The sequence below is a fragment of the Anomaloglossus baeobatrachus genome, chromosome 4 (assembly GCF_048569485.1).
Source record: "Anomaloglossus baeobatrachus isolate aAnoBae1 chromosome 4, aAnoBae1.hap1, whole genome shotgun sequence".
Classification (NCBI taxonomy): Eukaryota; Metazoa; Chordata; class Amphibia; order Anura; family Aromobatidae; genus Anomaloglossus; species Anomaloglossus baeobatrachus.
In genome coordinates, this window is record NC_134356.1 from 438,054,586 (window position 1) to 438,198,764 (window position 144,179).

Here is a 144,179-nt window from a genome sequence, read left to right on the forward strand (position 1 = left end):
TGATTTGTGAGAGCGTCTCTTGTGTTGTATGGTTGGAATGAATGGGTTTTTGTGCCATAACAATGTAAAAAGAGCATGAAAGCCTTAGATAGTAGAGAGGAGAGAGGGACTTATATAGATGGAGTGCACAGAGTGTGTGAAGGGTCGGTAGATATGAGGGATTGAGACAGCTAGCACATAAATTATACAAATACATAGGGTGAAAACATTTTGCAGCACAACTGAACTTGGAGCAAGTTTGTTTGATTGTCTTGCATGATTTACTTGTCTCCTGCCTTGTCTAACTGCCATGTGTAACTGCAGGGCACTTATAAAAATCTGGCACTTGTAACTGCAGGGAACTTAGAAAATTCTGGCATTTCGATAAAATCTTCACAAGTGCCCTCCTGCACACGTGCCTTCCCCTTAGCTGTGTCTAACTACAATTGTGCTCAAAAGTTTACATACCCCAGCAGGTTTTCTGCTTTCTGCTTTCTTGGCCTTTTTGTCAGAGAATATAAATGATACCACAAATTTTTTTTTACACTCAAAGCTAGTTGTTAGGTGAAGCAATATATTGTCAAACTACTGTGTTTTCTCTTTTTAAATCATAATGACAACCAAAAACATCCAAATGACCCTGATCAAAAGATCACATATCCTGGTGATTGATTTTGGCTTGATAACTTGCACAGAAGTTGACACAAATGGGTTTGAATGGCTAATAAAGGTAACATCGTCACTTGTGACCTGTTTACTTATAATGTGTGTGTGTGTGTGTGTGTGTGTGTGTGTGTGTGTGTACAAAAGCTGAGTTCCTGGTTTCTGGGATTGAGATACACTTTTGCATCTTTCATCCAGCCACTGATGTTTCTGGATTGTGAGTCATGGAGAAAGCAAAAGAATTGTAAATGAATCTATGGGAAAAGATAGTTAAACTGTATAAAACAGGAAAGGGATACAAAAAGATATCCAAGGAACTGATAATGCCAAAGTAGTGTTCAAACGGTGATTAACAAATGGAAAATCAGGGGCTCTGTAAAAACCAAACCACGGTCAGATAGACCAACAAAAGGTTTAGCCACAAGTGCCAGGAAAATTGTTTGGAATGCAAAGAAAAACCCACAAATAACATCAGCTGGAATACAGGACTCACTGAAAACTAGCGGTGTGGCTGTTTCAAGATGCACAATAAGGAGGCACTTGAAGAAAAGTGATCTGCATAGTCGAGTCGCCAGAAAAAAGCCATTACTGCACAAATGGCAGAAAGTATCTCGCCTACAATACGCCAAACAGCACAGAGACAAGCCTCTAAACTTCTGGAACAAGGTAATTTGGAGTGATGAGACCAAAATGTAATTTTCTGGCCACAACCGTAAATGTTACATTTGGAGACGTGTCAACAAGGCATCTGATGAAAGGAACACCATTCCTACTGTAAAGCATGGAGGTGGATTGCTGATGATGTGGAGATGTGTGAGCTATAAAGGCACAGGAAACTTGGTTAAAGTTGAAGGGAAGATGAATGCAGCACTTTATCAGCAAGTATTGGAGGCATATTTGCACTCATCAGCCCAGAAGCTGCGCATGGGATGTACTTAGATGTTTCACCATGACGATAATCAAAAACACAAGACCAAGTCGGTCATTCATTCTGTCACTGGCTACAGCAGAACAAAGCGAAGGTTCTGGAGTGGCCATCTCAGTCTCCTGACCTCAATATCATTGAGCCACTCTGGGGAGAACTCAAGCGTGCAGTTCATGCAAGAAAGCCCAGGAATTTAGAGGAACTGGAAGCTTTTTGCCAAGAAAAATGTGCAGCTTTACCATCTGAGAAAATAAAGAGCCTCATCCATAACTACCACAAAAGACTTCAATCTGTCATTAATGTTAGAGGGGTCAATACACGGTATTAAGAACTGGGGTATGTGAACTTTTAATCAGGGTCATTTGAATGTTTTTGGTTGTCATTATGATTTAAAAAGAGAAATCATAGTAGTTTGACAATAAATGGCTTCACCCAATCACTAACCGTGAGTGAAAAAAAGATTTTGTGTTATAATTCATATTCTCTGAAAAAAGGCCAAGAAAGCAAAAAATCTGCCGGGGTATGTAAACAATTGAGCACAACTGTATATATGGAGGTTTGTGCTTAGATCCATGTCTAATTAAACCCGTTAACTCATCAATTTTTCCTTAAGATAGCAGAAGGCAATAAGATGGAAAGACAGGCAAGCAACATGTAAGCAAACATGGTTCATAAAATCCTTGAATTAGTGAGATGACCTTTGTACAAAAAGAAACAAGCACCCTAAGGCTATGTGCCCATGGGGGAAAGTGTCCTGCGGTTATGTCCGCAGGACATTCCGCAGGATCTCCCAGAAAACCGCAGCACAACTTTGTCTGTTTCCATGCTGCGGTTTATTTGCGGAATGTCCTGCGGATATGGTGCGGGCATTCTCCATTGAGGATACAGTACCATGGCTTCGGCACTGCATCCTCAATGCAGAACAAGTGCTGAGTGATCGAGGCGTTCATACCTCCATCACGCAGCACTTCTCAGTCTCCGGCCATGTTTACACTGTGAAGGAGAAGGTGGGCGGGCCTGAACTAGCTCTGGCTGTCACATGACCGGAGCTCGAGCAAGCCCCGCCCACCTCCTCCTTCCTGCTCCTGTGCACCGAGGGAAAATGACCGGGTGTCTGCTATCAAGGCAGGTAAGTATGGGACCAAGCAGGGGATTTCCGCAGGTAATGCCGCAGGAATAATTGACATGCAGTTATGTGCGGCTGCAGGATATCCATAGAATATTCCGCAACCGCACATTCCGCAACGTGGACACAGCACTCCCCATGTCCCATAGGATAACATGGGGAGTGTCTGTACATGCTGAAACCTGCGGATTTATCTGGAAAATCCAGATAAATCCGCAGGTTTTCTGCGGCAAAATCCGCAAAAGCAAGCTCCCGTGGGCACAGGGCCTAAGACGAATGATATGAATACGATTGAGACACACTGGAAAGACTGGTTGATTAAACACTGCGTATGCATGAGATTAATAGCATTGAGACACACTGGAAAGAAGGCATTGAGAAGGAGTTGTCCACTACTTTAAGAAGTATAGCATATTTATTTATATAATTCTAATTCTTTCGTAAAATTGATTGCTTTACATTCTAAATGGAAGTATATTTCCAGTGCTATATAATTTTATGGTGGTATGAAAAAAACTTGTGTTATGAGCCAAACAGGATAAAAAATACTCTTTAAAAGAAAATGTTTCCACAATTTTGGTCACCGATGTAGGAAATAAAGTTTCTTTAAGGTTCAATCACTTTAGTGATACCCCTCTTTGTTAATTGAGCAAGCAGTGCCCTCTTCGGTGACAAAAGTAGTCATCATCCTTTCGTGAGTGATCTAGTGAAGCTATGAGCCAAGCAAACTGAACCAAATATTTCTACAAGATGACTTGTTTTTGTTATGACAAATAGCATAGTACGCTTTTTTATTGAAATATCTTTAATAAATCACAAAGTAACAATAGATGACACATAATGGGACACTGATCAAAGGCACAGTACACAATACGAAAACATTGCAGAAGGTAAGGGCATTGAAGGAGTGATCGCCTTCAGTAGTAATGGATTAAATACAGACTGTGTCCTTATGAAATGCAGCCTAGGTTCACATGTGCAGACTATTTTAAACACTGTTTCTGAATAAGAGTCTCTTCTGTTTGTTATACTCAGCATGTAGACAATCCGCGAGAAACTACCTTAAAGAGGAACATTCACCAGTTTGAGCATGTTAAATTTTAAAATTGATAGGCTAGTGGCTGAGTAAAGTACAAAGGGCTTTACCAGAGATGAGATTTTTCATTTGCTGCATGTACTTCTTCCCCTGCATGATGTTCACCAATTAAAAGCAGGCAGCAATATACAGCAAAAAAAAAAAAAAAATAGAACATGCCACCAAAAAAAGTGTGAGACACGCAACATCAGTCTGTTTTCCTCACAGGTCTCACGGCAGAGTAACTACAAAATGCTGAGAGTAGAGCAGAGAATGTGAGCACCTTGCAGCTTTCATCTCAGTGTAGTCATCGTGGGGGCAAGGGGTAGAGCTGACAGCACAATGAGAGGAGAACTGCTACTGGAAAACTGTTTCTAGTGACACAAAGCCCAAAACTGATGTACTGCCCCTTCCCCTATATGAACTGCTGTGAGATAAAAGCTGAAAGGTATTAGTAATTTCTACTCCACTCCAGGTACCTGTAATTGCAAAGAATAGAACAGGGCTCTCTGTCATGACGTGTCACACAGGAGGAGTAAACCTGTTCTAAGCTATTGTGGGAGTGTTCTCTTTTTTCCCCTGTGTATTGCAGTTTGCTTATGATTGGTCAATGTCATACAAGGAAAGAAGTAAACGCCCACAGAAAAAATTGTATTCCAACACCCTCTAGAACTTAATATAAATTATAACCTAAATATTATGAGCTAATATCTTCACACTGGGGAGGAGAAATTAAAAAATAAAAACTACGGTTTGCTCATCTCTGCAGCCACTATTCAATGATGTGACCAGATTTTCATGCTCAAACTGGTGAAATGTCCTCTTTAATGTTTATTGTTAAGCAGACTATAATGTAATCTTTACAGAAAAGTAAATGCATCATTCCTTTTGATAACATCCAATGGCATCTTCCACAACAATTCAATACCTTTTCAAAATGTCAATATTTATTTCTATTTAGGGCAATGTGTTCAGTAAATTTATACCAAAATGTGATATTTTAGAAATTGCAACCTACAAATAAATTTACTTTAAACTTTCATGTAGCGAAAGGAGAAATTACTTTATTTAATAAAACAGATGAATACTAATGCTGTTATATGTACAATAAACATACCTGAGTGTTTGCCTCTTGAATTCTATATTTTATTTTACCAAAAGCATTATATAAATGCCCTTTAGTACACATGAAATTAAAAATATGTCCCTACAGAAGTTATTGATTGCAAAAAATAATCTGCAGGACTATTCTTGAAAAAAAAAAGAAAAGATGTTTGAGGACAACTTATAAGTCGATAGGATCTGTTTAGATTTACTGAGATCTGTTTTAAAACTGATTCATCGTGACTGTCATGGCTCTGCTAATACTTAAAAAACTGCATGAAGTTATAGGACTGACGACATCTACATAATCCATGCTCCTCTGTCTCAATGAAAGCACTCCATGTCTGATTTATGGTAAGTTCTATTTTCTCTTGCAGACATTGTTTGAAACCAAACTACCATATCCACAAATGTACAGTATTCACATAAAACTGGCCTATCCAAATGAGAGATGTGAATATTGTTATGGATGGTTAAGTGGATCATATCAGCGGGAGAAGGCAATGGTGTGACAAAGTGAGCTGCTTGACTCTGTCTAACCGATTAGACGCTGTGGATACTATTGACTACAGAATCTAAGGAGTTTAACAGCCAGGATTCGAGATATCTCTGTCTTTGGCTGTCACAGCAGTTTGACAACCAGTTGACAAAATGTGCCAGTGACAAGACTACTTGTTCTGGGCACAGAAGTGGAAAGGTTGTCATAGGAGCTTGATGATTACATACTTGGGGCCTGATACTTCAAGCTGTGTAGAAGCTACAAACAACTACATTTTTCATGTGACTTTTCTAAAACACTTTTGGTAGTTAGACACATCTATCTTAGGCTAGGTTTACACATGCATTTGGAGGAAACAGTGCAGCATATTTCAGTATTTTTTCTGTTATAATGACAGATGCCCTAACAGAAATTATAATGACCCCATTTTGTGTACATCTGGCACCATTTCTTTGTCATGCGATGGATTTGTTGACTTCATGAGTTTTTTTTTCTGTAAATTGAAAGGTGTTCTCCAAGAATGTAATAAAATGGCACTATCACATAAATACAACTATAGCTCGTCCAAGTCATGTGTTAGGATGGGCTGTAGTCTGAAGAATCACATCTTCTGAAATCTGTGTCCCAATGACAGGAACTATATTGTAAGCACACATTCTCAAGTTGCTATCGGAGAAATTTGTGACACTAGAAAAGATGGGTCTTTTCCTCATGGCTGAATGAGCACAAAGGATTTTTTTCTCCATCCTTCAATGTACTTTTTTTTTTTTTATTTTTACTGCCCCATTCTATGTTCTGTGGTGTATAAATATGTGACTCTTCAGATTTTGTGTTATACCATGCCTGATGAAGAGACCTGAGTAGTCTCTAAAGCTTGCAATTATTACCATCTTTTCAGTTAGCCATTAAAAGGTATCAACCACTGAGGACTTGAGTTCTTTTAAACAATTTTTTTTTTCAATGTACTTAGTCATCTGAGGATATGTCTTCTCCTATTACACACTTCTCTGGCAGCTCAATGGGTTGAAGAATTTAGAATACAGCTCTTGTCAGTTGAAACACAGGTCTCAGGCATTGTGTTTCATCAGACTGCAGCCCATAGGATGGGCTATGTGATAAGGGGCCACTTTACTACATTTTTTGAAAACTTCTTTGAGGGAACTCCAAATGCTGGTCAGAACTTAGCTTTACTTAAATGCTCTATAGACTATAATAAACATTTTTTTTCACGAGTGGAAACCTAGAACTGAGCATTTCAAGCTGAAACCAATCTTACATAGCTGGTCCTAAATGTAAAATAAGTAGTATATGTGATTCCTGTATATTCATTCTGCGGCCTACATTGTGGCTCAGAATTACTTCTTGTGAACAAAGGCAAGAATTTTACACAACAAAGACAACTTGCAAACACTGTATTATCAAAATTAACTAATCAATATAAAAAGAATCTAATCATATGAAAATATGTGTATCTAATAAAAATGGTCATCAAATCTATTCAAACACTGTGGATACAGGCACATAGACATTGTTAAAAAAACAAAAAAAAAAACAAAACAAAACATGCCAATAATGAATGAACTTCTAAGCCCACAGCTTCACCAGGTTAGAAGCAATGCTGTGGCTTCACATGGTGAATCCCTTGGTACATTTCCTGAATACTGTCTGACAACTTTAAGTTTGGTCACATAGACATACGTCATTAAGGCATTTTTCACCATTTTAAATGGCTATATTTTAAAACTGGTACTGTAGTTTTAATCCTTGTTCCATTTCTTCAAGGTGCTATATATTATGAAATGTATGCTTATTTTTTTTTACCTTGTGCATTAGTGATGTATGGTGTAGGTCAATTGTTTCTCTATAGATATTCAAGTGCCTAGTGAGTATAAAATAGCACATAAAAGTAAAATATATCAAACCATGGGGTTTTCTATAAGTGTCAGTTCTCTCTAAAGCTAATCTAGAATTGAGTAGAAGTGGAATCACTATTACGTCATGTTTCCTGGTAAAACATAGTAGTAAAGCAGAAGTGCTTGGCAGGATCTACAGAATAAGATAGCACCAGTCCAGAATGCTATGATCACCTTTACATCTTTGGAGATTCATACCATCTATTGATAACTGCATTTAGTAAGAACGCAATCTGATTTTACTAGTGGATGATAACACAATTGAAAACCTTAATATGTACAACGGGTTATGAGTGGTAAGAAAATGATCCTTTTGTTGCTGAAGGACACAGGAAGGTTTTGAGAGCCAAAATAAATTTGCGATTCAAGCTCTCACGTATATCCTTGTGCAAACTACATCATCAGCGCCAAAGACCTGTAAAAGGGAACAGTTCAGTTAGATTCATAATTGCCAAAGAGTCAATGTATAACATTAATAACAAACATAATTTTCTAAATGAAAAATAAATAAATATATACAGTGGGTAAAAAAAGTATTTAGTCAGTCACCAATTGTGCAAGTTCTCCCACTTAAAAAGATGAGAGGCGTGTAATTGACATCATAGGTAGACAACAACTATGAGGGACAAAATGAGAAAACAAATCCATAAAATCACCTTGTCTGATTTGGCAAGATATTTTTTGCAAATTATGGTGGAAAATAAGTATTTATTCATCTAAAAATTTGCAAGATTTCTGTCTCTCACAGACCTGTAATTTCTTCTTTAAGAGGCTCTTCTGTCCTCCACTCATTACCTGTAGTAATGGCACCTGTTTGAACTTATCAGTATAAAAGACACCTGTCCACAACCTCAAACAGTATCATTCCAAACTCCACTATGGTGAAGACCAAAGAGCTGTCAAATGACACCAGACACAAAATCATAGCCCTGCACCAAGCTGGGAAGACTGCATCTGCAATAAGCAAGCAGCTAGGTGTGATTAAATCAACTGTGGGAGCAATAATAAAAAAATGGAAGACATACAAGACCATGATAATCTCCCTTGATCTGAGGCTCCACACAAGGTCTTACCCTGTGGGGTCAAAATGATTACAAGAACGGTGAGCAAAAATACCAGAACCACACGGTGGGACCTAGTGAATGACCTGCATAGAGCTAGGACCACCATAACAAAATCTACCATCAGTAACACACTACGCCGCCAGGGACTCAGATCCTGCAGTGACATGTTCCACTGTTTAAGCCAGTACATGTCCGGGCCCGTCTGAAGTTTATTAGAGAGCATTTGTAATATCCAGAAGAGTATTGGGAGAATGTCATATGGTCTGATGAAACCAAAGTAGAACTGTTTAGTAGAAATACAACTCATCGTGTTTGGAGGAGACAGAATGCTGAGTTACATCCAAAGAACACCATACCTACTGTGAAGCATGGGGCTGGCAACATAATGCTTTGGCGCTGTTTCTCTGCAAAGGGACCAGGATGACTGATCCGTTTACATGAAAGAATGAATAGGGCCATGTATTGTGAGATTTTTTTTTAAAACATCTTTTTTATTCAAATTTTTAAACATAAAAAAAATTAAACAGTCGGTTTCATGGTCAGATAGTAAATATCAGCATACACGTGATTGATTTGTTCATCAATGCAACTGTAAACCTTGCAAAGGAAGAAAAAATAAAATGTAGTATCACAAACAAAGAATAAGAATGTGAGTGTGAACCCTTCCACAATATTGTTCTTGCTATGGTGTCGACTACCATCTCCATATGGTACATGCTAAGTGTCTATGATGGTCCCAAAACCCCCAACGACCCTCCCAGGTCTTCCAGACAATACCATTCTGTATAGCGGAAAGGGCTAATTATTTTCAGGATTTCCTGGGGACTATAATGAAAACCAATTCATATTTTATCCACAGTGGAAAAACTTTTCCTGCTGACTTTTCTTTACTCCTTTCTGCTTCTATCAGTTCCAGTCCCAATAGATGTTTCATTTGAGATATTATTGCTCCCATTGATGGAGTGTTTGGTTTAAGCCACTCACTAAACAAAGCCCGAAGAGCCACCACTGAAAATGTGTGGATGTTTCTAGGAATCTTTACTTTGTCTACCATACTCTGAGATTCAGATTCGGGGGGGCGTAATTGGTGGAAGAGCAGAGCCTGTGGTGTTTGTGGAAGTTTCGTTCCCCAACATGCTTGAATCTGGTCCCTTACTCGCTTCCAATATGTTGTTACTTCTGTGCACTCCCACACCCCATGCCACAGATTCTCAAAGGGCACCCCACACTCAGGACACGCTGTAATCTGGCCAGGGCAGCTATGGGAAGGCGGGATGTTAAAGCCATACAGCGCTGTGTGAATGAGCTTGAAATAAGTCTCCCTCTATCTCTCACACAAGATGGATTTTCTCACCCGTTCCCACCCTTGAAATATTGTCTTCGCTATCTCCTCATCTCCTGTCCACCTCTCCCATGTTCTGAACATTTTGCTCTGTTTTAATTTAACAAATTTGTGCCTCATGGATCTGTACAATGAGGTGATACTCGCCATTTGGGTGCGCGGGCCTATACTGTCATCTAAGGCAGAGGTTCCCAACTCCAGTCCTCAAGGCACACCAACAGTGCATGTTTTCAGGATTTTCTTAGTATTGCACAGGTGATAATTTAATCACCTGTAAAGGTGCTGAATCCAACACCCATGCAATGCTAAAGAAATCCTGAAAACATGCACTGTTGGTGTGCCTTGAGGTCTGGAGTTGGGAACCTCTGATCTAAGGCATGAGAGACAGATTCCCTCTCCAACTTTCTGAGTCTGGACTGACAAAAAGAATGAAGCTGCAGGACCTGCATGAAATGTTTCCCGTGTATCTTGAATTGGTCCATAATTTCTTGTGGAGATATCCACCGTTTTTAATCCCGGTACATAATGGACCCCGCTGTCTGCAACTGATCACAGCTCTGATCAATGACCCTCTTAAAGGGAACCTGTCACCTAGAATATGCGTTCTGACCTATCAGCAGACGCATGTGTGCCCTAATTACACCTACCTACAAATCCCTGTGTTGTAAAATTGTATAATATGAAAGTAATAAAAAACGTTTTATTACCTTCATATTTCGTATGTAAATAGCAGGGAATGTGATCACAAAGGCGGCGCCTTGCCCTATGGACGTCTGCATATTTCCGTGGTATCACGCCCCTGTGGGCGTGATACCATAAAGCGACATCCCCATCGCTCATTCTATCCTGTGTGCATTGCAGCAGGCTTCGTTTCCGGGTGTTCAATCGCCGGCTTCAGATGCGCACTGCGCATCGCGTCTGAAACTGACAAGGAGAACCCGGAAGAGAAGCCTGCTGCAATGCGCGCAGGATAGAATGAGCGATGGGTCTGTCGCTCCATGGTATCACACCTAGAGGGGCGTGATACCACGGAAATATGCAGACGTCCATAGGGCAAGGCGCCGCCCCTGTGACCACATTCCCTGCTATTTACATACGAAATATGAAGGTAATAAAACGTTTTTTATTACTTTCATATTATACAATTTTACAGCACAGGGATGGGTAGGGAGGTGTAATTAGGGCACATATGCGTCTGCTGATAGGTCAGAACGCATATTGTAGGTGACAGGTTCCCTTTAATTTCAGCTACCTGGGGGAACTCGGGGTGACCAAATATTGGCATATGTTTGGAAACCAGAAAGGGAAGCTGAAAGGCCTTCCTCACTACCTTCCAACATACTATGGTGTCCCTTAGTAAAAAGGAGGATCTCACTATCTGTGGCAGTTTAGCTTGTCTAGTGTGGATAAGAGCGGTCAGATCCCAAGGGGCGGCTAACTGTCGTTCTAGATGGGTGTTTGAGTAGCAACTAGTGTCGTGTATCCAGTCCACTACATGTCTAAATAAAGCGATATTATAAGCACGTATATTTGGAAAATTAGCTCCGCCTTCACTTCTCAGTAGCACCAGTTTTTCTAGTGCAATTCTGGGTCTTTTACCTGTCCAAATAAAATGTGTAAAGGCCTTCTTCAGTCTGTTTCTGTCTAAATGTTTTAATGTTTTAAAATCAAGGGCAGGGTTTGCAAGGGGTATAGGAACCTGGCAAAGCTAACCATTTTAACCAGGTGACATCTACCCAAAAGAGATATTGGTAAGTGATGCCACCGTTGTAGTTCCCCCAATATTTTACCTATAAGGGGGGTGTAGTTAAGTGAATAGAGTTGATCTGGTCTCCTCCCTATCTTTTTCCCCAAATACGTTATGTATGACTTTGAGACACGAAGGTCCAGACCTAGCTTGACCCATTGCTCCTAAGGTATTTTGTCTCCTAATTCTAGAAGTTCACTTTTGTTGATGTTAATCCTGTACCCCGAATACTCACTAAATTTCTGAATAAAGTCAAAGATCCTCCTCAGCTGCTCTAATGGTCTTGACAAAAAATGTATGACGTCATCTGCAAATAGAGTAATCTTAACTTTATCTTTGCCTACTCTGATTCCGTCAAATAGATCTGACTCCTCCATGAATCTAGCAAAGGGTTCCATGGCCAGGTTAAACAGCAATGGTGACATTGGACATCCTTGTCTGGTCCCCTTGTGCAAGTGAAAAGAATCAGAGAGGAATCCTGGTGTGTGTACTCTAGCTGTAGGACTATTGTAGACCCCATCCAAAAATGTTCTTAATTTGCCTTTTAAATTGAACGAGTCCAACGTCGCCCCCAGCCACTCCAAACTAACGTTATCAAATGCTTTCTCTGCATCAAGAGTTAAGGTGGTGTCACACACAGCGCCTGCGACAACGACGTTGCTGCTAAGTCACCATTTTCTGTGACATAGCAGCGACGTCCCGTCGCTGTCACTGTGTGTGAGATCCAGCAACGACCTGGCCCCTGCTGTGAGGTCGCCGCTCGTTGCTGAATGTCCTGCTTCATTTTTTGCTCGTCGCTCTCCCGCTGTGAAGCACACATCGCTGTGTGTGACAGCGAGAGAGCGATGAACTGAAGCGAGCAGGGAGACAGCTTCTGGCAGCCTGCGGTAAAAGCTGTAACCAAGGTAAATATCGGGCAACCAAGGGAAGCCCTTTCCTTTGTTACGCGATATTTACATATCTGTCTCCTAAATGCTGCTGTCATCCTACCTCGTCCAGCACAGTCAAGACTTTTCTTAGGTTTTTAACTGCAGCTCTTCCCTTAACAAATCCCACCTGAGCTGGCTTCATCAGTTGGGGAAGCACCATTGCTAAGCGGTCAGACATTATTTTGGATATAATCTTTTGGTCTAAGTCAATAAGTGAAATAGGTCTATAGGAACCAGCCTCCAAGGGGTCTTTGGAATTACTTTGATATACGTCTCCTTGGATCTACCTGGAATATCTCCTGTTGTCAAAATGTTGTTGTAGTAAGTAGTCAATACCAGTGAAACCTGTTCCTTGAGTAGTTTGTAAAATTCCCCACTATACCCATCACGACCAGGTGCCTTTCCATTTTGAAGATGACTTATAGTTTGCTTCACCTCTTCTTCAGTTATGTCTGCATTAATTACATCCTGTTGCTCTTGCGTGAGTTTAGGGAGAGATAAGTTTTGGAGCTTATCTCTCCCTAAACCTAAACTCAGCTCTACCCTTTGTCATATTTGTGTGTGAGAGTTTGTATAGATCTTTATAAAAGTTTTGTAGAGTGGAATTTATTTTTTTGGGATCAGAGGTTACCTTTCCTTGTCCATCTTTTATTCTGACTATGGGTGATACTTGTAAACGTCCCTTTGCCAATTTCGCCAGAAGCTTACCCGCTTTGTTGCCGTATCTAAGTAATTCGACCTCTTGCCTAGATCTATACACCTGTTCCCTCCTGTCTATCCACGTCTCAAACTTGTTTGCTCAGTTTCCAATGTTCTCTGCTTTGAGTTGAGGGGTTCTGCAGTAACTCTGTGTAAGCATGTCTGAGTTTTGCACTCGATTCAGAATACCCCTCCTTCACTATTTTCTTAAGGGAAGAGATGTACATTAAAATTCTGCCTCTCAGCACCATCTTTGCCGTGTTCCAAAACAGAGCAGTTTGATCTACCGTATATACTGGCGTATAAGACGACTTTTTACCCCCTTAAAATAATGGCTACAGTGGGGGGTCGTCTTATACGCCGGATATACGGGGGGGGGGGGGTGTGTATGTACACTGCAGCGTCCAGGGGAGGTGGTGGAAGCAGCTCTGGAGCACAGGGGAACGCTGCGGCCTGCATCCTTTGATCTCCTGCACCCGCTCATATAATATGCACAGCCGCTGTCCATCTCCAATGGTGCTGAAATCGCACGCAGTGAGGGGCTGGGGCAGCGGTGCATATTCTATGAGCCTGCGTCCCAGTGTGATCGCACATGTCCCCCATGTATTAGATTTGGCCCCCAGGCTGCTGCTCATTCTAAAATAAAAAAGCTTTACTTACCCCTGCAGCGTTTCTCCCCGTGTCCCTGCTTCCACTGTGATCAGGCAGGCAGAGATCTCAGGCTGCTGTGCCGATCACATGACCGCACTGACAACCAGGAAGTGGAAGAACAGAAGCACGGAGCAGACAGGAGATAAGGAAAGAGGGTTTTATTTTACTTTGGGCAGCAGCCTAGGGGCCATATCTGACACAGGGGGACTTGTGCGATCTATAGGGGCCATGGGCAGCACTATGGGGGAGATATCTAACACAGGGGGACTTGTGCCCATTATGGGCCCCAGTGAGCTGCTTCTAACCCCCCAGATGTATGCCCTGCCAATCCCCCCCCCCCCCGCCGATGCCGCGGGTGCTGTACCCGCCGAGCCGCGGGTGCAGGCCCCACAGAGCAGCAGAGTTGTGTGTATTTGTCTGTATGTAGCAGAGTTGTATGTGTTTGTCTGTATGTAGCAGAGTTGTACGTGTTTGTCTGTATGTAGCAGAGTTGTACGTGTTTGTCTGTATGTAGCAGAGTTGTATGTGTTTGTCTGTATGTAGCAGAGTTGTATGTGTTTGTCTGTATGTAGCAGAGTTGTATGTGTTTGTCTGTATGTAGCAGAGTTGTATGTGTTTGTCTGTATGTAGCAGAGTTGTGTGTATTTGTCTGTATGTAGCAGAGCTGTATGTGTTTGTCTGTATGTAGCAGAGTTGTATGTGTTTGTCTGTATGTAGCAGAGTTGTATGTGTTTGTCTGTATGTAGCAGAGTTGTATGTGTTTGTCTGTATGTAGCAGAGTTGTGTGTGTTTGTCTGCATGTAGCAGAGTTGTGTGTGTTTGTCTGTTTGTAGCAGAGTTGTGTGTGTTTGTCTGTTTGTAGCAGAGTTGTGTGTGTTTGTCTGTTTGTAGCAGAGTTGTGTGTGTCTGTTTGTAGCAGAGTGTAGTACCATTGTTTCAGTCCAGTTGTGGCTTTATACAGCAGGGAGGAGCATTCCTTGCTGTACTAAGTGAACATTGGAGCGATTGATCTGTCAATGGCCCTTTAAAAACATATTGTACGGCTCTCGCGGAATTAAAATTAACATGTTGCAATCAAAGCAGACTTTTTTTCATTTGGGAGCGGGGTAGTCTTATACAGTGAGTATATCCCAAATTCTATATTTTTAGGGCAGAAGTTGGGGGTCGTCTTATACGCCCAGTCGTCTTATACGCCGGCATATACGGTATGTGTTATCTGTTGTCAGATACAAACTCATCCCACCAGCAGCGCAATTTGTCATTGAATCCCTCGTCCTTTGTCAGGAAGGCTGGAAACCTCCATATAAAGTCTGTTCCCCTGACCACCCTGTCCGTCAGTTCCATACCCACTGGGGCATGATCTGATATAACCAAATCAAAAATTTCGACCGACTTCAACCTGTTTAACCCCTTCACCCCGGCCACTAAAACACCCTAATGACTAGAGATGAGCGAACCGGTCGCGGTTCGGCTCGAGGTTGGTTCGCCGAACGGACCTCCCGTTCGAGTTCGGTTCGTCGAACGTTCGACGAACCGAACTCGAACTGCATAGGAAACAATGGCAGGCAATCACAAACACAGAAAAACACCTAGAAAACACCCTCAAAGGTGTCCTAAAGGTGACAAACAACTCAAACACATTGGAAAGTGACAAGGACATATACTCATGCGAAAACAAAACAGCTGGACAAGGAAAAAGAGGAGGACACACAGATATAGGCATGGCACGCCCTTCTAAAATCATGTAAAACACCGCAAGGTGACTCCAAGCGGAGTCTCCATTTTTTCCAAAAATTGGGCCACACACACACCCACCCCTTCAGTGGCAGCAGTTGTGCCCCAGTTGTACACTTCACAGCTACATTTGCATCAAGCACATTCAAAAATACGCCATACTTAACCATCCCCAGGATGACACCGGGGTAGGTAGCAAAGTCTTTCCTGATCCCAGCTCTGTTCATCTTAGATCATTTTTAAAAACTGTGTAAGCAAGGGTTACTCCAAGCGGAGTCTCCCTTTTTTTCCAAAAATTGGGCCACACAGACACCCACCCCATCAGTGGCAGCACTTGGGCCCTAGTTGCAAACAGGATGTTTTGATTTGCATCAAGCACATTCAAAAATACGCCATTCTTATCCGTCCCCAGGATGACACCGGGGTAGGTAGCAAAGTCTTTGCTGATCCCAGCTCTGTTCATCTTGGCTTCTTTTAAAAACACATCAAGCAAGGGTTACTCCAAGCGGAGTCTCCCTTTTTTTCCAAAAATTGGGCCACACAGACACCCACCCCATCAGTGGCAGCACTTGGGCCCTAGTTGCAAACAGGATGTTTTGATTTGCATCAAGCACATTCAAAAATACGCCATTCTTATCCGTCCCCAGGATGACACCGGGGTAGGTAGCAAAGTATTTCCTGATCCCAGCTCTGTTCATCTTGGCTTCTTTTAAAAACACATCAAGCAAGGGTTACTCCAAGCGGAGTCTCCCTTTTTTCCAAAAATTGGGCCACACAGACACCCACCCCATCAGTGGCAGCACTTGGGCCCTAGTTGCAAACAGGATGTTTTGATTTGCATCAAGCACATTCAAAAATACGCCATTCTTATCCGTCCCCAGGATGACACCGGGGTAGGTAGCAAAGTCTTTGCTGATCCCAGCTCTGTTCATCTTGGCTTCTTTTAAAAACACATCAAGCAAGGGTTACTCCAAGCGGAGTCTCCCTTTTTTTCCAAAAATTGGGCCACACAGACACCCACCCCATCAGTGGCAGCACTTGGGCCCTAGTTGCAAACAGGATGTTTTGATTTGCATCAAGCACATTCAAAAATACGCCATTCTTATCCGTCCCCAGGATGACACCGGGGTAGGTAGCAAAGTCTTTGCTGATCCCAGCTCTGTTCATCTTGGCTTCTTTTAAAAACACATCAAGCAAGGGTTACTCCAAGCGGAGTCTCCCTTTTTTTCCAAAAATTGGGCCACACAGACACCCACCCCATCAGTGGCAGCACTTGGGCCCTAGTTGCAAACAGGATGTTTTGATTTGCATCAAGCACATTCAAAAATACGCCATTCTTATCCGTCCCCAGGATGACACCGGGGTAGGTAGCAAAGTATTTCCTGATCCCAGCTCTGTTCATCTTGGCTTCTTTTAAAAACACATCAAGCAAGGGTTACTCCAAGCGGAGTCTCCCTTTTTTCCAAAAATTGGGCCACACAGACACCCACCCCATCAGTGGCAGCACTTGGGCCCTAGTTGCAAACAGGATGTTTTGATTTGCATCAAGCACATTCAAAAATACGCCATTCTTATCCGTCCCCAGGATGACACCGGGGTAGGTAGCAAAGTCTTTGCTGATCCCAGCTCTGTTCATCTTGGCTTCTTTTAAAAACACATCAAGCAAGGGTTACTCCAAGCGGAGTCTCCCTTTTTTTCCAAAAATTGGGCCACACAGACACCCACCCCATCAGTGGCAGCACTTGGGCCCTAGTTGCAAACAGGATGTTTTGATTTGCATCAAGCACATTCAAAAATACGCCATTCTTATCCGTCCCCAGGATGACACCGGGGTAGGTAGCAAAGTCTTTGCTGATCCCAGCTCTGTTCATCTTGGCTTCTTTTAAAAACACATCAAGCAAGGGTTACTCCAAGCGGAGTCTCCCTTTTTTTCCAAAAATTGGGCCACACAGACACCCACCCCATCAGTGGCAGCACTTGGGCCCTAGTTGCAAACAGGATGTTTTGATTTGCATCAAGCACATTCAAAAATACGCCATTCTTATCCGTCCCCAGGATGACACCGGGGTAGGTAGCAAAGTCTTTCCTGATCCCAGCTCTGTTCATCTTGGCTTCTTTTAAAAACACATCAAGCAAGGGTTACTCCAAGCGGAGTCTCCCTTTTTTTCCAAAAATTGGGCCACACAGACACCCACCCCATCAGTGGCAGCACTTGGGCCCTAGTTGCAAACAGGATGTTTTGATTTGCATCAAGCACATTCAAAAATACGCCATTCTTATCCGTCCCCAGGATGACACCGGGGTAGGTAGCAAAGTCTTTCCTGATCCCAGCTCTGTTCATCTTGGCTTCTTTTAAAAACACATCAAGCAAGGGTTACTCCAAGCGGAGTCTCCCTTTTTTTCCAAAAATTGGGCCACACAGACACCCACCCCATCAGTGGCAGCACTTGGGCCCTAGTTGTACACTTCACAGCTACATTTGCATCAATCACATTCAAAAATACCCCATAATTAACCGTCCCCAGGATGACACCGGGGTAGGTAGCAAAGTCTTTGCTGACCCATGACTTGTTCATCTTGGCTTCTTTTAAAAACAATGTAAGCAAGGGTTACTCCAAGCGGAGTCTCCCTTTTTTCCAAAAATTGGGCCACACAGACACCCACCCCATCAGTGGCAGCACTTGGGCCCTAGTTGCAAACAGGATGTTTTGATTTGCATCAAGCACATTCCAAATCCACAAGCATTTACTCTCCCCAGGATGACACAGGGGTAGTAAATTCCTTCTGGATCCATGACTTGTTCATTTTGATGAACGTCAGTCTGTCCACATTGTCACTGGACAGACGCGTGCGCTTATCTGTCAGCACACACCCAGCAGCACTGAATACACGTTCAGAGACAACGCTGGCAGCTGGACACGACAAAATCTCCAAGGCGTAACTGGAGAGCTCTGGCCATTTTTCTATGTTTGAAGCCCAAAAGGAGCAAGGCTCCAGTTGCACAGTCATGGCATCGATGTTCATTTGGAGATACTCCTGTATCATCCTCTCCAGCCGTTGAGTATGTGTCAGACTTGTTGTCTCTGGTGGCCTTGCAAAAGAGGGTCTAAAAAAATTATGAAAAGATTCCATAAAATTGCTGTTACCGGCACCAGATACGGTCCTACTGGTACGGGTAGACTGGTGAAGATGACGAGACCGTCCCATGTTTGTCAAGTTACAACTGGGAGATTCCCTCCCTGCACCTGCACGGTTGTTTGGTGGAAAAGCCGAGCTAAGATTGAGTAACAGCTTCTGCTGATACTCCTGCATACGTGCGTCCCTTTCTATGGCTGGAATTATGTCACAAAATTTGGACTTGTACCGGGGATCTAATAGTGTGGCAATCCAGTAGTCATCATCACTTCTAATTTTGACAATACGACTGTCATGTTGGAGGTAGTGCAACAAAAAGGCACTCATGTGTCTTGCGCAGCCATGCGGACCAAGTCCACGCTGTGTTTGTGGCATAGAGGTGCTACCCGTTCTTTCTTCCTCTGACATCTCCCCCCAACCTCTTTCAACTGAAATTTGACCAAGGTCTCCCTCATCCGCTGAGTCTTCCATGTCCATGGACAGTTCGTCCTCCATTTCTTCATGTTCTCCTGCACCTTGCTCAACATTTCGCCTGCTACTATGCGCCCTTGTCGATCCCTGTTCCCCATGGTCCCATGCCTGCTGCGTTGGTGATGATGAACGTCTGGACCTTGGTGATGTTGTTGTCCCTTGCACATATGAATCCTCCTGTAGTTCCTCCCCTTCATGTTGTCCCACCCCCTGACTCCGAATAGTGTTTAGCGTGTGCTCCAGCATGTAAATGACTGGAATCGTCATGCTGATAATGGCATTGTCAGAGCTAAACATATTCGTCGCCATGTCGAAACTGTGCAGAAGGGTGCATAGGTCCTTGATCTGAGACCACTCCATCAGGGTGATCTGCCCCACCTCTGCATCTCGTTGGCCCAGGCTATACGTCATGACGTATTGCACCAGGGCTCTGCGGTGCTGCCACAGTCGCTGTAACATGTGGAGAGTTGAATTCCAGCGTGTCGCCACATCGCATTTCAGGCGATGAACCGGCAGGCCGAAAGACTTCTGTAGCGATGCAAGTCGCTCAGCTGCGGCGCTTGAACGCCGGAAGTGAGCAGACAGTTTTCGTGCCCTGTTCAGAAGGCCATCTAGGCCGGGATAGTGTGTTAAAAATTGCTGCACGACAAGGTTCAACACGTGAGCCATACAAGGTACGTGTGTCACCTTGCCCAGGCGAAGGGCCGCACCCAGGTTTGCAGCATTGTCGCACACGGCCTTACCAGGCTGCAGGTTGAGTGGAGACAACCATTTATTAAACTCGGACCGCAGAGCTGACCACAACTCCTCAGCTGTGTGACTCTTATTACCAAGACATGTCAAGCTAAAGACCGCCTGATGCCGTTGCGCTCGGCTGCCAGCATAGTAATGAGGCGTGCGTGATTCCTTCTGCGCAGTGAGAACGCTGGTGGCCTGACCAGGCAGGCTTGGGGCGGAGGTGGAGGACCCAGATGAGGTGGAGGATGCAGAAGCTGTGGCGGAACTTGGACAGACAGAGGATTGACACACAAGTCGTGGGGACGGCAAGACTTGTGCAGCAGACCCTTCACCATCTATCACCATAGTTACCCAGTGCCCAGTCAGCGACATGTAACGTCCCTGTCCATGCTTACTGGTCCAAGTATCGGTGGTGAAATGCACCCGTTCACACACAGAGTTTCTCAAGGAAGCGGTGATGTTGTGTGCGACATGCTGGTGTAGCGCGGGCACACCTTTCTTAGAGAAGTAGTGGCGACTAGGCATCTGGTACTGGGGCACAGCGACAGACATAAGGTCTCTAAAATCCTGTGTGTCCACTAGGCGGAAAGGCAGCATTTCGGTAGCCAACAGCTTACAGAGGGATAGAGTCAACCTCTTAGCTTTGTCATGGGTCGGAGGAAGTGGCCTTTTATTTGACCACATCTGAGGGACAGAGATCTGGCTGCTGTGTGTAGACGGTGTTGAGTAGGGTGTCCCTGGAAAAATGCAGGTTTGTGAGGAAAGTGCAGGCGGAGACATGATGTTGCCTTCATCCAACGTTGGTGCTATCGATGTCTGAGAGAGCTGTACACACTCACTTGTTTCCCCTTCCAAACCAACTGACGACCTTACAAGCAAACTGCCTGTTGCGGTTACAGTGGTGGAAGTTTTGCGTGGAAAAACAGGTGTGACAGCTGTCCCCACAGTCCTAGAAGATGAAGAGCGCGCGGATGCACTGGAAGGGGCGGGCGGTGGATGGTTCGCTCCGCTAGCCGGCATTGCAGCACGGTGAGCTTCCCACCGGGACTTATGATATTTATTCATGTGACGATTCATGGAAGAAGTTGTCAAACTGCTGAGGTTTTGACCTCTACTAACAGAATCATGACAAATGTTACATATCACATGAGTTGGGCAATCTTTTTCGATGTGAAAAAAGGCCCAGGCTAGGCAAGGCTTAGAGGCCATGCGACCTGTTGATCCACCCCGAATAATGCTCATAGGCAGAGTGGTGGCTGAGGATGCAGTTGTAGACGTGCTACCAGTGCTCCGACTCTGTCCAGGAAGGCGCAAGGTAACTTCGTCGTCGGTTGCATCCTCCTCCACCGCCTCTGTTGACCTCCTCGAGTGCCTGACTGGGGGTTGACAGTAGGTGGGATCTAGAACGTCATCATCAATTGTTGTGTTCGCACTCCCCTCCCCCTCAGACCGAGCCTCTTCTTGCCCTGACCGAATATTTAAGTTGTCATCCCAATCGGGTATCTGCGTCTCATCTTCATCAGTATGTTCCTCATTGTCTATAACCACAGGTGTTACAGTTTGTGACAAAGGGTCAACATTATGCTCAGAAACTTGGTCCTCACGGCCTGAATCTGAGTCACAAAGGTTCTGGGCATCACTGCAGACCATTTCCTGTTCTGTACTCACTGTAGCTTGGGAGCAGACCTCTGATTCCCAGGCTATAGTGTGACTGAACAGCTCTGCAGACTCAGCCATCTCAGTTCCACCATACTGTGCAGGGCTGATGGAGACTTCAGAGCTGGGAGAAATCAAGTGTGATTGGGATGACAACTCAGAGGAATGGTGTTTTTTGGATGCGGTACTTGAAGTGGCTGAGAGGGCACTTGTTGGACCACTTGAGATCCATTCAAGCATTTTCCTTTTTTGCCCATCATCTACCTTTGTTCCTCTTGTTCGTGTCCGTAAAAAAGGGAGCACATCGGATTGTCCACAATAAGTAGTAGACATCTTACTTTTGCTAGTAGATGGTCTATCTTCAGCAGATGATAATGGAGCTTTGGCACCTTCCCCACTGACAAAACCTTTTTTGCCTTTTCCACCACGCCTCTTCCCCTTTCCACCAGCATCTGTCATTTTGCCACTCATGTTGATTGCGACAAGATTGTGGACTGAAAATGTGGTAGTAAAAATTGAGAGGTGGTGAAGATTGCAGTGGTGGTCTAGCTTTATTAACAGCAGAATAATAAAGAATAAATATCCCTGACAATGTAACTTAGTTATAATTCGTTGGAGTGTGCAACGCAGGCAGACGTGCTGCAAATGTCTTGGCACTAGTGGGACTATAGCAAAGTCCAATAGCCACGTATAGGATGCCACTAGGTTCACTGAGTGTGTGCTAGTATAATGGCTTAGTTATAATTAGTTGGAGTGTGCAACGCAGGCAGATGCGCTCTGCAAATGTCTTGGCACTAGTAGGACTATAGCAAAGTCCAATAGCCACGTATAGGATGCCACTAGGTACACTGAGTGTGTGCTAGTATAATGGCTTAGTTATAATTAGTTGGAGTGTGCAACGCAGGCAGACGTGCTGCAAATGTCTTGGCACTAGTGGGACTATAGCAAAGTCCAATAGCCACGTATAGGATGCCACTAGGTACACTGAGTGTGTGCTAGTATAATGGCTTAGTTATAATTAGTTGGAGTGTGCAACGCAGGCAGACGTGCTGCAAATGTCTTGGCACTAGTGGGACTATAGCAAAGTCCAATAGCCACGTATAGGATGCCACTAGGTACACTGAGTGTGTGCTAGTATAATGGCTTAGTTATAATTAGTTGGAGTGTGCAACGCAGGCAGACGTGCTGCAAATGTCTTGGCACTAGTGGGACTATAGCAAAGTCCAATAGCCACGTATAGGATGCCACTAGGTACACTGAGTGTGTGCTAGTATAATGGCTTAGTTATAATTAGTTGGAGTGTGCAACGCAGGCAGACGTGCTGCAAATGTCTTGGCACTAGTGGGACTATAGCAAAGTCCAATAGCCACGTATAGGATGCCACTAGGTACACTGAGTGTGTGCTAGTATAATGGCTTAGTTATAATTAGTTGGAGTGTGCAACGCAGGCAGACGTGCTGCAAATGTCTTGGCACTAGTGGGACTATAGCAAAGTCCAATAGCCACGTATAGGATGCCACTAGGTACACTGAGTGTGTGCTAGTATAATGGCTTAGTTATAATTAGTTGGAGTGTGCAACGCAGGCAGACGTGCTGCAAATGTCTTGGCACTAGTGGGACTATAGCAAAGTCCAATAGCCACGTATAGGATGCCACTAGGTACACTGAGTGTGTGCTAGTATAATGGCTTAGTTATAATTAGTTGGAGTGTGCAACGCAGGCAGACGTGCTGCAAATGTCTTGGCACTAGTGGGACTATAGCAAAGTCCAATAGCCACGTATAGGATGCCACTAGGTACACTGAGTGTGTGCTAGTATAATGGCTTAGTTATAATTAGTTGGAGTGTGCAACGCAGGCAGACGTGCTGCAAATGTCTTGGCACTAGTGGGACTATAGCAAAGTCCAATAGCCACGTATAGGATGCCACTAGGTACACTGAGTGTGTGCTAGTATAATGGCTTAGTTATAATTAGTTGGAGTGTGCAACGCAGGCAGACGTGCTGCAAATGTCTTGGCACTAGTGGGACTATAGCAAAGTCCAATATCCACGTATAGGATGCCACTAGGTTCACTGAGTGTGTGCTAGTATAATGGCTTAGTTATAATTAGTTGGAGTGTGCAACGCAGGCAGATGCGCTCTGCAAATGTCTTGGCACTAGTAGGACTATAGCAAAGTCCAATAGCCACGTATAGGATGCCACTAAAAAACACTTAGTGTGTGCAAGTATAATGGCTTAGTTATAATTAGTTGGAGTGTGCAACGCAGGCAGATGCGCTCTGCAAATGTCTTGGCACTAGTGGGACTATAGCAAAGTCCAATAGCCACGTATAGGATGCCACTAGGTACACTGAGTGTTTGCTAGTAAAATTGCTTAGTTTAAAAAAGTTGTAGTGTGCAATGCAGGCAGACGTGCTCTGCAAATGTCTTTGCACTAGTGGGACTATAGCAAAGTCCAATAGCCACGTATAGGATGCCACTAGGTACACTGAGTGTTTGCTAGTAAAATTGCTTAGTTTAAAAAACTTGGAGTGTGCAATGCAGGCAGATGTGCTCTGCTAATGTCTTTGCACTAGTGGGACTATAGCAAAGTCCAATAGCCACGTATAGGATGCCACTAGGTACACTGAGTGTGTGCTAGTATAATGGCTTAGTTATAATTCGTTGGAGTGTGCAACGCAGGCAGATGCGCTCTGCAAATGTCTTGGCACTAGTGGGACTATAGCAAAGTCCAATAGCCACGTATAGGATGCCACTAGGTACACTGAGTGTTTGCTAGTAAAATTGCTTAGTTTAAAAAAGTTGTAGTGTGCAATGCAGGCAGACGTGCTCTGCAAATGTCTTTGCACTAGTGGGACTATAGCAAAGTCCAATAGCCACGTATAGGATGCCACTAGGTACACTGAGTGTGTGCTAGTATAATGACTTAGTTATAATTAGTTGGAGTGTGCAACGCAGGCAGACGTGCTGCAAATGTCTTGGCACTAGTGGGACTATAGCAAAGTCCAATAGCCACGTATAGGATGCCACTAGGTACACTGAGTGTGTGCTAGTATAATGGCTTAGTTATAATTAGTTGGAGTGTGCAACGCAGGCAGACGTGCTGCAAATGTCTTGGCACTAGTGGGACTATAGCAAAGTCCAATAGCCACGTATAGGATGCCACTAGGTACACTGAGTGTGTGCTAGTATAATGGCTTAGTTATAATTAGTTGGAGTGTGCAACGCAGGCAGACGTGCTGCAAATGTCTTGGCACTAGTGGGACTATAGCAAAGTCCAATAGCCACGTATAGGATGCCACTAGGTACACTGAGTGTGTGCTAGTATAATGGCTTAGTTATAATTAGTTGGAGTGTGCAACGCAGGCAGACGTGCTGCAAATGTCTTGGCACTAGTGGGACTATAGCAAAGTCCAATAGCCACGTATAGGATGCCACTAGGTACACTGAGTGTGTGCTAGTATAATGGCTTAGTTATAATTAGTTGGAGTGTGCAACGCAGGCAGACGTGCTGCAAATGTCTTGGCACTAGTGGGACTATAGCAAAGTCCAATAGCCACGTATAGGATGCCACTAGGTACACTGAGTGTGTGCTAGTATAATGGCTTAGTTATAATTAGTTGGAGTGTGCAACGCAGGCAGACGTGCTGCAAATGTCTTGGCACTAGTGGGACTATAGCAAAGTCCAATAGCCACGTATAGGATGCCACTAGGTACACTGAGTGTGTGCTAGTATAATGGCTTAGTTATAATTAGTTGGAGTGTGCAACGCAGGCAGACGTGCTGCAAATGTCTTGGCACTAGTGGGACTATAGCAAAGTCCAATAGCCACGTATAGGATGCCACTAGGTACACTGAGTGTGTGCTAGTATAATGGCTTAGTTATAATTAGTTGGAGTGTGCAACGCAGGCAGACGTGCTGCAAATGTCTTGGCACTAGTGGGACTATAGCAAAGTCCAATATCCACGTATAGGATGCCACTAGGTACACTGAGTGTGTGCTAGTATAATGGCTTAGTTATAATTAGTTGGAGTGTGCAACGCAGGCAGATGCGCTCTGCAAATGTCTTGGCACTAGTAGGACTATAGCAAAGTCCAATAGCCACGTATAGGATGCCACTAAAAAACACTTAGTGTGTGCAAGTATAATGGCTTAGTTATAATTAGTTGGAGTGTGCAACGCAGGCAGATGCGCTCTGCAAATGTCTTGGCACTAGTGGGACTATAGCAAAGTCCAATAGCCACGTATAGGATGCCACTAGGTACACTGAGTGTTTGCTAGTAAAATTGCTTAGTTTAAAAAAGTTGTAGTGTGCAATGCAGGCAGACGTGCTCTGCAAATGTCTTTGCACTAGTGGGACTATAGCAAAGTCCAATAGCCACGTATAGGATGCCACTAGGTACACTGAGTGTTTGCTAGTAAAATTGCTTAGTTTAAAAAACTTGGAGTGTGCAATGCAGGCAGATGTGCTCTGCTAATGTCTTTGCACTAGTGGGACTATAGCAAAGTCCAATAGCCACGTATAGGATGCCACTAGGTACACTGAGTGTGTGCTAGTATAATGGCTTAGTTATAATTCGTTGGAGTGTGCAACGCAGGCAGATGCGCTCTGCAAATGTCTTGGCACTAGTGGGACTATAGCAAAGTCCAATAGCCACGTATAGGATGCCACTAGGTACACTGAGTGTTTGCTAGTAAAATTGCTTAGTTTAAAAAAGTTGTAGTGTGCAATGCAGGCAGACGTGCTCTGCAAATGTCTTTGCACTAGTGGGACTATAGCAAAGTCCAATAGCCACGTATAGGATGCCACTAGGTACACTGAGTGTGTGCTAGTATAATGGCTTAGTTATAATTAGTTGGAGTGTGCAACGCAGGCAGACGTGCTGCAAATGTCTTGGCACTAGTGGGACTATAGCAAAGTCCAATAGCCACGTATAGGATGCCACTAGGTACACTGAGTGTGTGCTAGTATAATGGCTTAGTTATAATTAGTTGGAGTGTGCAACGCAGGCAGACGTGCTGCAAATGTCTTGGCACTAGTGGGACTATAGCAAAGTCCAATAGCCACGTATAGGATGCCACTAGGTACACTGAGTGTGTGCTAGTATAATGGCTTAGTTATAATTAGTTGGAGTGTGCAACGCAGGCAGACGTGCTGCAAATGTCTTGGCACTAGTGGGACTATAGCAAAGTCCAATAGCCACGTATAGGATGCCACTAGGTACACTGAGTGTGTGCTAGTATAATGGCTGAGTTATAATTAGTTGGAGTGTGCAACGCAGGCAGACGTGCTGCAAATGTCTTGGCACTAGTGGGACTATAGCAAAGTCCAATAGCCACGTATAGGATGCCACTAGGTACACTGAGTGTGTGCTAGTATAATGGCTTAGTTATAATTAGTTGGAGTGTGCAACGCAGGCAGACGTGCTGCAAATGTCTTGGCACTAGTGGGACTATAGCAAAGTCCAATATCCACGTATAGGATGCCACTAGGTTCACTGAGTGTGTGCTAGTATAATGGCTTAGTTATAATTAGTTGGAGTGTGCAACGCAGGCAGATGCGCTCTGCAAATGTCTTGGCACTAGTAGGACTATAGCAAAGTCCAATAGCCACGTATAGGATGCCACTAAAAAACACTTAGTGTGTGCAAGTATAATGGCTTAGTTATAATTAGTTGGAGTGTGCAACGCAGGCAGATGCGCTCTGCAAATGTCTTGGCACTAGTGGGACTATAGCAAAGTCCAATAGCCACGTATAGGATGCCACTAGGTACACTGAGTGTTTGCTAGTAAAATTGCTTAGTTTAAAAAAGTTGTAGTGTGCAATGCAGGCAGACGTGCTCTGCAAATGTCTTTGCACTAGTGGGACTATAGCAAAGTCCAATAGCCACGTATAGGATGCCACTAGGTACACTGAGTGTTTGCTAGTAAAATTGCTTAGTTTAAAAAACTTGGAGTGTGCAATGCAGGCAGATGTGCTCTGCTAATGTCTTTGCACTAGTGGGACTATAGCAAAGTCCAATAGCCACGTATAGGATGCCACTAGGTACACTGAGTGTTTGCTAGTAAAATTGCTTAGTTTAAAAAAGTTGTAGTGTGCAATGCAGGCAGACGTGCTCTGCAAATGTCTTTGCACTAGTGGGACTATAGCAAAGTCCAATAGCCACGTATAGGATGCCACTAGGTACACTGAATGTTTGCTAGTATAATGGCTTACTTAGAATGAGTTGGAGTGTGCAGAGGACAAGAGGGTACAGTGGCAGGATTGTGGTGCTCTGGGTAGAGGAATGGAAGCCTGCCTTTCTATTCCCTCCTAATGGTGAAATGCAGGGAGGAAATCCCTGACCTTGGCTACACAGACGCTGTTGCTGTTTGCAGGACCTGTCACTTATGGCTCTCTGACCCTGCCGCTTTGAGCCCTTAAAAGGACTGCTAGAATGTGCTCTCCCTAAGCTGTCTAACGCTGTGTATGCAGCGCATACAGCTGTATCGGCTATAGGACTCAGGAGGACGGAGCTGCGACACTGATGTCTGACACCAAAGACGCAGAAGGCAGATAATGGCGTTCGTGAAGAAAATGTCCGGTTTTATAATGCAGGGACATGTGACATGCAGATCCTATCACACATGCCGTTGCTTCTCTGGCTCAAAGTCCACTTAGGTGTGTGTGTGTCTGTGATTGGCTGACATGCTGGCCCGCCCCACAAGACGCGCGCGCTTAGGGAAGGAAGACAAGAAAAAAAAAAAAAAAAATGGCGATCGCCATTATAAAACAGCAGTGATCTGAAGGCGCTGTTCACGCACACTATACACTGAAATGTGATAATAGTTTGATTCACAGAGTGACTTACACTATTACAGCAGAAACCAAGCTAGGATTTAGCTGTTTTTTGGCTGCTAGAACCGTTCTCGAACGTTTCTAGAACTATCGAGCTTTTGCAAAAAGCTCGAGTTCTAGTTCGATCTAGAACATGCCCCAAAATCACTCGAGCCGCGAACTGGAGAACCACGAACCACGAACCGCGCTCAACTCTACTAATGACCTTGCCATTTTTTGCAATTCTGACCAGTGTCACTTTGACAGGTTATAACTCTGGAACGCTTCAACGGATCCTGGCGATTCTGAGATTGTTTTTTCGTGACATATTGTACTTCATGTCAGTGGTAAATTTAGGCCGATATTTTTTGCGTTTACTTATGAAAATTTAGGAAATTTTGCGAAAATTTTGAAAGTTTTGCAATTTTCAAACTTTGAAAATGTATGCCCATAAATCTGAGAGATATGTCACACAAAATAGTTACTAAATAACATTTCCCACATGTCTACTTTACATCAGCGCAATTTTCGAAACAAATTTTTTTATCGCTAAAAAGTTAGAAGGGGTCAGAGTTCATCAGGAATTTCTCATTTTTCCAACAAAATTTACAAAAGAATTTTTTTTAGGTACCACATCACATTTGAGGTGACTTTGAGAGGCCTAGGCGACAGAAAATACCCAAAAGTGACCCCATTCTAAAAATTGCACCCCTCACACTGCTCAAAACCACATCCAAGAAGTTTATTAACCCTTTAAGTGCTTCACAGCAACCAAAGCAATGTGGAAGGAAAAAATGAAAATTTTACTTTTTAACACAAAAATGTTACTTTAGCCATAAAATTTTCATTTTCACAAGGGAGAAAAGAGAAAGTGCACCCTACAATTTATTGTGCATTTTCTCCTGAGTACGCTGATACCCCATATGATGTGAAAATCAATTGTTTGGCGCACGGCAGAGGTCGAAAGGGAAGGAGCACCATTTGAATTTTTGAATGCAAAATTAGCTGCACTCATTAGCAGATGCCATGTCGGGTTTGAAGACCCCCTGAGGTGCCTAAACAATGGAGCTCCCCCACAAGTTACCACATTTTCAAAACTAGAGCCCTCAAATATTTTTTTTAAATGTTTGGTGAGCACTTTGAACCCCTGGGGGCATCACAGAAGTTTATAACGTTGAGCCGTGAAAAGAAAAAAAACATTTTTTACCACAAAACTGTTGCTTCAACTAGGTAGCTTTTTTTTCCACAAGGGTATCAGGAAAAAATGCACTATAAAATGTACTGTTCATTTTCTACTGAGTACGCAGATACTCCATATGTAATGGAAATCAAATGTTTGGGCATATGGCAGGGCTCGGAAGGCAAAGAGCGCTATTTGAATTTTTGAGTGCAAAATAAGCTGCACTCATTAGCGGACGCCATGTCGGGTTTGAAGACCCCATGAGGTACCTAAACAATGGAGCTCCCCCAAAAGTGACCTCATTTTGGAAACTAGAGCCCTCAAATAATTTTTCTAGATGTTTGGTGTGCACTTTGAACACCTGGGGGCTTCACAGAAGTTTATAACGTTGAGCCGTGAAAAGAAAAAATTTTATCACTAAACTGTTGCTTCAACTAGGTAGCTTTTTTTTCGCAAGGGTATCAGGAAAAAATGCACCATGAAATTTATAGTGCATTTTTTCCTGAGTGCGACGATACTTCATATGTGGTGAAAAGTAATTGTTTGGGCGCATGGCGGGGCTCAGGAGAGAAGGAGCACCATTTGACAGCAAAATTGGTTGGAATCATTAGCTGACGTAATGTTGCATTTGGAGACCCCCTGAGGTGCCTAAACAATGGAGCTCCCCCACAAGTGATCCAATTTTGGAAACTAGACCCCTCAAGGAATTTATCTAGATGTTTAGCGAGCCCCAAGGGGCTCCACAGAAGTTGATAATGTTGAGCCATGAATACAATTTTTTTTTTCACCATAAAACTGTTACTTGAACCAGGTAGCTTATTTTTTCACAAGGGTATCAGGAAAAATGTACTATAAAATGTATTGTGCAATTTCTCCTGAGTACGGAGATACCTCATATGTGGTGGAAAGTAATTGTTTGGGCGCATGGCGGGGCTCAGAAGAGAAGGCGCACCATTTGACAGCAAAATTGGTTGGAATCATTAGCGGACGCCATGTCACGTTTGGAGACCCCCTATGGTGCCTAAACAGTGGAGGTCCCCCACAAGTGACCCCATTTTGGAAACTAGACCCCTCAAGGAATTTATCTAGATGTTTGGTAAACCCCTTGCACCCCCAGGGGCTCCACAGAAGTTGATAACGTTGAACCGTGAAATTTTTTTTATTTTTTTTACCACAAAATTTTTGCATCAACCAGGTAGCTTTTTTTTTTACAACGGTATCAGGAAAAAATGCACCATAAAACATATTGTGCAATTTTTCCTGAGTACGCAGATACCTCATATGTGGTGGAAATAAATTGTTTGGGCGCATGGCGGGGCTCAGAAGAGAAGGAACGCCATTTGACTTTTCAAACGCACAGACGCAGTGCACTGATTGGCCGCTGCAGGACGCACGTTCGGATGAGATATAAAAAGCGTCAGGGATACGGAAAAAAAAGTTACGCCAAAAATTGAGCAGGAATGCCGATTCGTTATGTGCATCCCTGATCAGCCCTCAGCGGGACGCACGGACGGATGTGATACAAAAAGCGTCGCTGATATGGAAAAAAGTCACGCCAAAAATTGACCACGAATGCAGATCCGTTATGTGCATCCCTGATCAGCGCTCGGCGGGACACACAGACAGATGTGATACAAAAAGCGTTGCGCATACGGAAAAAAGTCACGCCAAAAATTGAGCAGGGATGCCGATCCGTTATGTGCATCCCTGATCAGCGCTCGGCGGGATGCACGGACAGATGCGATACAAAAAGCGTCGGGGATCTGAAAAAAAAAAAGTCACGCCAAAAATTGAGCAGGGATGCTGATCTGTTATCTGCATCCCTGATCAGCGCTCGGCGGGACGCATGGAGGGATGCGATACAAAACTTGTTGGGGATACGGGAAAAAAAAGTCACGCCAAAAATTGACCACGGATGCAGATCCGTTATCTGCATCCCTGATCAGTGCTCTGTGGGACGCACGGACAGATGAGGTGTAAAAATGGACAGGATACAGGAAAAAAAAGTTATACTCACAGTACCCAGAGGATTAGCAGGAGGATCACTGACCAGAAAAACTGCAGGAGGAACAGAAGGCAAGCGAGATAGACAGCTGTACAGGAGCAGCAGGCAGGACATTGGACAGATCAGCAGAAGACCCAGGAATAAGGACCCAGCGATGGAGGCAGATATGATCGGGCCAGTGAAGACCTCAGACGACCCGGTGAAGGCAGGTAAGAGGACGTCGAGGGGAGGGGGAGAGCAGGGGGGGGGCGGGAGAGCAGAGGAGGATACCGGAGAAGCAAAGAAGGAAAGAAGCAGAATAGAGATGACAGAGGAGGCAGGCAGATCGCAGGGGGAGCAGATCGGGATGTCGGGGGGCAGATCGGGGCGTGAGGGGGCAGATGGTGGGGGGCACGGGCAGGGGTCATCACGGGAGCGCACAGGGGCCATGGCGGGAGTGCGCAGGGGCCATCGCGTGAGTGCGCACGGGCTGCAAGGGGAGCGGAATACTCACGTGGAGCAGGAGCAGAAGCGGTGACATCAGCGGCGACAGCAGCAGTGGCGTGGTACCACAAGTGCCAGCCAGTGCACGCTGCAGACATGTTGGGAGAGGGCTTCCCAGACCAGCACAGGCCTGGGGAGGGATCAGATCACCAGATCAGACCGCCCCACTGCACACTGATTGGAGCGACTGCGCGTCATAGCACGATCGCTCCAATCAGTGCTGCAGGGGCTGGGGGCGACATGTTTGAGATCCATCTATGATCTACTGTAGCTGCTACAGCATCTCATAGCAGGATCTCATAGTATCGCACTAATTCTGGCATTATTTTTTGCCGAAATCGGTGCGAACAATGTGGTTGGCGGTTCAGATTTGAACAGCCAATCACATTGATCGTCTATGGGGGGTGGCGATGCCACCCCCCTGGGGTCAAGCAAAGGTCCCCTGATGTAAGAAACAGCAGGGGACATCATTTGAAAGCCGTTGCTATGGCCACGGCAATCAAATGAACTTTAGGCAGTAAAGTTATGTCCCTGGTCGTTAAGTCACGTTAAAATAGGACATAACTTTACTGCCCGCGGTCGTGAAGGGGTTAATAGACTCTCAGAGGTCAGGAGGTAGTCAATTCTCAACCAGGACTGGTGGACATGGGAAAAGTGAGTAAATTCTCTAGCATCAGGATGCAGCCAGCGCCAGGCATCCCTCAGCCCAGTCTGATTAAGTAGAGAGGTGAGTGCGTTCTCCTCTCTCTGGGGGGTCCTACCCTGACTCCTTCTATCTTCCTCTATCCTATGTACCGTATTAAAGTCACCTCCAGTAATTATCAAGGGAGAATTATCCAGGACAATTTTTCTCTCTATATCTTCAAAAAAGAATTTGAACCGTTAGGGCCATAAATGTTATATATAGAATAGGTTTCTCCTCCATGATCTATAGTGACCCGTACCCATCTCCCCTGGTCGCAACACTCCTGAGACAATAATTTAAAAACTAAGTTGCGTTGGAACAAAATCACTACCCCTGCATGTCTACCCTGTGCTGCCGATCCCACTACTATCCCCACCCAGAATCTATTAAGCCTGAAAAAATCCTCTTCCCTTAAGTGAGTCTCCTGAAGTAGGATAATGTCTGGGGAGAATCGTTTAAGGTGCCTCAGTATCTTAGACCTTTTGTTCGGGGATCATAGACCCTTTACATTCCAGGAAATGACAATCATAGGAGTCCCTGTTAGTTTTGGTTACTACCTGTTACCAGATACTTGATACTTGTGGAAGGGTTAAACAGCATGCAGAGTCTGTCTGTGACTCCTAAAAGAAGAAAGGTGTTAAAAAAAGAACAAGAAATACACAACAAAGAAAAATATCCTAGGGCAACAATAACTCTAAATTCGAAATGCACTGTGGTGTTTTCCGAACTGCGCACACCACCAGAAGTGCTATGAACTTCACTTTTTTCTGAGATTGGGAATGTGGTTGATTACACAAGCATATTAGAGAAACTTAACCTGCACCACATGAAATGTAGGGAATATCAATCAGGACGACATCCGTATCCCCCAACTATCCCCTCACAATTTGTCTAAACAGACCACTCAACCTCGTCCCCCACCAAACCACAGGACACATCCCCAGATGGGGATAGAGATGATGTGAACAAGCATCCTCTGGCATGGCAGGCCCCACATGACATGACATAACCCATTCCTGGCCCCTACCCCACCAACCCCCACTTCCTCTCCTCCCAAAAAAAGTTCATTCATTCATTATCTTGGTATCATCTCACAAACAGCTGGGATAAGAGTCCAGGCCGTTGTAAGGGAAAGCGGGTAAGGGTATATACGACATCACCATTGACAAGTTATCACAGGGTTGCTTCACCTATTACGGCCTGTTGTGCAAACTTGCACAATTGGTGGCTAACTAAATACATTTTTCACCACAGTATATATATATATATATATATATATATCTATATATATATTTATATATATATATATTGTGAGGCAGTGACAGGGGTAATATTTGAAGACCGCTATGTGTCCCCCAGAATGTGTCGGCATTTTCGTTTAAATCATGCAGAGCACAGCAGGGTGTGTCTCAGTTGAGAGCCAGGCTTGGTGAAGCTAACACATGCTGTGTGAGCTGGGCTGGCTCTGTGTGGAGTGAACACAGGCCAAGAGTGTGAGCCTAGGAGAACCTTACACAGATCCCTGCGGTTAACGGGGTCCTAAGGTAACAAGACTTTTTGATGCAAAGAATTTGTCTATATGCACCGGCTGTGATCCGGAAGAGACTTTGACAGTGGGAAATTGGATCTATTTATGCTGCAACAATAAATAGACTGTTGGTGTGAACACGCTGCTGCCTCACTGCCTCACGTTTTTGCCCAAACACGCTGCTACCTCACATTATGGTGGAGAATGCGGGCATGGCAGCCTGGTTGCTAAGTGCAATGGCCTAAGAGGTACTTACCCGGAAAAAAAAATAATTTTTTTTTTACTGACTGTTTGCGGTGGATCGGCGGGTCCACGAAGCTTACAGGCGTTGCAGCCTGGTTGCTAGGGGCAACAACCCAGTTTTCACATGTTTATGATCAAGCCTGCAAAGTTACAGTTTACCTCAGCAGCCACTATGGAGGATCTTGTAAAGCAGCTGGCCCAGTCTACTGCTCAACTACAGCAGGTTTTTGCACAAACCAGTGCACAACAGCAACAGGCTAATGCTCAGCACCAGCGGGCGTTAATTCAGCAACAGGAGACAAACAGCTTGTTTATTAAGCAGCTTTCTGCTCTGCAAGAAGCGCTCCCAGCGGTAACTCCAGGTCATCCAGTCCTTCCTGTGGCCCAGGACAGAGTAAGGGCGGCACTTACGAAGATGAGTGCAGAGGATGACCCAGAAGCCTTTCTCTCCGTGTTTGAGAGGACCGCTGAGCGAGAGAAATTGTCTATCGACCTTTGGACTGATGTCGTGGCCCCGTTCTTGGTAGGTGAACCCCAAAAAGCCTACCTGGATCTCAGCATGGAGGATGCCAAGGACTATGGCACACTGAAAGGTGAGATCCTTGCACGAATGGGGGTTAACGCTTATCTCCGGGCCCAACGAGTGAATCAGTGGTCCTTTGAGGAGGGAAAACCTGCACGCTCACAGGCCCATGTCTTACTGGACCTTGTAAAAAAATGGCTGCAGCCGGAGACCTTGAACCCCGGACAGATGATTGAGCGGGTGGTGATTGAACGGTTTGTGCGGATTTTGCCAGCCCCCATTCAACGGTGGGTGGGACAGGGGGACCCCGGTACCCTAGACCAGCTAGTGAATTTGGTGGAACGCTACACAACTACCCAGGAGTTGGTCCGGGACTCTGCTTCACGGCGGGCACTCCGTAGGGATACGTCCCCTTCACAGTTGGTAAAAGACTCCCGTCCCTCCTCGGGTGCTCCCCCGTCTTCAGCCCTAGCAGAGAGTAAACCCCAGACTAAGGTCAGCCGTAGTCCCGGTTCCCCAAAGTCAGACACCCGAAACAGGGACACCTCTGCTGTTATGTGCTGGTGGTGCCATCAGCTCGGGCATGTGATGGCACAGTGCCCACTCACATCAGAACCCATGGACTGCCGGTACGCTCGCCGGGTATCCATGTATGCCCATACTGTTTGTACCGTAAGCACTGTTACTATGGGGGAGGAGCCCCATCTATGCAAAGTACGTGTTAATGGCTATACAGCAGAGGCTTTGTTGGACTCAGGAAGTGTAGTGACTCTTGTACATGCCTCCTTGGTCTCCGGGGAAAACCCTACGGGACATAAAGTAGGGGTACTTTGTATTCATGGAGACCTACGTGAATACCCTATGGAAAGGGTCACCATTGCTACCTCGTGTGGAGAGGTTCAACATGAAGTGGGGGTGATGAAAAGACTTCCATATGCTGTTATTTTGGGAAGAGACTTGCCCCTGTTCTGGACATTATGTGGGAGGCGACCTAGCCCTCCGAGGTGTATGATTGAACCAGGCCCTGAGCCGGACGATCCCGACTCAGGGATACCTGCCGTAGGGGTCACCAGTATAGGGACAGAGTGTAACCCTGCCAGGTTTCCCCTAGAGGTAATGGTAGGAGAGGTTGAGCCACCCGAGGCAATCCCGGAGTTGAACGTGTCTCCAGATAATTTCGGAACAGCGCAGCTCCGGGACCCCACATTGGCTCCTGGACGTGGAAATATACAGGTAATTGATGGGGTGCCCCAGCGGCCTGGTGCCAGGCTGGAAACTCCCTACATGGCTCTAAAGCGAGAGTTGCTCTATCGGGTTGATACAATCCGGGGGGAAATAGTGGAACAGTTGGTGGTCCCTCAGCCGTACCGCCGTCAGACCTTGGAATTGGCTCATAACCACCTAATGAGTGGGCACCTAGGTGAAGAGAAAACGCGGGAACGCATGTTTCAGCGGTTTTACTGGCCAGGGGTCGGCGCAGAAATTAAGAGGTTCTGTGAGTCCTGCCCAGTTTGTCAGTTGACCGCACCAACGCACCGTTTCCGTAGTCCTCTGATACCTTTACCCATTATAGAGGTGCCTTTTGAGCGGATTGCTATGGATCTGATCGGACCCATTGTAAAATCAGCCCGTGGTCACCAGCACATCCTGGTAGTGATGGATTACGCGACACGTTATCCGGAGGCCATTCCACTACGTCACACCTCGGCGAGGCTTATTGCTCGGGAGTTGTTTGCTATGTTCTGTCCCGTGGGGTTACCCAAAGAAATCCTGACCGATCAGGGCACTCCCTTTATGTCTAAAATTACAAAGGAACTGTGCAAACTCCTCCAGATCAAGCAGCTACGCACGTCAGTGTACCATCCCCAGACTGATGGTCTAGTGGAACGTTTTAATAAAACTCTTAAGGCTATGTTGAAAAAGGTGGTCTCCAAAGAGGGGAAAGATTGGGACATGTTATTGCCCTATTTAATGTTCGCTATCCGCGAGGTCCCACAATCTTCCACCGGGTTCTCGCCATTTGAGTTACTGTATGGCAGACATCCGCGTGGACTGCTGGATATAGTTAAGGAAACTTGGGAACAGGAGCCCACCCCTCACAAAAGCACAGTGGAATACGTTATGGGTATGCAGGATCGTATCACGGCAATAATGCCCATTGTTAAAGAGCATTTGCTGGATGCTCAGGCAGCCCAAAGTACTCAGTATAATAGAAAGGCCTCCATCAGGTCTTTTAAACCGGGAGATCGTGTCTTAGTCCTGATACCTACTGCAAAAAGTAAGTTCTTAGCCAAATGGCAAGGTCCCTATGAGATCCGGGAGAAAGTGGGGGAAGTAAACTATAAGGTGTATCAGCCAGGTAGAAGAAAACCAGAGCAAATCTACCATGTAAACCTGCTGAAGGCATGGAAAGACAGGGAATGTATGGTGGCTGACGTAACGTTGGACCTAACCTTTTCAGGTGCCTTGACAACAACAAAGGAGGAGTCCCCTGATGATGAATTGGGAGTGAGGATAGGGGATTCTCTCTCAAAACAGCAGAGACGGGAGTCTCGGAGGTTAGTGCAGCGGAATACGGATGTGTTCTCAAGCCTACCAGGCCGAACAACCGTAATCCACCATGATATTGTCATCGAGCCTCAAGTAAGGGTACGCCTGAGGCCATACCGGGTACCAGAGGCAAGCCATTGCGGAGGAGGTAAAAAAGATGCTCCAACTAGGGGTTATTGAAAAATCCACGAGCGAATGGGCCAGTCCCATTGTACTGATCCCGAAACCAGACGGTTTTTTAAGATTCTGTAATGACTTCCGAAAGTTAAATGAGGTTTCGAAATTTGATATGTATCCCATGCCCAGGGTCGACGAGCTGATAGAGAGACTGGGACGGGCCCAGTACTTCACGACTCTCGATCTCACTAAAGGTTACTGGCAGGTGCCGCTGACAGAGGCGGCAAAAGAAAAGACCGCTTTTGTCACACCAGGGGGGCTCTATCACTATGTCGTCTTGCCATTTGGTTTACATGGGGCTCCGGCCACGTTTCAGAGATTAATGGACATAGTGTTAGAACCCCATCAACCATATGCCTCCGCATATTTGGATGACATCATCATCTATAGCAGTGACTGGAGCACCCACTTATCTCAGGTACAAGCGGTAGTGGATTCGCTCAGAGCTGCTGGTCTGACGGCGAATCCAAGCAAATGTGCTATGGGTCTCAAAGAAGCCCGTTACTTGGGGTATGTGATAGGCCAAGGGGTTATCAAGCCACAAGTAAACAAAATCGAAGCCATTCAAAACTGGCCTCGTCCCCTTACCACAAAACAGGTAAGAGCCTTTCTGGGTATAATGGGGTATTACCGACGATTCATACCCAATTTTGCTGGAAGGTCGGCGCCTTTGTCCGATCTTTTAAAAGGGAAGAAGTCGGTCATGGTCCACTGGAATACACAAGCAGAGGAAGCCTTTCAGGTGCTAAAGGTAGTCATATGTGGTCAGCCTGTCCTTGTCAACCCTGACTTTCAAAAGGAGTTTATAGTACAGGCAGATGCCTCTGAGGTGGGTCTGGGTGCAGTTCTGTCCCAGGAGGTAGATGGAGAGGAGCACCCGGTCACCTATTTGAGTAGAAAACTCACCCCGGCAGAGAAGAACTATAGCATAGTGGAGAAGAAGTGCCTGGCCATAAAATGGGCTCTGGAATCCCTCCGCTACTACCTGCTGGGGCGACACTTTCGCCTGGTGACAGACCACTCCCCTTTGGTCTGGATGAGGAATGCTAAGGAGAGAAATGCTAGAGTCACCAGGTGGTTTCTCTCCTTGCAGAACTTTCACTTTTCTGTGGAACACCAGGCTGGTAGGTTGCAGGGCAATGCGGATGCCCTGTCCAGAGGTCCCTGTATGTTGGCAAAAGTTCAACCCCGCCCGTTTGAACTGAGGGGGGGATATGTGAGGCAGTGACAGGGGTAATATTTGAAGACCGCTATGTGTCCCCCAGAATGTGTCTGGAAACCCTCTGAGTTTGCTATAGCTATTACTGGGAGTATAGCACAAAGGGTAACAGGGAGACAGATCCCTCCTCCCAGTCCAGGTTTTGTAGCAATCCTCATGTCCGGCATTTTCGTTTAAATCATGCAGAGCACAGCAGGGTGTGTCTCAGTTGAGAGCCAGGCTTGGTGAAGCTAACACATGCTGTGTGAGCTGGGCTGGCTCTGTGTGGAGTGAACACAGGCCAAGAGTGTGAGCCTAGGAGAACCTTACACAGATCCCTGCTGTTAACAAGGTCCTAAGGTAACAAGACTTTTTGATGCAAAGAATTTGTCTATATGCACCGGCTGTGATCCGGAAGAGACTTTGACAGTGGGAAATTGGATCTATTTATGCTGCAACAATAAATAGAATGTTGGTGTGAACACGCTGCTGCCTCACTGCCTCACGTTTTTGCCCAAACAACGCTGCTACCTCACAATATATATATGTATATATATATATATATATATATATATACACAGTACAGACCAAAAGTTTGGGCACACCTCATTCAAAGAGTTTTCTTTATTTTCATGACTCGGAAAATTGTAGATTCACATTGAAAGCATCAAAACTATGAATAATCACATGTGGAATGAAATACTTAACAAAAGAATTGTGAAACAACTGAAAATGTCTTATATTTTAGGTTCTTCAAAGTAGCCACCTTTTGCTTTGATTACTGCTTTGCCCACTCTTGGCATTCTCTTGATTAGCTTCAAGAGGTAGTCACCGAAAATGGTTTTCACTTCACAGGTTTGCCCTGTCAAGTTTAATAAGTGGGATTTCTTGCCTTATAAATGGGGTTGGGACCATCAGTTGTGTTGTGCAGAACTCTGGTGGATACACAGCTGATAGTCCTATTGAATAGATTGTTAGAATTTGTATTATGGCAAGAAAAAGCAGCTAAGCAAAGAAAAACGAGTGGCCATCATTACTTGAAGAAATGAAGGTCAGTCAGTCTGAAAAATTGCGAAAACTTTGAAGGTGTCCCCAAGTGCAAAGGCAAAAACCATCAAACGCTACAAAGAATCTGGCTCACATGAGGACCGCCAGAGGAAAGGAAGACCAAGCGTCATCTCTGCTGTGGAGGATAGGCTTATCCGAGTCACCAGCCTCAGAAATCGCAGGTTAACAGCAGCTCAGATTAGAGACCAGGTCAATGCCACACAGAGTTCTAGCAGCAGACACATCTCTAGAACAACTGTTAAGAGGAGACTTTGTGCAGCAAGCCTTCATGTTAAAATAGCTGCAAGGAAACCACTGCTAAGGACAGGCAACAAGCAGAAGAGACTTGATTGGGCTAAAGAACACAAGGAATGGACATTAGACCAGTGGAAATCTGTGCTTTGGTCTGATGAGTCCAAATTTGAGATCTTTGTATCCAACCACCGTGTCTTTGTGCGACGCAGAAAAGGTGAACTGATGGACTCTACATGCCTGGTTCCCACCTTGAAGCATGGTGGAGGAGGTGTGATGGTGTGTGGCTGCTTTGCTGGTGACCCTGTTGAGGATTTATTCAAAATTGAAGGCATACTGAACCAGCATGGCTACCACAGCATCTTACAGCGGCATGCTATTCCATCCAATTCGCGTTTAGTTGGACCATGATTTATTTTTCAACAGGACAATGACCCCAAACACACCTCCAGGCTGTGTAAGGGCTATTTGACTAAGAAGGAGAGTCATGGGGTGCTACGCCAGATGACCTGGCCTCCACAGTCACCAGACCCAAGATGGTTTGGGGTGAGCTGGAGCGCAGAGTTAAGGCAAAAGGGCCAACAAGTGCTAAGCAACTCTGGAAACGCCTTCAAGACTGTTGGAAGACCATTTCCGGTGACTACCTCTTGAAGCTCATCAAGAGAATGCTAAGAGTGTGCAAAGCAGTAATCAAAGCAAAAGGTGGCTACTTTGAAGAGCGCAGAATATAAGACATATTTTCAGTTGTTTCACAATTTTTTGTTAAGTATTTCATTCCACATGTGTTAGTTCATAGTTTTGATGCCTTCAATGTGAATTTACAATTCTCAGAGTCATCAAAATAAAGAAAACTCTTTGAATGAGGAGTGTCCAAACTTTTTCTCTGTGCTGTATATATATATATATATATATATATATATATATATATATATATATATATATATATAGTGGGTACGGAAAGTATTCAGACCCCTTTAAATTTTGCACTCTGTTTCATTGCAGCCATTTGGTAAATTCAAAAAAGTTAATTTTTTTTCTCATTAATGTACACTGTGCACCCCATCTTGACAGAAAAAAATCCCAGAAATGTAGAAATATCACATGGTCATAGGTATTCAGACTCTTTGCTCAGACACTCATATTTAAGTTACATGCTGTCCATATCCTTGTGCTCCTCCTTGAAATGGTTCTACTCCTTTATTGAAAGTCCAGCTGTGTTTAATTAAACTGATAGGCTTGATTTGGAAAGGCACACACCTGTCTATATAAGACCTCACAGCGCTCACAGTGCATGTTAGACCAAATGAGAATCAGGAGGTGAAAAGAACTGCCCAAGGAGCTCAGAGACAGATTTGTGGCAAGGCACAGATCTGGCCAAGGTTACAAAAGATTTTCTACAGTACTCAGGGTTCCTAAGAGCAAAGTGGCCTCCACAATCCTTAAATGGAAGAAGTTTGGAACCACCAGAACTCTTCCTAGACTTGGCTGTCCAATCAAACTGAGCAATCATGGGAAAAGAGCCTTGGTGACAGGGGTAAAGTAGACTCCCAAGATCACTGTGGTTGAGCTTCAGAAATGCAGTAGGGAGATGGGAGAAAGTTCCACAAAGTCAACTATCACTGCAGCCCTTCACCAGTCAAGCCTTTATGGCAGACTTACCTGACGAAAGCCTCTCCTCAGTGCAAGACATATGAAAGCCCTCATAGAGTTTGCAAACAAACACATGAAGGACTTCACTTCAGACTATGATAAATAAGATTCTCTGGTCTAATGAGACGAAGATAAAATGTTTTAGTGATAATTCTAAGCAGTATGTGTGGAGAAAAGCAGGCACTGTTCATCACCTGCGCAATACAATCCCAACAGTGAAACATGGTGGTAGCAGCATTATGCTATGGGGGTGTTTTTCTGCTGCAGGGACAGGACGACTGGTTGCAATTGAAAGAAAGATGAATTTGGCCAAGTACAGAAATATCCTGTAAGAAAACCTCTTCCGGAGTGCTCTGGACCTCAGGCTTGGCCGAAGATTTACTTTCCAACAAGACAATGACCCTAAGGACACAGCTAAAATAGCAAAGGAGTGGCTTCAGAACAACTCTGTGACCATTCTTGACTGGCCCAGCCAGAGCGCTGATCTAAACCCAACTGTGCACCTCTGGAGAGACCTGAAAATGGCTGTACATCAACGTTCACCATCCAACCTGACAAAACTGAAGAGGATCTGCAAGGAAGAATGGCAGAGGATCCCCAAATTCAAGTGTGAAAAACTTACTCAATACTGAGCAAAGGGTCTGAATACTTATGACCATGTGACATTTCAGTTTTTCGTGTTTAATATATTTTCTACATTTCAGGGTTTTTTTCTGTCAAGATGGGGTGCAGAGTGTGCATTAATGAGAAAAAATGAACTTTTTTGAATTTACCAAATGGCTTCAGTGAAACAAAGATTGAAAAATTTAAAGGGGTCTGAATACTTTCCGTACCCACTGAGTATGTGTATATATATACATGCATCTCAAGAAATTAGAATATCATCAAAAAGAGTTAATTGATTTCAGTAATTCAATACAATAAGGGAAACACATATATAAAGTCATTACAAACAGAGTGATCTATTTCAAGTGTTTATTTCTGTTAATGTTGATTATTATGGCTTACAGCCAATGAAAACTCAGAAGTCATTATCTCAGAAAATTAGAATATTATATAAGACCAACTGAAAAAATAATTTTAAACTCAGAGATGTTGGCGCCTACTGAAAAGTATGTACAGTAAATGCACTCAGTAGTTGGTCTGGGCTCTTTTTGCATGAATTACTACATCAATGCGGTGTGGCATGGAGGCGATCAGCCTGTGTTACTGCTGAGGTGTTATGGAAGCCCAGGTTGCTTCGATAGAGCAACATGGCAATTTCTCTACCAGCAAATATGTTTTATTTTTGGATTTTCTCCATAGACTTGAATGAAATGAGGAAAATCTGCAGTTAAAAACGCAAACTGTACACGTTTTATTGTGTCTCAACACAGGAAGCACACTAAACATGCAAGATATTCGCACATGACATTATTAGCAAAGTTTTACCAAAACAAAGTAATAGGAAGTTTCCAAAACAAAGCAGCTTTACTTAAAACATGACACATTAAAAGGATATAAAAACTGCTGCTCAAAAAATGTTACAAAAACACAAGTAATCTAATTGAACTACTTAGTGCAGAAATGGTGCAGAAAATCTGTAAGATCAAAAATGCGCCACATACTCATCGTGGAAGTAGCAAAAAGTGAGTTTAAAATATACTTTTTATTTAATTTAAATAAAACCCCTAACATTGTGAAATTCAAATGCACACAAAAGGAAACAAGTGTAGTATACAGTCACGAGGGACTAAGTCCCTCAAGTATCAAGTGGATGGAGGGTATAAGATATTATACTATACACTTAGGCGGGCTTTGCACACTACGACATCGCAGGTGCGATGTCGGTGGGGTCAAATTGAAAGTGACGCACATCCGGCATCGCATGCGACATCGCAGTGTGTAAAGCCTAGATGATACGATTAACGAGCGCAAAAGCGTCGTAATCGTATCATCGGTGCAGCGTCGGCGTAATCCATAATTACGCTGACGCGACGGTCCGATGTTGTTCCTCGCTCCTACGGCAGCACACACGGCTGTGTGTGAAGTCGCAGGAGCGAGGAACATCTCCTACCGGCGTCACCGCGGCTTCCGTAGGTTATGCGGAAGGAAGGAGGTGGGCGGGATGTTTACATCCTGCTCATCTCTGCCCCTCCGCTCCTATTGGCCGCCTGCCGTGTGACGTCGCAGTGACACCGCACGACCCGCCCCCTTAATAAGGAGGTGGGTCGCCGGCCAGAGCAACGGTCGCAGGGCAGGTGTGTGCATGTGAAGCCGGCGTAGCGATAATTTTCGCTACTCCAGCTTTCACAAGATATTGTACCTGCGACGGGGGCGGGGACTATCGCGTGCGACATCGCAGCATCGGCTTGTGATGTCGCAACGTGCAAAGCCCGCCTTAGGGGCACTTTGCACACTACGACATCGCAAGCCGATGCTGCGATGCCGAGTGCGATAGTCCCCGCCCCCGTCGCAGCTGCGATATCCTTGTGATAACTGCCGTAGCGAACATTATCGCTACGGCAGCTTCACATGTACTCACCCGTCCTGCGACCGTCGCTCTGGCCGGAGGCGGGTCGTATGGCGTCACTGCGACGTCACACGGCAGGCGGCCAATAGGAGCCAAGGGGTGGAGATGAGCGGGATGTAAACATCCCGCCCACCTTCTTCCTTCCGCATATCCTACTGAAGCCACAGTGACGCCGGTAGGAGATGTTCCTCGCTCCTGCGGCTTCACACACAGCGATGTGTGCTGCCGCAGGAGCGAGGAACAACATGGGACCGTCGCGTCAGCGTAATCATGGATTACGCCGACGCTGCACCGATTATACGATTACGACGCTTTTGCGCTCTTTAATCGTATCATCGAGCCTTTACAAACTACGATGTCGCATGCGATGCCAGAAGTACGTCATTTTCAATTTGACCCACACCGACATCGCACCTGCGATGTCGTAGTGTGCAAAGCCCGCCTTAGAGCTACATCCCACTCTTGGGGCCCCTATAAGGACAGTTCTGAAGGAATACAGATGTGGACTGTCCTTATAAGGATGGGAGCTTTGGGATGAGATAGGGATTTAGTAACCTGACAGGGACATTATACCCCCCAAGCTTTAACATGTAAAGAGTCTGGCAGCAGGACAGAGGAGAACAGAACCTAAGGACAGCATATTGGGTGACACTGTTCCATATCTTACTCTGTACTTAAAGGGATGCCACTCGACAAGTGGGACCAAATAATTTTATTATATGTGTGTGTTTTTTGTCTGTACTGTAGTATTTTTTTCCTCAGAGGTACAGCAGCATCCTTTTGTGCATTGTCAACTGGATACTCATCTTTGGGGATTGTAATGTAGCTCTAAGTGTATGGTATAATATTTTACACCCTCCATCCACTGGACTTATTCCTTCTTGACTGTATACTACACTTGTTGCCATAGGAGTTACTAGATCAGGGCTGCTCAGGAGTAGGGCCAGGAAGGAGACTCAAGCATTCTCACTCTTAAGGGTATCCCTGAGACTAAGGATAGCTACGACCTCTAGCCCGAGGGTCAGCTTAGGAGCCCTGGTTTCCTGCTATCTCCTTAGTCATCATGACATATTTGTAAGCCAAATCCAGAACTGGAACAAGAGGAAAAGTATAATAGAAACACGTGTACCCCTTCTTTATTTTTTACCCATTTCTGGTTTTGACTTACAAATTCTGAAGAAAAAAAACTCACCAAATACTCAACGTGTGTACACTGTGTGCAGAATTATTAGGCAAATGAGTATTTTGATCATATGATACTTTTTATACATGTTGTCCTACTCCAAGCTGTATAGGCTTGAGAGGCAACTACCAATTAAGGAAATCAGGTGATGTGCATCTCTATAATGAGGAAGGGTGTGGTGTAATGACATCAACACCCTATATAAGGTGTGCTTAATTATTAGGCAACTTCCTTTCCTTTGGCAAAATGGATCAGAAGAGAGATTTGACGGGCCTTGAAAAGTCAAAAATTGTGAGATGTCTTGCAGAGGGATGCAGTAGTCTTTAAATTGCCAAACTTTTGAAGCGTGATCACCGAACAATCAAACGTTTCATGGCAAATAGCCAACAGGTTCGCAAGAAGCGTGTTGGGCAAAAAAGGCGCAAAATAACTGCCCATGAATTGAGGAAAATCAAGCGTGAAGCTGCCAAGATGCAATTTGCCACCAGTTTGGCCATATTTCAGAGCTGCAACATTACTGGAGTATCAAAAAGCACAAGGTGTGCCATACTCAGGGACATGGCCAAGTTAAGGAAGGCTGAAAAATGACCACCTTTGAACAAAAAACATAAGCTAAAACATCAAAACTGGGCCAAAAAATATCTTAACACTGATTTTTCAAAGGTTTTATGGACTGATGAAATGAGAGTGACTCTTGATGGGCCAGATGGATGGGCCAGAGGCTGGATCAGTAAAGGGCAGAGAGCTCCATTCCAACTCAGACGCCAGCAAAGTGGAGGTGGGGTACTAGTATGGGCTGGTATCATCAAAGATGAACTTGTGGGACCTTTTCGGGTTGAGGATGGAGTAAAGCTCAACTCCCAGACCTAGTGCAGTTTCTGGAAGGCAACTTCTTCAAGCAGTGGTACAGGAAGAAGTCAGTATCGTTCAAGAAAAACATGATTTTGATGCAGGACAATGCTCCATCACATGCATCCAACTACTCCACAGCGGGGCTGGCCAGTAAAGGTCTAAAAGATGAAAAAATAATGACATGGCTCCCTTGTTCACCTGATCTGAACCTCATAGAGAACCTGTGGTCCCTCATAAAATGTGAGATCTACAGGGAGGGAAAACAGTACACCTCTTGTAACAGTGTCTGGGAGGCTGGGGTGGCTGCTGCACCCAATGTTGATCGTAAACAGATCAAGCAACTGACAGAATCTATGGATGGTAGGCTGTTAAGTGTCATCATAAAGAAAGGTGGCTATATTGGTCACTAATTTTATTCGGTTTTGTTTTTGCATGTCAGAAATGTTTATTTCTAAATTCTGTGCAGTTATATTGGTTTACCTGGTGAAAATAAACAAGTGAGATGGGAATATGTTTGGTTTTTACTAAGTTGCCTAATAATTCTGCCCAGTAATAGTTACCTGTACAAACAGATATCCTCCTAAGATAGCCAAATATAAAAAAAAACCACTCCAACTTCCAAAAATATTAAGCTTTGATATTTATGAGTCTTTTGAGTTGATTGAGAACATAGTTGTTGATCAATAATAAAAGAAATCCTCTAAAATACAACTTGCCTAATAATTCTGCACACAGTGTACGTGGCCTTATTGCCACCATTCACTGCACAGTGAGGATGCTGATATCACTCCCCTGAACCTTGATTGACAGCATGCTCTGCACACATGTGCTGTAGACCAGGCTGTCAGTTAAGCTGCAGGTAGAGAGTGTTTCTGGAGGGAAAAGCTTCCCATTAAGACCAAACCAATAATATCACTCAGTTTGTATAAATCTCTATCCATGTCACAATCTTGGATATGGGTTACTGAGCAAACCATAGAGCTAGAGATCACCATGGCTTTTTTTTTCTCTATCTTGGCAAGATAGTGGTTCTTCATAGTTAAAGCAGATATTTAGTAGAATATGCTGCCCTAGTTATTATGCCGCCATGGATCTGTTTTAAGAAGTGAAAGTGAAGAACCACTGCTTTTATTAGAGAAGGACCTCAAATGCTGCCAAAACGTTCTCTCTGTATGTCAGCTTCCTGGTCCTCTATAAGTGTGATCTGGAGGAAATGAGTGAAGGTTGTGGAGAAAAAGTGTAATGTTCCCTTCTCACATTGACAATTTACTTAATCCTAGAAGTCTTTTATGAGGACAGAAAGCTGGGTGACCTTTGGCAGAAGTGCAAGTGAGTCAGGTCTGGTTATGGGTGAAAGATGTGAAAGTGAATTTTATAATTAGGTCAAAAAAGTTAATAATGGCAATTTTAGGAGGAAAACAGTTTTGCGCACTAGGGATTTAATGAGCTAAAGCACAATGACCTCTTTGTATATGGATAATGTTAATGAGAATTTGGTCAGGAAACAAAGACCTTCTTGTGTTAATATGATGTTCTTATTGACCTCTGTGTCTGGCCAGCTCATCAGTATATACTAATGAGGTGCATTAGTATCGCTGAGTGTCAATGCAGCCTGTGTACGATGTCATTTAATGATTCCTCTGTCATACACAACAATGGGTGCCAGATATAGCACTTTTTACTCTGTCACTTCTACATAGACTCATTAGTAGAATAAAGTAAACTCTTTTATCAGAAAATATGTTAACACATATTTTGGCCTTCTTTCTCTTAAAATTAATCTCATCAAATATGCAAATAATACCAGGGAAAGAGGCCCGCTGAAAAATGTAGATTAACATGCCATTTATTTCTTGATTAAATATGCCTTGGCCAAGTCTACCAAAGTAGGAACAGTTTTAGTAGAATAGAGGTGCACAATCTGCTGTCCAGGGGGCACATGCAGCCCGCGATGCCATTCTGAATGAAAAATGCTTGTTTGACAGGTTATCTAGATGTGAGCAACCTCACTCAGAAGAATAGTGCAAGCAGATGAGGAGCAGGATCTGGCACATACTAGTGGTGCACCGTGAATACATCTCTGGATATCACAAACATCAGGAGAATGTGGTCTCTTAACCCATTTGCCACTCCAGAAAGAAGTATGTGAATCAAGTGGCTGTTTCTGCAGGATTGTACCCCACTGTAGTTAATGGGAGTTCTACATCATTAATCCGTAAGCAAAAAAAACAACGATCTATTGTAGAGAGCCACCACCTCTTCCTCTTTAGGGCTTATTCACATAGTTTTTTGGGAGGATTTATAAGCGAATTTTACTGTAAATCCACATATTCAAATATATTTTGAATAAGATCCCCAGTGCTTTACCTACAAAATGCTTTTGGTTTTTGGGGAAGTCACGGTGGTGGCTGTTACCCAGTTCCTTGCCCTGGGACCTTTTTGTAATGAGGATATTAACAGGGGAGAATAAGATAATGTTCACATATGACGCCACTTGCGGTGTTGCGGCTAAGTGTAGGGAGCCGGCGCTGCAGAATGTCTCTACTGGGGCTGGTGGTATTGGCAGCTAGAATGGTAGACTCTCCGCAAGTAGGGTTTTGCCCCAGAGGGTGTATGGTGCAGTGGGCGTCGGAAGAAGGTAGTCCACACAGGTGTTCAGTGCAACTGGTTTACTAACTGCTGGTAGATGTTGACTAGTTGCCCGAGGCCAGTTGGTTTCGCCTCCAGGTCCCCTTCTTCCCAGTGCCAGTTTGGTTCTCTAGTACCTTATTCCCCTGCACCTGTCTCTGGTAAGTGGGTCCCCGTGGTATGAAACAACTAGGGGTCCCCATTCTGTGGTTTGTCCACTTCTGTCCGCCTGACGGTAGCGTGAACCCTGTGGGGTTGGAGTCTCTGGTCCTGTCCCCGTTTCTCCCGTTGCTACTGAGTCTTCGGATTCTTTAGGGTCAGCAAGGTCCTTGATGGTCCCCTTGCTGTGCAGGTGTTAACAGGTCGGCTTGAAGCTCTTTCCTGTCTTAGGGTCCTGTACCCTGTCGGTGCGTAGTTCCAGGAGTACTCCACCTCTCCTGGGTACCAGGTCACCATTAACCCACCACAGACCGTCTCCTCTTTCAACTGTCTCACTGCCACCCTTTCACTGCAGACTCCCTCCTCTCTACTTCCTCTGTCTTTGCTGTTCTGTCTACTCTCCACAGTCTGCCCCTCCCACCTGGTGAACTAGTGTACTGGATTGGCTCCACCTCTAGTCGGGCATCCATTGGTCCCACCCTAGCTGGGTACCATTGTATGGGGAATTGTTGGGGAAAACTGGGATTACCTGGGTTTTTGTTGGTACCGGCACTGGGGTTCTGGGTCTCTAAGGGGGTAGGCCCTGCATCCTTGTGGGGATGCAGAACCTTGTAGCACTCTGATGGTTTCAGGAGCGCTACACTATCTGCACTTTAAACAGAACACTGAGACTATCACAGAGCACGTACATTTATACGGAGACTTGATTACACACAGGTGGCTTATATTTATCATCAACGGTCATTTAGGACAACATTGGATTATTCAGAGACCCTCAATGAACTTCTGGAGTGAGTTTGCTGCACTGAAAGTAAAGGGGATGAATAATATTGCACGCCCCACTTTTCAGTTATTGATTTTTTTAAAAAGTTTAAAATAAGTAATAAATTTCGTTCAACTTCACAATTGTGTCCCACTTGTTGATTCTTCACCATAACATTAAAATTTTTATTTTTGTGTTTGAAGCCTGAAATGTGGGAAAAGGTTGAAAAATTCAAGGGAGTCGAATACTTTCGCAAGGCAATGTATAGCAAATTATAAGTGCTCTCCAAATAAATGTTTATTCATAGTGTAATAATATGTTTATGTAATTTTTCTGTATATGTTTGGTTTCAGAATTTATCATTTCTAGATGTTCTTAGAACTTCTACGTTACTGGTAACTTGTGGTGCAAGTAAAGGGATTGTCCAGTCATTAATAATTTTTTTTTAGAATGTTATAAAATAGAAAAAGACATCATACTGACCTTCATTGTTCCCCAATAGTCTCTTTTCTGTCTGCTGTCTTTTTTAATTTTTGAAATTCTAAGCTGTTTTTATTTTTTTTATGACTTTTCAGGAAATACCCAAATATATAGATTATTATATTGTCTCACCAGTATCAATTCATCTCCTATGAGCTCTCGAGTCCAGAAAGTCTTGGGCCCCATCCCATCTACCAGAGTTTGCTTGCAGTAGATCTTATTTTCCTTTTCCCAAACAGGAAAACTCTATTAAACAGAAAAAAGTTAGCTTATGTTATGCATAGGTATATAGAAAGCAAAAGTAATATTATTAGTAATATTTGAAATATGAATGTAAAAAAGCTCTTTACAATTCATTTAGAAACTATTAGCATTTCTATGCAAATACTTTAGTTGTTCCTTTCTGTCTTAATGTAATAAAGAAAAAGCAACACATAAAATCAACTAAAATATGGAAACAAGCAAAACCCAGAATTAAATTTCTAACCCTTGCTAGACACAAGCAGGAGGCTTGGGCGGGGTTGCCAAATCTACGACTTTACCACCATGCTTCAGTGATGGTCAGATTGTTTGACTGGCACTTCCAGGCAGACACAAAACAGTGGGTGGGTCTGGAGCAAAACTCCTCTCCAATACCCCTTAGAAACCTTCCATGGATTGGAAGATGGGAAAAGATACATATTAAGCCCGCAGGGATATTGATGAAGGCTACATTGACGCTGTGGGACAGATTGAGCGTAAAAAACTTGTTGACTACACCTTTTAGCCCGCTTAGCCCCATATTCAACAATCCTAAGTTTCCTCCGGCGACCAAGATGGAGATGTTTTTTCGATGGCACAAAAACTCTGACCTTTGAGTAGTACTTTTATTACACAGTGTACATATCCCTATGCAGGAGGAGTTGGAGGCAATGGATCCCCCTAAGAGACTTTCATGGTTGCAGTATGGACAGTTACAGTCCTTTCTGGAGGGATGGAGGATGGGGGCCAGCGCTCCTTCCCGGTGTTGCCTACTCCATTCGAGGGTTTGTTTCTCTGGGGATCACCACCCCCCCATTTGATTTCTTTGGTCTATAGCTACCTCAATTGGCAAACTAACCTCCCAGGCCCTGGCTATGTCCGGGCATGGGAAAAGGAGTTGGGAACCACTTTCTCGAAGGAGGACAAATAAAAAGCCTTTCTCTTTACCCATAAAATGTCGGTGGCAGGATACGCTCAGGAGAAAAATTACAAGATTCTGGCTCGGTGGTATCTTTCCCCAACCAAAATTCATAAACTATTCCCCTCGGTTTCGGACAGGTGCTGGCGTTGCGGTACGGAAAAGGGGACAATGTCCCATATCTGGTGGGAATGTGACAAAATTAAACCCTTCTGGGACACAGTATTCAGGGCATATGTTAAAATCACAGAAATCCAGGTACAGCCCACCCACCAGGTAGCAATTCTATCCATGTTGCCAGGCTCCATTGGGGTGCAAAAATGAGATCTCAGGTTTTGCCTGATCGCAGCTAGATCAGTAATTTCCAGATACTGGCGAAGGACGGAGACGCCACCTGCTGAGAATTGGTTTAAGGAATTCTCACATATTGCTCTCATGGAGGAACTTTCTGCAATGGCCAACGATACTAATGACATCTATGTCCAGACTTGGCAATCTTGCATTCTGTTCAAAGTAACCCAGGATTTCTCAATGATTTTGATACAGTAAGGGGGGTTTCAGGGCTTTGATGTGTCCCCACTATCCCCAACCTTAACCTTCCTTCCCCCCTTCTTCCTCTCTTCTATCCACCCCCTTTTTTTTTCTCTCTCTCTTCTTTCTCTTTGTCCTATTACATTTCCTTATTCCTTTTCTTCACATCCCATCTCTCTTGTCTACCCTATCTCCCTCCGAGCCTTCCATTTCCTATCCCCCTGTCTCAACACCTGCCTACTACCCTTATATTCCTAAGTCTCGACCTAGTCATGTTTAGGGATTTAAGCCATAAATAATGGTTTGGTTATTTCACATTCTTCTGCTCATTTCCCTCTCTCACCTTATTCTCATCTCCTTCTTTACTATGAGGAGCGGCAGCAGAGACCGGGGAAATATGGTAATGAAGTTAAATACAATGGCTGCGCTACACCCAGGATCTTCCCCAGACCGAAAATTGGAAGTTAGAATAATATTACTAGAAATGCACCCGATAGCAAAAGGTCATATGTACAAAGGGTTTCAGATTTTTTCTTTTAAAAAAGGGTGTTGTTATTGGTTTAGAGACAATGATAAGATTCTGATTTGTAACTCTGTGAAAGAATGTAATTAATTATACTTGAACCTTGGACCCTGCGAGGCCCAATTGTTGCTGTTTCTTCCTTTCCCTTACCTTTTCCCACCGCTTTTCTTATCCTCTCCTTCTTCATATGCTATGCTAGTTAATATGCAACAATTCAATATAAATAGTCTCATCATGAGACAACTACGGGGACGGAAAATCGAATTGAGATTATAGTTATCTGATATGCACCCGAAAGCAAAATGTCATTTGACCAAAGGCCTTTCGGAACTTGTTATAAAGGGAGCTGTTGTTTCTTTAGAGTATATGAAAAGATATTGATTTGTATTTATGCCAACGAATGTAATTGATATTATCTGACTACTGGACCCTGAGAGGGCCTATTTTTTATGTCTCTTCCCTCCCCTTTTTCCTCTTTTCTCACTCTTCCTTTCTTTTCCCCTCCCACATTGTTGTTTATTTTGATTTGAAAAAACTCAATAAAAATGGATTAATCATAAAATCAACTAAAATATCATCTGCCATTCCATCTCTTAAAAGATATTGTCATGCAATTTTCACTAACTTTTAAATGATAATTTATCTTAGTGTTCAGTGATACAAGAAAATTCTGGAAAAAAAACAAAGGGCCATAATCCAGGTAAATACTACCCTGTTTCCCCGAAAATAAGACACTGTCTTATATTTTTTTTTTTGCTACGAAAAAAGCACTAGGTCTTATTGTCAGGGGGTGTCTTATTCTCGAGGAGACATGGTTGGAGGTAGGTTTACCCCCCACAAAAAGAAGACCCCTTCTTCCCAGGATCGTCATACTTACCAGCCCTGGACGTCTGTGTGGCTCTCAGATCTCCCTGTGCTCTCCCAGAAGTTATGCTGCATGCCTCCCCTGCATCTGGCCGACGCACATACTTCAGATCACACACTCACACACACACACACATCAGATAGCATACTCTCATATAGACACACACATACACACACACACACACACACATCAGATTCCACATCATTCCTCCCTGTGATCTCTGTGCAGCATGCTGTCCTCCCCTGCATCTCACTGACACATACATCAGAACACACGCTCACACATCAGGTAGCATACACACGCACACACATCAGATAGCAAACACACATCAGATTTCACAAAATTCCTCCCTGTGACCTCCGGTGGGCGTTCCAGTCAGCTGTGCTGCACGCCATCCTCCTCTGCCTCTTGCCAACACTCACACATCAGAAAGCATACACTCACACATCCCATCGCATACACTCACACATCCCATCGCATACACTCACACACACTCACGATATCGCACATGGCTGTACAATCGCGCGCATACACTCACAACATCCGGAGATACCACTTGCTTCCGGCCATGTGAATATCCTGCAGGTCCTGGAAGCTCACTGCACAGTGTCGCAAGTCCCTCCGGGCGCCAAGAAGCAAGCGATATCGCTGGATGTGGTGAGTGTGTGTATGCGATCTGTAGTGTTTGTGTGTGTGTGTGTGTGTGTATATATGTGATCTGATGTGTATGTTCCGCCGCAGGACCTTGATGCGCTCCCCTGCTCATGGTCGGTGTCTGGGGAATATGATCGGGGGCTCTTCTATCGTCTTTCTTCTGTCCTTTTGGGGGTGTCCGCTGTCAATAATGAAGTGTCCTGCAGGATTCTTTAACTTTTTTACCGCTGCATGGACACTTCATTATTGACCGCGGCTAGATCTTAAGGGTGCTTTACATGCTACGACATCGCTACCGATATATCGTCGGGGTCACGTTGTTAGTGACGGACATCCGGTGCCGGTTGCAACATCGCAGAGTGTGACACCAAGGAGCAACGTGCAACGATCGCAAAATCATTCAAAAACGGTGATCGTTGACAAGTCGCTCCTTTCCTTAATATCGCTGCTGCCACAGGTACGATGTTGTTCATCGTTCCTGCGGCATCACACATCGCTATGCGTGACACTGCAGGAACAACGAACATCTCCTTACCTGCATCCACCGGCAATGAGGAAGGAAGGAGGTGGGCGGGATGTTACTTTTTTTTTTCAGTCTCTGGGGTTGTTGTATGATGAACCTAATGCTGTTGAGCAAGCCGAGAAAACTTTGTTGGCTTTGATCCAGGGTCTGGAACCTGCAGATATATTGTCAGAAGTTTTGTAAGTGGGCGGTCCTTACTGAGTGGAATGATGTGGCCCTTGCGGCTCTCTTTCGGAAGGGGTTGGCAGAGCCTGTAAAGGATGTTATGGTGGGCTTTCCTGTCCCCTCTGGTCTTGATGCTTCTATGTCATTGGCCATTCAGATTGATAGACTTTTGTGTGAACGTAAAACAATGCGAGCAGAGGTGTTGCTCTCAGAGCAGTCTCCGGAGCCTATGCAGTGTGATAAGGTCCTTTCTAGGGTAGAACGGCAGAGTTTTAGATGGCGTAATAAGCTATGTTTCTTCTGTGGAGACGCCTCTCATACTATTTCTGTCTGCCCTAAGCACATGAAACGATTTGCCCGTTCATTTACTTTGGGTAGTATACAGCCTAAGTTTCTTTTGTCGGTTTCTTTGATCTGTTCCCTGTCGTCATTTTCTGCTATGGCTTTTATTGATTCAGTAGCTGCCCTGAGTTTGATAGATTTTGGGTTTGCTGAGCGTTGTGATTTCCCTATGGTACCTTTGCATGCTCATATCCCTTTGAGGGATATTGATGCTACTCCTTTAGCTAAAAATAAGCCCCAGTTTTGGACTCAGGTGACGATGCGGGTCGCACCTGACCATCAGGAGGTTTGTAGGTGTTTGGTCTTGCATAATTTGCATGATATTTTGGTACTGGGATTCCCTTGGTTGCAAACCCATAATTCAGTTCTGAATTGGACATACTTGTCTGTGACTAGTTGGGGCTGCCAATGTGTGCCTAGTAATACTCCTGTTTTGTCTATTTCATCTCAGACACAGGAGGTCCCTGACTATTTGATGGATTTCATGGATGTATTTAATGAGACCGAGGCTGCGTCCTTGCCTCCGCATAGGGACTATGATTGCGCTGTTGAATTAGTGGCTGGATGTAAATTTCCTAAGGACGGCTTTTCAATTTATCTGTACCTGAACATGTTGCTATGTGGACTTATATTAAGGAGTCTTTGGAAAAGGGTCACATCAGACCGTCTTCTTCGCCTTTGGGTGCCGTTTTTTTCTTTGTGGCCAAGGAGGATGACTCATTGTGGGCCTGTATTGACTATCGTCTCCTTAATAGAATTACTGTTAAATATCAGTATCCATTGTCTCTGATTTCCGACCTGTTTTCCAGAGTGAAGGGTGCTAGTTGGTTTACTAAGCTCGATCTTTGGGGAGCGTATAATCTCATTCGCATTAAGCAGGTGATGAATGGAAGATGGCATTTAATACCCCTGAGGCATTTTGTGTATCTAGTGATGCCCTTTGGGCTCACTAATGCCCCTTCCGTCTTTCCAATCTTTCATGAACGATATTTTCCGGGACTTGACAAGTTTTTGATTGTCTATTTGGGTGATATTTTGATTTTTTCTGACAACTGGGATTCTCATGTTGAACAGGTTCAGACAGTGTTTCAGGTTCTCAGGGACAATGCGTTATATATATATCAAGGGATCGAAATGTCTTTTTGGCGTACAAAAGCTCTCTTTTTTGGGGTTTATTTTGTTCCCATCTTCTATTGAGATGGATCCGGTCAAGGTCCAGGCCATTCATGATTGGGTTCAGCCTACTTCTTTGAAAGCCCTTCAGAAGTTTTTGGGTTTTGCTAATTTCTATCATAAATTCATTGGCAATTTTTCCAGTATTGTCAAGCCATTAACTGATTTGACCAAAAAGGGAGCTGATGTTGTGAATTGGTCTCCAGAGGCAGTCTTGGCTTTTCGGGAGCTTAAAAGGAGGTTTACTTCTGCTCCAGTCTTGCGGCAACCTGATATGTCTATTCCATTTCAGGTGGAGATCAATGTGTCAGAGATCGGAGCTGGGGCTGTCTTGTCTCAAAGAGACCCTGTGACCTCTAAAATTAGACCCTATGATTTCTTTTCCCAGAATTTTCACCACCAGAAAGAAATTATGATGTGGGGAATCGGGAATTGTTGGCTATGAAGTGGGCCTTTGAAGAATGGTGACATTGGCTGGAGGGGGTGAGACATCAAATTGTTGTACTCACTGATCATAAGAATTTGATCTATCTGGAATCTGCCAGGAGGTTGAATCCCAGGCAGGCTAGATGGGCCTTGTTTTTAATTTTGTGGTCTCTTATATTCCGGGCACTAAGAATGTTAAGGTGGATGCCCTTTCTAGGAGTTTCTTTGCTGATTCTCTGGATGTGACCGAGCCTGCTAACATCCTGCATGAGGGAGTGATTCTCTCCGCGATTTCACCTGATTTGAGACTTGCTCTTGAGGAATTTTAGGAGAACAAACCTGAAAAATGTCCTGTGGGGAATTTGTATGTTCCTGACCAATGAAGGAGTAAAGTGATGTCTGAAATTCATTGTTCTGTGTTGACTGGTCATCCTGGGATTTTTGGCACTAGGGATTTGGTGAGTAGGTCCTTTTGGTGGCCTTCTCTATCTCATGAGGTGAGGAGTTTTGTGCAATCCTGTGGGATCTGTTCAAGATCCAAGCCTTGTTGTTCTCGTTCTAGTGGACTGTTATTTCAATTGCCGGTGCCTAAGAGACTATGGACTCACATCTCAATGGATTTTATTTTCAATCTCCCTGTTTCTGAGGGGATGATGGTTATTTGGGTAATCTGTGATAGATTTTCCAAAATGATTCATTTGGTGCCACTGACTAAGTTGCCATCAGCTTCGGAGCTGGTGCCTTTGTTTCTTCTTCAGGTGTTTTGTTTGAATGGTATTCCTGAGAACGTTGTGTTCGACAGGATAGTCCAGTTTGTGTCTAGATTTTGGAGAGCTTTTTGTTCTAGGCTGGGAATTGAGATGTCCTTTCCTCCGCGTTTCATCCGCAGACCAATGGACAGACTGGGAGAACAAATCAGACTTTGGAAACCTATTTGAGATGTGTTGTGTCGGCTGATCAGGATGACTGGGTTTCTTTTTTGTCTTAGGCCGAATTTGCTCTTAATAATAGAACTAGTTCGGCCACTTTGATGTCTCCTTTCTTATGCAATTTCAGGTTTCATCTTCGGTTTTCTTCTTCAGCCTGCCCGGTTGTTGATTCTGCAGTTGAGAAAATGCAGCAAATTTGGGATCAAGTGGTGGATAAATTGTCCCACTCCCAGGAAAATGCCCGACGGTTTGCCAACTGGCGTAGGACTGTGAGTCCCTGGTTGTCTTCCAGACATGTTCCTATGAAAGTTTCTTCTCCGAAATTTAAGCCAAGGTTTATTGGACCTTATAAGATTTTGGAGATAAATAATCCTGTTCCTTTCCGTTTGGCTCTCCCAGAGATTTTCAAGTTTCACAATGTCTTTCATAAGTCTTTGTTGAAAAAGTATGTTGAACCAGTAGTGTCCATGGCTGCACCTTCTGATCCTGTGCTGGTCGAAGGGGATCTCGAATATGTAGTGGAGAAGATTTTGAATTCCCGTATTACCAGACAGAAGCTCCAGTACCTGGTCAAGTGGAAAGGTTATGGTCAGGAGGATAATTCTTGAGTGGTTGCTTCCAACATACATACTGATCGCTTGATCCGTGCTTTTCATCAAGCCCATCTTGACAAACCCGGGGGTTCTGGTGAGGGTCCAGTGACCTTTCCTCAAGGGGGAGGTACTGTTGTGAATACATTTGAATTAGATTCCAGTTTGGGGCTCCCTCTTGTGGTCAGTGCTGGTAGTGGTGTTGACTTGCTGAATGGGAACCAGCCAGCTGATGAGGAATGGCAATCAGCCCATTCGGATTGGGCCTATATAGCTGAGTAGTGTTCTCTTGTTCGTGGCCGGTGCTCAATGTATCTCATGTGTGCTAATGACATTCTGAAACCAGCCCTTTTCTCTGTGTCTACCAGAACTCCTCTTAGATAAGTTGGCCTTTGTACCTCTGCTTATGGTTTTCACTTTCTTGTTATTCTGCCTGTGTGAAGTTCTTGGTGAAATTGGATCATTCCCTGCTGGGAGTATCTGGGTACCTTGCTCCATGTTCTGCTGTGTATTGTGTTTTGTCATGCTTGGTGTAAAATTCAGTCCCTCCTCTATATCTGTGTTTTTCTTGGATCCCATTAACACCAGAGTACTGATATAGTGGGGGAGAGCCTGTGTAGTCTCAGTATTTTTCCATATCAGGCGTGCTGGTATTTACTAGTGTTTTTAGGGCTGCAGTCAGTACTCTTTCCTATCCTTTTCTATGTAGATATGTAGATAGTTTGGGCCTCATCTTTGTGGAATCTGTTCTCTAGCTACATATTGTGTTTTCTTAAATCACCATAGTCTTTTCATGTGGGGAGGCTATCTATATCTTTCGGGACTGCTCCGAGGCATATTACCTTTTCTAATATTTCTCTCTGTAAGAATATTTAGTTCTCCGGCTTTGTCGACACGACCAGGTGATCGTAGACACGCCCTATGGCTACTTCTAGTTGTGTGCCAGTATTAGGTCTGCAGTCCGTTAAGGTTCCAGCCACTCTGGTTATTTTTTGGGTTTCCAAGTTATTGTCCTTTTTCTGATCCTCCTCGGTCACTTAATCATAACACTCAATATTTACAGCGTTGACCTATAGTATATTTTTAAAGACTTCTGACATACTTCATATCAGTTTGTGGAGAGAAGACCTCAGCACTAGAGTTGAGCGTGTATCCAACTATTCATACTCGCTATACTCATAACGAGTACTGTCTAATACTTGCGTATTCATTCCGTGTGCAATGCAAGTCAATGGGGAATACTCGCAAATTAACGAGTAACCCAAATGTCGCACTATTCACTACTCACACGAATAGTACGGCATTCGGGTTACTTGTTACATTGCGAGTATTCCCCATTGACTTGCATTGCGTATGCTATTCGGAATGAATATTCAAGTATTAGACAGTACTCGTTATGAGCATAGTGAGTATGAATAGTTAGGTACTCGCTCAACTCTACTCAGCACCAATAAGACTAAAAGAGATTGAGCTGCTGCAATTTTATTCTAGACCAGTACCACAGTAAAATCCAAACAATCTGCATGTGTGAACAGTGACTTATGCAAGCCACAAGTGTGCAATTTTACCATCAAGCTCCTTTTGCACCTGTGATGTCTCCATTTAATGGAGGTCTTGCTGCATCCTGGCAGTGCATTAGTTTTTTGGCCTGAGCAGTTTACATCTTCTGCCATTAGTCTGTGAGTATTTGCTTAGCTTTTGGAGGATTTAATTCCTCTTTTTTGTTGTTGTTTTTTATTTATATACATATATGATATATTAGTGTAGGGACCCACAAAAATGAGGATCCGTGACGTGGATTGTGGGCTTCCGTACTATGGCCATATTACCTACCAATACCTCATATATTTATTTATTCTTTTGCACAGAACATTTTATACAGGATGCAGCCAGGCCTCTTTTTGTTAGGCCTTGAATACTATAGATCACTGTCCCTGCATGGAACACATATATAGTACTGGCACAGCCCGCTTGCATCTATATGGATGGGCGTAACGAATAGGCTGCTTAACAGATACTGTGAACCTGCATGTGTGAACAGTGACCTATGCAAGCCACAAGTGTGCAATTTTACCATCAAGCTCCTTTTGCACCTGTGATGTCTCCATTTAATGGAGGTCTTGCTGCATCCTGGCAGTGCATTCGTTTTTTGGCCTGGGCAGTTTACATCTTCTGCCATTAGTCTGTGAGTATTTGTTTAAAATCCAAACAATCCAACATTTCAACCTCAACGAGGTTATCTCCCAGTACAAGCTGCCGTCCCCCACCTGGCGCCTCCACCTCCATCACCTATACCTTTGGCACCATCCACACAGGTTAGCCTTTATCATTTATCATAGAATACTTTGTACCCCCCTCTCCTGCTCCTTTTTTTTTCTCTTCCCTCTTTCCTGTTTACCCTAATTCCTCATGAGCACCATCCTTGAATGTGATATTCCGGCTAACATATCTTCTACATGGTTACTGACCTCTGTTATCCATCTCCATCCCCCTCTATCCACTATTCTCTAAGTCCCCTCCTCATGATCTCTCCAACCTTTGTCTCAACATTTCTTCCTTTACCTGTTGCAGCCATTTTTGTCTTGTATTTCGTCATATATGTTCCTCACTCTTCCCCTGCCTATCCATTCCCCACTCCCTATCTTTAGTTCATCCCCTTCGCCCCTGTAGCGTATTCGTATTGTAATATCAAGCTTAAATATTTCTATATTTTTGGATTAATATTTTTATACTTTCAGATCAAAGCCCGTCTTGTAACCTAACATCACAATGTGATTCGGCACTACAATTTAATTTTTATATATGCATGTGTCATTCTAGATATTGTTTTCATTTTGTATATTTTGTATATATTGGATATATTGCACATAGTTTGAATATTATTTCTTGCACAACAGATATCCTTAAAAAAGACCTCGCTGAGGTCAACATGTTGGATTGTTTGTATTTTACTGTGGTGCCTGTCTGGAATACAATTTTCACATTGCAGCAGCTCAATCTCCTTTAATCTTATTGGTGCTGAGGTCTTCTCCCCACAAACGGGGACTTGGTCCTTTCCTCGAGCACAATACTCTATGTTAAGAGTGCCAGCTTCTTTCCAAATACTGAATATCAGGTTCTGGGCCAAATCCCATTCTTGCCTAATCAGTGATTCGAGTTTATTACAGCTTTTTGCTGTTTGAGACACCAGGAAGTATAATTGTCCGGAACAGAAGAAAGTGAGCACTACCACGTGTCTTGTGTCATGCCAACAGTAAAGCATCCTGAGACCTTTTATGTTTGAGGTTGTTTTTCATCCAAGGCAGTGGACTCATTCACAGTTTAGACTAAGAATAGTATCTAAACATCCTCCAAGAGCAACTTCTCCTAATGATCCAGGAACAATGATGAGCAGACTCAGACTGTAAATGTCCGGATCCACGCGGTTTCAAAAATACCTGGGCACCAGACCCGGGCCTGTGATTCTGGGTGTTTGATCCAGATAGGGTACTCGAGAAATTAAAAAAATAAAGGAAAAATAAAGAAAATAAGAATGAACCGAGCGCTTCATACTTACCGAGGCTCCGTATCAGCTGTACACTGCTCCCACGGCTTCTCATTCACTCACTTCCTGGGTCGCTCATCATTGCTCATCGCATATGCACTGCTTTCCCCACCCACTGGCGGTCCTGGCGACTGTGATTGGTTGCAGTCAGACGTGCCCCCAGACTGTGTGACAGCGTCTGCCTGCAACCAATGACAGGCACTGTCTGCGAGTCACTATCGTGGTATAAAAAAAAAATATAAATAATACAAGTGGCGTAGGGTCCCCCCATATTATGTTACCCAGCACAGATAAACCATATGGCTACAGGGTGCAGCTCCCAGCCCTCTGCTTATCTAGGCTGTGTATCAAAAAAGAGGAACCGCATGCGGCTTTTATTTTAATTATTTAAATAAATAATTTAAAAAATGGCATGCGGTTCCTCCCAATTTTGATACCCAGCCATGATAAAACCCAACAGCTGTGGACAGGTATTCTCAGACTGGGGAGGCCTATGGTTATTGGGCCACCAGCCTAAAAATTGCAACCTGTAGCTGCCCGAGATGTTGCATCCATTAGATGTGACAAGCTTGGCACTTTACCCTACTCTTCCAGATTGCACTGATGCGGTGGAAATCGAGGAAAGAGGGGTTAATAACAGCACACAACTGTCATCAAGCCCAAAATTATTGATGGGAAGGGGTCTATGAGACACCCCCCCATCACTAATCTTATAAGTAAAGAAATACACAAACACTGAAAAAATCCTTTATTTGGAATAAAAACACCCTCTTTCACCACTTTATTAACCCAAAAAACACCCCTGCAGGTCCAATGTACAGTCATGGCCAAAAGTTTTGAGAATGCCACCAAAATTATATTTTCACATGATCTGTTGCCCTCTGGTTTTTAATTGTGTTTGTCTGATGTTTACATCACATACAGAAATATAATTGCAATCATATTATGAGTACCAAAAGGTTATATTGACAGTTAGAATGAGTTAATGCAGCAAGTCAATATTTGCAGTGTTGACCCTTCTTCAGGACCTCTGCAATTCTCCCTGGCATGCTCTCAATCAACTTCTGGATCAAATCTTGACTGATAGCTGTCCATTCTTGCATAAGCAATGCTTGCATTTTGCCAGAATTTGTTGGTTTTTGTTTGTCCACCTGTCTCTTGATGATTGCCCACAAGTTCTCAATGGGATTAAGATCTGGGGAGTTTCCAGGCCATGGACCCAAAATCTCTATGTTTTGTTCCATGAGCCATTTAGTGATCACCTTTGCTTTATGGCAAGGTGCTCCATCATGCTGGAAAAGGCATTGTTGGGCGCCAAACTGCTCTTGGACAGTTGGGAGAAGTTGCTTTTGGAGGACATTCTGGTACCATTCTTTATTCATGGCTGTGTTTTTAGGCAAGACTGTGAGTGAGCCGATTCCCTTGGCTGAGAAGCAACCCCACACATGAATCGTTTCAGGATGCTTAACAGTTGGCATGAGACAAGACTGGTGGTAGCGCTCACCTCTTCTTCTCCTAATAAGCTGTTTTCCAGATGTCCCAAACAATCGAAAAGGGGATTCATCTGAGAAAATGACTTTACCCCCGTCCTCAGCAGTCCACTCCCTGTACCTTTTGCAGAATATCAGTCGGTCCCTGATGTTTTTTCTGGAGAGAAGTGGCTTCTTTGCTGCCCTCCTTGAAACCAGGCCTTGCTCAAGCAGTCTCCGCCTCACAGTGCGTGCAGAAGCACTCACACCAGCCTGCTGCCATTGCTGAGCTAGCTCGGCACTGCTGGTAGTCCGATCCCGCAGCTGAAACAGTTTTAAGATACGGTCCTGGCATTTGCTGGTCCTTCTTGGGCACCCTGGAGCCTTTTTGGCAACAATGGAAGTTCTTGATGATGTGATAGATTGTTGACTGAGCTGCAATCTTTGTAGCTGCGATACTCTTCCCTGTTAGGCCATTTTTGTGCAGAGCAATGATGGCTGCACGTGTTTATTTAGAGATAACCATGGTTAACTGAAGAGAAACAATGATACCAAGCACCAGCCTCCTTTTAAAGTGTCCAGTGGTGTCATTCTTACTTAATCATGACTGATTGATCGCCAGCCCTGTCCTCATCAACACCCACACCTGTGTTAATGGAACAATCACTAAAACAATGTTAGCTGCCCCATATTAAGGCAGGAATGCAATGATGTTGAAATGTGTTTTGGGGGTTAAAGTTCATTTTCTTAGCCAATATTGACTTTGCAAGTAATTGCTGTTAAGCTGATCACTCTTTATGACATTCTGGAGTATATGCAAATTGCCATTAGAAAAACTTAAGCAGTAGACTTTGTAAAAATTAATATTTGTATCATTCTCAAAACTTTTGGCCATGACTGTAATCCATACGAGGTCCCACGATGGTCCTGGCTCATCCGAGCGTAGAGAGACCGAAAACATGTTCAATCATGAACGAGGAGGCTCAGGATGACAGATCTCTGCGCCCGTGAGGTTTCTTACTGGCCACTATAATCATGACAGAAGGGGCTTCACCCCTGCTGCACCCCACCATCTAGGTTTCTTACCCCCAAACTCCTGATTATAAACAATTCCATGCCCACGTAGACTTAGAAAAAGAATGTTTATTCCATCTGGAAAACTTCGGGCTGCATTTTGAACACGCCTATCACGTGACAAATTGCGTCATACCTGGAAGGAACCCATACATTCTAGCATCTACATTTATTTTTAGCGCACGATCTAGATGCACGCAGCGCTGGAAGTGAATGTGTGAACTGGTAGCAGCTTGGCGCCATGACAGAGCCTTGGTGAGTACAACGCACACACTCCTATCCCCCATCCCTTCCACCAACATTTTTAATTGCTGGATTCTGGTCTCCATAGAATTATATGGGTACTGGTTTCTGGACCAGAACCGTTTTGTTTTTTTTTAAATTTAGCAGGGACCCGCTGGTCCCATTTAACTACGAGTCCGCTCATTTCTATTCTATTATCTATATCTATATCTATTCTATTTTCTATCCAGGAGCAATTTGATGATGAGCACTGCTTTTTCCACTGTCATAGAGACCATGTCACAGGACAAAAGTTATAACTAAGTGGCTTAGTGAACAAAACCTTTAAACTGTGACTCAATAGACAGGAAATTCTAAAGATCTCAATCCCTTTAAGAACTTGTGGTCAATCCTAAAAAAAGCAGGTAGAAAAACAAAAGCACAGAAATTATAATAAAATTCAAGTCCTGATTAGACAAGAATGGTTTGTTATCAGTCAGGATTTGACCAAGATGCTGATATCCAGCATGTCAGGATTAATTTCACAAGTCTTGAAAAGAGCTAAAAACACTGAAACATTAAACTTTGTGAAAACCAAAAATTGTGTCCATATCAAAACTTTTGTATATGCAATCTCAAAATAATATTCTCCTGAGTGTATGTGCGGTGCCCCTGAGGCTCTGGTCGTCACACGGTACTGTACCTCAATTAAGGTGCGGTATCTATCTCAGGTAATGGGGGTTTGTTCACCGGTGTTCCACATACACACACATTCACACACTACATACAGCTTAGGAGCCTACATACAGGGTGGGATGGCTCAGGGTAGGCAAGGGAGTGGCCATCACAATCATGGGACTTCCCCGGTCACTGAAGCCAGCCACCTGGGGAGCCCGGGGCTTGGAGTGGGAGCTCAGCCAGGGTACCTAACTGCTGAGGGGGACACCCTAGAAATAGGACACTCTCTCTCCTTCTCTCTTCAAACACCGGTGGTGGCCCTTTGCTTGCCTGGGATTGACTTGAACCCATCACGGCGGTGACCAGTACTACTGGGCTGGTGACCGAAGCTGTGAGTAAACTACACCTTGAACCCGCAGAGACTGTTTTGGCTTATCCTTACCGGCGTCGCCGCCCAGCGCTTAGGCGCCAACTGCCATTACTCCCTCCTTTCTTCATCCACCTGGGGCCCGCACCGTCTGTGGGGAGCGACACCATCCCGGCTGTTGTAACATCTGCCACGGTGAGGAATCCTGCAGCGGCAGCTACTCCTGGCCGCATACCACAGGTGGCATCATGACAAACTTTCCCAAATACCGTGCTTCCCCCATTATTTACTGTATGCCTCGGGGCAACGGAACCGGTCAAGGCCACCCGTGACATCGCCTGACCTGACCCGAAATGGCCCGGCAACGAGTAGATTACCCACATGCCCCGTGGGGTGCTACATTTGGCGTCACGAACAGGATATCGTGCCCATCAAACCGAGTACTGTGCACCTACAGAACTGTGTTAAACCTGATAATTTGGCGTTGAATCGTTCATTTGCAAAAAGAACAGTCACCATTTATCAATCCGTGCGGGAAAAGAAGGGGCGTGCTTCGTGGGCGGAACCCGTAAAAGAGCGCAAAGGCGTGGGAGGAGCCCAGATAAGCACGCGAAAAGAGAGAATCCTGCTGCTGGAAGTATATCTGAGGAGGAGAAGCAAGCTGCTCCTGCTGCTGAGGCTGTAGCACCAATAGTGGCTCCAGTGATACTGTTTTACATGCCATACCTCCCAGGAGCCGCTTGGCTACCCCAGTATTTGGGAGAGGCTTATACTCTGACCGATTTCAAGGAGAAACTTTACAGTTTATTTCGTATGTATCTAATGACGGAGGACCAAAAGACCAGCATCCTTATTGGCCAACTAACTGGAGCGGCTTGGCCTGAAGTTAAGTCCTGGCCGGAGACCGATAAAATGGTGTTGAAAGATATCCTGACTAAACTCAAAGAAACCTTCGACACTCCTATAGCATCTAAGATTAAAATGCGATTTTATGGATGTAAGCAAAGGGTACAGGATAGTATCCGGGATTATGCTCTTAATCTTCAAGAAGCAACAGGTGGAACCGGGAGAGAGAGCGGATGAAAACCGCCTGTTAATCGACCAGTTTATTGAGGGACTGTTGTCTGATAATCTTCGCACCCAGCTCCACATCTTGGCCATGCAGCACTCTGACATCAGCTTTGCAGAGTTTAAAGATCGGGCCATCCGGGTGCTGCGTGAACCAGCTCATGACAACGCTGTACTTCAACAACCCAGGATGATACCAGCGACCCCGGTGGAGGTAGAGGCCAAAGAGCAAACCTTGGGTAAAGATTCCATCAACGAGCTGTGGCTCCAGATCCTGGAACTGAGCAAAGGCATGACTACTCTGATCAAGGTAATGCAGACCAAGACCGGGACTCAGCAACCGGTGACCATTGAACTGGCTTCCAGTGCTGATGATCTCCCCTGGTGGCAACGTGGGAAGAACCCGCCGCCCCCAGCAACTGACCGTTATGATGCTGATGGGCAGCCCATCTGCCGCCAATGCGGTAAATCAGGATATTATGCCAGAGAATGTCCAGTGATCGTGCCAAGCCAGGGGGACTGAACTGGCCCTCTGGAAACACCAGCAACGAAGCAAGAATAATTGTTAATGTTTTTCATATGCAGAATGTTTTCTCATTGGTGATATTTTCTGACTTGAAATGTTTTGATAACCTGTGACCGGTATTGTTGAAAATGTTTGAAATGTTTTGAACTTATTGCTGCCTCCCAAAAAGGGAAGGATGTTTTCTTGTTAACCTGCTACATGCATATAAAAATTGCGGTGTTAATTGTGTTTTGTTGCAGCCCGGAAGTGCTGCCATTTGTCATGGGGGAATGTGGTGCCCCTGAGGCTCTGGTCGCCACAGGGTACTGCACCTCAATTAAGGTGCGGTATCTATCTCAGGTAAGGGAGGGTTGGTCACTGGTGTTCCACATTAACACACTACATACAGCTTTGGAGCCTTCTCACAGGGTGGGATGGCTCAGGGTAGGCAGGGGAGTGGCCATCACGATCAAGGGACTTCTCTGGTCACTGAAGACAGCCACCTGGGGGTAGATATAGGCTCAACATACTCACATCAAGGAAAAAAGAGAAAAAGGAGACAGCACGATCTGAAATTGGCATGCATCATATAAAAAGTGAAAATTCACAGATTTATTCCAACTGTACTATAATAAAAAAAAATGAGATACTCACATCAAGAGCAGATCCGTCTGGACCATAGTTCTGGCAAGACATCTCTTGAAAGCTTGGAGTTTACAAGGCCCAGGGCTTGGAGCGGGAGCTCAGCCAGGGTACCTAACTGCTGAGGGGGACACCCTAGAAATAGGACACTCTCCTCTCTTCAAATTCCAGTGGTGGCCCTTTGCTTGCCTGGGATTAATCAAAGCCCATCATGGCAGTGACCAGTACTACTGGGCTGGCGACTGAAGATGTGAGTAAACTACACCTTGAACCTGCAGAGACTGTTTTGGCTTGTCCTTACCGGCGTTGCCGTCCAGCGCTTAGGTGCCAACTGCTAATACTACCTCCTTTCTTCATCCACCTGGGGCCCGCTCCACCTATGAGGAGCGACACCATCCTGGCTGCTGTAACACCTGCCCTGGTGAGGAATCCTGCAGCGGCAGCTACTCCTGGCCGCATACCACAGGTGGCGTCACGACAAACTTTCCCAAATACCCTGCTTCCACCACCATTTACTGTAAGCCTCGGGGCAACTGAACCGGGCAAGGACACCCATGATATCGCCTGACCTGACCCGAAACGGCCCGGCAACGAGTAGGCTAACCACCTGTCCCATGGTGCGCTACATATGCAGCTCTAGAAAGCCATCTCTTCTTGACTTTTTTTGTTTATCTGGAGTTCTTAAAGGTTACTGATTCAGGTTGTTTTCAGATACATACAGTAAAGACCAAACGTTTGGACACACCTCATTCAAAAAGTTTTCTTTTTTTAATGACTCTGAAAATTGTAGATTCACATCGAAAGCATCAAAACTATGAATTAAGACATGTGGAATGAAATACTTAACAAAAAAGTATGAAACAACTGAAAATATGTCTTATATTCTAGGTTCTTCAAAGTAGCCACCTTTTGCTTTGATTACTGCTTTGCACACTCTTGGCATTCTCTTGATGAGCTTCAAGAGGTAGTCACCGGAAATGCGGCCCCCTCCCGCAGCCAAGAATATCAGCCCGCCGCTGCCCCGAGAATGTTGCATCCATTATGCGACAGTCCCGATGCGTTACTTGCTCTTCCAGATTTCCGTGATGCGGTGGCAATCAGGGTAATAATGAGTTAATGGCAGTGCATCGCTGCCACTAAGTCCTAGCTTAATCATGGCAGCGTCTATGAGACAGCTTTCATGATTAACCCGTAAGTAAAGTGAAAAAATACAAACACCGAAAAATCCTTTATTTTAAATAAAATAACAAAAAAGCCCCTTCTTTCACCACTTTATTACCCCCCCAACCCACAGCTCCGGCGTAATCCACAGAGGTCCTACGACGCTTGCATCTAGCCGCGTCTGACAGATACAGCATCGTTCAGTGAATGATGCTGCAGGGGTAACTACAGGTCATTTCTCACGGTCGGTAATGTGAACACATTACCGCTCGCGAGAACTGCAGTGTGTCCTCACAGTGACTCTATCTATTGATTGAATGATCTGTCCTCTATCTATTGATTATCTATCCATCTTTCTATCTCTCCATTATCTATCTATCCGTCTACTCCATCTACCTATCTATCTTTCTATCTATCGATTATCTATCTATTATCTATATTATTTATTGCTGTTAAAGCATGAAAAAACGCAGGGACCAACCTGCAAAAAAATGCACCAAAACGCACCAAAAACGCACCAACATGCGGTAAAAACGCATGCATTTTTTGGTGCGTTATTGGTGCGTGTTTTTTTAACGCAAGTGCGCGAATCCTTCACTCTAAAGAAATTTCGTAAGAAATTTCTTGAGAAAAATCCTTTTTCTATTGCGCACATAGCCTAAGGGCGGCTTTGCATGTTGCGACATTGCACGTGCGATGTCGGTGGGGTCAAATCGAAAGTGACGCACATCTGGCGCCGCAGTCGATATCGCAACGTGTAAAACCTTTTTGATACGATGAATGAGCGCAAAAGCGTCGTTATCGTATCATCGCTGCAGCCTCCGACATTTCCATAATGCCGGTGCAGCGACAGGTACGATGTTGTTCCTCACTCCTGCGGCAGCACACATCGCTGTGTATGAAGCCGCAGGAGCGAGGAACATCTCCTTACCTGCCGCCGGCTGCAATGAGAAGGACGGAGGTGGGCGGGATGTTTACATCCTGCTCATCTCCGCCCCTCCGCTTCAATTGGCCGCCTGCCGTGTGACGTCACTGTGACGCCGCACAACCCGCCCCCTAAGGAAGAAGGTGGGTCGCCGGCCAGAGGGACGTCGCACGGCAGGTATGTGCGTGTAAAGCTGCCGTAGCGATAATAATCGCTACGGCAGCTTTCACTAGATATCGAACGTGCGACGGGGGCGGGACTATCGCTGCAGCATCGGTAACACATTTTTACCGATGTCACAGCGTGCAAAGCCCGCCTAAAAGTTCAAATCACCCATCTTTTGCGCATTTGAAAATATTTTTTTTTCATTCTTTTTTTTTAAATACACATATTTGGTATCGCCGAGCTCAGAAATGCCTGATCTATCAAAATATATATTCATAGTAGTGAGTAAAAAAATCAAAACACCAGAATTGCTTTTAGTTTGCCGCAACATTGCATTCAAATGCAATAAAAAGCAATCAAAACATCGCATCTACAGAAAAACTATATTTATACTTTATAATTAAAAAACGTCAGCTGAAGACGCAAAAAATAAGTTGGCACTGACCCCCAGATCCAAAAAATGAAAATGCTACCGGTCTTAGAAAATGGTGACAGAAGTTCAGTTCTTTTTTTGACAAATTTCAGGTTTTTTTCCACCACTTAGACAAAAGTAAAACTATGCATGTTTGGTATCTACAAACTCGTACTTACCTGGGGAATCATATTACCAGGTCACTTTTACCATATAGTAAACATGGTAAATAAAAAACCCAAAACACAATTGTGCAATGCACTTTTTTTCCAATTTCACTGCACTTGGAATTTTTTTCCCATTTTCCAGCGCCATATGGGTCAGAATGAATGGTGTTATTCAAAAGTACAATTTGTTCCTCAAAAAACAATCCCACATATGGCAATATTCACAGAAAAATAAAAAAGCCTTATGGCTCTTGGAAGCAGGGAAGGAAAAAACAAAAAATGAAAACCGGAAACACGCCAGGTGTTATTGGTGATAATAATGCAATAAGTGTCAGGTTTGACACTTCAGGAGGTGTCACCTCTAAAATTCTATCCAAGCAGCAGGGTGACTAAAATATAAAATTTAATGATTTACATTAAAATTTGTCTTCAATAGCCCAATGACTGTGCCTTAAAACACTAAATGCCAAATATTACAAAAAAGCTGTCTAGTCACAATCTGATTAGGCTAATGTACATTGTCACAATGTGAGGAAAGTGTACTCAAAATAATCAAAAAAGAACTGTTATTTTGTTCACCTAGTGGTTGCCCAGAATTTCGCTTGTTCAATCTGAAGTTTAGGATTCAGTCTTTTGAGTATAGTACGGGTTGTAAAGGGGATAAATAATTTTACTTCCATGGTTACTGGAACCTCGCCTTTATGTTGTTGTCGGGGTTTCATCCATGTTTGGGAATTTTTTGGGTTGCAGTCCTCCGTGTCAGAGAAAGAGAAAATTGCTCTCGCTTCTGACATCATGACAGTGTGACTAGTTTATCTAATCTCGCTGCCGGCATCTCTGCAGAGCACCGCTGAAGAGGAGATTTCACTGGAAGCTGGGAGCAGTTAGCACACAGTGAGCCTGGGGGGTGGGCTCAGAAAACAAAAGGGGGCACTTAGTCATCTATCATCATCACTCTCAATTCATCATCTAAGCATCAAGTCTACTCTTTCTACAGGCATGCTTCCACTACTACCCAACTTTCCCAACTTCTGATATTCCTTGTCTCTGCTGCTTATATTCATTTATCTGGTATACTTCTAACTGACCATTCCACAACCTCCTCCCTACTTTTCTTTATGACCCCCCTAACACATACAAAAACTTGCACAATCAACAGGTAACCCTGGCACACCACACTGACTAAAGAACTGAGACGGGCTTACAGGACTGCTGCGTGGAGATGGAAGAGACCACATCTCAACGAATGTACAAACAGTATGTCACCACTTTCAAGTCCACATACACTGCTGCAAAAAAAAAACTAATTTTCATCTCTCATTTCCTCCCTGTCTCACATCCCTAAACAGCTATTCAATATCTTCAATTCTCTCCTCCATCTCCCGCAACGTCCTCCCTCTCCTCTCATCTCAGCCAAAGACTTTGCCTCATTTTTCAACAACCAAAAGATTGACACCATCAGAGAAAGCTTTGCCCCTCAGTCCCCACAGCCCCTCCTCATAAATACTTAGCCCGCTTCCTCCAAAACCAGCTTTTCGCCATTATAGAAGAGAAACTATTCTCTCTACTGTCCAGATCACATCTTATCACCTGTGCACTTGACCTTATCCCAACCCAAACCTCACCAGTCTTCATCCCAACCCTAACCCATCTCTTCAACTTATCACTAACAATTGGTGTATTCCCCTCATGCTTTAAACATGCCTCGATCACATGCATCCGTAAAAGCCTTTCCTTGACTCATCCTCTGTGTCTAGCTATCGCCCCATATCACTTCTCTACTACTCCTCAAAACTACTTGAACAGCATGTCAATCTTGAACTGTCCTCCCACCTCTCCTCCTGCTCTTTCTTTGATCAGTTACAATCTGGCGTCCAACCACATCATTCAACTGAAACTGCCCTAACTAACGTCACAAATTACCTACTAACAACCAAAACCAAGTGACTGTCCTACTCCTCCTGGACCTGTCTTCTGTCTTCGGCACAGTGAACTATTCCCTCATACTACAGATTTTATTATCTCTTGGCATCGCTGACTCGATATCATCTCCGTACTAACCAGAATCCCACAATTCTGTATGCCATTTCATCCTTTTTCTCTGCTCAATTTCTAAAACTTAATACGCACAAAACAGAAATCATCATCTTTCCCCCATCTCATTCAACCCCCCACAACAGACGTATCCATCATAGTCAATGACTGCTCACTCTCCCCAGTCCTGCAAGCTCACTGCCTTTGGGTAACCCTTGCTTTTAAAGGAATCTGTCACTAGGTTTTGCTACCTCATCTGAGAGCAGCATAATGTAGAGACAGAAACCCTGATCCAGCGATGTGTCACTTACTGAGCTGTTTGCTGTCATTTTGATAAAATCACAGTTTTCTCTACTGCAGATCTAGCAGTTATACAGAGCACAAGAATATGCTGGACTACCTGACAGCATGCCAAGTAGTCATATAATGTTAATCTTCAGCTTATTAAATAATGATTTTATCAAAACTACTCTAAGCAGCCCAGTAAGTTAAACACCGCTGGAATCAGGATCTCTGTCACTACATTATGCTGCTCTCAGATTAGGTGGCAAAACCCTGGTGACAGATTCCCGTTAAACCACATATCCAAACCCTTTCCACCCCCTCCTGACTCCAACTCAAAAATATTTCCCGGGTCCATACATTCGTTAACCAAGAGTCTGCAAAAACACTAGTGCATGCCCTAATTGTCTCTTGCCTCGACTACTACAATCTCATGCTTTGTGGCCTCCGTTCTAACACTCTTGCACTCCTCCAATCTATCATAAACTCTGCTGCCCGACTAATTCACCTCTTCCCCATCTAATCCCCGGCCTCTCCACTCTGCCAATCCCTGCACTGGCTTCCCATTGCCCAAAGGCTCCAGTTCAAAACTCTAATATTGACATACAAAGGCATCCACAACCTGTCTCCTCCATTCCTCTGTGACTTAAGGCCCCGTCACACTAAGCAACATCGCTAGCAACATCGCTGCTAACGAACAACTTTTGTGACGTTGCTAGCGATGTTGCTGTGTGTGACATCCAGCAACAACCTGGCCCCTGCTGTGAGGTCGTTGGTTGTTGCTGAATGTCCTGGGCCATTTTTTAGTTGTTGCTGTCCCGCTGTGAAGCACAGATCGCTGTGTGTGACAGCGAGACAGCAACAACTAAATGTGCAGGCAGCAGGAGCCGGCTTCTGCGGAGGCTGGTAACCAATGTAAACATCGAGTAACCAAGAAGCCCTGTCCTTGGTTACCCGATATTTACCTTTGTTACCAGCCTCCGCCGCTCTCACTGTCAGTGCCGGCTCCTGCTCTGTGCACATGTAGCTGCAGGACACATCGGGTTAATTAACCCGATGTGTCCTGCAGCTAGGAGAGCAAGGAGCCAGCGCTAAGCATTGTGCGCTGCTCCCTGCTCTGTGCACATGTAGCTGCAGCACACATCGGGTAATTAACCCGATGTGTGCTGTAACTAGGAGAGCAGGGAGCCAGCGCTCAGTGTGCGCTGCTCCCTGCTCTCTGCACGTGTAGCTGCGTGCGCTGGTAACCAAGGTAAATATCGGGTTGGTTACCCGATATTTACCTTAGTTACCAAGCGCAGCATCTTCCACGCGGCGCTGGGGGCTGGTCACTGGTTGCTGGTGAGCTCCAGCGATCCCTGCCAGGTCAGGTTGCTGGTGGGATCGCTGGAGCGTCGCAGTGTGACATCTCACCAGCAACCTCTTAGCAACTTACCAGCGATCCCTATCGTTGTTGGGATCGCTGGTAAGTTGCTTAGTGTGACTGGACCTTTAGTCTCCTGGTACCTACCTGCACTCAACTTCCTGTCCTCACAAAACCTCCTTCTCTACTCCCCTCTTATCTCCTCTTCCCACTATCACATACAAGATTTCTGCCATGTATCCCTCATATTCTGGAACTCTCTACCTCAATATATCAGACTCTCGCCTAATGTAGAAACTTTCAAAAGGAACCTGAAGACCTACCTCTTCCGCCTGACCAACTTTACCCTCAGAAAACCAAAGAAAAAACTCCTAAAATTAATATTTATTCATGTACAATATTAAAAATACTTTTTATCATAAAAGCATAATAATTTTTAAATAACCAGAATGTAGACTGGTAACGTGAGGTGAGTGTGAAGAAATGGTAGAGCCGACTAGTGAAAAGGAGTGCTGATTGTCTCTACACTCTGGGTAAAACAACTTTAGTCGTTGTGATTTTTTACCAGGTAGTTGCCCTATAGTTATAGGGAATATAGGGAAAGAATATTCTGTCCCTCCCTTTCACCTACCTGCCAGCGGAGGTGTACCATAAAGTATTGGGTACCCCCCGCTCCACGTCTGCTCTCCCTATTCTATCCCTGCGACCCGTAAGTCGCAAGGAAAGCACCCACCACCAAACAGTAGGTCAGTGCAAGTAGTCACAGGTCATTACCAGGATCTGGCTGCCATAAAAATTACACCCAAAATATAACCGTACACTTATATATTTTCCTGCACAGTCATACAAAAAAATGATGCTTATTAGTGTAGTCACATCAGATCTGGAAATAAATGGATAGTAGATCTTTACTAGAGTCTGGTTGTCATAAATATTCCTGCACAGTCATACAAAAGATGATATTAGTTAGTATAATAACATGGAATATAAGATAGATAGATACCGTGTTTTTCCAAAAATAAGACATCCCCTAAAATAAGCCCTAGCAGGGATTTTCAGCATTTTTGGAGAAAGGCTTAAATATAAGCCCTCCCCGAAAATAAGCCCTAGTCCCGGATCAATAATGAAGTGTCCGTGCAGCTAAAAAAGATACAGATAATGCAGGACACTTCATTATTAGTGATGAGCGAGTACTAAAAAGCTCGGGTGCTCGAAGCTCGGGCCGAGCCTCCCAAGATACTCGTGTACTCGGCCCGAGCAACGAGCCCAATGTTATCCTATGGGAGACCCGAGTATTTTTGTGAAATGACCCCCCGGCAGCATGTAGAAACCCTAAAAATGTCACAAAAGTCTCAGAAGAGTGCTCAAATGACATGGCAACAGCATGGGGAAGACCCCTTGAAGCATTTATCACTCAAAAGTCACAGCTGTGAACAATTTTGTCCGCGTTTCACGCCATTTTTACGGACTCACCAGAAAACCTTCCAAAATGACCCCAAAATGATTTTTCATGGCAGAAATGTTAAGGGCACATACCCAATAGTGAGATAGAGCTGGTGTATGTTACTTTTTGAGATTAATACATGAAAGATTTTACGTGAAAACATTGTGTGGCACTCAGATGTCCCTGAGAAGAGACGTACATGAAGGCCTCTTGAGTCTAATGTGCCCATTTTGAGGAAGTGAGTCTTTGTAGTATTTTCCTTTGCCAGGGCAGTCCAAAATTGTGAGGTTCACCAATGCCCCTGCATACAGACGTGCATGAGGGCCTGTAAACCTGAAGTGCCCATTGTAAGGAAGTGGGTCTATTGTAGTATAGCCCTTAGGCAGGGCAGCCAAAAATTGGGAGGCTCCACATTGTCCCTGGATAGAGACGTGCATGATGGCCTGTAAACCTGAAGTGCCCATTGTCAGGAAGTGGGTGTATTATAGTATAGCCCTTAGGCAGGGCAGCCAAAAATTGGGAGGCTCCACATTGTCCCTGGATAGAGACGTGCATGATGGCCTGTAAACCTGAAGTGCCCATTGGAAGGAAGTGGGTCTATTGTAGTATAGCCCTTAGGCAGGGCAGCCAAAAATTGGGAGGCTCCACGTTGTCCCTGGATAGAGACGTGCATGAGGGCCTGTAAACCTGAAGTGCCCATTGTCAGGAAGTGGGTGTATTATAGTATAGCCCTTAGGCAGGGCAGCCAAAAATTGGGAGGCTCCACATTGTCCCTGGATAGAGACGTGCATGATGGCCTGTAAACCTGAAGTGCCCATTGTAAGGAAGTGGGTCTATTGTAGTATAGCCCTTAGGCAGGGCAGCCAAAAATTGGGAGGCTCCACGTTGTCCCTGGATAGAGACGTGCATGAGGGCCTGTAAACCTGAAGTGCCCATTGGAAGGAAGTGGGTCTATTGTAGTATAGCCCTTAGGCAGGGCAGCCAAAAATTGGGAGGCTCCACGTTGTCCCTGGATAGAGACCTGTTAGGTTCTTAGTGCCTCCGTGCTTGCATTTAAAAACCGCACGTGTGTGCCTGTTGGTGGCAGCTTTCCGCTGCATTTGTGTGAGTTTTGCAAAAACTTGGATATAACGCACAAGTCTAGTGAATACACATCAGCACAGCATTGCAAAATGCGCAAGGGCGTTGTCAACGAACAAGGAAGTGGACGTGATGGTGGTGCAGGCAGAGACCGAGGTTGTGTGCAAGCTCTAATTTCGCCACAACAAAGGGCCACATCTAGTCGCTCGCACGTCCTGTCCCAAATTCTTGGGGACCGCAGCAGTACACCGCTCTTGAACCAAGACCAGTGTCAACAGGTTGTTAGTTGGATAGCGGATAATGCTTCCAGTCAGATTGGCACCACCACAAACACTCTGTCTTCCACACGGTCAAGTGTCAGTAGCTGTGATACTGCACCGCACATTTCAGAACCTGATCCTCCTTCCTACCACCAGGCCGAGTACACGTCCACGGACATTACTGATCCCACACTTGGACACTCGGAAGAGCTGTTCGTTCACGTTTCCATTCACAAATTCTGGCCTCTCGCCAGCTCCTGTTGAAGTGGGCCATGACGAGATTGTATGTACAGATGCCCAAACAATGTCTCAACAAGGGGTGGACGATGATGAGACACAATTGTCAGGAAGTCAGGAGGAGGAGCAGGGTGCGGAAGAGGAAGACGACGTGGTGGATGATCCAGTAACTGACCCAACCTGGCAGGAGGATATGCAGAGCGAGGACAGCAGTGCACCGGGGGAGGGAGGCGTAGCATCCCAACAGGCAGTAAGAAGCAGAGTGGTGGCCCCAGGCAGACGTCAGGCAACTGTTCCCCGGAACAACACGACACAAGGTGCCTGTACAAATGTTAGGTCTTCCCGAGTCTGGCTGTAATACTATTGTATGTATTGAGGATTTCGATTGCGTTAGGGCAATGACAACCAGAGACGAGTTCTTGGTGCAAGACGTTTATAATATGCAACCAGCAAATATGTACATAAACGGAACAAAAACACAGTAGAACATAAATACAGGAAATACCTTCCAGGGACGGAGCGAAAGGGAATTCCCGGGACCGCGCACCGGACTCCCCCAGGGAGACCACCAAGAGCGAACCCCTATACAGGGACTGTCTGGCAATCACCCCAGAAGCCCTAAATGCGCAGCAGCCGGGACACAAAAGGGCAATAGGTAAGTCCAAAAATGTCCGTACGTGATGTGAGTCCAGAGAGGTATTAAACGGAAGGAACCGGGCAGAAGTGCCGACCAAAGACGGCAAACGGAGTCCGGGCACAGCTAGATGATACCAGATGAAGTCCAGAGTCGGTGTCGGTTGTTTTCCAAGAGGATCCGAATAACAATCAGGAACCAAAAGCAGCAGGGCAGGAGCACACAGGAAGCAGTATACTCAGGCACTGGACTAAGCTTTAGGGGCGGCTTTTAAACAGATGGACAGGAAGTAGGGCAACAGAACAGAAAACTCCATGTTAACAAAGGGCAAGCTCTTTCAAAAGAAAACTGGAAAACCCGGAACTCTGACACTGGCAGTTTTTTAAGTTGGCTCCAGATGATTCTAAAAAGGCCATTTGCAACACCTGCCATGCCAGCATCAGCAGGGGTACCAAAACTAGCAGCCTGACCACCACCAGCATGATCAGGCACATGTCAGCCAAGCACCCGACTTTGTGGGAAGTACAACAGAGTCGAGGAGCAGTGCTTGCTGATGTCACTGCTACGTCTTCGCTGGTTGTGCATGCGAGCCAATCCCCTGTCCATGCTGCCTGCGAACAAGCCTCCTCCACTCCTGCACCTGCAGTTGCCTACGCAGAAAGAACACCATCATCAAGCACGTCCTTGTCCCAGCGCAGCGTTCAGTTATCCATTCAGCAAACCTTTGAACGCAGGCGCAAATACACTGCCAACACCCCACATGCCACAGTTCTAAATGCTAACATTTTGCGACTGCTTGCGCTGGAAATGTTGCCTTTTAGGCTGGTTGAGACAGAAGCATTCCGCGACCTGATGGTGGCAGCTGTCCCACATTACTCGGTCCACAGCCGCCACTATTTCTCCCGGTGTGCCGTCCCCGCATTGCATAACCACGTGTCACAAAACATCACACGTGCCCTGAACAACTCTGTTTCAGCCAAAGTCCACCTAACCACAGACACGTGGACAAGTGCATGTGGGCAAGGCCGCTACATCTCGTTGACGTCACACTGGGTTAATATTGTGCAAGCTGGGACCCAGTCTGAGCGAGGGACGGAACACGTCCTTCACACACCAAGTTTTGCAGGCCCTACCTCAGTCAGGGTTTCACACACACTCTACAGCTCCGGAATGTCATGCTCCTCAGCCTCCTCCTCCTCCTGCGCATCCTGATCCACTTTACCCTCCACACCAGTCCCAAGCTGGAAGTGTCGCGGGCGGAGGAGGGGACGGTGCGCTCTCCCACTGCTCGGGTCCGGCTGACGCTGCTCTACGGCTGCTGCTCGTTGGCTCGAGCGATGGCCGGATCCCGGGGACTCGAGCGGCGCTACTCGCCCGTGAGTGAAAAGGGGTGGTTTGGGTTTTGGGGATATTGTCCGTGACGCCACCCACGGTTGTGGTGATTGTGTGGACACCACCGCTGCTCTGGACGGGGATCCCGGGAGCCTGTGACAGGGAGCAGCTTTGTTGTTATTTCTCCCCTCCGTGGGTAGGGGGGTTGGTTGTCCCAGGGCCTGGTGATGGGGTAGAGATGGATGACAGGCGGGTTGCGGGGCCTGATGAGGTGCAGGGTCGCAGGGGCAGCGCTGTGCCGCACGGCACGGAGGTACTCACTCAGCCCAATGATGATGACACAGTTCACGGTAAAACAAGTGGCTGGATGGACGGGTCACTCGGACGGCTGCGGTTGTTCCTCCCTGCAGGTTAGTGATGACTGTCTCTCCCTGCACCTAAGTTAAGTGTTGGTAGTGATGGTTTCCCAACGGTAACCCGCTCCCCGACCTGGATATGGGCCGGAGGAGCCCCTTTTGCCCACAGGCGCTGGCCCTGGGAGACGGTTGTCCTTGGCGGTGGCGGTGTCTCCCCTTCACGGTTGTACGGTTGCCTTCTATCTGGACTTGGCTGTTTGGAAACCCTGAGGTTCCCTTCACTAACGGATTTGGCAAATTCACGGCGACACCAAGCCTTGCCGGGATCCGAAAGTCCTCTGCCAATGGTGCTGGCTTCTCTTTGTATACCGGTCCGGTACGGCCGGGTCACCACCCGTCCACGGTCCTTACGGCAGACTCCAATCGGCCTCCACTGCAGACGGTCACCACATCCTGCCAACCTTGCTGTCCTGTCCGGGCCACACACCCGGACCAACTTCAGGCTCTTTGCTGTCACTTTTCTCCTCTCTACTACTTTCCTCCTTCCACTTCCTTAGCTTAACTCTCACTGCCTGTGTTTTCCCTCCTCCTCGGTGGGTGGAGACCAACCGCCTGGCTCCACACCCTGGTGTGGACAACAGCCCCTGGGGAAGGCAACAAGGATTTTGTGTTTTGACTATGATATGCCTGCAGGGAGTGTGGGGTGTTTAAGTGTTGTGCTCTGTGGCCCCTGGCTTGTCCAGGGCGACACAGAAGCACTGCAGCACTGCCTCGGCGAAGCGGCAACAGGCAGTGCTGAAGCTAATCTGCATAGGTGACAAACCCCACAATGCAGAAGAGGTGTGGACAGCTCTGAAACAGCAGGCAGATCACTGGCTCACAACTCTGAACCTAAAGCCAGGAAAGGTCGTGTGTGACAATGGCCGGAACCTGGTGGCGGCTTTGAGGCGAGGCCAGCTGACACATGTTCCATGCGTGGCCCATGTGCTCAACCTCGTGGTTCAGCGGTTTCTAAAGTCATACTCAGAGCTGTCTGATCTGCTGGTAAAAGTTCGCCGCCTGTCTGCACATTTTCGAAAGTCACCTACTGCTTCAGCCGGCCTTGCCGGCTTAAGACGCCGTTTGCATCTTCCGGCACACAGACTGGTGTGTGATGTCCCCACGCGTTGGAATTCAACTCTGCACAAGTTGGTCAGGATATGTGAGCAGAAGAGGGCAGTTGTTGAGTACCTGCATCACCTAAGCCGTCGGGAAATGGGTCAAACTCCACACATAACACCTGAGGAGTGGAGATGGATGTCCGACCTATGCACCATCCGCCAAAACTTTGAGGACTCCACCAAGATGGTGAGCGGCGATGACGACATTATTAGCGTCACCATACCGCTTCTCTGCCTTCTAAAATGGTCTCTGCTCAAAAAACAACCATGATGCATTGCAGGCGGAGCGCGATGAGTTTGAGCAAGAAACAGTAGTGGGTGTGGGTGATGATAACACACAGCCCAGCCTCGTCTCATCACAACGTGCAGTGGAGGACTATGACGAGGAGGAGGATGAAGACATGGAGCAACTCTCTGGCCAAATTGAGGATATGACATGCAGTCATATCCTCGGTTCAGCGTGGCTGGCCAGAGGACAGGGTAGATGATGAGGAGGAGGAGGACAGCATGTTCAGTCATCGTGTTGGTCAGGATACTGAAGTGATGGCTGTTAAGAGTCTGGCACACATGGCTGACTTTATGGTAAGCTGCCTGTCTCGTGACCCTCGCGTTAAGAACATCTTGGCCGACAATCATTACTGGTTGGTAACACTGTTAGACCCACGCTAAAAGGAGAACTTTATGTCTCTTATTCCCGAGGCGGAGAGGTCAGGCAAAATGCAGCAGTTCCAGAAGGCCATAGTCACGGAAGTAGGCAAAGCATTCCCCTCACAAAACGCTAGCGGCATAGGTCAGGAATCAGTGGACAACCAAGGCGTACAGCCGAGAGGGGCACAAGTCCAATCCGCCAGAGGTAGGGGAACAGTCTTTAAGATGTGGGACAGTTTTCTCAGCCCCTCACATACCACAGCCCCTGAGGTGAGGGGTAGTGCCACAAGAAATCCTAAGTTTGGCCAGATGCTCAAGGAGTACCTTGCAGATCAAACAACTGTACTCCGACATTCCTCTGTGCCTTACAATTAATGTGTATCCAAGCTGGACACGTGGCATGAATTGGCTCTCTACGCCTTGGAAGTCCTGGCCTGCCCTGCCGCTAGCGTTTTGTCAGAGCGTGTTTTTAGTGCCGCAGGTGGAATCATTACAGATAAACGCACCCACCTGTCAACTGTAAATGCTGACAGGCTGACTCTGATCAAGATGAACAAGGGTTGGATTTGGCCAGACTTCACCACACACACCAACAGCAAATTACAGCGGAATTTAAAGTTTGTAACGGGAATTTGCCATGTACCTCCACTCACCCATGGTAACACACTTCTGGACTTTGGCTAATCGCTGGACTGCTCCTCCTTCTCCTCATGCGCCATCATGGTGACCGTTACAATAGTTAAGCCGTTGTTTCAGGTATACCCCCAGTGGTAAATTTTTTCGCCCATTCTTTCTGAATGGGCATTACAACGACAGGAGACCCGCTCCTTTGCAATGGGAACAATGTTTTGAGGCCCTCATGCACATCTCTATCCAGGGACAATGTGGAGCCTCCAAATTTTTGGCTGCCCTGCCTAAGGGCTATACTACAATAGACCCACTTCCTTACAATGGGCACTTCATGTTTACAGGCCATCATGCACGTCTCTATCCAGGGACAATATGGAGCCTGACGCTGCCACCGACTGCCACACACATGCTGTTTTTAAATGCAAGCACGGACGCAATAAGAACCTAACTGGTTTTTAGGAGCGACAATTACTGAGAAGTCTGACACTATCAGACACTGCTGACTGACGTGTATTATACACTAGACTTGTGCGTTATATAATAGTTTGTGCAAAACGCGCACCTGTACGCTGCCACCGACAGACACACACGTGCTGTTTTTAAATGCAAGCACGGACGCAATAAGAACCTAACTGGTTTTTAGGAGCGACAATTACTGAGAAGTCTGACACTATCAGACACTGCTGACTGACGTGTATTATACACTAGACTTGTGCGTTATATAATAGTTTGTGCAAAACGCGCACCTGTACGCTGCCACCGACAGACACACACGTGCTGTTTTTAAATGCAAGCACGGACGCAATAAGAACCTAACTGGTTTTTAGGAGCGACAATTACTGAGAAGTCTGACACTATCAGACACTGCTGACTGACGTGTATTATACACTAGACTTGTGCGTTATATAATAGTTTGTGCAAAACGCGCACCTGTACGCTGCCACCGACTGCCACACACGTGCTGTTTTTAAATGCAAGCACGGACGCAATAAGAACCTAACTGGTTTTTAGGAGCGACAATTACTGAGAAGTCTGACACTATCAGACACTGCTGACTGACGTGTATTATACACTAGACTTGTGCGTTATATAATAGTTTGTGCAAAACGCGCACCTGTACCCTGCCACCGACTGCCACACTCGTGCTGTTTTTAAATGCAAGCACGGACGCAATAAGAACCTAACTGGTTTTTAGGAGCGACAATTACTGAGAAGTCTGAAACTATCTGGACTGTTTTAGACTGTGTACACCAGCCCCAGATATGATGAAGGCTGGTATACGGTCACCACTAGGAATGGCTATATACCCTGCCTGCCTGCCTGCCTGTATACTGGTACAATAGTCCTGACAAGGACTCTTCTGGTCACTTGTTACGAGGGGGACCCGGGGAAGCGTGCCAAGATGGTATATGGACAGCTTCCGCCGGTCAAGGTCCACTGTGCGGTGTAAGGGACCGCTGCTATGGTGGGAGAAGAGTGAGCGGGTTGCTGCTAGCGATCGTCTGGAATGTCACAGACGATCTGCGTACACCTGTCCGCCCTAACCCGTGAGGGTTGTATGGCACGGGGCTCACAACTCGGTGTACCTGTTGCACGGGGACGCACAGAGGTGCCTACGCACGTGTGCCAGCGGGAGTCACAGGAATATGGCACGAGGGTAGCACAGAGGTGCCCACGCACGTGTGCTTCAGAAACCAGGTGAGTCCGACAGAGATTCAAGGAGCTCACCTGGGACAGGAACACAACCTGTTAAACGGAATACTGCCGGAGCAGCAAGGCAGGGGCGAGACCTGCAAAATACAATGACGTCTGTACAGTGGCGTGGCAGCACGCTGCCAGACATCCAAACATAGAAGGACAGTCGCGCGCCGCCATGATGGCAGGGGGAGCTTTTAAGGAGGTGTAGCTCCACCCAAGGGCGGGCGCGAGACGGGCGTGACCCAATCAGGGTTCGTGACGTCCTGGCCCAGCCAGTCAGGATTCAGCACATCACCAGCCTCGTCATCGGGCCATGTGATATCAGAGAGCGAATCAGAAGACGTCACGTGGAGCACATGCTCATCTTCCTGCCTCTGGGTCATAAAGGCGGGATCCTCGGTTTCACAATGTGCAGAGACATGGGAAGTCTTGCTGCTTCCCTGAGCATCTATTCCTTGCACACTGCGCAACCTCCCAGAGCCTCTGTGATGCTGAGCAGGAGAGCTCGTGGCAGGCAAGGGATGGGAGACTGCTCCATTCCCTGCAAGGGGAGAACCACTAGGTGTCACCCTTCTGCTGTGTCTCTGAGGAGGCAACTCCAGCAGACTGCGCCGTCTCCCAGACCTTTGGCGCTGCTGAGCAGTAGGGCTCGTGGCAGACAAGGAATGAGGGACCACCTCATTCCTTGCAACAAGAGAGCCACGACATGTAACAGTCACTAGCCTGTATTCCGACCTGGCTATACCCTGCCTGTATATAGCAACAATAGTCCTGAGAAGGACTCTGCTACTTTACTCCGACCTGGCTATACCCGGCCTGCCTGTATACAACTAGAATAGTCCTGAGAAGGACTTTTGGTCACACTGTTTGCAGCCCTGCAACTGAAAAAGCTATAAAGGGCCGCAAAGCTTTCCCTGAATCAGCGACACTCTCCCTGCACTGACTGTCTGGATAGCTGTGAGCAGAGCACAGCGCGCCGGCCGGTATAAAGGCTCGGTCACGCTGTGCAGGCCGGCCAATCACTGCAATTCCACAACTAACAGGGCTGTGGCATTGCAGTGGTCTGCCAGCCAATCCCTGCATGAGGGCTGGCTCTCAAAAGAGCGCCAACATGCAGAAATGAAGACCACGAGTATCGCGAGATTACTCGGTCCCCGCCGAGCAGCCCGAGTACAGCGATACTCGTGCGAGTACCGAGTAGTTACAAGCATGCTCGCTCATCACTATTCATTATACACAGCGGCACCCGGCAATTACACTCACCCGACACTGAGCGGCAGGACCTGCAGTGATCACACACCCACACACATCAGCTCACACACACACACAATCAGATCTCACACACAAACATCGGATTGCACACACAGTCAGATCGCACACATAATCAGATCGCACACGCAAACAACAAATCACACACACACACACACACACACAAACATCGGATCGCATACACACTCACCTCATCCAGTGACACCGATCTCTTCTCCCCGGGAGAATCCTGAGAGGCAGTGCGGTGCAGCGCGACGAACAGGACCTGCGGCCAGACACGTGACTTGCTCTCATTCCCTGCTGCTGTAAGTGCTGGATGTGATGTGTGTGTGTGTCTGCAATCGGCTGTGTGTGTGTGTCTGCGATCGGCTGTGTTTTTCTGCGATCGGCTGTGTGTGTCTGCGTTCGGATGTGTGTATCTGTGATCGGCTGTGTGTGCCTGTGATCGGATGTGTGTATCTGTGATCGGCTGTGTGTGCCTGCGTTCGGATGTGTGTATCTGTGATGGCTGTGCGTGCCTGCGATCTGCTGTGTGTATCTGTGATCGGCTGTGTGTATCTGTGATCGGCTGTGTGTATCTGTGATGGCTGTGCGTGCCTGCGATCTGCTGTGTATATCTGCGATCTGCTGTGTGTGTATCTGTGATGTATCTATGTGATGATAATGGTTGTACTAATGGTGGTTCTGGTGATTTATCAATATAGATGTAATATTTCATTTAGACATGATACGTTATCATTCTAGGTTCATTGTGCCAGGCTGATAATACAGTCATCTGAATAAAGCCATATTTGTCAGCTGAACAAGGGTTTATCTAAAGCCCCCATACATATAGACAGCTGATTAATTGGCTGGCGGCTATCTTGCTAGACTCTCCCATATACAGGACTGCTCACATTGCCGAGCGTGAGCACTCCTGTGTTCTCTATAAGAGAGCCATTGCCAGATATCTGAAGAAGGTTATCATTTAGAGAATATAATGCATTTCAGTCATAAATCTGACATACTGGATCCTTATCTCCATGGATATCGTCAATCAGAGGCACCCATACATATTAGACTGTGGACCAAATCTATTGATATTGGTGGATTTGGACAACTTTAGTCTGATGTGTATGAGGGGGCTTAACTACTATCTAAAGGACATGGCCACGTACAGGGTGTGTGCATACAATGTCTTTTAGATGACTGCGAATTCCATGGGTTTTCAGGCAGATGGCGCTCCAGGACACACTGGCATCTTTTGTGTTATAGCTACTTTCTTTATTTCTTTTCAGTCATGTTTTTTTTTACATCTTTTGGAGAATGTTTTTAATTAAATTGTATTAAGTAAACTACTGAGCAGCTTACAAGTGGAAGTCACCTGAGGAATGGTTAGGTCACTTAATTCAACCGCTTTGGATCTTTGGAAACTTGAAGAGGTTAAGAGAAGCTCAAAAGACTGAATATATGATCAGCAAGTCATTTTTACATCCAGTCTTTTTAGAGTTTAAGTGCTTTTTCAGGCGGGTTACGGAGCAGATCTGACTGAAAAAGATGTTGTGTGCACATATGATCTGATTAAATATGGTGGACAGCCATGGCCGTATTTGGTGTTCATGCTCACCTAGGCACTTTACGTTGTCACACCCCCTACTGGTAAGTCAGACTGAATATACAGTATGATCTGAGCATATGATATGGTCTGACTTACCAGTAGGGGATGTGACAACTTAAAGTGCCTAGGGCAGCATGAACACCATATACAGCCATGGCTGTCCACCATATTTAATGAGATCCTACTTATGATTGCCATTATTTTATGGGGTCAGAGCACCACATACTCCTCATATGTAGCTAATTACCTATTCCTGTAATCCATGCAACAATTGCAAAATGCAGTAGATAGCAGTAAGAGAAAACCTTCTAAAAGGAGAGAACATGTCTAAAGAACAAAATAAATATAATTTCTCCTGTTGATTACTTTGAACGTAGAATCTTTTGGGTTTTCAGTACAGAGAATAAGGAAGCCTATATTACAATTTAAATTTATTATATTTTATTATTTCATCCCAGATGCCGACACCATATAAATAGAATCTGCGCGGTGTCCTTATAATTGTTCTATATTGCCTTAGTTCTGTTCATAGTTTTGCTGTCTGCAGTTCCACTTCTTCACTAATATTCAGAGCATTAGCTAATTTTGTTAAATATTTTTTCTATAAAATGTGTCAATTATTTTCTTTGTGGATATTATACTGTATCCAGTTCTGATATTATACAGTATTAGGCTACGTTCACATGTCCAGTAATCATCTGTTAGAATGGATCCAGCAGCAATCCGTTGCCAAAACGTTGTGCAGATGTACCTTTTTTTGTCCAATTTAAATAACTGATTTGACCCTGTTCCGTTTTTTTAACATTAGAGTCTACGGAAAACTGATCCATTAATGAATTCCTATTTGGCCATGCATTTTTCTTTGATTTGTAAAGGATTTATGTTTTTGCTTACTGAATCATTTTAAAATGGAAGACTCCAATGTTTTTTTTTTTTTATAACTGTTTATTTATTTGCAAAGATTTTCCATTTTAGAACATAAAAGTGCAAAATTACATTTCAAAAGTTTTCAACAAGAATTGACTAGACTTTTAGACAGGGGAGACTCAGGGAAAGATAGGATAGGGAAGAGCATGGGGGGGGTTTGACACATTTTGCATATAATATGTCTGATCGGCATATCGAGGCATGTGCACTTTTGTTTTTTCTCTGGCGGTTAAGTACGATTGTTCACAAAAAGATCCCAAGGCGACCATATCTTTTGATATTTTTCCAGTTGGTTGTTGATGCATGCGGTGAGGTACTCCATCTGCTTTGTCTCTTGAATTCTCAACTCCAGATCCTGGAGAGTAGGAGGAAGGGTCTTTTTCCAAAGCGACGATATTAGACATTTCGCTGAGGTCCAAATGTGAAGGAGCAGTCTGGCCGAGTCCCTCGAAACCCCCACAGGTGGAACATTAAGTAGATAATTGAACGGGTCCAGAGCGACCTCATATCCCAGAACTCCACGGATAAACCTCCCAACCTCTCTCCAAAACGGAGCAAGGACTTCGCAGTCCCAAAAAATGTGGGTGAGGGACCCCCTATCCTTCGCACACCGCCAGCATTGGTCCGGTGTGTTGGGGAAGAGCCTATTCAAGACCTCTGGGGTATGATACCAATGCATTAGTATTTTGTATTGGTTTTCTTTTGGTGCAGTGCATATGGAGGTCTTGGAAGACTCCAATGTTAATAAAAACAGATCCAGCTGAAATCAGTTATTTAAAAATGGACAAAAAAGTTGTGTCTGCACAACTTTTTTGCCAGAGGACTGTTGCTGGATCTGTTCTAGCGGATGATTACTGGTCATATGAACTCAGCCTAAAGTCAAAGCTATATAGGTTAAGTAGCAAGAATTAACCATATTAACTTCAATGTAAGCCACAGCTTAGCAGAAAGTATTTCATTACTAAAGAGCCTTGATCGATACCTTGCTCTATTGCATCATTAGTGTCGAGCCCTTCCTGCAGGCTTGAGGATCCAATAAATCCAACCCCGTGTTTTCGCCTGGATGGCACAAGGAGGCAGATGGGAAGCAGTCATATAAATCAGAAGTCATGCCTTCCTGTGTCAGATCTAATATACACTGCATGGACTGTGTAATGTCTGGGATGTAATCATGTAGCCAATTCACATTCAATGTGACAGCCAAAGATATATACACCTCATGGTAGCCCATTATGTGTATCATCTGTTATACTAATGTTCTTCCATTGACAGCTGCACCATGTGTGGCTAATTCACTCACACTCTACCACTCTGTGTTATATTAATGCGTTCACACTTATACTACTTTCTGTCATAAATTAAGTGGATAATACATTATTTTATGGTTATTTTTATGGGACCTATCTGGATAATTAAAATGAAGAGTCTTCTTACCAAAGGAGGTAATTTTTTAAAAGCAATTTAAAACATGGTATACAGTAATAGGCATAAAAGATGTTTGACACTATAACATTTGTATTTTTTTGGCATTTTTATGTTGTTCATTTTATGGCAAAAAATATAATGTTGTTTAAGGGGAACCTGTCATCTGGAAAAAATGCTATTAACCTTCAGATGTGGGGTTAATCTGCAGGTTGATAGCGTTTTGAACCTGCCCGGCATCGTCACTTTGAGCCTCGCTATCGAGAGGAAAAGAAATGCAGTGTTTGGGCTTCAGACATCAAGCTGGCGCTGGCGTGGGTTTAGTGACTCTAAGACTATGTGCCCACGTGTGTGCGCTCTGCACCACAGCGTTTTGTCACTGCATGTCCGCTTCAGAGCGCAGCTGAAAAGCTCCGTTCTGAAACTTTGTCGACTGCAGAATTCGTGCGCTCTGGATGCTGTCTCTCCCTATAGATAGAATGGAGACAGCATGCAAAGCGCACAAAAGTAGTGACAAGTTGCTTTTTAGAATGCAGCGATTTGGCAGCATGCAAATCGCTGCATTCTAAAACGCAACGTGGGCATAGATTATGCACAATCTTCATAGATTGTGCAGGGGACGCAGGATGCATGCAGTTACACTGCAGTGCAGATCGCAGCGTAACTGCATGCAATACGCACACGTGGGCACAGAGCCTTAGGTGTATCAAGAGCAGTGGCTGTAACACACCCCCTGCACTAACAATAGTGATTTTTTTTCACTTCACAAGTTCCCTTTAATTAAGGCCTCTTTCACACGTCAGTGATTCAGGTACGTATGTTCTAGTTTTTATACTTACCAGAATCATGGACATACGCAGACCCATTATAATCAATGGGTCTCCACACACATTACTGTGTCTCCGTGCAGCGTACACGTGTGTCTATGATTGCCGCACAGAGACATGTCCGTTTTTTTTGTCATTACTGATGTCCCACGGACCGCACTATGGTGAAACACGTACCAGAAAAACATGGACATTGAAAATGAAAAGCATTTTTCACTCACCTTCTCCAGCGACGCTCTCTCTGGCCTCTGCATGCTGCTGCTTCAGAGCTGGCTAATTACTGGTATGCATATTCATGTATGCAGCCACAGCCAACCCAGCAGTAGCTGCAGCGGGGGCGGAAACACAGCAGAGCTGAAGAGTTCAGCACCACGGACAGCAGGAGCGGGGACAGGTGAGTATATCTCCATGTGCAATCACGGATGACGGAGCATGGATCACAGATTGCACATGGACAACCCACGTGTGCAGTGAATCACGGAACACGGAGGGACATATGCAATGAAAAATGTCTGTGTTGCACTGGTAGTACATCAGAAGAATTACTTAAGGTAGTAACTTTATGCTTATGTGTAGCCACAAGTTCACTAAGGTCTGATGTTCAGGTTCTGTATGCCAGCAAAATGCACTGAAAATTTGCAAAGCGCCAGGATTTTAAATAGCATCCCACATACTATATTTATTCAGTTACTTGATGTCTACAATGGTAAAAAAATCAGCTTTCACAATCAAACATATTGTTACATGCAAGAGAGCTTTCTGAAAAATTCAGCGGAGGTGAAATTGTAAATTAATGTGGCACTAGTGGACACAAAACATCCATATTATGCATATGGGTTCAGATATGCAGCTCTATACAATGGAAAATAAAAACTTCATATAAAGCTGCAGTTTTTATGCTGCTACTAGCTGAAGTACCTGGGCGTTGCCCGGGATAGTAACTGTCTCTCTTCGAGTTTCTGTCTGTCTCTGTGTGTCTGTCTCTGTCTGTATCAGTCTCTCTGTCTGTCTCTCTCTATCTCTGTGTCTGTATCTCTGTTTCTCTCTCTTTCTCTGTCTGTCTCTCTCATCTGTCTGCCAGTCTTGTTCCCCAGCTGTCTGTTTCCTCGTCTGTCTCTTTCCCCGTCTGTCTTTTTCCCCGTCTGTCTCTTTCCCCATCTGTCTCATTCCCCATCTGTCTCTTTCACCATCTGTCTCTTTCCCCATCTGTCTCTTTCCCCGTCTGTTTCTTTCCAGGTCTGTCTCTTTCCCCATCTGTCTCTTTGCCCGTCTGTCTATTTGCCCGTCTGTCTCTTTCCAGGTCTGTCTCTTTGCCCGTCTGTCTCTTTGCACGTCTGTCTCTTTCCAGGGCTGTGTTTCCAGTGCGGTCTCTTTCTAGGGCTGTCTCTTTGCCCATCTGTCTCTTTGCCCGGCTGTCTCTTTTCAGGTCTGTCTCTTTTCAGGTCTGTCTCTTTGCCCGTCTGTCTCTTTGCCCCCGTCTGTCTCTTTCCAGGTCTGTCTCGTTGCCCGTCTGTCTCTTTCCATCGCTGTCTCTTTCCAGGTCTGTCTCTTTCCAGGTCTGTCTCTTTCCAGGGATATCTCTTTGCCCATCTGTCTCTTTGCCCGTCTGTCTCTCTGCCCATCTGTCTCTGTCTGTCTGTGTCTCTTTCTGTCTCTCTCTTTATCCGTCTTCCCACCGACATCTTTTTACCTCACACATAAGCTTCTTATACTAACAGTTTATTTTGTTCCTATAGCAACGACTGACAGTTGCTATTAATAGTCTCTAGCTCCCACCTCCATTCAGTTTAATGGAGACTTTTTTTTGGAGAGTAACTGTAACGCACGGGGTTACATTTTCCTGTCAAAACATAGTCTATGACGTTCCCTGAGTCACATGGGGCGTCTGTGCAAAATTTCGTGATTGTATATGCGACATTGCGGATTCCTTTAGCGGACATACATACACACACACACACACACACATACACTCAGCTTTATATATTAGATTATCCCAAAAAAATATTTTCCAGACCTGAAATTTTGATATTCAATTCTTAGAGTGCCTGGGTTGGGAATGAAAAAAAGCAAACAAAACATCATACTTACCTCTTGCATCTTCGGCACCTCTGTTGCTCACTTACTCTCGAGTGACGTCATGACATTGCATGAGGTTTAGTGAACGCCGGAGGTGCCGAAGTGTGAAACAGGCTAAAAACTGAAGAGAAGCCTGGAGCTGGAGGGAATGAGCCAGAAACAACTAGGCAGGCAGCCTACTTGGGACTTATTAGGCAAATCGAAATTTGTCAGATTCACTAATTTCTACTGGCTATACATAAGGCCCGTTTCACACGTCAGTGAAAAACACTGACGTTTTTCACTGGCGTGTAAAACACTGACGTTTTTCACTGGCGTGTAAAACACGCACATGTCCCTGCGTGTGCCATGAGTCACGGCACACGTGGTTGTCTAAGTACAATCCGGGCTCCGTTCTCCGTGGCCCGTGATTGCACTTAGAAAACAACTCACCTGTGCGCGCTCCCGCTCTCCATGGTGCTCATCGCTCCCGCGGTGCAGCATCCGGCCGGCGGTGACCGCCGCAGCAGCTGCTTCCGGGTCGGCTGTGTCGCGCATAATGAATATGCGCGACAATAATGAGCCGGCTCAGAAGCAGCAGGGAGAACGGGCTGCAGAGGACATCGCTGGACGCCAGGTGACTAAAAATGATTTTTATTTTAAAAGCACGTTTTTTTCTGGCACGTGTTTCACGGACCACACCACTGCGTGGTCCGTGGAACATCAGTGATGCCAGAAAAAAATGGACATGTCTCCGTGCGGCAATCACGCACACGCGGGTACGCCGCACGGAGACACGTGCAGTGAAAAATCACTTACGTGTGAGCAGACCCATTCATTATAATGGGTCTGCGTATGTCAGTGATTCTGGTACGTTTAAAAAAAAGCACAAACGTACCAGAATCACTGACGTGTGAAAGGGGCCTTACAGATAGGGACCATAGTGCTGTCTATAGCTGCATCTTTTATTAGCCACTTTAAATCCACTTAAATGACCCATTACAGTAAGGCGCCATGCACATGCTGCATTTTTTTTTATACGTTTTTGGTGCAGTTTGTGGTGACCTTTCAGTGACCACAAACTTCATGCTTTTCCTTCCTCAGCAAAGTCTATGAGATTTCAGATTTGCAGTGCACTTGTTGCTTTTTTTTTTGGGGGGGGGCTTCATTTTTGTGGTGACCACAAAAATGCAGTATGTCAATTCTTTTTGCGTTTTTCACCCATTGGTGATAAAAAAAATGCATCAAATACGCATTGTCAAAAAAACGCATGCAATTTTTGATGCATATATTTTTACACAAGATGCGTTTTTTTGGCGAAAGGGTGCATTTTGGTCATGACAAAACTGCAGCGTGCGGACATAGCCTAAATGGTGCTTTACACGCTGTGATATCGCTAACGATATATCGTCGGGTTACGTCGTTAGTGACGCACATCCGGCACCGTTAGCGACATTGCAGCGTGTAACACCAAGGAGCGACGTGCAACGATTGCAAAAATGTCTAAAATTGGGGATCGTTGACACGTCGCTCCTTTTACAAATATCGTTGGTGGTGCATGCCGCGGGTTGTTCATCGCTCCTGCGGCATCACACATCGGTATGTGTGACACCGCAGGAACGACGAACATCTCCTTACCTTTGTCCACCGGCAATGAGGAAGGAAGAAGGTGGGCGGCATGTTTTGGCCGCTCATCTCCGCCCTTCCTCTGCTATTGGGCGGATGCTTAGTGACGCCACAGTGATGTCGCTATGACGCTGAACGCACCTCCCCCTTGAAGGAGGGATTGTTCGGCGGTCACAGCGACGTCGCTGATAAGGTATGTGCGTGTGACGCTGCGGTAGCGATAATGTTCGCTACGGCAGCGATCACAAAATGTCGCACAAACGACGGGGGCGGGTGCTATCACGCTCGACATCGCTAGCAAACGCTAACGATGTCGCAGCATGTAAAGCACCCTTAAGAGTCACTACAGACTACAGCCAATGAATGGCTTAGCAATCTGATATAAACACATTGTCAATGTGACCAAAACAGTTGAGAAATTTAGGACATTCATTATTTTGTGAGATTTACTGCCAACTGCTTTGCATGATCTTTCTGTCCAAATCTTTGTAAAGGCCCAGTCACACACAACGACTTACCAGCGATTACGAAAACGATGCGACCTGATAGGGATCGCTGGTAAGTCGCTGGGAGGTCGCTGGTGAGATGTCACACAGTCAGATCTTACCAGCGATGCAGGAACAATACAGGTCGCAGTAGCGACCTGTATAACGATCTCAGCAGTCACTGTGACCCTGTCACATAGCGTCAAACACAGTGATGGGTCCTGCCCAGCAGGACATCGCCTTTGAAGAAAATGGCCTGGACCATTCTGCAACGACTAGAGATCTCACAGCAGGGGCCTGATCGCTGGTAGGTGTCACACATAACAAGATCGCTAACGGGATCGCTACTGCGTCACAGAAACCGTGACTCAGCAGCGATCTCGCTAGCGATCTCGTTATGTGTGATGGTACCTTAAGGGTGGAACTTAATGGGATTGTCAGTGTCTCAAGTATTTGATAACCTATCTCTTGAACAGAATATCAAAAGCTAGTGGATAGGATCAGACACCCGGTGCCCCCACCGATCCAGGTTTTTTTGCCTAATGTAAATACTCTGTAGAGAGCTGCTAAGCACAGATATACTAACAATCTAGCGCCTGCTGCTAAGTACTTCAGCACAGCTACAAATTACATAGAACCTGTGCTGCAGTAACTGTCAGTGGTTGCTATACTTTGAATAGAGCTGAATAGAGCTACACTTATACATATGGTCATTACTGAAGCACAAGTTAGCTGCTCATTGGAGGCACCATGTGTTGTACCTTCACTGATGTGCTATTGATAACCTACCCTATAGATAGTCATCAAATATCTATGCCCGTACAAACCCCTTTATTTGTTTTAACATAGTGATCCAAGAACTCTACTGTCACAAGGAGGTATTTGAAAATATCAGCGACAGTCATGGCGGTGTCAGGATCTGTGGAGACTACAGATTCTGGCACTCTGCCTGCTAACTTCTCTAATGTCAGTGATCAGTGTAGGCAGACTTGGACATCAACCCACAGACTTGTAGTTCATAAGCATTTCTAGCAAGAGTTAATCTCTGCTGGGCTGCATGTTAGTCTCCTTTGATCATATGTTGTGGGAGAGCCAGTCATATACACTCCCCTCTTATAACTGCTGGCAGGACATTTCCTTTAATGCCAGCTATAGCTTCTCTATACTGGTCTGGAGAGGTGTTGTGATCCAGACTTACTGGCAGTTGTATTACTTTATGGCTGTTAGTGGATGTAGTATAAACCCTTGTTTTTTTGTTGATACCTTACATCTCTTGCTTTTCTCCTTAGTTTCTTACTGTTTGTTCCTATGAGTTTGCAGTGTGTCTGAGTTTTGATTTTACCATGTCTGTCTTTATCTGTCTTGCCATCACACTACTGCTCTTTCCTTCCCTTGGAATAGGGGGGACAGGTTAGTTCTGGTCAGGAGAATAGTAAAGCACGGGACTCTGGCATCTCCACCATCAGAGGTAATCCAGAGGTTAGTGATAGTCTAGGGTCCCCTAATGTGAGGGACAGTATAGGAGCCCCCTGTCCCTCATTATCTTGCAGTCATATTGTGATGTCTACATCTCCTTTTATGCCCAGAATTAAACAGCAATTTCTGATTGCCAATGAATACAACACAATGAGTGGTTGCAGGTATCCCAAATTTTCTCACTAACCTCTATAATTGACAAGTGATTCAATATTCAACATTTAGAACAATACTTGGTGCTTTTAGCAGTAGTCACAGTAAAGTCCTCTGTCTGTGGGGTATTGCAACCACCTGAGCATTCAGCCTGTAAGGTTAACTAGGCCTATTAATCCATTCATACCTATAGCTACATTCCCAAAATTACAAACAGCTTATCAAAAAACTTTACAGAATTGCTTACTTGTTTGCTGTTTGAATCTTGATTTGGTGATTTACATTTGTTAAAGTCATTTGTCATCTTTAAATCAATCATTGTACAGTAATCTAATGTTGAAAAAAAAAGAATTGAAAATGCAGTGCAATACTGGCCTGGTAAGATCTGGTAAGTTTTGGGAATTAGATGGTGTTGCTGTCTTTAGCCATTTCCCTCAGTAACTAGTATGTAGAAGAAGAAGTTGAAAGTGTTCATCATTATACATCATGGGAAATCTGAATGAACACCATTTTTTCCTTTTATCAAGGACAAAGAAGAATTGAGTTCACAGCCCCATCTAAAATATTATTACTCAATGGGGTTGTCCCAACAAACAAAGTTGATTTTAATCAATAGATTTTGGAATAATAATAATTTCCAGAATTGGATGTATTTAATATTTTTCTCATTTGCAAGATAATCTTATATACCGTATGTGCCCCTGCTATGTACTGTGTAATGGCCATGTCTGACTGTACTGGGACATGGTCTGATTATACCACATCTCCTGGGCAGGGGAGGAAACGAATTAGAGTATACAGACTAAAGATGAGCGAGCCTCTAAAGGCTCGAGTTCGGTTCGGTTCGTCGAACGGAGGCCACGTTCGAGTTTGGCTCGACGAATCGTTCGACGAACCTCTCGAACCCCATTGAAAACAATGGGAGGCAAACACAAACACATAGAAAACACCTTAAAGGTGTCCAAAAGGTGACATACAACTCCTAAGACACTACAAACACATGGTAAAGTGACAAAGACATATACTCATGCTAAAACAAAACAGCTGGACGAGGAAAAAGAGGAATAGACACAGATATAGGCATGTCATGCCCTTCTAAAATCATGTAAAACACAGCAAGGGGACTCCAAGCAGAGTCTCCCTTTTTTCCAAAAATTAGGCCCCACAGACACCACTTCAGTGGCATCACTTGTGCCCCAGTTGCAAACTTGACAGGTAGATTTGCATCAAGCACAGTCAAAAAGACTCCACAGGGAAAAGAGCCAACCAATCTGTGCCCTCGACCCAAGGGAATTGTAGGTCTTAGGAAATGGCTAGAGGAAAGAATATCTTTTAAATTTCTAGCCCGTTTAGCGGTGAGCTTGGGGCGAGTACTGATAAATGGAACCAACCTGGGTTCACTGAGCAGGATGTTCCAATTTTTCTCCAAAATTCGCCAAATCTTATCCCAATGGTTATTATATGTGGTTATAAGATTGATGGTACAGGGCTCACTACGTTGTTTGCCCCGAAAGGTATCAGACCTTGAAATGTTGGCAGAATGCTGAAAAGCCTTGGAGACCACTTTGCGTGGATAACCTCTTTGAAGAAAACGTGTAGTAAGTGCCTGTGCTTCATTCCTGAAAGTAGTAGGATTAGTACAGTTGCGGCGTACCCTGAGGAATTGAACCCTGTTGTTTACAGTCCTTGCTGATCCATGACTTGTTCATCTTGGTTCATTTTTAAAAACACAGCAAGGGGACTCCAAGCAGAGTCTCCCTTTTTCCAAAAATTGGGCCCCACAGACACCACTTCAGTGGCATCACTTGTGCCCCAGTTGCAAAGTTGACAGGTAGATTTGCATCAAGCACAGTCAAAAATACGCCAGCATTAACTGTCCCCAGGATGACACAGGGGTAGTAAAGTCCTTGCTGATCCATGACTTGTTCATCTTGATGAACGTTAGTCTGTCCACATTGTCACTGGACAGACACGTGCGCTTATCTGTCAGCACACACCCAGCAGCACTGAAGACACGTTCAGAGACCACTCTGGCTGCTGGACATGACAAGATCTCCAAGGTGTAAGTGGCGAGTTCAGGCCATTTTTCAAGATTTGAAGCCCAAAATGAGCAAGCAAATGAGCTAGTTGCAATGTCATGGCATCAATGTTCATTTAGATATACTCCTGTATCATCCTCTCCAGCCGTTGACTATGTGTCAGACTTCTTGTCTCTTGTGGCCTTGCATTGGATGGTCTAAAAAAATTATGAAACGATTCAATAAAATTGCTGTTAACACCACCAGATATGGTGTTGCTGGTACGGTTTGACTGATAATGACGAGACAGTCCCATGCTTGCCAAGTTACAACTGGCAGACTCACTCCATGCACCACTGGTGTTTGGTGGAAAAGCCGAGCTAAGATTGAGTAACAGCTTCTGCTGATACTCCTGCATACGTGCGACCCTTTCTATGGCTGGAATTATTTTGCCAAATTTGGACTTGTACCGGGGATCTAATAATGTGGCAACCCAGTAGTCATCATCACTTCTAATACGGACAATCCGAGGGTCATGTTGTAGATAGTGCAGCAAGAAGGCGCGCATGTGTCTTGCGCATCCATGCGGACCAAGTCCTCGCTGTGGTTGTGGCGGTGAGGTGAGAACCGTGCTTTCTTCCTCTGACATCTCCCCCCAACCTCATTTAACCGAAAGTTCACCAAGGTCTCCCTCATCTGCTGAGTCTTCCATGTCCATGGACAGTTCGTCCTCCATTTCTTTTTGGTCTCCTGCACCTTCCTCAACATTTTGGCTGCTACCATGCGCCCTTGTTAATTCCTCTCCCCCACCATCCCATGCCTGCCGCCTTGGTGATGCTGAACGTCTGGACCTTGTAGATGTTGGTATCCCTTGCTGATATGAATCCTCCTGTACTTCCTCCCCTTCCTCTTGTCCCACCCCCTGACTCCGAATAGTGTTTAGCGTGTGCTCCAGCATGTAAATGACTTGAATTGTCATGCTGATAATGGCATTGTCAGCGCTAAACATATTCGTTGCCATGTCGAAACTGCAGAAGGGCGCATAGGTCCTTGATCTGAGACCACTCCAGCAGTGTGATCTGCCCCACCTCTGCATCTCGTTGGCCCAGGCTATACGTCATAACGTATTGCACCAGGGCTTGGCGGTGCTGCCACAGTCGCTGCAACATGTGGAGAGTCGAATTCCAGCGTGTCGCCACATCGCATTTCAGGCGGTGAACCGGCAGGCCGAAAGAATTCTGGAGCGATGCAAGTCAGTCAGCTGTGCCGGTTGAACGGCGGAAGTGAGCAGAGAGTGACCGTGCCCTGTGCAGAAGCCCATATAGGCTGGGATAGTGGGTTAAAAATTGCTGGACAACAAGGTTCAACATGTGAGCCATACAAAGCACGTGTGTCACCTTGCCTAGGCGAAGGGCCGCACCCAGGTTTGCAGCATTGTCGCACACGGCCTTCCCAGGCTGCAGGTTGAGTGGAGACAACCATTTACGAAACTCGGACCCCATAGCTGACCACAACTCCTCAGCGGTGTGACTCTTATTTCTCAGATATTTCAACGTAAAGACCGCCTGATGCCATTGAGCTCTGCTGCCAGCATAGTAAGGAGGTGTGCGGGATTGTGTGCAGTTACAACGCGGGTGGCCTGACCAGGCAGGCTTGGGGCGGAGGTGGAGGACCCAGACGAGGTTGAGGAGGCAGAAGCAGTGGAGGAACTTCTACATAAAGAGGATTGACGCACAAGTCGTGGGGACGGCAAGACTTGTTCAACAGACCCTTCTCCATCTCTCACCATAGTTACCCAGTGCCCAGTCAGCGACATGTAACACCCCTGTCCATGCTTACTGGTCCAAGTATCGGTGGTGAAATGCACCCTGTCACACACAGAGTTTTATCAAGGAAGCGGTGGTGTTGTGTGCGACATGCTGGTGTAGTACAGGCACACCTTTCTTGGAGAAGTAGTGGTGACTAGGCATCTGGTACTGGGGCACTGCGACTGACATAAGGTTTCGAAAATCCTCTGTGTCCACCAGGCGGAAAGGCAGCATTTTGGCAGCCAAGAGCTTACAGAGGGTGAAAGTCAACCTCTTAGCTTTGTCATGGCTCGGAGGAAATGGCCTTTTATTTGTCCACATCTGAGGGACAGAGATCTGGCTGCTGTATGGAGACGGTGTTGAGTAGCGTGTCCCTGGAAAACTGCAGGTCTGTGAGGAAAGTGCAGGCAGAGACATGATGTTGCCTTCATCCAAACTTGGTGCTCTTGATGTCTGATAGAGCTCTACACGAGCACTTGTTTCCCCTTCCAAAACAACTGACGACCTGCCAAGCAAACTGCCTATTGCGGTTAAAGAGGTGAAAGGTGTGCGTGGAAAAACATGTGTGACAGCTGTCCCCACAGTCATAGAGGAAGAAGAACGTGCGGATGCACTTGAAGGGGCAGACGGTGGTTGGCCCGCTCCGCTAAGCCGCATTGTAGCACAGTGAGCTTCCCACTGGGACTTATGCTTGTTATTCATGTGACGATTCATGGAAGAAGTTGTCAAACTAGTGAGCTTATGGCCTCTACTTATAGATTGGCAACAAATCTTACATATCACATGATTTGGGAGATCCTTTGCGAGGTCAAAAAAGGACCAGGCTAGGCAAGGCTTAGAGCCCATGCGACCTGCAGAGCCACCCCGACTTGTGCTCAGAGGCAGAGTTGTGGCTGAGGATGCAGTTGTTGACGTGCTTCCAGTACTCCGACTCTGTCCAGGAAGGCGCAAGGTAACTTCGTCGTCAGTCGCATCCTCCTCCACCGCCTCTGCTGACCTCCTCAAGTGCCTGACTGTGGGTTGACAGTAAGTGGGATCTAGAACTTCATCATCACGCGTTGTGTTTGCACTCCCCTCACCCTCAGACCTAACCTCTTCCTGCCCTGACTGAATAGTTAAGTTGTCATCCCAATCAGATATCTGCATCTCATCGTCATCAGTATGTTCCTCATTGTCTCCATCAACAGGTGTTACAGTTTGGGAATGAGGGTCTACATTATGCTCAGAAACTTGGTCATCAGGGCCTGAATCAGACTCACAAAGCTTCTGGGCATCACTGCAGACCATTTCCTGGTCTGTACTCACTGTAGCTTGGGAGCAGACCTCTGATTCCCAGGCTATAGTGTGACTGAACAGCTCTGCAGACTCAGCCATCTCTGTCACACCATACTCTGCATGGCGGGTGGAGACTTGAGAGCTGGGAGAAAGCAAGTGCGATTGGGGTGACAACTCAGAGGACTACTGTTTTTTGGATGTTGAAGTTGAGGTGGAGGAGAGGCCACTTGTTGGAGCACTTGCGATCCATTGAAGCATGTTCTTTTTTGGTGCATCATTTACCTTTGTTAGAGTTGTTCAGTTCCGTAAAAAAGGGAGCACATCAGATTGGCCACGGAAAGTAGTAGACATCTTACTTTTGCTGGAAGATGGCCTTTCTTCAGCAGATGTTAATGTAGCTTTCCCACCTACCCCACGGACACAAACTTTTTCCTTTTCCAACACGCCTGTTCCCCTTTCCACCAGCATCTGTCCTTTTGCCACTTATTTTGTTAGCAACAAGATTGGACACTTAAAATGTGGTAGCAAAAATGGAGAGGTGGTGTAGATTGCAGAGGTGGTCTAGCTTTATTGACAGCTGAAGAACCAACACTGAGTATCCCGGTCAATTTTAGTATGCCCTTAACAGTGGCAGCACAGTTTGCAATTAGAATTACGTAGTTAAAAATTGACAGGTGTGTACAATGCAGAGGTGGTCTAGCTTTATTGACAGCTAAAGAACCAACACTGAGTATCCCGGTCAATTTTAGTATGCCTCTAACAGTGGCAGCACAGTTTGCAATTAGAATTACGTAGCTAAAAATGTACAGGTGTGTACAATGGAGAGGTGGTCTAGCTTTATTGACAGCTGAAGAACCAACACTGAGTATCCCGGTCAATTTTAGTATGCCCCTAACAGTAGCAGCACAGTTTGCAATTAAAATTGCGTAGCAAAAATGGACAGGTGTGTAGCATGCACAGGTGCTGTGGGTCAGTGGACAGCAAAGGAACACTAACTTAGTATTCCAGAAACTTTTAGGATGCCACAAAAAGTGTCAGCTCTTTGGGGAAATAAAATAGTGTGGCAAAAAATGGGCAGGTAGGTAGAATGCACGGGTGCAGTGGGTCAGTGGACAGCAAAGGAACACTAACTTAGTATTCCAGACAGTTTTAGGATGCCACAAAAAGTGTCAGCTCTTTGGGGAAATAAAATAGCCTAGCAAAAAATGGGCAGGTGGGTAGAATGCACGGGTGCTGTAGGTAGCAGGACAGCAAAGCCCAGCACAGCGTTTGCACGGACCTGCACAGCCCTGAAAAGGGCTTAAATAACCAGTAGTCCCTAATCTCTAAAGCGTGGTGTAGATTGCACTGTATCTCTATAGCGCACACAACAGCAGTAGCAGCGGGAGCTGTGACTGTCACCCACACGCAGCAGACAGGTAATGGCGGTGACGGGGAAAATGGACGGATCTTATAGAGCAAAGACATGTGACATGCACAGCTTATGACACAAGCCCTTGCTTGTCTGGCAAAAATCCACTGTGCAGTGAGTCTGTGATTTGCTGACAGCCTGGCCCGCCCCACTGTACGCACGGTTAGGGGAAAAAAAAAAATGGTGATCGTCATTCTTTCAGCACTCAGCAGCAGCACTGATCTAAACCCCGTCCCCCCCGCACACTATACGCTGAATTTTGATAATAGCATGATTCACAGTGACTCAACTATTCCAGTGAAAAGCCAGCTAGTAACTAGCTTGGCTTTTTGGTGCTTGAACCGTTCTCGAATGTAACTCAAACTGTCGAGCTTTTAGCAAAAAGCTCGAGTTCGTCGAGCCTCTCGAACACCCCCCAAAATCACTCGAACATGAAATTGGCGAACCTCGAACATCGCTCAACTCTAATACAGACATTACACCATGGGATTGCAAATTATTTTTTCCTTGAGGTAAAACAGTTTTTAAAAACAGGCAAGTAAATGTTTTACCTTACAAAAAGAATCAGCTATGATCCCATGCTGCAATGTCTTTATACTCTTTTGTGTCCTCCCCTGCTCAGGAGGTGTGGTATGATCAGACCATACCTCTGTAGGTCAAACACAGTCATTACACAGTACATAGCAGGGACACATATATAAGATTATCTCAGCAAAGGAACTTTTTTTTAACCCATTTAGTTGTGGAAATTATTATCATTCCAAGATCTATTGATTAAAATCAACTTTAAAATTAACTTTATTCATGAGCAAACCCCTTTAAGTCCATGTATTTAGATCCCCCTTCATGCATGGAGATCACTAGTCAGTTTTACTGTAAACAATCAACATTTTCTACTAATATAGATTTAATATTGGACTTATCAACCTAGTACATGTACAATATTTGAGACAATGAGAATCTACCTTGCATTTTCTGCCATCCACAGTTTCCTCATCATATTCTTCTCCAACTGTAAATTGGATCTCTGTGGTTCTGACTGTGGTGGATGTTTTAATATAAAATTTGTCTCCATTCTGACGGATCTCTACATGAGGCTTTGAAGCTGCAGCCACTGCTACCTTCCTGAGCATTGCGTTCACACCTATATAATCATACAATAGCAAGGGTATTAAACTATTCTCCTTCACTCACCTTAGAACACAAATATTTTCACATAGTTTTCCCATTACATTCTTAACTGTTGGAAATATTACATTGTTAGAAAATATAGAAAATATATACAGCTCTGGCAAAAGTTAAGAGAAAAATGTTCAGTTTTTCTGGGTTTTTTTTCTTTGTAGGTATATTTTTGAGTAAAATGTAAATTGTTATTTTATTCTGTAACTTCTATAAACTACTGACAACATGTCTCCGAATTTCCAAGCAATAAATTTTGTATTTATTTTTTGAAAATGAGAAATGGTTAAAATAACAAAAAATGCATTTTTTCAGAACTCAAATAATGCAAAGAACACAAGTTCATAATCATTTAGAAACAACAATACTAATAATGTTTTAACTCATGAAGAGTTCAGAAATCAATATTTTGTGGAATAACCATGATTTTTAATCACAGCTTTTCATGCGTCTTGGCATGCTTTCCACCAGTCTTTCACACTGCTTTTGGGTGACCACCTGCCACTCCTAGCTCAAAAATGTAAGCAGTTTTTCTTTGATGGCTTGTGACTATCCATCTTCCTCTTGATTACGTTCCAAAGGTTTTCAATGGGGTTCAGGTCTGGAGATTGGGCTGGTCATGACAGGGTTTTGATGTGGTGGTCCTTCATCCACACATTGATTGACCTAGCTGTGTGGCATGGTGCATTTTTCTGCTGGAAAAACCAGTCCTCAGAGTTGGGGAACATTGCTTGAGCAGAAGGAAGCAACTGTTTTTTCCAGGATAACCTTGTATGCGGGTTGATTAATATGACCTTCGCAAAGTTTAATCTGCCCAATTCCAGCCTTGCTGAAGCATCCCGAGATCATCACTGATCCTCCACCAAATTCCACAGTGGGTGCAAGACACTGTGGCTTGTACGCCTCTCCAGGTCTCCGTCTAACCTTAGATGACTAGATGTTGGGCAAAGCTGAAATTAGATTCATCAAAGAAGATTACCTTACTCCAATCCTCTTCTGTTCTTTGGCAAACTTCGACCTGGTTCTCCTTTGCTTCTCATTGATGAAAGGCTTTTTTTCTAGCTTTACATGATTTGAGCCCTGCCTCTAGGAGCCTGTTACAAACTGTTCTTGCCGTGCACTTCACCCCAGCTGCTATTTGCCATTTTTTTTAGGTCACTTGATGTCATCCTGTAGTTTGCTGTCATTCGAATAAGATGACGGTCATCCCGGTCAGTGTCGGACAGAGTCGTTTTCACCATCTGCTGGTCTGTAGCTTTGTTGTCCCCAATGTCTGTTGCTTGACCTTGTTGTAATGGACTGCCGTCTTAAAAACTTTAAGGATGAAGGCAACATGACGCTCACTGTATCCCTCTGCAAGTAAAGCCAGAATTGAGCCCTTCGTTTCCTCACTCAACACTTTTCTTTTCAACTCCTTTGGCATGGTTAAAAGTTATTTTTTCATTCCTATTACTTTTAGGATATTACTAGCACTTATTTTGCCATCCATCTTTTCCTATTGCAAGAGGATTGTGAAGACCACAGCAGTGTTTTTTATTCTTTCCCTCGTTAAATAAGATATAGTTCAGGTGATCACCTTATCAGAAGCACATTAAATAGAATGAAATGTACTCTGGTTGGAATTCAACTGACACTGGAATGGAATGACTGTCACACATGTAGAGAAGCTGATTTTTATAAAACTGTGCAGTGGTCTCTTAATTTTTGCCAGAGCTGTATATTGTAGTAATATTGATCAGTATTGATTGCTCACTGTAAGTGATTACAATGTGCAACAATTATTATAATTGAATTCACAACATTGATCTCTACAATGGCCATGAATTAGGCCCTTAAAGGCAATCTGTCAGCAGGTTTTTGCTATGTAAGCTGAGGACAGCATGATGTAGGGGTTAAAAAAGCAAGTATGCCTCTTATCTGTGTGTGAGCTATTGTTTACTTAAAGTTATGGCATTATTACTCTGTGATTATCATCGCAATGTACTAAAAACTCATGTGCAGGGCAGTCCTGCACGCCCCCTGCTGTGACTGACCCCCTCACTGTAAAGCACAATCTCTATTGAGAGCTTAGTGTGGGTGGGACATCTACCTTGGCTCAGCCACATGCTTAAAACTCAGTTCTTTGATCATGTCAGAACGGAGGCACCCAGTAATCTATGTGATACACCGTTGGATTCAGAAACTCGTTGCCTACATAATGTTGCTGTCAGATGATGTAACAAAAACCTGCTGACAGATTCCCTTTTAGTACATGATACAGTCAAAATCATGTAATAACATGCAGAACATTTATGAAGTCAATTATTACGTTTCCATTCAGTCTTTATCTAATAGACCAAGGTACAATTGTCTGAAAACTTGTAAAAATTATTTATTACATTTTTAGCTGATAGGCACCAAATTGTGCAGCTTGGTACAGAAATTATAAATACAAATGACAACTTTTTTCTTTTTGGAACCTTTGTTTTGCCTTCTTAGAACTATCTAGGACAAATGTTTTTTTTTTATTTTCTTACTAGAGGGGTGGTGCATTAATTACATGACAGCATGTTCCTAGTTATTTCCCAATACCAGTAGCTGTGAAGCATGTTAAGATGCTGATGTAATTCTTTGCCAGACTAGGTATGCCTTATATGTTATGCTGGAGTTTAGGATCTCTGAACCTTTCAAGTAACAAATAGACATTGACCACTTGACATAGTAAAAAGACTTTCTTTTAGGCCCTATATACACTAGAAACGCATCTTTTTAGGGCGGCCTATCACACTCCCTAGCCAAACTAATTTCACCTAATCCCTCTACAACTTCTCAGAACATAACCCCACGTCAAACTCCATGGCACCCAAACGCATCTCAAGGCTCTGGCCAACTGGTCCAGGAAGCCATTCTCTATCCCCCATGAGATGGCTGGATTGTCATTGTAAATAAGCACTTGTACCTTGCCCCTCCCCCCATCTCATTGTAGATTGTAAGCTCTCACGAGCAGGGTTGCCATTTTTCCCTTCAAATATTGTATCTTCTATAATTGTTACTTGTTTGTATATGTTTATGTATATAATATGTATATGTATATGAGCCTCCTGAATTGTAAAGCACTGCGGAATATGATGGCGCTATAGAAATAAAGATTATTATTATTATTATTACTACTTGAAACCAGAAGTTTACTTACACTATCTAAAAAGACACATATGCATGTTTTTCTCACTATGTGACATGAAATCAGAGTAAACTTTTCTCATTTTAGGTCAATTAGGAACCAAAATTATTTATAATTGACAAATGCCAGAATAATGAGAAAGAGTGAATGTTTTAAGGCATTTTTATTACTTTCTGCAAAGTCAAAACTTTAAATACTAAGAGTACTATGCTTTTAAACAATCTGGGACAGCCCATATAATGATGTTGTGTCTTTGAAAACTTCTGATAGGTTTACTGGTAATATCTAAGTTAATTAGAAACACACCTGTGGATGTATTTTAATGCACACCTGAAACACACTGCTTCTTTATGTAGCATCATTGGAAAGTCAAAAGAAATCAGCCAAGATTTAGGAAGAAAATTGTGGACTTACACAAGTCTGTTTCATCCTTGTGCCGGCGTCACATGGTACGATATATCGTGCAATATGTCGGCGGGGGTCACGGAATTCGTGACGCACATCCAGCATCGTTAGAGATGTCGTACCGTGTGACACCTCCGAACGACTGTGAATGAGCAAACATACTCACCTTATCGTTGCTCGTTGACATGTCGTTCATTTTCAAAATGTCGGTCCTCCTTCTGTGCTCCGGTTGTTCATCGTTCCCGAGGCAGCACACGTCGCTCCGTGTGACACCCCTGGAACGACAAACACAGCTTACCTGCATCCCGCCGGCAATGCGGAAGGAAGGAGGTGGGCAGGATGTTACGTCCCGCTCATCTTCTCCCCTCCGCTTCTATTGGCCGGCCACTGTGGGACGTCGCTGTGACACCGAACGTCCCTCCCCCTTCAGGAAGAGGATGTTCGCCGCCCACAGCAACGTCATTCGGGAGGTAAGTACGTGTGACAGGGGTAAACGACTTTGTGCGCCACGGGCAACTAATTGCCCATGACGCACAAACGATGGGGGCGAGTACGATCGCTCGTGCAATCGTACGATAGATCGTCCCGTGTGACGCCGGCCTTAGGTGCAATTTCCAGATACCTGAAGTTGCCTCGTTCATTGGTACAAACAATTATACGCAAGTACAAACAAGATGGGAATGTCCAGACATCATACTGCTTAGGAAGGAGATGGGTTCTGCATACCCGAGATGGACGTGCTTTGGTCAGACATGTGCATATCAACCCAAGAACAAAAGCAAGAGACTTTGTCAAAATACTGGTGGAAGCTGGTAAGATTATGTCATTATCCACAGTGAAACGAGTACTGTATCAATATGGTCTAAAAGGCCACTCTGCCAGGAAGAAGCCATTACTCCAAAAGAGACATAAAAAAAGCCAAATTTATGTTTGCAAATGCACACAGGAACAAAGACCTTAATTTTTGGAAACATGCCCTGTGGTCTGACAAAATTAAAAGGGGCCATAATGACCATCGTTGCATTTCAAGGAAAAAGGGAAAAGCTTTGAAGCCCAACAACACCATCCCAACCATGAAACACGGGGGTGGCAGCATCATGTTCTGGGGTTGTTTTGCTGCAGGAGAGAATGGTGTACTTCACAAAATAGATGCCATCATGAGGAAAGAAGATTATATGACAATACTGAAGCACCATTTCAGGACATCAGCCAGGAACTTAAAGCTTGGGCGGAAATGGGTCTTTCAAATGGACAATGACCCAAAGCATACTGCCAAATTGGTAACAAAGTGGCTTAAGGATACTAAAGTCAATGCTTTGGAGTGGACATCACAAAGCTCTGATCTCAATCCTATTGAAAATGTATGGACAAAGCTCAAAAGACAGGTGCGAGCAAGGCAATCTACAAAAATGGCTCAGTTAGACCAGTTGTGTTAGGAGGAATGGGCCCAAATTCCTTCTAACTATTGTGAGAAGCTTGTGGAAGGATATCCAAAACGTTTGACCCAAGTCATACAGTTTAAGGGCAATGGCACCAAATACTATTGAAATGTATGTAAACTTTTGACTTTGCAGAAAGTAATAAAAATGCCTTAAAATATTCTCTCTCTCATTATTCTGGCATTTGGCAAATATAAATAATTTTGATTCCTATCTGACCTAAAACAGGAAAGGTTTATTCTGATTTCATGTCAGATAGTGAGAAGAACATGCATAAGTATCCTTTAGATAATATATGTAAACTTCTGGTTTCAACTGTACATAATAATGATTGTTAATATTGTAACCAAAGAAGACTATAATTAATGATTATAATTAGTGATGAGTGAATAGTAACTATTGGAGATCAAAATATTTGTAATGAATACCAAAATACTATTCCGGCATTCATCACGAATAATGACCCTAATGCAAGTTAGTGGAGAACCCGAGCATTTTTCTGGCATATCTTCCACAAAAATGCTCGGGTTGCCCGTTGACTTGCGTTACGTACGTTATTCGTTATGAATACCGGAATAATACTTTGGTATTCGTTACAAATAGTTTAATCCCGAATAGTTACTATTCACTCATCACTAATTATAATCATTAATTATAGTCTTTTCTGGTTCCATCATTATCTATGTGTTGCCAAAATGATTGATTTCAAAGGATAGAGACATATCACCGGTTGTAACAGAGTGGAATTGTGCTTTAGATTTTTCAATAGTCTTTATTCATTAATTACATGGTGATACTTATATGATATGTGAAGCATCAGGAATTATTCTCATTTTTATTGCCGATCTGGAAATTACTGCCATTTATCAACCATCATTCTGAAACTTATGAATGTCATTGCCTAGAAGGATTTACATTAACGCAGCTTGCTGTACTTTACATTCAAATTACTTGCATAAAGATACACGTTTTTTTTCATGTAGTCTATTTCTTAAAGATGAGCCATTCAAACACAATGAGGGTTGGGGGGATCTGGGTCAAAAGTAAAGACTTCCTCCCAAAAGAATAGAACTATGAAAATATCACAGTATGCCAAGTGAAAACATTTTTTATTTTGAATATCTTTGTAATCTTAAAAATCTCTGCCTGAAGTTCTTGCCAGAGTGACAGGGCATGAAATACACTCAATCTGACAAGAGCTTAGTCAGAGGCACAGGCTTAATTCTCTTGAGCAATACCTACATCAGTCATAAGTAGGTCTTACAAGATCCAGTCTGTCACCAGAATCATTTGCTCCCAAATGGCCAAGTCGAAGGATATAAAATGTAAAAATATTCAGATTATATCTCTATAATTTGATACCAGATCATTTTGGTTGTTTTGTATTTCTATGGTCATGTAATCTTTTGTGTATGTATCAGTACTGTCAACTGCATTGTATTTCTCAGCCATTGTTTTATGCATTCTTTTTTTTTCAAATATATTACTGATTAACCTGGCCATTTAATTAAAAATTAAAATAAATGAGAAAGATTAAATTCTTACATTATTTGATAAATTGTATAATTATCACTGCTTAGAGTTCTGGTATAATTTCACTATGCGAGATTCCTAATTCCATCATGATAGCATATAATCATGTATTGTTACAACCAGTGTCCATCCAGACAATCTAGTTTGTTTTTGTTCGTGGTTCTATCTATTGATTATGTAATCTACCTGTAGATATTATCTTATTGTTAAATCCCATGGAATCTACTTGTTTTTCTTTTCAATCCAATTTCATAGTTCACAAATATATTTGCAGTGTATATTATATAAATACATATGGTAGTGATCAATTTGCTTTTTTTTCCTGCAAAGTAATTAATCTCACAGTCATCTCACTAGATTTACCTGCAGTCTTACCTCTTCTTATATATGTGTATATAGAAATAATAAAGACAAAAAAAAATAATTTTGTAAAACAATATTAACCATGAAATGGATTCAGTATTGACTGATATTCTTAATTTGGTGCTTTATTATGTAAACTTATGATTGTATAATAAGAATGAAGAAAATACTTTTCAGAAATTAGTTGGTGATATGACACTTTTCTGTGCTCAAACCCAGATTTATCTAGGGGAAAGCCAAGTATTGTTGTACAGATATATAAAATACTATATAATAAAAAATTCTGGCGTGAATGCAGATAAATTATATAACCATTTGCCAATCTTACCAAGAGCTTTTAGAAGTTCATCAAAATTCTCACTGCTTTTCATTTTCCAAATTCCTGCAAAATTCGGCATGATGTATGTGTAAGTTCCACGCAGATGTTGGCCGTAAACAGGTTAGAAATGAAGGAACTTGGGATGGTTCAGTCTAAGCGGACGATCTGATTCCAGCCAGACGTCTGAATGAGTCCTGTCTTATTCTCTCATGTGTTTCATCGTGATGGAGAAGAGAGTGGGTGCCCCTCCTTCTGCCCTCTCCACTGCCCCCCTTCAGAAACGTTAGATTTTCATTAGAAATATAAGCACCTTACAAGGACATTTCTACAATGAAGAAATAATACAAATTATTTTGTTGGTGCTGCGGCTCCTGTGCTAAGGTCTATCGGATGAACAGCTAGAGTGGTTTTACTATTCCCTGTCGGAAAGTATTATTGCATTTATAGAAAGAAAACTAGATGTTTGCCTATAGCAATGCATTCATAGTAATATTTCTTAACTAATGCTTTTGATATTTGACCCACACCTGTGTAGTACATAAAACCTGGCTTTCTGGAATACCATAAAATAAAAAGTAACAGAATAGTTCTGACCTTGGGAATTATAAGGGCGGATTCATATTAATTTACTACATATTAGCGCATTGTCAAAACTATAAATAACCATGATGTGTTAGGTATACCTTAGATAAAACATCTCACTATCCCAATTCAAGATGAGCCACAATACTGAGATAGCTGACAAACAGGTACTAGCCAAACCTTTATATACTCCCACTATCTTCAAAGGATAGACATTTTATTATAAATGCTAATCTTTATTAACATTAAATACTGAATTATGCTCTTCTAACTTCTCTAAGGAATTTAGATAATGTTAACTGGTATAGAAATACAATGGTTAAGTTGTTTAATCATTACACTACAAACAATTGGTCTGAGCATCGTCCCTCAGGCAATGGAACAGTTAATATATGTCACAGCTGCAGATTTGGTTTGATAGACTGTCTCAGCTGGTATATGGGTGTGAGACATTTGGGAGGTAGATGTAGACATTAAGGTGTCATAAATCTAAGCCCCTCCTGGCAATAATGACATACACTCCTATAAATCTGCATAATATGACACTCCCATTATTATATCTATGGGAGTTTTTCAGCAGATTCAGAGATGCCTGCTGAGATTGGCATCAACAATGGGTTAAGAGGTCAATTTCATGTAAGACAAAATCTGACTTAAAGGGGGCATGTCTGTTGTGACTTCATTAACTCTTTGTACTTTCTAAGTTATGGTGAGTGAGCCACATTCACCAGCTGTGATATCATAAATTACAAATTTGTAAGGTACAAAGGGTGTGCTAATGGACTTCATCATGGTTCTTTAGACTAAAAGATGGCATAACATAAGTGTAGAATTATGTATATTCATCATTGAGGGGGTTATTAAAAGTGTAAAAAATAAAAATATGAAATACTTGTTATACACAAGCTAAATCACATATTTCCTGTATCACTATTTCTGATTAGTAATTTTTTTTATAACTGGTGGCCTGGATGTAGAAAGAGTTATTCCTGTCTTGGCCATAAAAGAACTGTATTGGAAATAATCCTTTAATAAATATTATATGGGTAAAAGTATTAGGACACACTTCTTAACCATTGACTTGACTTCAGGCTCTTCATTCAGTCCCATTGCCTCTAATGTATAAAATCCAATCCTTAGCTATGCAGTCTGCCTTTACAAACATTTGTGAAAAAATAAGTAATTCTAAAGAGCTCACTTAATTTGAGGGTGGTAGACCAGTTTTGCAACATGTCAGTTTAAGATTTTTTTTTCCCTTGTCAATATTCCTCTATCCACGGTGAGGATGGAACCAAAGCGACTCAAGAACACAGCGGCAAACCGCTAAAAATCTTCTTTGGCAGTAACTTCTTCATGGCATAGGTTTCCACAGTGAGGCAGTGGCATACAAGCCTGACATCACCAAGTGACACATGTAGTGGTGGTTAATTTCTCTTGTACCAAAGGGTCGAACTTTGACTTTCATATACCAAGGAGGGGAATTGCCTTTCAAACACTCACTTCTCCATGATGGTCACTTGGTATCCCATATAGCTTTATTAAACTTTGCCATCACTATTGGACACACTCTCACCAAGTCCTTTTTTTCTAGCAGGGCACAGTCTTCAGCCCTTTCCCTGTAGTGTTCTTTTCAACCACCCTAGGTTAAATTCCTCTTTTGCTGGGGATATTGACAGTCTCTAAGAAACCTTACTTTTTAGCAGTAATCCCAACATGGTCCTCTTCGCCGCCACCTTCTTTAAAATTGCCTCCAAGCTGTCCTATGAATAGGAGATCTGTGGCTGCTGGTATACCAAACCGTGAGGAAGTATGCTATGATCCCATTGTTGAAATAGTAATCTTTCTGACAACATTACGCTCTCTGTCCCTACACAGCCTAGCTGATGTCCTGAAGGAAGCCATCTTTTTAACTTCTTCATGCTTGTCTTTCCGCTGGCAATTGTGCCACTTTTTAGTGATCCAATCTACTCTCTGATGATCAAATGTAGATTCTGTTCTTCAATGGTTGCATTCTGTAAGCTACAGTAGACTTGTGATTAGAGATAAGCGAACCGAACAGGAGGTGCATTCACAAACTTTTATCAAACTGAGCCCAAACTGAACTTCAAACCTTTATCAAACCGCATAGGATTAAATGGGAGGCCAATATAAAGCACAGAACACACCTTTTGGGGGGTTGAAAGGCTTCCAAAACAGCAAAAATACATATTACAGTGCAGCACCACTGTTTTGGCCTAGCCATTAGCTTCCTAGGCTATAGACAGGAGAAATATAGAGGTAGATGAGAGACAGGTGTACGACTGGTGCTCCCATACCCCTGCCAGTAGAAGCATAGACCTCTGTTTCCAATAACACTGGTAGTAACCTGTCCACAACATTTGGAGATATAATTTGGAGTCTCTGCCTTTAAAAACAGCAGTACAGTACCATCTATTGCAAAAGCCCTGTAGGGAATTGTCCTCTCCCCAAAGGGCTTTAATACAACAGTGAGTTACAGTCCACCAAACACAATGACTGTATGTCATTTTTTATGTTTTGGTTTTTTTTGTTATTACATCAAGACATGCATTATTGGACCCGTGTCAGGCCTGAACACTGGCAGTAACCTCTCCACAACATTTGTAGACACACCATTTTAGTCTCTGCCTACCCAAATAAAAAGCTGTTGAATATCATCAACTGCCCCCTATCCATAGGGAATTGCCCCCTCCCCATAGGTCTATAAAACACTCGGGAGATACAGTCCATGCAAAGGCTGTGGGCTGGTATTTTAATTTAAAAAAGGGATCACCTACCAACCATGCCTTCTGCAGTAGCACATCTAGCACATAATCCTGTTCTCGAAATTGCTGTACAACTAGGTTGATCCATACAGTGCATATGTGATGTTGCCCACATGTTGTGTTACTTGACCGTAGTGCCGCCACTAGTTTTTCAGCCTGATCGCACTTGGCATTCCCTAGCTACAGGTTCAGTGTAGCCAGCCATTTATCCAGCTCGTTCACCAAAGTACCGAGAAAGGAGCAGCTGGATATTCCTGATGACATATTCATTCTATTCATTCTATAGTAGATTTGGAAAGGGAGGAGAAGGGTATGGAAAAAGAATGCTGGCAGTAACCTCTCCACAAGATTAGGAGACCCATTTTCTACTCTTCCTTTAAAAACAACAGTCCAGTACCATCAATTGCTTCCTCCCCACAGGGAATTGCCCTCTCCCCAAAGGGCTTTCAAACAGCAGGGAGTTACGGTCCACCAAACACATAGGCTAGAGAAAGGAGAACAAAGCGATCAAAGAGGCCAATCATGCAAAAATAAGGTTGTATCAAAAAGTATGATGCATTGTAGTTGTCCCTAAAAACACTTAAAAAACACTTGTATTCATTGTAATAAATATGTGTGATAATAAAATCAATTTTTGATACAACCTTATTTTTGCATGATTGGGCTCTTTGATTGCTTTGTTCTCCTTTCTCTTGCCGTGTAGTCTTGCGATTTTTTGCCCATATAGTCCTTGATAATACTTAAATAGAATGCAGTTTATCTTGGTGTAATAATATGTATTTAAAAGCACTTATTACTAACATACAAATACATAGGCTGTGGAGCTTTTTTTTTTAATAAAAAACAACTGCCCCCTATCCATATGGAATTGCCCCCTCCCCATAGGACATCCGGGAGTTACGGTCCATGCAAAGGCTGTGGGCCGGCATTTTAATTTCAAAAAACGATCACATACCAATCGGACCTTCTGCAGCAGCACATCTAGCACATAATCCTGTCCTAGAAATTGCTGTACAACTAGGTTGATCCATGCAGTGCATATGTGATGTCGCACAGACGTTGAGATGCCCAGCTGTAGTGCCACGACAAAGTTTGCACCCTCGCACATGGCCTTCCCTAGATCCAGGTTGAGTGGAGCCAGCCATTTATCATACTCGGTCACCAAAGTACCAAGAGAGGAGAAGCTAGATAAACCAGATGACATATTAACTTCCAAATAGATTTGGAAAGGGAGGATAAGGCTATGGAAGAAGAACAAGGGCTACCACCTAAGGGGAAGAAGATCACTGTGGTGAAAGAAGTGGGTATGCCATAGCTGATGACTAATGTGTTTTTTTGTCAAATTAGCTACAGGGTATTGCAGAACAAAACAACAATATTTTTCAATCTCCCTCATCTTTTACTCTCTGCCTTCCCAAACAAAAAGCTGTTTAATATCGTCAACTTTCCCCTACCCATATGGCTTTAACCCCTTAAGGACGAAGCCAGTTTTGTACTTAATGCCCAGGCCATTTTTTGCAATTTTGACCAGTGTCACTTTATAAGGTTATAACTCTGGAACGCTTCAATGGATCCCGATGATTCTGAAATTGTTTTTTCGTGACATATTGGGCTTCATGTTAGAGGTAAATGTAGGATGATATTTTTTTATTTTATTTGTGAAAAAATCTGAAATTTGACAAAAAAATTAAACATTTTGCAATTTTCAAACTTTTAATTTGTATGCCCATAAACCAGAGAGTTATGTCACACAAAATAGTTAATAAATAACATTTCCCACTTGTCTACTTTAGATCAGCGCAATTTTTGAAACAAAATTTTTTGGGGTTAGGAAGTTAGAAGGGTTCAAAGTTCATCAGCAATTTCCCATTTTTTCAACAAAATTTACAAAACCATTTTTTTAGTGACCACATCCCATTTGAACTAACTTTGAGAGGCCTGGGTGACAGAAAATACCCAAAAGTGACACGATTCTAAAACCTGTACCCCTCAAGGTACTCAAAACCACATCCAAGAAGTTTATTAACCCTTCAGGTGCTTCACAGGAACTAAAGTAATGTGGAATGAAAAAAAAATAAAAAATTAACATTTTACCTAAAAATGTTGCTTTAGCACTAATTTTCTTACTTTTTCAAGAGGTAACACCAAAAATTGGACCTCACATTTTGTTACCCACTTTCTTATGAGAAAAAAAAAAGAAAAAAAGAAAAAAAAAAAAGAAAAAAAAGAGAAAAAAAAGGGAACCAGCACGATCTGAATTGGCATGCATCATATAAAAAGTGAAAAATTCACAAATTTATTCCAACTGTACTATAATAAAAAAATGAGATTTTTAGCAAATAATTGATCAATTTTTTGAGCCACCCCTGCCAACGTCACGGCCAATCTCAATAGGGGGGTCCTACTCTACATTCTGTATTTCATGTGCCATGCGGCCTCCTAGATAAAGTTAAAAGCAGAACCATAATGGAGCACACATACCTGCAACCTGTATATAGCCGCTTCTATGTTGCAAAAAAGGCACTTATGGATAGAGACCAGCCCAGGTCCCAGCATGTGGAGCAAGCTCTACACATACCAGGACTATATCAGAACTGATCCTCCCAGTGCCAAACAGCAACCATTGATAAAGGCGGACCAGATCCAAGAATGGTGCTTAATTAGCATTGCCTGTGGAAAGGGGTGAGGTAGCTGAATCTGAACAGCTACCAACAAGAGGAATACATTGCAAACCAAAATCAGGCGTGCATGGTATGGTGTTGGTCAGTCACCAGAATTGTAGCATAACTACGGTCAAAACAGAGAAAAAAAAGGGAACCAGCACGATCTGAATTGGCATGCATCATATAAAAAGTGAAAAATTCACAAATTTATTCCAACTGTACTATAATAAAAAAATGAGATTTTTAGCAAATAATTGATCAATTTTTTGAGCCACCCCTGCCAACGTCACGGCAAATCTCAATAGGGGGGTCCTACTCTACATTCTGTATTTCATGTGCCATGCGGCCTCCTAGATAAAGTTAAAAGCAGAACCATAATGGAGCACACATACCTGCAACCTGTATATAGCCGCTTCTATGTTGCAAAAAAGGCACTTATGGATAGAGACCAGCCCAGGTCCCAGCATGTGGAGCAAGCTCTACACATACCAGGACTATATCAGAACTGATCCTCCCAGTGCCAAACAGCAACCATTGATAAAGGCGGACCAGATCCAAGAATGGTGCTTAATTAGCATTGCCTGTGGAAAGGGGTGAGGTAGCTGAATCTGAACAGCTACCAACAGGAGGAATACATTGCAAACCAAAATCAGGCGTGCATGGTATGGTGTTGGTCAGTCACCAGAATTGTAGCATAACTACGGTCAAAACAGAGAAAAAAAAGGGAACCAGCACGATCTGAATTGGCATGCATCATATAAAAAGTGAAAAATTCACAAATTTATTCCAACTGTACTATAATAAAAAAATGAGATTTTTAGCAAATAATTGATCAATTTTTTGAGCCACCCCTGCCAACGTCACGGCAAATCTCAATAGGGGGGTCCTACTCTACATTCTGTATTTCATGTGCCATGCGGCCTCCTAGATAAAGTTAAAAGCAGAACCATAATGGAGCACACATACCTGCAACCTGTATATAGCCGCTTCTATGTTGCAAAAAAGGCACTTATGGATAGAGACCAGCCCAGGTCCCAGCATGTGGAGCAAGATCTACACATACCAGGACTATATCAGAACTGATCCTCCCAGTGCCAAACAGCAACCATTGATAAAGGCGGACCAGATCCAAGAATGGTGCTTAACCCCTTCAGCCCCGGGGCACTTTCCGTTTTTGCGTTTTTGTTTTTTGCTCCCCTTCTTCCGAGAGCCGTAACTTTTTTATTTTTCCGTCAATCTTGCCATATGAGGGCTTGTTTTTTGCGGGACAAGTTGTACTTTTAAATGAAACCATAAGTTTTACCATATGGTGTACTGGAAAGCAGCAAAAAAATTCCAAGTGTGGAAAAATTGCAAAAAAAGTGTGATGGCACAATAGTTTTTGGGATGTTTTATTCACGGTGTTCACTATATGGTAAAACTGATGTGTGGGTATGATACCTGAGGTCGGTGCGAGTTTGTAGACACCAAACATGTATAGGTTTACTTGTATCTAAGGGGTTAAAAAAAAATCACAAGTTTGTCCAATAAAAGTGGCGCACGTTTTGCGCCATTTTCCAAAACACGTAGCGTTCTTATTTTTTGGGATCTATGGCTCAGTGACAGCTTATTTTTTGCGTCTCGAGCTGATGTTTCTAATGGTAGCATTTTTGCGCAGATGCTACGTTTTGATCGCCTGTTATTGCATTTTGCGTAAAACTTGCGGCGACCAAAAAACGTAATTTTGGCGTTTGGAATTTTTTTGCCACTACGCCGTTTACCAATCAGATTAATTGATTTTATATTTTGATAGATCGGGCATTTCTGAACGCGGCGATACCAAATATGTGTATATTTATTTATTTTTTAACCCTTTAATTTTCAATGGGGGGAAAGGGGGGTGATTTGAACTTTTAGGTTTTTTGTTTTTTTTTTTAATTTTTTAAAACTTTTTTTTACTTTTTTTATTTTATTTTACTAGTCCCCCTAGGGGGCTATAGCGATCAGCAATCCGATTGCTGATCGCTATCTGCTGATCACAGCTATACCGCTGTAATCAGCAGATTCAGTCACTTTCTTTCTTCCTCTGCTCCGTGCCGAGGAAGAATGAAAGTGAAACTTCGTAGCACCAGGCGTCATCACATGACCCTGTGCTACGATGGCAACCACCGAACGTCACGTGATCACTCACGTGACGTCCGGAGGGGGCGGCGGTAAGAAAAAAAGATGGCCGCGCGCATATAGATCTCGCTGCCAGACTTTGGCAGCGAGATCTAAGGGGTTAATGTTCCGGGTGGAATGCGATTCCACTCGGAACATGTAGGCACACATGTCAGCTGTTGAAAACAGCTGATATGTGTGCCGATCCACGCCGCCTGCCCGCGGCAGGGGGCGGGGATTACCGGGACACGATCCATGACGGAAAGATCCGTCCATGGTCGTGAAGGGGTTAATTAGCATTGCCTGTGGAAAGGGGTGAGGTAGCTGAATCTGAACAGCTACCAACAGGAGGAATACATAGCAAACCAAAATCAGGCGTGCATGGTATGGTGTTGGTCAGTCACCAGAATTGTAGCATAACTACGGTCAAAACAGAGAAAAAAAAGGGAACCAGCACGATCTGAATTGGCTTGCATCATATAAAAAGTGAAAAATTCACAAATTTATTCCAACTGTACTATAATAAAAAAATGAGATTTTTAGCAAATAATTGATCAATTTTTTGAGCCACTCCTGCCAACGTCACGGCAAATCTCAATAGGGGGGTCCTACTCTACATTCTGTATTTCATGTGCCATGCGGCCTCCTAGATAAAGTTAAAAGCAGAACCATAATGGAGCACACATACCTGCAACCTGTATATAGCCGCTTCTATGTTGCAAAAAAGGCACTTATGGATAGAGACCAGCCCAGGTCCCAGCATGTGGAGCAAGCTCTACACATACCAGGACTATATCAGAACTGATCCTCCCAGTGCCAAACAGCAACCATTGATAAAGGCGGACCAGATCCAAGAATGGTGCTTAATTAGCATTGCCTGTGGAAAGGGGTGAGGTAGCTGAATCTGAACAGCTACCAACAGGAGGAATACATTGCAAACCAAAATCAGGCGTGCATGGTATGGTGTTGGTCAGTCACCAGAATTGTAGCATAACTACGGTCAAAACAGAGAAAAAAAAAAGGGAACCAGCACGATCTGAATTGGCATGCATCATATAAAAAGTGAAAAATTCACAAATTTATTCCAACTGTACTATAATCAAAAAAATGAGATTTTTAGCAAATAATTGATCAATTTTTTGAGCCACCCCTGCCAACGTCACGGCAAATCTCAATAGGGGGGTCCTACTCTACATTCTGTATTTCATGTGCCATGCGGCCTCCTAGATAAAGTTAAAAGCAGAACCATAATGGAGCACACATACCTGCAACCTGTATATAGCCGCTTCTATGTTGCAAAAAAGGCACTTATGGATAGAGACCAGCCCAGGTCCCAGCATGTGGAGCAAGCTCTACACATACCAGGACTATATCAGAACTGATCCTCCCAGTGCCAAACAGCAACCATTGATAAAGGCGGACCAGATCCAAGAATGGTGCTTAATTAGCATTGCCTGTGGAAAGGGGTGAGGTAGCTGAATCTGAACAGCTACCAACAGGAGGAATACATTGCAAACCAAAATCAGGCGTGCATGGTATGGTGTTGGTCAGTCACCAGAATTGTAGCATAACTACGGTCAAAACAGAGAAAAAAAAGGGAACCAGCACGATCTGAATTGGCATGCATCATATAAAAGGTGAAAAATTCACAAATTTATTCCAACTGTACTATAATAAAAAAATGAGATTTTTAGCAAATAATTGATCAATTTTTTGAGCCACCCCTGCCAACGTCACGGCAAATCTCAATAGGGGGGTCCTACTCTACATTCTGTATTTCATGTGCCATGCGGCCTCCTAGATAAAGTTAAAAGCAGAACCATAATGGAGCACACATACCTGCAACCTGTATATAGCCGCTTCTATGTTGCAAAAAAGGCACTTATGGATAGAGACCAGCCCAGGTCCCAGCATGTGGAGCAAGCTCTACACATACCAGGACTATATCAGAACTGATCCTCCCAGTGCCAAACAGCAACGATTGATAAAGGCGGACCAGATCCAAGAATGGTGCTTAATTAGCATTGCCTGTGGAAAGGGGTGAGGTAGCTGAATCTGAACAGCTACCAACAAGAGGAATACATTGCAAACCAAAATCAGGCGTGCATGGTATGGTGTTGGTCAGTCACCAGAATTGTAGCATAACTACGGTCAAAACAGAGAAAAAAAAGGGAACCAGCACGATCTGAATTGGCATGCATCATATAAAAAGTGAAAAATTCACAAATTTATTCCAACTGTACTATAATAAAAAAAAAAAAAAAAAAAAAAAAATGAGATTTTTAGCAAATAATTGATCAATTTTTTGAGCCACCCCTGCCAACGTCACGGCAAATCTCAATAGGGGGGTCCTACTCTACATTCTGTATTTCATGTGCCATGCGGCCTCCTAGATAAAGTTAAAAGCAGAACCATAATGGAGCACACATACCTGCAACCTGTATATAGCCGCTTCTATGTTGCAAAAAAGGCACTTATGGATAGAGACCAGCCCAGGTCCCAGCATGTGGAGCAAGCTCTACACATACCAGGACTATATCAGAACTGATCCTCCCAGTGCCAAACAGCAACCATTGATAAATAAGCTGTACACATTCAGTTGCCTCACCCTTTCCACAGGCATTGCTAATTAAGCACCATACTTGGATCTGGTCCGCCTTTATCAATGGTTGCTGTCTGGCACTGGGAGGGTCAGTTCTGATATAGTCCTGGTATGTGTAGAGCTTGCTCCACATGCTGGGACCTGGGCTGGCCTCTATCCACAATTGCCTCTTTTGCAACATAGAAGCGGTTATATATACAGGTTACAGGTATGTGTGCTCCATTATGGTTCTGCTTTAAACTATCTAGGAGGCCGCATGGCACATGAAATACAGAATATAGAGTAGGACCCCCCTATTGAGATTTGCCGTGACGTTGGCAGGGGTGGCTCAAAGAATTGATCAATTATTTGCTAAAAATCTCATTTATATTACAGTACAGTTGGAATAAATCTGTGAATTTGTACTTTTTATATGATGCATGCCATTTTCAGATCGTGCTGGCTCCCCTCTCTCTCTGTTTGGTTGTAGTTATGCTACAAATGTCTGGTGGCTGGTCACCACCATGCTATGCACGCCTGATCTTGGTTTGCAATATATTCCTCCTGTTGGTAGCTGTACACATTCAGTTGCCTCACCCTTTCCACAGGCATTGCTAATTAAGCACCATACTTGGATCTGGTCCGCCTTTATCAATGGTTGCTGTCTGGCACTGGGAGGGTCAGTTCTGATATAGTCCTGGTATGTGTAGAGCTTGCTCCACATGCTGGGACCTGGGCTGGCCTCTATCCACAATTGCCTCTTTTGCAACATAGAAGCGGTTATATATACATGTTACAGGTATGTGTGCTCCATTATGGTTCTGCTTTAAACTATCTAGGAGACCGCATGGCACATGAAATACAGAATATAGAGTAGGACCCCCCTATTGAGATTTGCCGTGACGTTGGCAGGGGTGGCTCAAAGAATTGATCAATTATTTGCTAAAAATCTCATTTATATTACAGTACAGTTGGAATAAATCTGTGAATTTGCACTTTTTATATGATGCATGCCATTTTCAGATCGTGCTGGCTCCCCTCTCCCACTTTCTTATGAGCGCGCCGATACCCCACATGTGGTCAGAAACCTTTGTTTGGGCAAATGGGAGGGCTTGGAACAAAAGGAGCAATATTTGAATTTTGGAAAGCAAAGTTGGCTGAAACAGATTGCGGGCACCATGTTACATTTACAGATCCCCTAAGGTACCTAAACAGCAGGAACCCCCCTCAAGTGACCCCATTTTGGAAACTAGACCCCTTAAGGCTTCTATCGAGGGGTATAGTGAGCATTTTGGACCCACAGGTACTTCACAGATTTTGATAACGTTACATTGTCATATTGAAAATTGTCATTTTTTTTCTCAAAAATGTTGCTTTAGCATCAATTTTCTCACTTTTTCAAGAGGTAATTCCAAAAATGTGAGCCAAATGTTTGTTACCCACTTTTTTATGAGCGCAGTGATACCTCACATGTGGTCTGAAACCTTTGTATGGACAAATGGGAGGGCTTGGAACGAAAGGAGCAATATTTGAATTTTGGAAAGGAAATTTGGCTGAAAAAGATTGCGGGCACCATGTCGCATTTGGAGGACCCCTAAGGTACATAAACAGCAAAAAAACACCACAAGTGACCCCATATTGGAAACTAGGCCTCTCAAGGAATTTATCTAGATGTTTAGTGAGTACCCTGAACCCCCAGGTGCTTCACAGAAGTTTATGTTGAGCTGTGAAAATAAAAAATAAAATTTTACCACAAAATTGTTACTTCAACCAGGTAGCTTTTTTTTTCACAAGGGTAACAGGAAAAAAATCACCATGAAATTTATTGTGCACTTTCTCCTGAGTTTGGTGATATCTTATATGTGGTGGAAATCAACTGTTTGGGCACACGGCAGGTCTTGGAAGGGAAGGATTGCAATTTGACTGCAAAATTGGCTGGAATCAATAGCGGACACCATGTTGCATTAGGAGAGCCCCTGAGGTGCCTAAGCAGTGGAGGTCCCCCACAAGTGACCCCATTCTGGAAAATAGACTCCTAAAGGAATTTATCTAGATGTTTAGTGAGTACCCTGAAACCCCAGGTGCTTCACAGAAGTTTATAATGTTGAGCTGAAAAAATACATTTTTACCACAAAATTGTTACTTCAACCACATAATTTTTTTTTAACAAGAGTAAAAGGAAAAAAAGCAGCATAAAATTTATTGTGCAATTTCTCTTGAGTATGCCGATACCTTATGTGTGGTGGAAATCAACTGTTTGGGTGCACAGCAGGGCTCGGAAGGGAAAAAGTGCCATTTGACTGAACATTTGGCTGGAATAATTAGTGGACACTATGTCGCATTTGGAAAGCCCCTAAAGTGCCTAAACAGTGGAGGTCCCCCACAAGTGACCCCATTCTGGAAACAAGACACCTCAAGGCTTTTATCTAGGTGTATATTGAGCATTTTGAATCCACGAATACTTCACAGAATTTGATAAGCATAGGTTGCCCTATTGAAAATTTTCAGTTTTTTCACAAAAATGTTTCTTTAGCATCACATTTCTTACTTTTTCAAGAGGCAACAACAAAACGTGGACCCCACAGGTTGTTATCCAATTTCTTGTGAGCGCAGGGATACCCCATATGTGGCCAAAAAACTCTGTTGGAAAAATGGGAGGGCTTGGAATGGAAGGAGCACCATTTGAATTTTGGAAAAGTTGAAATAAATTGCGCGCACCATGTCACATTAGCAGGGCCTCTTGGGTAACTATACATCAGAAACCCCCCACAAGTGACCCCATTTTGGAAACTGGACCCCTCAAGGATTTTATTCAGGAGTATAGTAAGCATTTTGAATCCACAGGTACTTCACAAAAATGTTGCTGTAGCAACAATATTCTCTCTGTTAGGCTATGTGGCCATGATCCAGCGACACGGCGTCTAGTACACAGTGTCAGCCTTCCTGCAGAGATGTGAGTGTTGTCCACGGGAGAACGCAGCTGCCCATGCCCACGATTTGGGTTCAGGCTGCTGTGGACTTTAGTTCTATTCTACCTGCAGAGAACACTCATGTCCGCAGCATAAATTGACATGCTGAGGCTCGGGAAGCTGCACCACAGGTTGGTTTATGCTGGGGAGAAAAGAAGCCCAGTGGGCATGGGATTTCTAAAAATCCTTCCACTGTGCTTCTACTGCACAACGCAGCATTATGGATGCAGGGAAAACACTCTGCGCCCAAAATGCTGCAAACCCTGATTGTGGGCACACAGCGTAAAATGCTACAATGGATGAATGGATAGATGTCAAACATATATAACGTCCCACCCCCTGCATATTCTAAGCTGGCGCCCTTTAGTGCCTTTCATCTGGCACTAAAGGGTGCCTAGCCTTGTATTTAGCCAAAAAGAAAAAAAAATAATTAAAATAAATGTAATGGGGTCCCCCCTATTTTTGATAGCCAGCTAGGGTAAAGCAGACAGCTGTAGCCTGCAAACCACAGCTGACAGCTTCACCTTGGCTGGTGATCAATTTGGAGGGCTCCCCAAGCTGTTGTTTTTTTTTTTTAATTATTTATAAATAAATAATTTAAAAAAAAAAAACAAACGTAGGGTCCCCCCAAATTAGACCACCAGCCAAGGTGAAGCTGACAGCTGGGATCTGGTATTCTCAGGGTGGGAAGAGCCATGATTATTGGACTCTTCCCAGCCTAAAAATAGCAGGCCGCAGCCGCCCCAGAAGTGGCGCATCCATTAGATGTGTCAATCCTGGCGCTTCGCCCCAACTCATCCCGTTGCCCTGGTGCGGTGGCAAACGGGGTAATAAATGGGGTTGATACCAGATGTGTAATGTCACCTGGCATCAAGCCCAGCAATTAGTGATGTCACGTGTCTCTTTGATACCAGACATAACTAATTGACAGTAATAAAAAAAAAATTGACAACAAAAAAAATTTATTTGAAAAAATACTCCCCAAAAACATTCCCTCTTTGACCAATTTATTGAAAAGAAAAAAAAAATTGGGTCCCTGCTGTAATCCATTGTGAAAGTCCCGCGGCGATTCTGGTCCTTCTAGAATATGGGGGGCACGTTCAGGGAACGTATCCCCCATTTTCTAGGAGTGTAGACCCTCCATTTGAGGAAAGTGGGTGCAAAGAATTTGCACCCACCCTCCCCGGGTCACAGCTGCAGAGTGCGAGCAGCAGCAGGCGTCTCTGAAAGCAAACCAGGAAGCTGAGCTCACAGCTGCGCTCTGCACGTGTGACCGGCATGCACTGTGAAGGAGGAGGGGGCCGCGGGGGATCAGAGCTGACAGGTACGGGGGACACCGGGGAACACCGGGGTGGTAATAGTTGGTGACCTGGCAGGGCCTGGGGAGCAGTTTTCTGTCGTATGTGTGATAGCACATGCGACAGGAACCAGAGGAACAGGGTAAATGCGGCTGGCGCTCTGCTGTGAGCGCCGGTGTGCGCGGCGCCATGTTAGATTTTCGGGAGGAAGGGGGTGGGGGGACACTTTGGCGGGACCGGGGGACCGGAGAGGACAGGAGGATGAGATTTATCTCCCATCTGACATGTTTGTTTATGCCAGATGGGAGATAAATGATTTTTACCGGCGCGGTCATTTACTGCCAGGTGATCATCGGTAAACGGTGTTTACCGGTGATCACGTGAGCGGGGACCGGAAAAAACGGCCAGAATCATGATCTCCAGGGTCTCAGCTACCCCCGGCAGCTGAGACCCCGGAAATTTTCTGACTCTGGGGGGCGCTAGACCCTTTTTTCCGACCGCCGTTAAAAAGTGGCGGATCGGAAGAAGTACCCTAATTTATCGCCATTAAAAGGCGTATCGGCGGTCGTTAAGGGGTTAAAACACCAAGGTTTTATGGTCCAATAAACACATAGGCTGTGGATTTTTTTGTTTTAAATCAAGATATGCATTAGTGGGCCTGTGGCAGGCCTGAACACTGGCAGTAACCTCTCCACAACATTTAGAGATCCATTTTCTAGTGTCTGCCTTTATAAACAGTGAAAGCAAGAAGAGAATGGCACTTCCTATATATGCGTCTAGGAGATATTGGGGTGCACTTCAGGTTCCAAAGCCAAACAGTGAGAAGTATACAAGGCACTCCCAAGATGATTTAAAGAAAAATTTATTCATGTGCATAACAAAAACGTTTTCGGTCCTATGTGGACCTTCCTCAGTAGCACATGTGTGAGGGAACACGCTGTGTGGGCTGTCAGACGCGGAATCCACTGCTGTATTGGGGGCTGCCATCAATGGCACATAGGACCGAAAACGTTTTTGTTACGCACATGAATAAATTTTTCTTCAAATCAGCTTGGGAGTGCCTTATATACTTCTCTTTATAAACAGTGAAGACATGCATTGCGCTATTGTCGACTAATGAAGAATGTTGTGAAAAGATGACAGCTTTTTGGTAATTCTAAATTATGGGCGAAACCTCATTAATGACAACTTTGAGTGGGACACCCAACTAGTCGGTTCATGAGGTGTTGATCACAGGAGGAAGAAGAAGCAATAGACATGGTTGATTTGGTGGCTGGTGGTTGAGTAGGCATGGTAGTCTGCATTTTAATGCAGTCAGATTACCACACTAATGCATGTTGTTTGCACATGTACCGGTTCATGCATGCAGTAGTAACATTTATTGAATTTTTGACTCGACAGAGTCGTTTTTCACAATGTTGGCAACTACGGAAGGTAATATTGAAGGGAATGACAGCCAGGTGTAGGGCTGATGCTCCCATACCAATGACACTGCAGACAAGAACCAACTTGGACACCCATCTCGGAGCCTCGAGATTCAAATACCTTTCAGGCACACAGCAGAGTAGTATAGTAGTGACGCTCCCACGGAGTCTCTGGGGGTTACTAGTCACCGCGGCGGTGTCAGTTTGGGATGTCACAGCGGCCTGGCCCGGTTTCATGACCACGGTAGTGTCACTAAAGATGGGGATGAGGATGATGGGAGTTGTTATTCGTGATACCACCTGTATTAGCCGCCGCTATGGGAGGTCTTCTCCAGGGGTGGATGATAACGCAGCTCAGATGTTACAGCTCTCCACAGGCAGAGCTCAGGCACCAGGGAGGATGATGGTGGTAGTATTCACCTATGGCGAAGAGGCGTGAAGATACAAGCGCCAGCAATGATGGGGTGACACAGAGGGTGCATCTAAAGTTCTTTTACTCCTCTGAAAACACACTGCCGTTGGAGTAACGAGCTATGCTGTGATGGGCTCCAGCCGATCCCGGATACAGTATTCTGTGCCCATAACCTCTTCCTCCTTCATTTGTTCCTTGGCTCCTGCACCGTCATGACCACTTTGTCTATTACCTTCACCCTGCCTCGGTCCATGAACTCTACTCTCCCGTGACAGCCACCTGGGTGATGACTGTACAGACCTTCCAGAAACGTTTATCCCTTCCTCATCTCCTCTTCCTCTGGGACCTCCACAACCGGCTCACACAGACTATTAAAAGTGTGTTCCAAGATGTAGATGAGCAGAATAGGGATGCTGATGACGGCATTGTCAGCGCTAACCATCTTTGTAGCCATTTCAAAACTGTCAAGGAGAGTGCAGAGGGCCTTGATCTGTGTCCACTCTGAAAATGTGATTTGCTCCACATCCGTACAGCATTGGTTAAAGTTATGTTTCAAGGCATAGTGCAGCAGGCCTTGCTGCTGCTGGCACAGTCACTGCAACATTTGCAGAGTAGAATTCCAGCATGTTGGCAAATCACATATCAACCAGTTAACTGGTATACCAAAACTGCATTGTATCGTTGCCAGTCGATTAGCCGAGGACTGCGAATGGCAGTAGTGAGCACCCACCGCCTGTGCCATATGCAGCAGCGCATCCATCCCAGGATACTGGGCTAGAAATTTCTGGACAACTAGGTTCAGAATGTGAGCCATGCAAGGCACATGTGTGATGTTGCCTAGGCGTAGGGACGCTACCAGATTTGCACCATTTTCACACATGGTCTTCCCTAGCTTCAGGTTCAGTGGAGACAGCCATTGATAAAACTCTGCCCAGATAGCATTCCACAACTCTGCAGCTGTGTGACTGCGTTCTCCGATGCAGATTAATTTGAGCATTGCGTGATTACTTTGTGCCCTGGCCAAGCTGTAAAGAGGTGGGGGGATTCTCTCTGCACTCTCTCAATGCCTGTTACGTTAAGGGAGAGGTTGAGGGTGCAGGTGGAGGACCTAGAGGAAGTGGAGGTCCTAAAGGAAGTGGAGGAAGCAGAAGAGGAAGCAAGAGAGACAGAAGTTGGTCCCAAAAGCCTTGGGGATTTCAACACTTGGGAAGCAGCCCCTTCCCTGCCTACCTCCACAGACACCAGAGTAACCCAGTGCCCAGTCAGCGAGATGTAATGCCCCTGCCCATGCTTGCTCATCCAGGTATCAGTGGTGAAATGCACCCTGGGAGACACAGAGTTTTTCAAAGACAAAGTAATATTGCCTGTGACATTATATTGTAGTGCAAGGAGAAGTAGAGAAGTAATGGCGACTGTGTAACTGTTACTGGGGGACTGCAATGGCCATCAGGTTTCTGAAACCCTCTGTATCCACCAGATGGAAAGGCAGCATTTCCATGGCCAACAGTTTTGATATGGTCAGGTTTAAGCACTTTGCTTTGGCATGTGTGGGAGGAAATGCTCTTTTACGTGACCAAAGCTGTGGTATCGAGGGCTGGCTGCTGTGCTGAGAGAGGGTAGAGGAAGGTGCACACCATCCACCAGTGGAATGGGAGTGAGATGTAATGTTGGATTGAGATCTATGTGGTGTGCTCGGTGTTTCACATGAATCAACAACAGGCACGGTCACTCCGGGAAAACCTGACAGACCTTCACTCACCCCCACTGTAGCAGGTACACAAGAAGAGATTCTGGGGTCAGAGACCTGTGTTACAATACTTTCGCCGGAGATGCAGGAGAAGGAAGAAGTGGCAGACAATGTTGATTTGGCAGACTGTGGCTGGGCAGGCATATTACTCAGCATTTTAGCGCAGTGAGATTCCCAAAGTAATGCATGTTGGTTCCGCATGTGCCTGTTATGGATGTAGTTGTCTGGCAGATAACAGACGTTGGGTCATCTTTTGCGATCTTTTGCAGTACTTTCTTCCTCTTCAGTATGGGAATCTTTGGAGCGGACCTGTGAAGATGCCCGTGGGTTAGAATGTGTGAACAGCTCTGCAGACTCGACCATGTGTGGTTCACAACAGTCAGTTTTCCGGTTGGAGATTTCAGATGCAGCCACAAACAAGTGTAATCGGGGTAGCACCTCTGAGGCACAAACTGTGTGGGTCTCCTTGCTTGTATTAATAGCCCTATACCTGAGTAAAGCATCTCCCCTGATGAATCTTGGCGGAGGAAACGCGTCTGGAGGCTTTTTGGTGAAGATTGATTAGGGCCATTTAACTCAGAGTCAGTTTGGTACTGCCCTTGTAAGGGGTGGAGTCAAAGGGGTTTGAGGAGTCAGTTAGTTTATTCCAGGGAAAGAGCTCCACGCCTGGCTACGGGACAGTCATCTGATCCATCCATGCCACTGACCCCATCCGAATACTTACCTGGACATATGGGTGAGACCAACCCTTTATTGTCGATTGTGTGATTGCACACTGTACTACAGCATTGATTTGTATGAATTATCATTAGGCAAAATTAAGTCATATATATTGTCGTTATGACCATATCCATATTTTTGTTCCAAATAACACCACTGTGATTTTGGTTTGTTTCATGGATTATGGTCAACAGAATTAGGACAATATATATGGACATATGTCTTGTTTCATTGAAGAAACACTAACTTTATATATAGTATCAATACATTATCAATAGAGGTTTCTGTTCTCACTAGAACGCACCTAGCTTTAAATTCAGAAGACTGGGATTTTTTTCCCTATTATTCAGATCAATGCATGTTATAATTATGACACTAACGTGACATTATTGAATTTTTCGAACCTTTTCCGATAATTAATTCTATACACCATCTTCAATAAGAGTGGTGTTTTTGACATAGGTTCGTTCATGGTTGGTCCTTTCTGGACTTGAATGTTGTTTTCTTGGTTTGCACAATGTTTTTATGATTGCGTCACTGCACAATTTTTAAAGATGTAATGATTAAAAGTTATGTATTATAATTTCCTCTATTATTGGTGCCAATTGTTCCATATCTAGAGGAGGTACAGGAACGGCCCTCTAGTGTCTGTTTCTCCAATTGCTGGTATTTCTAGGCTGTCCAGTTATGTAAGTTGTTCTCATTTCTCTTGAACAGGCTGAGCCGCTGTTTGCTCACTAGACTTTTGACTAACAGAAGTTCCCACATGTACACCTCCAACACTCCTCTTATTTTCCCTTCCACGACCACCTTGTCGGGATTTACCAATTATGGTATATTTACCCTTGCCCTTTCAAAAAGATGGCTCTCAACCCTATGCCAAGACCTGTTAGACAAGTGGCTCAGAAGAGTATTTTTTTATTACCTGCCTGAGTTGACAATGTTGTGAAGACACAAACAAGTACCACTACCTTCAATGCTGTTTCACCGCCTAATTTTGAACAGACATGGAATAGTTAGAACACCATTTTACCTTGTTCAATAGCTAGTTTTCAGCAGCCAACAGTACCAATACCTCTAAATCTATTTCAGTAAGTAATTTACAGCAGACACTGTAGTTACTGTAGATGCTTCACTAAAAACTTCATTAGGTCCACCAATAATCCATGGTTATACCCACAGTGTTGTTTTTAAACTTTTGAAAACAATTGTTTGAACACCACCAACACTCAGTGGCTGCAATGACCACAGCGGTGTATTACTATTAATAAAAAGGCAATGAAGCTGGCCCTGCTCCACTCACTGTGGAAATTGGGAGTAACCAATTTTTGGAACACCGACAAGAATACGTGGCTGGGTACACCACAGCGGTGTTTTTACAATTTTGAAAACACAAGTAAATTTGCCCTGATGCAGTCACTCTGTAAATACTGCAGTAACAATTATTTCAACACCACAAATACTACGTGGCTGCAATGACCACAGCGGTGTATTACTATTTTTTGAAAGACAATTACAATTGCCAACATGCAGTGCTGATACTGCACTGATAATACCTATTAATGTGTTGGCCTATGTAATTTGGAGCAGGCAGCAACACATATTTGGAGGCCTCACTTGATACTGTTTTGAACGCACTGCAAGTCCCTGAAATCCCTTTTCTTATGATTGAATGTGCTGATTTCTGGCACAACACCTATCCCTACTGTGCACATCCCTATTCTAACCTATTGCTGTCCTATGTAGCTAAACTGCCTAGAATTAAACACCTAATCTCACTATCCAAGTTTTGGGGGAGTAGATCGTGTTTGCCAATCCCGAATGAATAAGCTGAGGCTCGTACTGAACCTGAGTTTGGCGAGCCTTTATCGAACAGGTTCTCTCATCACTACTTGCAATACCAATCATCTATCAACATGACATTAGGGGTTTCAATCTCTTCCACCACTTCTACAGTATAGTTAATCGTGGCCTTCGAAAAGGTTCCTGGAGAGGCCATCAACCTTCTCATCACAATGACCCAAATGGTACTTTACTTTTTACGAAACCTTGCTCTACAGCACTGTTTCATAGCCCCTAACTTACCAGCATCCATGTGCACATGTGAGATTTTTATATGTCCATGAGATTAATTCTGTCAATGAACAAGGCAGCACCTCCAACTTGAATGAGCTAAAGTACAGTTATTGGGAATCTCCTAATTGCACAGTGTTCAGCTTGCCTAGATGATTCCTTGCACAGTGACATCTTACACTTGAGACAGCATGGCTCCTAATTTCTTTATGCAACCATCCACATAAAGGGCAAATGGCTTAGTGCACTCAGTCCTAGCCAGAAAGGTAGCACACGTCAGTAGTGTACCAGCTGTTTCCTATCCTTCCGTCATGCATTGACCCTCTTTTTGGCGGCACTAGCAGACTACCATGACCATTTTATCCACCTTGATAAAATAATGATAAAATTGTGGTAGCATGCAACTAGACCCATCAAAGTTTGGAGTTCTGTCACATTGTTGGGCAGACACCATTGCGCCACTACCTGTACCAGTTCCTTAGTTATGGCATGCTGTCTTAGAATAAAAAAGACTTGCTGAGCATCATGTTCAGATGAGCTAGCCTTGTTAGCATCACTGACTTTTGATGTACTGAGTGAAAGATGCTGAAGATAATAAATGTAAATATATCTATGTATATGTATATATAAATGCAATATATCTCTGCTGAACCCTCTCTTCTGGTACAACTATAATCCTGCTTGCTGTATCTCCATGTGTCCTGCAATATATCTCTGCTGAACCCTCTCTTCTGGTACAGCTATAATCCTGCTTGCTGTAACTTTTGCTATGTCACCTTTACATTAAGTTTGATACTCACTGATGTATGACTATTATCCTCTTTGAAAATGTTATCTGATGGTGGAAGGTGTCACTGTGTAGTCTGTAATCAGGCTGGATGTAAAATGTTCTGTTTCCTTTGATTCACTAATTATTCCCTGGTGTGATTACCTTTTGTTAATTTCCTTTAACAAGCTGACCTCCCACAATCCTCCTTACCTATTCCTCTAGCTTTCCCCATATATCTGGTGCTTTCTTAAGGGGTGCACGCGTGTGGGGTGCCCGCATGCGTGCCATCTTATGCAAAGTGCCATCGTTGCTAAGTGCTGGGCAGTTATTTCAATGGCAGTTAGTCAGGGCAGAAGTCAGGTAAACTACTCATTGACACCTTCTGTTTCCACCATGACTATTACTTCTATCTCTATCATCCTATGTGCCTTTACTGTCCACTTTCACTGCCCTGTCCCCCCTCCATCACCACTCATCCACATCAGTCCCTCTCTCCTCCCCTCTCCTATGTACAGCTCCCATGCTCTTTTCACCTACCTTAATAACATCACTCCTTTATGCTCCAGGGTCTTGCAGAAAAAGCCATGCCACAAGTCCAAAAACAATATGATCTTTCTCCTTCTACTCCTACTTCTTTCAGGTGATATCTCTCAGAATCCCGGTCCACCCCATGCTAACTTTACCCCCTCCCCCACCTCCCATAGAAACCCTGCTAATCTTGTTAACATTAGTTGTACACCCTCACTTCCCTCTTATAATTGTGTTCTCTGGAATCCACGGTCCATATGTAACAAGCTTCCTTACATCCACAACTACTTTCTCAATAACTCTCTTAACCTGCTAGCCTTCACTGAAAACTGGATTCAGGATTCTGACAGTACTTCCCCTGCTGCCATCTCTCATGGTGGTTTACACTTTTCCCATTCACCAAGACCTGGAAACAGACATGGTGGTGGAGTTGGTTTACTCCTATCCCCACAATGCACCTTCCAGGTAATCCCCCCAGCTCCATCACTCTCATTCCCATCCTTTGAGGTCCACACCATCAGACTCTTCCATCCCTTCTCCCTCAGAGTAGCTGTCATATACCGTCCCCCAGGCTCACTCACCCAGTTCCTTGACCACTTTTCAGCCTGGCTACTGCACTTCATGTCCTCAGAATTACCAACCCTTATCCTAGGAGACTTTAACATCCCCATGAACAGCCCCCCTTCCCCATCTGCATCCCAGCTTCTATCTCTTACCACCTCCCTTGGCCTCTCACAGCTCTCATCCTCTGAGACACATAAAGATGGTAACACCCTTGACCTGGTTTTTATCAGCCTCTGCTCAATCTCTCACTTTGACAACTCACCTCTTCCCCTCTCTGACCACAACATCCTCTCCTTCAAGCTCACAAACCCTCGCCCACCCCAGCACATTCCCACCTATCATACTTTGAGAAACCTACAGGCTATTGACTCTCAGACACTTACAGAATCTCTACACTCACCACTGTCCCCTATCTCTTCACTTTCCTGTCCTGATCTGGCTGTAAAGCACTACAATGACAGAGTGAAACAGCCCTGGCTCACATCCCAAACTCTATTTCTCCAGCGATGCTCCAGGAGTGCCGAACGCCTATGGAGGAAAACCCGCACACCAGAAAACTTCATCCACTACAAGTTCATGTTAAGGACCTACAACTCTTCCCTTCACCACCCTTTTCTCCTCACTAGCCAACAATCCAAAGAAGCTCTTTGACACCTTTCACTCCCTCCTCAGTCCAAAAGTACAGATTCCTATCACAGACCTTCATGCTGATGACCTGGCCTCGTATTTCACAGAGAAAATAGAAAACATCCGCTGAGAGATCAGCTCCCAGCCACCGTTATGAATCCCATCCCTCCCCATATCCCATCCAGCTCACTTTCCACATTTGACCCAGTCACAGAGGAGGAAGTCTCCAGGCTCCTATCCTCTTTTCATCCTACCACTTGCCCTACTGATCCCTTCCCCTCACCTCTACTCCAGTCCCTCTCTCCGGTTGTCACCACTCACCTAACTAAAATCTTCAATCTATCTCTCTCTTCTGGTATCTTCCCTTCCTCCCTCAAACACTCTATCATTACTCCATTATTAAAAAAAACCCTCCCTTGATCCATCCTGCACAAGCAACTACAGACCAGTCTCCAATCTCCCCTTCATCTCCAAACTCTTGGAGCGCCTGGTCTACTCTCGCCTCACCCGCTACCTTTCCACCCACTCTCTTCTAGATCCTTTACAGTCTGGCTTCCGCCCTTTACACTCAACAGAAACTGCCCTTGTTAAAGTGACCAATGACCTTTTGACAGCAAAATGTAATGGTGACCACTCTCTGCTTATCCTTCTTGACCTCTCTGCCGCCTTCGACACTGTTGACCACCATCTCCTTCTCTCTATGCTCCATTCTATCGGCCTAAAGGACACTGTTCTTTCCTGGTTCTCTTCCTATCTTTCTGGCCATTCATTCAGTGTATCATTTGCTGGCTCCACATCTTCTCCTCTTCCTCTCACTGTTGGGGTCCCTCAAGGTTCAGTCCTTGGCCCTCTTCTTTTCTCCCTCTACACTGCCCCAATTGGAATGATCATCAGCAGATTTGGCTTTCAGTACCATCTTTATGCTGATGACACACAGCTATACACCTCATCCCCTGAGCTCACCCCAGCTGTACTACAGAACACAAGTGACTGCCTGACTGCAGTTTGCAGCATTATATCTGCTCTCTATCTGAAACTTAACCTTTCCGAAACTGAACTTCTTCTTTTTCCTCCGTCTTCCAACCTTTCTAAACCTGACATCTCCCTCTCTGTGTGTGGCACAACAATAAATCCTAGGCAGCAGGCCCGCTGTCTGGGTGTTATACTTGACACTGATCTCTCCTTCACCTCCCATATACAATCTGTTGCCCGCTCCTGCCGCTTTCACCTCAAGAAGATCTCTAGAATCTGCCCCTTTCTCACAATGGAAACGACAAAAACCCTCACTGTGTCCCTGATCCACTCTCGCCTTGACTACTGTAACTCTCTATTAATTGGTCTCCCCCTAACTAGACTTTCTCCTCTACAGTCCATCCTTAATGCAGCAGCCAGGGTCACCTATCTGGCTAACCGCTACCCGGATGCCTCTGCTCTGTGCCAGTCATTGCACTGGCTGCCCATATATCATAGGATCCAATTCAAATTGCTTGTTTTCACCCACAAAGCTCTCCACAGTGTGGCACCCCCCTACATCTCCAGCCTCCTCTCTGTCTATCACCCCACCCGTTCTCTACGCTCTGCAAATGACTTTTGACTAACATCCACACTAATTCGAACCTCCCACTGCACCAACCCTCTGGAACGCTCTACCCCAAGAAGTTAGGACAAATCACAACTTACTCAGCTTCAGACACACCCTATAAATGCATCTTTTTTAGGGTGGCCTATCACACTCCCTAGCCAAACTAAATTCACATAGTCCCTCTACAACTTCTCACAACATAACCCCACGTCAAACTCCATGGCACCCAAATGCATTTCAAGGTTCTGGGCAACTGGTCCAGGAAACCATTATCTATCCCCCATTTCCTTGAGATGGCTGGATTGTCATTGTAAATAAGCACCTGTACCTTGCCTCCCCCCCCCCCCATATCTCATTGTAGACTGTAAGCTCTCACGAGCAGGGTTGTCTTTTTTTTTTTTCCTCTAAATATTGTATTTTCCATAACTGTTACTTGATTGTATACGATCCTCCTGAATTGTAAAGCGCTGTGGAATATGTTGGCGCTATATAAATAAAGATTATTATTATTATTAAATGTTATAAACAGATCAATAGGCACTCAAAATGTATTTTTCCTAGACATAACTTAATGAGTCTCTGTGATGTGGGTATAGGAAAGTCTAAATGCTATCCAGAGGAAGTCAAGGAGTCCTGGGGTTTAATATAAACCTTCTTGTCACTCTGTTTCTTGGCCACAAGACCCTGCTAGCATCCAATAGCTAAGTCTAGGGTGAAGAAAAACTTGGCTCTTTCGAGGACAACCACGGAGTTCTGTAACCTGTAAGCCCCCAAGGGTAGGGCCCTCTCCCTTCTGTACCGCTCTATCATTGTTAGTTTGTTCATTGTAATTTATTTTTGTATTTTGTGTGTAACCTCATCTCATATTCAGTACCATGGAATCAATCATGCTCTAAAAATAGATAAATAATAATATCCATGGCAATAGATAGGCATCTTGAAAGGTACATGTATTCAGTCACATGTAATTTGTAATTTCACATCTTTATTTTTCATCAGCATGATAGACATTGCCCATGGACTCATACTTGTTAGAATTATAGTTATCTCATAGTCTATGTGCGCACTGAGCGCTTTTCCGCCGCATTTTTGCACGTTTTTCGGGTGTGTTTTTGTTCGTTTTTGGGCTCAAAACTGCATGACTTTGCTTCCCCAGCAAAGTCTATGACTTTTCATTTTTGTTGTCCGCGCACAACTTTTTTTTTTTTTGTAGCTGCGTTTTTGAGCTAAAATAAAACATTGGACATGTTAATTCTTTCCTGCGTTTTATTGCAATACACCCATGCAATGCATTGGAAAAACGCAGCAAAACGCAGTGATCAAAAACGCAGCAAAACGCATCGAAATGCGGTAAAAACGCATGCGTTTTTTACCGGTGCTTTTTTTGCGTTGTGTGTTTTTCACTGCCAAAAACGCACAAAAAACTCAGAGTCAAAAAAACACTCTGTGCACACATAGCCATATACACTGCTCCAAAAAATAAAGGGAATACTAAAATACCACATCCTAGATCTCAATGAATGAAATATTCCAGTTGCAAATCTTTATTCATTACATAGTGTAATACGTTGAGAGCAATAAAACATAAAAATGATTAATGGAAATCAAAAGTAAAATCCAAGGAGGTCTGGATTTAGAATGATACTCAAGATGAAAGTGTAAAATCAAATTACAGGCTGATTCAACTTCAGAGGAAATACCTCAAGCAAAGGAAATGAGGCCCAGTGATGTGTTGGGTGGCCTCCCTGCAGCGCTTGGGAATACTCCTGATGAGGCAGTGGATGTTCTCCTGAGGGATTTCCTCCCAGACCTGGATTAAAGCATCAGTCAACTCCTGGACAGTCAGTGGTGCAACGTGGCAATGGTGAAAGGAACGAGACATGATGTCCCAGATTTGCTCAATAGAATTCAGGTATGGGGAATGGGAAGACCAGTTCACAGCATCAATGCCTTCATCATGCCAGAACTGCTGACACACTACAGCCACATGAGGCTTTAATGCAATGCAATGCATTGTCATGCATCAGAAGGAACCTAGAGCCCACTGCACCTGCATATAGTCTTACAATGGGTCTGAGGATTTCATCTTGATACCTAATGGCAGTCAGGGTACCTCTGGCTAGCACATGGAGGGCTGTGCAGCCCTCCAGATCAATACCTCCCCACACCATTACTGACCCACTGCCAAACCCGCCATGCTGGAGGATGTTGCAGGCAGCAGAATGTTCTCCACAGCGTCTCTGGACTGTGTCATGTCTGTCACATGTTCTCAGTGTGAACCTGCTCTCATCTGTGAAAACCCCTGGATATCAGTGTTGAATCTGCCAATCTTGGTGCTCTTTAGCAAATGCCAATCACTCTGTATGGTGTTGGGCTCTAAGTTGTGATCTAACAGGTAGTTGTAGTGTCAGCTTCAGCCACTCCCTCATGCTATAAATATCCACTCCTCACTCTTCCCTATGCAGGCTATAGTTCATTCTATACTGTCCACTTTGAAGGAGCCTGGTTCTAGAGATGCTTAGATATTCCCTTCTGTTGCAGCTGAGAAGTTACCTGCTGGAGAAGCCATAGAGTGCTTTTAGTTGTGTCTTTTCCACTCGGTTTGTTTTACCTTCCTCGTGTTGTCTCATTGCAGTGGAAAGACTAGCGTCTCGCTGGCCTTCACACTAGTCAGGGTGAGTTAAGGGCCAGCGAGGGCCTAGCCATGTGACTGCGCACGAAAGGATGGACTCATCTAGGGTATTGCTTCCCTGATTTTCACTTTGTTTTGCGTCGCTTGCCGGGAGTCCTCTCTCACCCAGTGTGACACCTATATGGTGAGAGAAAGGTGTTAGATTGTGAAACTTCATGGGCTCCACTCTGATATTGTTTCTGATCGTGGGGCCCAATTTATTTAGAAGTTCTGGAAGGCATTTTGTGCACATTTAAGGATTTCTCTCTCATTCTCTTCCGCCTATCACTCACAGTCTAAGGGGCAGATTGAATGGGTGAATCAGAATCTTGAGACATAACTGAGGTGTTCTGTTTCCGAAAGTCAGGAGGATTGGCTTTCTTATTTACCCTTATCCGAGTTCACAGTGAATAACTGATATCACAAATGCACTGACAAGTCCCTGTTCTTCAGGGCATATGATTTTCATCCATAATTTTGTACTTTTAATGTAAATCATTCTTCAGGGTTTCCTGGGGAGGAACGGTTTTCCTCATCTATAACTTCTGTATGGTGGGTTTTTTTTTTAATAACTTGAGGGTGATGAGTTCCAAATATAAAAGTGTGGCTGATCAGATGCTTGGCTGGTCTGGAGCTGTGTGTTAATATTTTGGTGTGGTTGTCTCCTAAGAACATTACATTTAAAGGGAACCAACCATCAGGATTTTCATATATAAAGTAAAGCCACTTATATACTGGCACTAGGTTGCTGAATCTAAGCATACCTTTTGTTCAGAGATTGGATGTTTATTTTAAAAAATATGTGCAAGTAAAGTTCCATCAATGCACTGCAATTTGATTGACAGGTGAAACAGGAATGGAATATGTGGGTTGGGTTCTGCTATTTATTCCCACCCCTTTCTGCCTTGCCTTCTACCCCCTGTCGCCGTCATAGACGTTAAACCTGGTGCAGGCAGACAGACAGGTAGGAATAGATAGCTAGACCCAACCCACATATTCCCTTCCTGTTGCACCTATCAATCAAATAGGAGTGCATTGTTGGAACTTTACTTGCACATATTTCTGAAATAAAACATCCAATCTCTGAACAAAAGGTATGCTTACATTCACCATCTTAGCTCCAGTATAGCACTGGCTTTACTTTATTTATTAAAATCCTGATGGTTGTTTCCCTTTAATGGTATCTTCTTGGAAACTGGTGCCCAGGTTCATTGGTCCTTATAGGATTGTCAGCGTAATCAACTCAGTTGCATTTTGCCTTCTACCTACTTTTAAAATCCATAATGTGTTTCACCGTTCACTTTTCAAAAAACATATTGCTTCATCAGAACCAACACCGTTGCCTCCTCCTCTGGTCATTGTCGATGGGAATCTTGAATACCAAGTAGCCAAGATTATTGATTTCCGCTTTGCAAGCTGGTTGTTCAATACTTGTGGAGAGAATGTGGTGGGTATCAGCATCTGTGCTCATGCAACTAGACTGGTCCAGTCCTTTTATGCCTCATATCCAGATAAACCTGGACCTGAAGGCCCACAATCCCCTTTTTGGAACGGGGATACTGTCTGTATCGCGACAGTGAGGTCTACGCTATTCCACAAGTCAGAAGTTTGCAGTGCGTGGTTGCACGCCTACTGGTTGTATCTTCTTTGCTATTGAGCTAGGTGTGCACACTTTTCTTGTTCTGGTGCTGCTAGGGTTAAGTAGTTCATTTTGTCTTTCTTTGCTTGTAATCCCGAGGTGCCTCAGATCTTAGTAGTTGCCAGTGATAGCTTGCTCTTCCATGGTCCTGGCATGGAGGTGTGAGCTATGGAAAGAGAAATAATTTTGGACTTGATTCTGGAGATTGCTGCTTGGACGTTTGTGTGGTGTATTCCTTCTAGTGGTTGAACTAGAATATAAGCTCAATGGGAATCTGTCAGCAGGATTTTGCTCACCACACTATTCATGTGCATGTAGCTAGAAAAGTCCTGCAATACCTTTACATGGCCAGTCCGTTCCTCGGTTACTGAGAAATCAGTATTTGAATCAATGTGCAAATGAGGCTAGTTGGGCTATTGTAGATCTAAAGCCTTTGTCACTTCAGCTCTAATTCCCCCTCAGAGCTGCCACCTTTTTGATTGATATCCCCATGCTGCAAGACTTCAGGAAAATGAGGTGTCAGGCAAGCAGGAGGAGGTGGTGCTGGATGGGTTATAGAGCTGGAGGAAAGAAATGCCCATTAGAAGGTTTTGGTGGCAATGTCTTTGAAAGATATACACAAATAAATACTTTTGGGTGTGAAATCTTGCTCACAGGTTCCCTTTAAGATGTGTCAGGGCTAACAACAATTCAGTGGAGTTAAGCAATTCAATTCTTACATTAGGTATTTCAACTATCCAATGTTGACTCACTCAGCATTCAAATCAAATTTTTGTTGGGATTGAAAAAACTTCAGTATAGTGCTGGTTCAGGGTTTGCAATCTTGCTCTAAAGTACGACCTAGGTTTGCAGATACACTATGCACTCCTCACTTTATCTCTGCTTGTGAGACGCAACAGTACATACTTGGTGGCTGGATCTCTCTCTCTTGACCACACTGCCGGCTTTTCTACTACAGCCTCACTGCCAGAGGCGGAAATACCATTTGTGCAACCTGTGCAGCCGGAAAGGGGCCTAATAGCAAAGGGTGTCCATATCCATCTCCAAAGCAGGTGGAATTATGCATTATAAATGATGAGCTATTGGACTTTCTGAAACCTCCCCACTACACAACACTCTTATATTGGCTGGATCTTCTTCCCAGAGTATCTCCTCAAAAATGATTTGGGCCCCATCTGCTGGGCATTTCTGGTACATTAACAGGGTGGCTCTGCTCTGCAAGTGCAGCATTGTCTCTGTATGTTTCTTGTAGGGTTCTGACAATAATGCATTGATTGCAACATACGCAGCCAAGTTCTATTCTGCATCCAAAAACAACGTTGCCATTGAGGAAATTAAAATATGAGTAGACACAAGTATCTACAGCTCTTCTCTACGTCAAGAATTCTGATCTCTGCACTTGTGAGGCTACAAGTTTGGGTTTTTTTTACTGTTCCTGCAGCTAAGTGCCTGTTGGAGCAGAACAGTGCCCCTGTTTTTATTTGCAGCACCTACTATCAGAAATTTAGTTGCATCGGTGTTTCACACAAAAGCCTTAGGGGTACTTTGCACGCTGCGACATCGCAAGCCGATGCTGCGATGTTGAGCGCGATAGTCCCTACCCCCGTCGCAGCAGCGATATCTTGTGATTGCTGGTGTAGCGAACATTATCGCTACGCCAGCTTCACATGCACTCACCTGCCCTGCGATGTCGCTCTGGCCGGCAAACCGCCTCCTTCCTAAGGGGGCGGGTTGTGCGGCGTCACAGCGACGTCACGCGGCAGGCGGCCAATAGCAGCGTAGGGGTGGAGATGAGCAGGATGTAAACATCCCGCCCACCTCCTTCCTTCAGCATTGCATCTGGGACGCAGGTAGGAGATGTTCCTCGCTCCTGCGGCTTCATACACAGCGATGTGTGCGGCCGCAGGAACGAGGAACAACATCGTACCTGTCGCTGCACCGGCATTATGGAAATGTCGGACCCTACACCGATGATATGATAATGACGCTTTTGCGCTCGTTAATTGTATCAAAAAGGATTTGCACACTACGATATCGACTGCGACGCCGGATGGGCATCACTTTCGATTTGACCCCACCGACATTGCACCTGCAATGTCGTAGTGTGCAAAGCCCGCCTTAGTTTCACCTGCCCTGATTGCCGTTAGTGTAGGTGGAAATTCTGTCTGTAGGGCTTCTTATTCTATTCTTCAGGTAGGAAATAAATGGAACAAGTTAAGAAGGCCTATTACCATGTCAAAAGTGTTGAGTTTGTGCTTTTATTTTATTCCCGCTTTTTACCGAAGTAATCAATTTCTTTTCTTTTGTAAATCAGCCACACGGTCCTAGAGATATGGACCTTTATTATTAGTGCTGATGTTTTATGGTCTTTACCAAGTCGGACAATTCTCACAGAGCAGGAGCGGACACAGACAGAAAAGGACCCCTGTGCAAGAACAGTTTTAAACCCTTTGCAGTATAATTCATATTGCACAATTCCACCTGGTTTGGAGGCAGAAGTGTCTCCCTGTACCCATGATAATGCGGAGCAGCCTAATGACATGGTCCCAGAGAAATAAGTAAGGCAAACCCCCCTTAGTAAAGACCGTACAAATGCTCCATAAATTAAAAGGCTTATATCTCTGTAACTATTGAGGATTTAGAAAAAAATAAAACACAGTACACTCTGGGTAACAGCAGGAATAAAATAAGAACAAAATCTGCTCATTTTTCACCTGGTGAAATGTCCTAAACATGTGGCTGCAAATATTGTTGATTTCACCACTAACGAGACTGCCAAAAAACAGTTAAGTGCCAGCGTTTTTTTTAACTGCGGCAAGAATCGATTTTTTTACTGCAAAACCGGAACGTTTACAAATGCATTGTCATTTCAATGCATTTGCACTGGAATCACAGCAAGATGCGGTCACTTATGGTTGCGTGTTGCATACACTGGATCTGGTGTTTTGCGGTATTTTATCTTTTTTCAAAAACGCTACTTGACAAAATACCGCATATCACTTGATCCGTGATATTGCGGTGGTATTTGCAATGCAGTTCAATGAGCGCCGGATCCTGCTCTACTGGAAGTGACTGCATTTTGATAGGCAGGATCCTGTTGTCTGTACTGAGCATGCCCAGAAAGTTGTTTCTCCCCCGTGCTTTCTAATATAGTAGAGCTGCATTGAAGAAGACAGAAGAAAGAAGACAGAAGACCAGGATCGTGGAGGGGTGAGAGGGAATAATAAACATGGAGTCCCTAAGTGTGTCTGTGTATTTATTTCTAATAAAGTATTTTTTCTGTGTGGTGTCTTTTTTAACCCTTTATTGGAGATTCTTAATGGCTGGTTCAAACTTGGCCTGACATTAAGAATCCCAGGCTTTAAACCAGCTGGTAAAACAAAGCTTATTACCCAGTGTGCCACCTGGCACCAGGGCCGCTAGAAGAGTTGGACACAGCGCCAGAAGATGGCACTTCTATGAAAGTGCCATTTTCTGGGGCAGCTGTGGACTGCAATTCGCAGCTGGGGGCCAAGAAACCTTGGGCCACCCTGCGATTCCAATCCCCAGCTGCCTAGTTGTACCTGGCTGGACACAAAAATTGGACGAAGCCCACGTCGGTTTTTTTTTAATTATTTCATGAAATTCATTAAATAATTAAAAAAAGGGCTTCCCTATATTTTTGGTTCCCAGCCGGGTACATATAAGCAGCTGGGGGTTGGGGGCAGCCCGTACCTGCCTGCTGTACCTGGCTAGCATACAAAAATATGGCAAAGCCCACGTCATTTTTTTTTAGTTTTTGGGCAGGCAAAAAAAATTTAAAAAAAAGGGCTTCCCTGGATTTTCAATTGCCAGTGAAGGTAACACCAAACAGTGGGGG

General features: G+C 44.3%; 1 protein-coding gene across 1 annotated transcript; it reads right to left on the reverse strand.

Moving 5' to 3' along the window:
- Window positions 1-3,480: 3,480 nt before the first annotated feature.
- On the reverse strand, window positions 3,481-110,735 carry CRABP1 (cellular retinoic acid binding protein 1). Its single transcript, XM_075345497.1, has 4 exons — window positions 110,559-110,735; window positions 103,117-103,295; window positions 50,498-50,611; window positions 3,481-7,699 (listed from the first exon to the last, which is right to left on the reverse strand). The coding sequence occupies exons 1-4, from the start codon at window positions 110,626-110,628 to the stop codon at window positions 7,649-7,651; spliced, it is 414 nt and encodes a 137-aa protein (XP_075201612.1). The 5' UTR covers window positions 110,629-110,735; the 3' UTR covers window positions 3,481-7,648.
- Window positions 110,736-144,179: the final 33,444 nt, after the last annotated feature.

Coding starts and splice junctions, on each gene's coding strand:
- CRABP1 (XM_075345497.1), bottom strand. CDS start 110,628: ATGCCGAATTTTGCAGGAATTTGGAAAATGAAAAGCAGTGAGAATTTT. Junction 103,296..110,558: donor TGAACTTCTAAAAGCTCTTG/GTAAGATTGGCA, acceptor ATGATTATATAG/GTGTGAACGCAATGCTCAGG. Junction 50,612..103,116: donor TGGATGGCAGAAAATGCAAG/GTAGATTCTCAT, acceptor TCTGTTTAATAG/AGTTTTCCTGTTTGGGAAAA.